At 42.4% G+C, this 121,673-nt stretch overlaps 7 protein-coding genes across 10 annotated transcripts; 1 reads left to right on the top strand and 6 right to left on the bottom strand.

The window, feature by feature from the left end:
• Positions 1–2,600: 2,600 nt before the first annotated feature.
• Positions 2,601–10,705, top strand: rnf141 (ring finger protein 141). The gene is made up of 6 exons (XM_033968010.2): positions 2,601–2,723; positions 4,212–4,361; positions 4,697–4,805; positions 5,988–6,166; positions 6,501–6,608; positions 7,327–10,705. The coding sequence occupies exons 2-6, from the start codon at positions 4,237–4,239 to the stop codon at positions 7,475–7,477; spliced, it is 672 nt and encodes a 223-aa protein (XP_033823901.1). The 5' UTR covers positions 2,601–2,723; positions 4,212–4,236; the 3' UTR covers positions 7,478–10,705.
• Positions 10,706–10,992: 287 nt separating this feature from the next.
• ampd3b (adenosine monophosphate deaminase 3b) lies at positions 10,993–31,067 on the bottom strand. Of its 2 annotated transcripts, XM_055222553.1 has the most exons (16): positions 30,894–31,067; positions 26,653–26,716; positions 19,154–19,373; positions 18,847–19,036; positions 18,506–18,671; positions 17,887–18,106; positions 17,675–17,804; positions 16,863–17,057; positions 16,005–16,136; positions 15,189–15,352; positions 14,556–14,682; positions 13,657–13,820; positions 13,427–13,547; positions 12,867–13,040; positions 12,334–12,444; positions 10,993–12,013 (listed from the first exon to the last, which is right to left on the bottom strand). In XM_055222553.1, the coding sequence occupies exons 2-16, from the start codon at positions 26,708–26,710 to the stop codon at positions 11,837–11,839; spliced, it is 2,349 nt and encodes a 782-aa protein (XP_055078528.1). In that variant the 5' UTR covers positions 26,711–26,716; positions 30,894–31,067; the 3' UTR covers positions 10,993–11,836. The 2 variants fall into 2 exon arrangements, with proteins under 2 accessions (XP_055078528.1, XP_033823902.2); XM_033968011.2 differs by lacking the exons at positions 26,653–26,716; positions 30,894–31,067 and adding an exon at positions 25,227–25,472.
• Positions 31,068–38,651: 7,584 nt separating this feature from the next.
• Positions 38,652–61,474, bottom strand: swap70b (switching B cell complex subunit SWAP70b). The gene is made up of 12 exons (XM_033968517.2): positions 61,320–61,474; positions 59,516–59,656; positions 53,163–53,336; positions 50,383–50,598; positions 49,445–49,591; positions 49,048–49,156; positions 48,568–48,749; positions 45,960–46,067; positions 44,340–44,506; positions 42,944–43,142; positions 40,709–40,805; positions 38,652–39,757 (listed from the first exon to the last, which is right to left on the bottom strand). Exons 1-12 carry the CDS (start codon positions 61,413–61,415, stop codon positions 39,639–39,641), a joined length of 1,755 nt encoding a protein of 584 aa, XP_033824408.1. The 5' UTR covers positions 61,416–61,474; the 3' UTR covers positions 38,652–39,638.
• Positions 61,475–63,622: 2,148 nt separating this feature from the next.
• On the bottom strand, positions 63,623–75,295 carry wee1 (WEE1 G2 checkpoint kinase). Its single transcript, XM_033967931.2, has 10 exons — positions 74,379–75,295; positions 71,236–71,447; positions 70,843–70,909; positions 69,872–70,044; positions 69,174–69,442; positions 68,867–68,959; positions 68,698–68,783; positions 68,178–68,348; positions 66,857–67,002; positions 63,623–65,035 (listed from the first exon to the last, which is right to left on the bottom strand). Exons 1-10 carry the CDS (start codon positions 74,829–74,831, stop codon positions 64,879–64,881), a joined length of 1,827 nt encoding a protein of 608 aa, XP_033823822.1. The 5' UTR covers positions 74,832–75,295; the 3' UTR covers positions 63,623–64,878.
• A 3,411-nt stretch (positions 75,296–78,706) lies between these two features.
• On the bottom strand, positions 78,707–96,121 carry znf143b (zinc finger protein 143b). Of its 2 annotated transcripts, none has more exons than XM_055222312.1 (15): positions 95,962–96,121; positions 91,429–91,544; positions 90,672–90,917; positions 90,325–90,405; positions 89,819–90,012; positions 89,096–89,164; positions 88,918–89,028; positions 88,156–88,231; positions 87,336–87,461; positions 87,023–87,202; positions 86,181–86,405; positions 85,404–85,543; positions 84,939–85,115; positions 84,075–84,200; positions 78,707–80,070 (listed from the first exon to the last, which is right to left on the bottom strand). In XM_055222312.1, the coding sequence occupies exons 2-15, from the start codon at positions 91,535–91,537 to the stop codon at positions 79,987–79,989; spliced, it is 1,944 nt and encodes a 647-aa protein (XP_055078287.1). In that variant the 5' UTR covers positions 91,538–91,544; positions 95,962–96,121; the 3' UTR covers positions 78,707–79,986. The 2 variants fall into 2 exon arrangements, with proteins under 2 accessions (XP_055078287.1, XP_055078288.1); XM_055222313.1 differs by having other exon boundaries at positions 79,736–80,070; positions 90,325–90,402; positions 95,962–96,120.
• A 2,060-nt stretch (positions 96,122–98,181) lies between these two features.
• On the bottom strand, positions 98,182–100,999 carry borcs5 (BLOC-1 related complex subunit 5). 2 transcript variants are annotated; one of them, XM_033968004.2, is made up of 5 exons: positions 100,568–100,999; positions 100,143–100,283; positions 99,534–99,691; positions 98,776–99,030; positions 98,182–98,519 (listed from the first exon to the last, which is right to left on the bottom strand). In XM_033968004.2, exons 1-4 carry the CDS (start codon positions 100,623–100,625, stop codon positions 98,794–98,796), a joined length of 594 nt encoding a protein of 197 aa, XP_033823895.1. In that variant the 5' UTR covers positions 100,626–100,999; the 3' UTR covers positions 98,182–98,519; positions 98,776–98,793. The 2 variants fall into 2 exon arrangements, with proteins under 2 accessions (XP_033823895.1, XP_055078418.1); XM_055222443.1 differs by having other exon boundaries at positions 98,243–98,519; positions 98,767–99,030; positions 100,568–100,971.
• Positions 101,000–102,067: 1,068 nt separating this feature from the next.
• smc1b (structural maintenance of chromosomes 1B) lies at positions 102,068–120,941 on the bottom strand. The gene is made up of 27 exons (XM_033968356.1): positions 120,833–120,941; positions 119,489–119,677; positions 118,728–118,840; positions 117,454–117,657; positions 115,569–115,718; positions 115,408–115,496; positions 114,043–114,295; positions 113,229–113,369; positions 112,939–113,021; positions 112,164–112,371; positions 111,194–111,379; positions 110,879–110,944; positions 110,610–110,735; positions 110,021–110,167; positions 109,174–109,311; positions 108,881–108,997; positions 108,501–108,607; positions 108,296–108,437; positions 107,079–107,224; positions 106,349–106,496; positions 105,494–105,592; positions 104,626–104,782; positions 104,018–104,172; positions 103,703–103,854; positions 103,158–103,227; positions 102,874–102,984; positions 102,068–102,226 (listed from the first exon to the last, which is right to left on the bottom strand). Exons 1-27 carry the CDS (start codon positions 120,939–120,941, stop codon positions 102,068–102,070), a joined length of 3,765 nt encoding a protein of 1,254 aa, XP_033824247.1.
• Positions 120,942–121,673: the final 732 nt, after the last annotated feature.

Below are 121,673 nucleotides of genomic sequence, written 5' to 3'. Positions count from 1 at the left end.
TTGAAAAACTACCACTTCATGACATCATAAGGTGGAACAGAGCATTTTAAGCTTGGGAGATGTAAACAGACTAATAATAAAGGGTTACGCAAGCATGTGTGAAAACCCAAAACTCCAGGTATGTTTTTGAGGAGATAACAGCATTATAACATGGAGCCCACAAGAGTCAGTTTGTGTAATATAGGACCTTTAAGTATTCAAATACAAATACAAGTTGGCAGCTGCTGTCAAACATGTACTTAATTAAGAACATAATAAAAATTATATAAAGTTTGCATGAAAATAGCAAAAGAAAAATCAAATCTGTCAAATGGACAAATCATTGTAGGAGTGAAGACATTTTGCTGCTCATCCAAGCTGCTTCTTCAGATCTGGTCAGATTACTGGTGGACACTGCTTTTTATCTATCCTTCCTCTACAAATATAAGGCAGTAGTGTAGTCGAAACTCAACCTCGACCTGTTAAGAGGAGATGACGGACAGGAGGCTGGCCTGAGACGTGTGACCTGAGAGCAATGTTCTGATTGGTCCTGGAGCATGTGAAATAAACACAAGCAGAGTAGCAGCACAAAGGCTAGATCACAGAGACATGCAGGTGTGTGGAATTTAGTGATGGGACTTTCGGCTCTTTTATGGGATCTGAATCTTTTGGAGAGGGGAGGGGGCAGAGACGGCAGAGGGCACAGAGGGGGTGGAGGGGGAGAGCGGAGGGGGCAAAGAGGGAAGGGCAGAGGGGAGGGGGTAGTTTTATTTTATTTACCTGAGAATCCATCCTGTGTTCATAGCTTCACCTCCTTCAGATCCTACAGGACGAGACGTGAAACAAAGCTTTGTGTAGCATTTATGGGCTCAAAATGGAAGTCAACCAAGTATTTTTGGCAATATCTATGCTTGTAATTGAATAAATTAAAGAGGAGGTATTTGACTTCTATACTGTAATAAAGAGGGGGTATTTTACATCTGTGGCATATTAACTGTAACACACAACATATTTAGATCACCATGTTACCTTTTATTGTTTTGAAAATGCTATATTCACCAAAAAGTTTCACTTTAGTTTTTGACTCTCTGAGCCTCCACTCCCTGTGCTCTCTGAGCTAAGTCACTCCCCTTTCAGAGCACTATCACAACACAATCAGCATGCATCTCACTAATGAAACTACTGCACATCACATCAGGTTTGTGAAGTTGCTGTGTACAGTTTTGTATCATGTTTTTGTATATTTATGCCATGTGGGAGCATGGGTGACGTAGGATTGTGGCTGGAGCCTTGTACAAGCTCGTACTGCTAACCGTAAAGAGGTTTTGAATAGAGCACATGAAAGATCTCTAGATTACTCAAGCGTGCATGGATGACATCTAAACCTCTTCAGGCATGTTTTTGAAGAGGGAATAACGTTAAAACATGGGAGAAAGATATAAATAAAATCTTTCAAGAGATTTTAATGCCATACTGTGGAACACTCAGGTAAAATAAACATTTTCATAAGAAGCGGTAACAGCAAACATTGAGAAAAGATACATAATGCAGCTTTAAAGTAGCTTGTGAATTCCTTGTTTCAGTTAATGACATGAGAAGCCGATTATGTTGACAAAGTCTATGTAAAAATCACTCTTTATCTAAATCTTAAAATGATGACAAACTTAAGAAACTCTAAATACCTTCAGAGCCACAGCACCGCATCTCACTGTTGATCCTGTTTCCGTGGAGACCAAAACTGTTGATCGTCACTGTGGTGACGGCTCTACACGTACACGTGTCCCTCCACCAATCAGAGTCTCACTGAATACTGGAGCAGAACCATGCTCTGTCATCCTTCACTCTTCTGGTGTAGAGCTGTCAGAAGTATTGAACATCAGATAATAATTGATACTAAAACATTTAACCAGGTATCATTATTAAAAAAGGCCCATTGACAGGACAGAAACGAACCCTTCCTGAATATCTTTAGAATGATCTTGAGCTGTATCAGAACAAGTATAAGACCATATAGACTAGTATACCCCCATGGACCACTATGGAACCTACCTGACGGATTACACAGGTATAAGGCCACACTACCATTTAAAGTGGAAAATCACATTCTATTTTAGTCTAAGAAATTGTGTTTTTATTATCATTGTGGTACTGGAATCAGTATCGAGTAAGTCTATTTCTTAGTATCATTCTATAGTTCTGGTGAAGATTACTGGTGGACACCTGTTTGCCTACAGTTTCTGTTTGTAGGTGAGGTCTATTGAGCTACACTAAATGTGAACTGTGCCTGAGTCATATTTAGCATAATTGTTCAGGCCCCTAATGGAAGTTCTCACACCTATTACCATATTGGCTATTAGCGTATTGGCTAGCCCAATAGTTTTTCTAGTTTAAGTTTGCTAAAATGGAGGATGGAGTTATAAATAGATAGATGATGTCTAAGGACCCCATTTTCTGTTGTCAATTTTTTGTCCATTTGACAGGATCGATTTTTTTTTTTTTTTTTTTTGCTCACGTTTACATTTAAGTAAAGGCGTATTTTTATGTGTATTCTAGTTTATTTGTAGGTTGGTTTCTGTTTACATTTCATTTGAATATTTTATAGGTAGATTTGTTACGTCATCGAGCTGCGCCGGCTGTCTGTCAACAACAACAGAAGCAGCAGCGGCGTTTGACGTGAGGCTAACGTGAAGCTAACGGAGGAATTTATCTAAAAACAGCGTTATTTCTGATGATTTCTCTTTTTGGTAAGAATGATTTGTACATTTTACTTTCCGCTTTTTCTCACAGACTTTAAGACACGGAACATTCATCTTATAAACACATTTAAACCGGTAAAAGTCAGTGAAGACTCTAAAGAAACGCCACACGCCAAACCTGTGAATTCTGTTTACCGCACTTACGTTATGCTAGATGTTTTTCTAATTCAAATGTGATGTGAAAAAAAAAAACGTCTTTGTGCTGCCATCCGTTTCTGCGCTCGTGACACGTCCCTGGTTTGATGTGGAGCTTAATTACGTCATAAAATTAGAAATGAGATTGATGGACTTTAGACCGTGGACGATATGAACTGAGACAGTTTTACAAATGTAAAATATCTCGATTTCTAAACCAGTGCCAGATTAGGGTCGCTGGAACCTTCTCTACATGATGTGTTTTAGATTTATATTTGGTTATATATTTGCAGATTATTATTCTGGAGGCACTTGGAGTTTAGACCTGTTCTGAAATACACTGCAGATTATTAAAGGTCCTGTTTATTTAGGCTTTCAACTCCTTTTGAACTGAACGTCTTCAGAAACACATAGGAGCACTTCTGGATTACCACCTCATGATGTCACAAGGTGGAACAGAGTGGGGGGTCTAATTTATAAAAAGCTTGTATAGATGTTTTATCTGGTGACAACTGGTCAAACACCAAAGTACGGGACAGGGTCACAATATGACCGACTTCCTCTTGCTTAGCCGTGGGTAAAGCTGTGGGCGCAATTTTGTGCAAAAGTTTTTAATATTTTATGGCACATTTGTAAACAGTGCACGTCTTGATTCTCTGACAATAAGGTGCTATATAATGCAGACAGTTTACACTGAACTTATTTTGACCTGTAGACCTGCTATTACAAGATATTGATACTGGGGTACTACAGATTATAAAATAAGATCATTATTTAAGATTTGACAAAAGATTTGACTCATTTTTACAGGTTGATGTTTTTTTACGTCTGTAATTTTACTTCTTGATTGGAAATTGTGACATCACATTAATGCCACAACGGTTATCGAGCAACCATGAGGAACCCTCGGTTCAAATTCATCCAGTGTATGCACAAAATATGATCTGACAAAACCAACCATGAAACACATTTGTTTAGTTGAATGTATCATTAAAGGGTCAAACATCTGTCTCCCTCTTGTGATGTCATCGGTGTGTCTTTTACTTCCTTAATTTTGGAAACGAAGAAGTATATTCCCTCATTTGTCCAAAGGCGGTTCAATGTAGAGACAGTTTCAGAGGTCAGAGGTCATTTGGACACTCTTTGAAATCAATATGATGCCTTTTATAGGTTATAAATACAAAACACATTACTTGAAGACTGTGATTCATTTAGTGCAGTATTCTTACTTTTACTTAATGTCAATGCTTATGTTTATTTGGCTCAGTCCGGGTTCAGTCCTGGCCTAGACATGGTCTAGTCCTGGTTCAGTTCCTGGTTCAGACTTGTTTCTGTCCTCAGGTCTCCTTCTCTTCCTGTCTCTGTAATGGGGCAGGGCCAGGCTGTGGCTCGGCTGCCTGAGAAGCTCTTGAGACACGTGGCTCTGGTCAAAGATGGCGGATACTTAACCTACGATGAGTTTCTGGCCAGAGTCGCCGAACTCAATGATGTGTGAGTGAAACAGGGGAGCAGAGGAGAAGAGGAGGTGGAGGAGAGGGGAGAGGGGAGAGGAGGAGAAGGAAAGGAGAAGGAAAGGATAAGAAGGAGAAGAGGAGGAGCAGCAGAATAACAGCAGAGGAGGAAGAGAGGAGAAGGAAAGTTGGAAAGGAGGAGAAAGAGAGGAGGGAGAGTGGAGGAGGAGAAGAGGCAGAGGAGCAGTGGAAGAGCAGCAGGAAAAGATATATAGAGGAGGTCAGATGGAGCAGAGGAAGCTGAGGAGAGGGTCAGATGGCATAGAAGAGGAGCAAATGATGAAGAGGATGGCTGATCTCTCTCTCTTCTCTCAGGACTGCAAGGTTGGCCGCCGGGCAGCAGAAGCACCTCCTGTTTGAGGTGGAGCCGGGGTCAGACGCGTCAGCTTTGTGGAAGGTCGCGGTCAGAGTCGTGTGCACAAAGGTCAGTGTCTCACTTTGGGTTTCCAGATCCAACAACAAAAAAACGTTTGCAAGGATTTAGTAATCCGTCAATTGTCTAGTCAGGGGCCAGATTAAACAAATGGAATTATGTCACTGGACAAAAGTTTTTAAGAGTGAAGAAGTTCGTCCATTTATCAAGAGGCTTCTTCAGTTAGCTCCTTCCTCTACAGATATAAGGCAGTAGTGTAGTCGATAATTGATATTGATTTTGATTGTCTATGGTAATCCCTGGTCCAGGCAGGTTCCATAGTGGTCCATCAGCATATACTAGTCTATGTGGTCTCATACTTGTCCTAATAAAACTCAAGATCATTCTAAAGCTACTGAAGAAGGTTGATCTCTGTCCTGTCAGTGGAACTTTTTTAGTATTGATACCTGCAAAAAATGAGGATCTAGTTTTGATACTAGTTTTAATATCAATTAGTATCTAATTTTTGATACTTTTGACAGCCCTACATTTGGAGTGGACAGACTTTATATCTTTATATCAGCCTTTTAAAATGTGCTTCTGCAGTGTCATTATTTGTGACTTGCGTGTTTATGTTTTGCATATTTAAATGAAATTTAATACAATCATTTGAATGTTTCTATCCTTAAAGTAAAATTCTACCCTGTTATAATGTTGTTTTCTCATCAAAAACCTGCCTGAAGAGGTCTAGATGTCATCCATGCATGTTTGAATATTTCAGAGATCTCTCCCAGGCCCAGTTTGAATTCTCCTTACGGTTAGCTTCTGTGTAAGGTAGTAAGTAAAAACATGATACAAAACTGTACAACTTGTGCAACTTGACAAACCTGATGTGATGTGCAGTAGTTTCATTAGTGGGATGCAGCTGATTGTGTTGTGATAGCGCTCTGAAGAGGGAGTGACTTAGCCCAGAGAGCAAAGGGAGGGGAGCCTCAGAGCGTCAAAAATGAAAGTGAAACTTATAAAACATGTTAATACATTGTTTTTGGTGAATATAGGGTTTTCAATACAATAAAAGGAAACATGGTGATCTAAATATTTTATGTGTTACAGTTAATACACCACAGAAGTAACTCTCTTTAATACCCCATGGAAGTCAAATACTCGCTCTTTAATGTTATGTGGTAAATGCAGTGAGTTAGTCAGACAGACAGAATTCCTTCAGTGGATCATAAACTTGACTGTTGTTTTCAGATAAACAAAGAGAGTGGAGCAGTGGAGGCGTCTCGCATCATGAACCTGTACCAGTTCATTCAGCTGTACAAGGACATCACGAGTCAGGCCGCAGAGCTGACAGCAGAGGGCGCAACAGAGGGACCTTCAGGAGAGGGCCCTAATACAGAGTCCTGCCAAGCCTCCATGTGGATGGGCAGGTACATTACACCTCTGTATATGAGGATCATGTTAATACTGAGTGGCAGAGTGGTTAGCACACAGGAAGGTAAATACTCCTCCAAACCTCCAGACCTGAGCCTCTTCCACCAAAGCCCCTCCCCCTACATATCTGTTGGCTGATGTTTTGATATTTGCACTTTTTAGTATATCAACTATAAACCTTAAATCTTGAGCATGGGCAGAAAATGACCACACTGCCCCCTTGTGGATAAGTTTGTTATTAATTTCAATTTGGGGAAAAAAATAGCAAAACCAGCCCAAAAATATAAAGTATATCAGCTATCACTTGTTGACATGAGTACTGTTTCTCAGAGTGAAGGAGCTGACAGATGAAGAGGAGTGCTGTATCTGTATGGATGGAAAGGCTGACCTGATCCTGCCCTGTGCCCACATCTTCTGCCAGAAGTGCATCGACAAGTGGTAAGATCAGAGACTGTACAAACTGATGGACATAGCTAACATGCTAGCCATGGCATTCCAAACAGGAAGTGAACATGGGTGCGAGTCGACTCCATTTCTGGCTCCAATTCACTTTCTACTGAGAAACTGTGGCCCCGCTCTCTGTTACTGCTGCTGTCAGACTCGTCATTTTGGTCTTAAAATGTTCATATTAAACCCTGTAACCCCTTACATGATCCTGCTTTTTTATTTCACTATTGTGTCCGTAAATCAAGAAATGAACATTAATAACAGACAAAAAAGGTGTTTTCTTTCTGAGAGATCACTGTCACTAGTGTTAGCAACAGGTTTGATTGACAGCGTTGCTAAGTACCCGTCCCTTGTCAAACTAGCAGTGTGGGCTGGGTGGGAAGTGATGTGTTTCTTCAACAGCCCCGCTCCTGATTCGCTCTTTGGTTGCTATGATACTTGCGGTCGGAATTCCAAATATGGAACTGGACTTTATAACTGCTAGCCTTGATCAGCTTCATTTGGAGCTGAAAGCTGTGGGTGACATCACACTCACTTTGTCTCACCTGTAGACTTTTTAAAGAAGTGGACTGACACCGTATTTATATCTGTTGCCATTATTATTTCATAGAATAGAGTGGGAGAGTTATGTCACATTTGGCAGATTTGGCAAGGGCCCATCATCTCTGCTTGCGCCTTTAACACTCTTGTCCTTCCCCTGTTTATCCAGGAGTGGGCAGCAGAGGAACTGTCCGGTCTGTAGGCTGCAGGTGACCGCGGCCAACGAGTCCTGGGTGGTGTCAGACTTTCCCTCTGACCACGAGCTCGCCGGGTATATCCTCGACCTGGCAGACGAGGCTGGGCACCCACACAGGCCATAGTACAACTGTCAGAGTACTACTAATACTGTCCGAGTACTACTCCTACAACCCAGTACTACAAATGCTACCACACAGAACTATAAGCCATAACAGTACCACCATCTAAGTGTGCATCCTCGACCTGACCATAGTACACAGATAGACCATAGTACTGGCAAAGTGTTCTACTACTTACTACTTACTACTTGCTGTCAGTACTATCACTGTTACCACTGAAACTGCAGTACACACCAGTACACAGTAATCTGCTGTAACATGACCACTGACTTATGTATGAGAGATTTGATGAAAAATTATTTTTTTTAAATACTGATATGTTCAGTGTTAGACCTAGTGTTGTTCCGCCTTTAGCTCTGATTACATCACACATTCGCTGTGACATTGTTACGATTTTGCTTCTGCAATGTCACAAGATTTATTTCCATCCAGTGTTGCATAAATTTTTCACCAAGATGTTGCATTGATGATTGCCGAGTCTGACGCTGCACAAAGTCTTCTCCAGCTCATCCCAAAGATTCTCAATGGGGTTGAGGTCTGGACTCTGTGGTGGACAATCCATGTGTGAAAATGATGTCTCATGCTCCTGAACCACTCTGTCACAATTTGAACCTGATGAATCCTGGCATTGTCATCTTGGAATATGCCCGTGCCATCAGGGAAGAAAAAATCCGTTGATGGAATAACCTGGTCATTCAGTATATTCAGGTGTCAGCTGAACTCATTCTTTGAGCACAGACTGTTGCCGAACCTCGACCTGATCAACTGGAGGAGGCTCGTACCTATTTGCTTAGTTAAATCCAGGTAACGACTTTTTTTTGGCCAGTGTATTTTAGACCTGCTTTAGTGCTGGTTAGTCCCGGTCTTCCTTGGCAAATCCAGGGAGGTGGTTGTAATGTTTTGGCTCATAGTTCAAATCTTTGTACTGTTTGTGAACTGGACTGAAGTGACCCTGTCTGAAACTCAAAACATTTCAATTTAACTTTTATATTTTCTAACAAATATAAAATACTGGCATTTGTGTGTTACTTTATCAACACTGTAAAGGCTGTGGTCACATGACTACAATAACATGTGATCGAAGCATTCACGCTTTTATTTTAACTTTTGTAAAAATCTCATTCAAATTATACTTTTGTTTTCTTATAGTTTTGTTTAAAATTGTATGACAACTTTTTCAAACAATCTCAAATGCTGTAGTTATAATTGCTACTTTGGGCTTTAAAGGTGCACTGTGTAACTTTTCTACTTGTCTCTATGGAGACATTATTGCTCTACTTTAAAATTTCCGCAGTATGGCATTACACTTTACGCATTCGTTCAGTTAACGTGTGTTTTTCTTGCTTGTGAAAAACATGTGTTCTGACTGTGAACGATGACGCCTTTCCACAGATCTGACCTGTAACTTGTCCTCCTGGCATCACTTTCCATGGAGATAGATAAGGTTAATGCCCTACTGTGGGACATTCAAGGCAAAGATGAGCAGCTATGACGTAATGTTAGTTGAGTGTGTCTGTGTCTGCATATGGGGCAGATCTACTGTATATTATAGTTTAAAGGACCTGTACCTGATTTTTTTTCCATGTTTTTGAGCAAAATGTGTCCCAAGTACAGATATATTGTGAAGAGTTTTATTGTTGGAGAACCAGGAAGTGCGCGTCAGCATGCTTATGGTTAGCTTTGCTGTGATGACCAAACTTGTCTCTAAGAGTTATGAAAACCTCTTATAAACTCATCATGGTGAATAATTAGAATGCTCTGAAGGCATAAGGAAAGTGAGGAATAACTGGACCACAGCAAACTGTTTAAAATGAACTAGTTCTGTGTTTCACTTTTTTTTAAGACTAAAAATCAGATACAGGGACTTTAATGAATAATAAGAGAAATTAACATAAAGTTAAAATGTCCAAATGAAACTAGAGCCTCAGCCTCGGTCCCATAGAGTCATGGTCCAGTCTGTTTGAAGACGTATTAGTCTCAGCTGCTTTGGTTTTAAACTGCAGATGACAGGTTTTCACGTATTTCTAATTCTGATTTGGTTTGGTGAGACAAAGCCTGGGCTAAACAGTCAGAAGTTCCCTGATTATTCACACCGTAGATTCTCACTGAAGCATCAAAACTATGAATGACATCTGTGAATGTAGTGAATAAAAATACACTCAAAATAACTTGTTTTAGATTTTTTAAAATCTCCCTTACCCTTTGGTTCAGCTGTGAAGTGAAACCATTTCAAGGACTTCATCTTGAAGCTCAGTGAGAGAAGGACAAGGGTTTGAGCTGTGCACAAAGCAAAGAGAGGAGACTCTGAGGATCTGAATATAAAATATAAAACATATTCAAAAGAGTTATTTAACTTTTTTGTTTGTCTTCACTACATCTCTCTCTCTCTCTCTCTCTCTCTCTCTCTCTCTCTCTCTCTCTCTCTCTCTCTCTCTCTCTCATATATATAGAATGTGTGTGTGTATTTCTTCATATATCTGCTGTTTTCTGTGTGTATAAAATGTATAAAGTAGTGAACATAAAGAAAAAACATTGAGGTGAGTCCAGACCTTTGCCTGGTCGTGTGTGTATCAGTTTGAAGAAACATTTACACAGTTTATGCTCAAGGAAGACATGTTTATGACACTTTAAACTTTTATTTAAATAAGTGTTGTCTCTTATTTGTGAGTTGAATCAGAACTATTGTGTAACTTAGACACGTTTTGGCCGTTGGTGTTTTTCAGATTTAAACTGTGATGTCGTACTCCCAGATGGGCGCAGGATTCCCTATTGATTACACTGTACTTTACCATGAAATATCCAAAAGGTATATTTACAAATGTTGAACCTGATCATTTCTATTAGACTAGACCCAAGAACTAAAGAAAAAAACAGAAAAAGAGTTTTAGTTCAATCTAATGTTATCTGTGTCTGTGTCTCACCTGTCATCTGCACTTTAAACTCAGCTGGAACTCCCCCGTTTGACTTTGCTCCTCCATTTAGTTCACTTTCGTTCACATTTTGTTCAAGTTTTGTTCATACTCTGATGCCTTTAAAATCTTATTGTAGCTATATTTTAATTTGCTGAAAGTTTGGTGTTTTGAAGAGTTTTAGTCTAAAGTTTGGGGTTGAATAAGTTTCAGATTTGTAGCTTTTCAGATTAAAATACTGTAGCATTTGAAAATTTCTTATATTTTACTTTGCATGAAACATTTGTGTCTAAAAATATGAAATAAAATGTTTAAAGTCCCTTTGGTTTGTGCTGATCCTTTAATTATTAAGATTCTATCCAGCTTGGTCACATTTGCCAGTTGATCCTTTGCAACTGATGTCATCAACATTCTCAGGGCTGTGATGCTAACTGGTGGCACTGCTCTGTCTGAAGCTATGTTACACAAAGTTCAGTTTAAAGTCTAACACAATCTGACCATAAAGAACTGACTTATCTGAAATACAACAGGTGAGCTGATTAGCGGCGTCCTGTGGCGTCACTGCAAAGTATCAATACAGGAAAACGAACGACTCAAGAACCATTCCTTCAAATAATGTGAAATGTATTTATTTTGAACATAAAAAAGTGTCTCTTCTCTCATAAAGTCATGCAAAAGGTCAAAGTTCAGCAAAAGGTCACAGTTCAACAGAAGGTCAAAGTTCAGCAGAAATCTCAAACTGGCACACGTTTCAAGTTTAGATTTTTAATAAGCTGTTTTGTTTTTTTTTTTTACTTAAACATAGAAATTAAAATAACAAATAAAGGAAACAAAACTAAAATCTAAAATCTTCAACTTAAATAATGAACTTTATAAAACAATCAAACCAAAGTAAACCAAGAGACAGGACTAAACCAGGACTAAACCAGGTCTAAACCAGGACAAAACCAGGTCTAAACCAGGACTAAACCAGGACTAAACCAGGACTAAACCAGGACTAAGCCAGGTCTGAACCAGGACTAAACCAGGACTAAACCAGGACTAAACCAGGACTAAACCAGGACTAAACCAGGACTAAGCCAGGTCTAAACCAGGTCTGAACCAGGACTAAACCAGGTCTAAACCAGGAATTAATGGTACACTGCATACCTTTTTTTCTTGTCTCCCAGGAGGTGTTATTGCTTTGCCTAGATTGTTCCAGAGCATAGCATTAAACTTATGAATTTCCATGGAGACAAGCATGTGACTCCACCAGGCCAAGTTACAGGTCAGATCTGTGGAGAAGCGGCCCTGAGCACTGTAAGAATGGAGGTTTTCATTGTATCTTTAAAAAAAAAATTGACATTACAGAGTTAATGGAACTAAACCGTGACTAAACCAGGAATAAACCATGAATAAACCATGAATAAACCAGGAATAAACCAGGAACAAACCAGGAACAAACCAGGACTTTTCACTGGGAGGGGGGTGGGCTGTACTCGCTCTTTACCGCCCCCACCAGGAAGCTGAGCTCATTGCACAGGGTCTCGTAGCGGTAGACCATCCGAATCTGGGCCACATTTGTTCTCCGGATGTCGTTTCCCTCTGGGCCGTCCTGGAGGTAATTCGGCCCCAGAAAGTGCTTCTTCTCCTGGGCACAAGGAGAGGAGAGGAGGGGGTAAGAAAGGTGAGGGAACAAGGAGACGAAGTGAGGAGAAGAAGTGAGAAGATGAGGAGACAAAGGGAGAGGAGATAAGAGGAGTGGAGTCGAGGACAGGGAACGAGGGGGTCAGTAGCAGGGGGGCGGAGCAGACACAGAACATTTAGACTAAAGGTGATAAATTTTTATATTATTAGTAGTAGTAGCAGTAGTAGTCACAGTAGTTGTTGCAGTACTTGTCATAGTAGTATTGGTATCAGTAGTATCAGTAGTAGCAGCAGTAGTCACAGTAGTAGTACACATAGTATTACCTGGTGAGACAGTCCACTCTGGATCACACTATTCCGGGCGATCTCACACAGGTCACAGGTGCTGAGTTTCCAGAGCTGAGCAGCGATGGCGTACTCCTCCATCAGAGGCTCCTTCAAGAACAACACAATAATAAATGTGTGTGTGGGGGGGGGGGGGGGGGGGGGTACTTCCCATAAAACCACAACATCAGGAGAGCATCAGGGAACAGTCGTGTGTATGTCACATGAGCAGCTCTGGTCTCAGGACACAATCAGGTCCCCATGATGTTATTATCAGACCAACAACAGGCTTTAAAGTTCAGATATGAGAAACACACATTCCTTTGGGCTAGTGTTAGTACTTGTTCTACTACTACTACTACTACTAGTAGTAGTAGTAGTAGTAGTAGTAGTAGTAGTAGTAGTAGTAGTAGTAGTAGTAGTAGTAGTAGTAGTAGTAGTAGTAGTAGTAGTAGTAGTAGTAGTAGTAGTAGTAGTAGTAGTAGTAGTAGTAGTAGTAGTAGTAGTAGTAGTAGTAGTAGTAGTAGTACCACCTTGGTGTAGTGGAACTGCATAGGATCATCTGTAGACAGAGACACACACAGTCCTTTCTGTAGAAACTCTCTCAGAGGATTCTTATTGTATTGAAGGAACAGACTGTTGTTGCTCAGAGGAGACATGGCAATGGGAACCTGTGCCAGGTAGTACAAGTACTGCAGTACTGGGCTCTGGAATACACAAATACACACAGGTAGTGCAGTATTGGACTCTATTATTAGGCAGTCACATGAATCGAAACAGAAAAACACAAATGAGGTTACACCTCTCTCTATGCACATGCGCGCGCACACACACACATACAGTACTTTACAGGTCTGTATACATGAGTACTTCACGGGTCTGTATACATGAGTACTTCACAGGTCGGTATAGAATGAGTACTTCACGGGTCTGTATACATGAGTACTTCACAGGTCGGTATAGAAAGAGTTCTTCACAGGTCTGTATACATGAGTACTTCACAGGTCTGTATACATGAGTACTTCACAGGTCTGTATACACAGGTCTAAGCCCGTGAGGATGTCCAGTCTATAGTTGATGTACATGTCCTGACCTTCTTGAGGTTGAGTCCGTGTGAGATGTTGTCAGCTGTGAGGAACGCTGACACTAGGTGAGTGATGGAGCCGGCCTCTCCGCAATGAGGCCTGAACAAGAATGTGTTTAGGCCTCGCTCCCTGAAATACACAAATATAACAGGAAAAATACACACACAGTAGTCGTATTTGTGGAAGTAGTGGTAGTATTTGCAGTAGTATTAGTAGTAGTATTTGCAGTAGTACTCACTTGCGCAGGTTGTTGAGCACCATGATGTTGGCGTACATGTAGAATAGGTAGTATGTGTACGGGGGGTTGTCGTCAGAGCTCCACTCTTCAGGTTTGGGACTTTTATATGAAAAAAGGTGATCACTGTGTTTGGACTCGTCATCTACACTGTCAAACCCTGTCACCTACAGGAGGAGCAGAGGAGAAGAGGAGGCACGGGGTTAGAGGAGGAGTGGAGGAGGAGAGGGAGAGAGGAGAAATGGGGTTAGAGGAGGAATGGAGGAGGAGAGGGAGATAGAAGGAACAGGGTTAGAAGAGGAGAAGAGAGAAGGTCAGACGATGTGGAGGAAGAACAAGGGCTTAGAGGAGGAGAGGAGGAATGGGGTTAGAGGAAGAGAGGGGGAACGGGGTTAGAGGGGGAGAGGGAGAGAAGGTCAGACAATGTAGAGGAAGAACAAGGGGTTAAAGGAGAAGAGGAGGAGAGGAGGAGAGGGAGAGAGGAGGGTCAGATGATGTGTAGAGGAAGAACAGGGGGAGGAGGAAAGGCAAGAAAAATGCAGAGTAAAAATAGGGAGTTAGAGGAGGAGAGGGACAGAGGAGGGTTAAATGATGTAGAAGAAGAACAAGGGGTTAGAGCAGGGGAGGAGGAGTAGAGGAAGGAAGGGAGAAGAGAGTGAGAGGAGGAACAGTGGATTAGAGGAAGGTAAGAGGAACAGAGGAAAAGGAGGGTGAGAGGAGCAGAGGATAAGGTCAGAGGAGCAGAGGAGAGGGCAAGAGGATGTAGAGGAAGAACAGGGGTTGAGAGGAGGAGCAGAGGAAAGGGTCAGAGGAGCAGAGAAGGTCGGATGGAGCAGAAGAGAGGGTCAGAAGGTGTAGAGGATGTTCAGAGAGTGCGGAGGATGGGCATGAGGATGCCGTACATATTTGAGGAAGATGTGGAGGTTCTTGTGTTTCTGAGGGTTGACTGTTGCTTCAAACAGAGGCATGAAGATGTTCTCCAGCATTTTAGCAAAGTTTGGGACCAGCTTCTTGGACCTGAAGATGTCACTGAAACAGAGGCGGTGTTACGTTAATCATGTGACTCCACGGTGAGAGTTAAAATAGTTTAACTCCTGCTCCTCCTGGTCTGATCCACTTATAGCATGGCAGGGGGCGGGCACTAAGCAACGAGGCTGTCAGTCAAACCGCTAACACTAGTGGGAGCGACCTTGGGAAAGAAAGCTCCTGGTTTGTCTGTTATTAATGTTTATATCTTGATTACAGACACAATAGTGAAATAAAAACCCCAGGATCATGTAGAGCGGGGTAATACGAACATTTTAAAATCAAAATGACGAGTCTGACAGCAGCAGTTACAGAGAGAGGGGACACAGTTTCTCAATAGAAAGTGAATTGGAGCCGATGGAGCTGAAGCACGCCCATGTTCACTTCCTGTTTAGAACACAGCGGCTAACAAGTTGGCCATGTCGATTTATATATACAGTCTGAGTAGTAGCTGTAGTAGTATTAATAGTTGTAGTTGTGGTAGTAGTAGTAAAAGCACTAGTACTCACTAAATGCGTGGTATCTGGATCATCCACCTCATATTGGGTGAGTGGACCTTGTGCTGTATGAACCATGTGGACAGGCTGTTCCACTCTTTTGGCGTGCGCCCGTACACGGAGAGGCGGGGCTCAGCATGCTGGTACTTACTCTCCTCCAGCTCCTGTGCCACCTCCTGGACACACACAAACATTACCAACATTTAGGTTAGAAACACAAAACCTCCAAAAAGTCAAATCCACTTATGTTTTTATCCCTTTTATCACTTCAATGAGTGACAAGCTCCATTCTCTAACCACACTACAACATCTGGGAGGGCATCTGACACATCACAACATCTGCAGATTGACTAGAGACATTTGACCTCCACCCGTCTCAGTCTAACGCTGCAGGTGTATAGGAGGATGGAGGGCATCTTACAAACAGTAGTTAAAAATGTTAAACTCAAAAGTGATAGGAGGGACATTGGTGTGAAGTTTTGATATGAAAAGAAACAGGAAGTGGGCACAGCAGACAGGAAGAGGCAGTCAAAATAGAAAGTACCACAAAGATAAACAGGAAGTACAGTGTCTGGCTCCACTGTACCCACGACTGCACCAGACTGAACCAGACTGAACCAGGACTAAACCAGGACTAAACCAGGACTAAAGCAGGCCTAAAACAGGTCTAAGCCAGGTCGTCTAAACCTTGTCAAAACCAGGACTAAAATCAGGACTAAACCAGGACTAAAACCAGGACTAAAGCAGGTCTAAAGCAGGCCTAAAGCAGGCCTAAAGCAGGACTGAACCAGGACTAAACCGGATCTAAATGAGGTGTAAAGCTGTTACCTTGATGAGTCGGGCGAAGTACTCTCCGTTGATGTAGTTGTCCGTTTTGAGGTAGATCTCTCTGAGTTCTGACGCTCCCACGGGGTTGTACTTTGAGTTAAACTTATCAAAACGATGGAACGTTTGCCGGCCCTGAAATCCGACCAGAACTGGGTCAGAACCAGGACTAAAATACAGCTAAAATTAAATAAGGGCTAAACCAAGACTAAACCAGGAATAAACCAGGACTAATCCAGGGCTAAATCAGGACTAAACCAGGGTTTAAGTAGTACTAAAGCAGTTCTAAACATAGTCCACTTCTAAACTAAAGTAAGTGTGACATTACCCACAGCGTTCGGCTTCAGCCAAACGAAGCCAACTGAGGCTGGATGATATACCGGCTAATCTAGAACCACGGACCATATTTGGAAATCTGAGTGCGAAACCAAAGAGCCAATCAGGAGCAAGGATGTTTAAGGCACTGGTGGTTTAGCAGAGAGCAGGCGTTTAGCAACAAGCTGTGATAGCGGTCAATCAAACTTGTCAATGCTAGCGGGAGTGACCTCGGGGAAAGAAGGCACCTGATTTGTCTGTTATTATGTTCATAATATTCATATCAACTTGATTTATGGAGATAATAGTGTTTTTTTTCATAATTATATATAATATAATATAATTAATACGAACATTTTAAGACCAAATTGACGAGCTTGACAGCAGCAGTTTCAGATAGAGGGGAGGCACTTTTTCAATACAAAGTGAATTGGAATCAGAGTCAATGGAGCTGGAAATTCACCCATTTGGAACGCAGAGGCTAGCTAGGTTCATTTATATACATATATACAGTCTATGGTCTAATCCCATACAGATCGAACTCACGGCATGCACGTCGAGAGAGTCCACGGTGAGGTCATACGGGTCCATGCCCAGTTTTTCAAAGACCTGCTTGAGGGTCAGGGTCTGGCCGCCCTGCTCCAGAACCTCTCGATCCGCCTCCATTTGGTACGATGTCTTTATGAATTTCAACAGATGCTTCTGGTTCATACAGGCTGCAGCATGGATATGAGTGTCCACCTGAGGAGAACCAGGACTGAACCAGGACTGAACCAGCACTGGACCAGCACTGGACCAGCACTGGACCAGCACTGGACCAGGACTGGACCAGGACTGAACCAGGACTGAACCAGGACTGGATTAAGACTGGAATATTCATTTTATTTGTGTTGTGTTTAACATGTTGTTGAAGTTTCTGCTGAGTCACACTAAAATGAATAAATATTTAAAGATCAGGCAGTGGACAGGGGCCCATGTGTGTGTATGTGTGTTTGTATGTGTGTGTGCGGGTATATGTGTGTGTGGTACCTTTACCTTCCTGACATTGTAGAAATCTTTGTGTGTATATGTGTGTTTGTGTGTGTGTGTGTGTACACAGGTGTATATGCGTGTGGGGGTGTGTGCGTACGTGTATATGTGTGTGTGTGTACACAGGTGTATATGCGTGTGCGTACGTGTATATGTGTGTGTGTGTACACACGTGTATATGCGTGTGCATGTGTGTGCGTACCTTTCTGACATTGTAGAAGTCTCTGTGTGTATATGCGTGTGCATGTGTGTGTGCATGCATGCGTGTGTGTATGTATGTATGTATGTATGTATGTATGCGTGTGTCTGTGCACGTGTGTGTGTGGTACCTTCCTGACGTTGTAGAAGTCTCTGTGTGGGACACATTTGAGCTCCTTCATTTCGGCCATTTCATTCAACATCTCATGAAGGTAGAACTTAGACGCCAAGAAGTTCAGACGTCTGTGGCAGTAGGTCTTACTAAGAGAGAAACAAGAACTGAAATGGAACTAAACAGAACTAAACCGGGACTGAACCAGAACCAAGCTCAGTCTGGACTCACGTGGGTCCGTCGGCGATCATGGCGAGTACGTGGCTAAGGTCGAAGGCGAATGTCTCGAGGTCAGGGTAGGGTAGACTGCGAGGTCTCTGCTCCTCCAAGTCCTCAGGCTGATTATAAACCTGGACTATCCCATCCTTCATCTGTAAAATGTAGTTCAGATCCTCGGGGATTCCCTCTGTGGAGTACGGGTCCTGCCCCTCCGATGGACACGGGCTGATGTCTGAGGACCAGAGAAGCGAATCATGTAGTAGGGCAGATGCCCTACTACATGTGTCAGATTTGGTCCCATCCCGTTGTATCCCTGTACATCAGATGCCCTCCGATCCTCTATGCTGGTGCGCCAGATGCCCTCCCATCCCCTTACTGTATATCCCCATGTGTCAGACTAAAGCAGAACTAAATCAGAACTAAAACAGGACAAAACCAGGTCTGAACCGGAACTAAACCAGGACTTGACCAGGACTCAGATGCTCTCCTGTCCTCCTGTATCCTTGTGTGTCTGATGCCCTCACATCCCTTTAGTGTATATCCCCATGTGTCACATGCGGTCCCTGTTCTTCTGTATCCCTGTGTGTCAGATGCCCTCCCATCCTCCTATATCACTGTGTGCGGTCAGCACCTGGCAGCACTTCCTGGTCGTGGGTCCAGGTCCGGTTCTGGGACTCCCTGAGGTACCTGGCCGTGGTTCTGGGAAAGCGGTGATAGGCCAGTCTGGAGTACTTCTCTCGGATGATCAGAGCAGTCAACAGACTGTGAGCCGCCTGCTCGTAGTCCTCCACGGTGATCTGAGATACAGCAAGAACTTTAAGAACCAGGGCTGTACTTTAGTCCTGGTCCAGTCCTGGTCCAGTCCTGGTCCAGTCCTGGTCCAGTCCTGGTCCAGTCCTGGGTCAGTCCTGGGTCAGTCCTGGGTCAGTCCTGGGTCAGTCCTGGATCAGTCCTGGATCAGTTCTGGTTTACCCCGGCGCAGTAGTCGCCGCTGATGGTCACTCTCTGGAACTCAAGCACATTCAGACTAGGAGGGGGCTCTGGGGTCAGGGGCGGGACCGGACTTAGACCCGGACTTAGACCTGGACCAAGACCAGGACTGACCCAGTCTGGGATCTGTAGAGACAGAGACTGGGAGCGCTGCAGCATCAGGGTCTTTTTTCTATAGAGGACACAGAACAGTGAGACGATGAGGTAATGAAAGATAAAGATGCCCTACCTCATACACCTTAGTGTCTCTATGAGGTGGTGGTTCTCTTTTAGCAGTGTTTAGCCTTACTTCTTGGCAGTGTGGTCAGCCTGCTGCTGCAGCTCCTTCTGTAGCGCCCTCTGGAGGTCCTCCTGGGCTTCGATGGGACAGTCCTCGGGGACAGTGAACAGAGCCATGGCTCCTCTCTGGTCCTGATCCTTCAGAGCAGAGACATAAACCTGCTCAGCCAAAACCCGCACACGTTCATCCACCTCGGACATGCTCTGACGCGGGAACTGACGCCGCATTTCTGAAAAACAAGACCAAAGACCCGATTTAGACCAGACTAGAGACCAGACCAGAGACTAGACCAGAGACCAGACAAGAGACAGAAATGTTCTGACACCTATGAAAAACTAGACAAAGTTAAGCGGCTAAGTTAAGATTCACATTATTGTCCCTGTAGGGAAATTCTGCATTTGACCCATCCTTCAGTGTCTCTTGCTTACACCTGCATTTGACCCATTGTGCATGTTTTGAGTTGATGGGGGAACATGCAAACTTCGCACAGAAAGGTCTAGGAGTCGAACAAGGAACCTTCTTTCCTGTGAGATAGAAGTGCTACCTTTTAGACCTTGGTTTACCCCTGTTTCAGTCCTAGTTTAGTCCTGGTTTAGTTCCTTGTTTACTCCCTGGGGTAGACCATGGTTCAGTCTCTGATTTAGTCTTGCTTTAGTCCCTGCTTTAGTCCCTATTTTAATCCTGGCTTAGTCCTCATTCAGTCCCTGGTTTGTTACTATTTTTTTCCTATTTTGTTACTAGTTTTGCCCCTGGTCCAGTCCCTGCTTCAATCCCTGCTTCAGTCCCTGCTTCAGTCCCTGCTTCAGTCCCTGCTTCAGTCCCATAGATGTAGATGTGAGTGTAAACAGATTTGTGTACAGTAAACAGCGACATCACTGCGTCAAATTACCTCTGCTCTCCCCACATGACCCCTGCCCTCACGTGCCTGTCACCGTGGTGACAGAGTGACACATGACCTTTGACCTCCCCACAGTGGAGCCTGTAGAAGTGAAAACGCCCGATGGAGGTTTGTGCTGTGTGTAAATAAAAGCTGCTCTGAGGAACACTACAGGAGCAAGGCCTGTGTGTGCGTGCATGTGTGTGTGTGGGTGTGTGCGTGTGCGTGTGTGTGTGTGGGGGTGTGCTTGTGTGTGTCTGACATCACCACTATCCTCCTCTGCTCAAGTCTATAACAGAAATGATCGGGTTCAACATTTGTGAATTTACCTTTTGGATATTTCATGGTAAAGTTCAATGTAATCAATACAACTGTGTCTGAGAAAAACAACAATATGGGAACAGAACCAGCAACTTTTGAGTTAGAGGGCTAACAAGTCTAACTGAACTGCTGCCGATAGTGTATACCGGCTCCACTCTGGTCTAGTCCTGGTCTAGTCCTGGTCTTGTCGTGGTCTTGTCGTGGTCTTGTCCTGGTCTTGTCCTGGTCTTGTCCTGGTCTTGTCCTGGTCTTGTCCTGGTCTTGTCCTGGTCTTGTCCTGGTCTTGTCCTGGTCTTGTCCTGGTCTTGTCCTGGTCTTGTCCTGGTCTAGTTCTGATTCAGCTCTGGCTCAGTCCTGGCTCAGTCCCGCTTCAGTTCTCGTTCTTGGGTTACATCACATATTTGTTTTGAATGTTTTTTTAAGTGTTTCTTAAATTCTTCCCATGAACTCTCAATGTCTCTCTTTGGAGGAATGCACGTGATGTAAAGTCTGCTCTGGCTTGGTTCTCCCAGAGCTCAGTTTGTTTACATCTTATTTTTGTTGCAGATTTGATCAAATATGTTCCATCTCACAGCCCCTCTCCCACACGTTCAGACTAGTTCTCTGCGTGTTCAGTGTATCAGTCTGCTCAAGGCTATTAAAAATTAGGTATTAAAGAGGAGGTATTAAAGTGGTGGTATACTGTAAATTGGACTTTAGGGAGCTCTCTACGACATTTTAATGTTGTTTTGTCATCACAAACATACCTGGAGTTGTGCTTTGTTTTGTTCACACATGTTTAACACACAAACCCTGCAAATTTAGGTTTAGGAGTTCTTCTCTCAAACAGAAAACACTCTGTTCCACCTTGTGATATCATGTGGTAATACAGGAAGTGCTCCACTGTGATTTTAAAATCCATACACCTTCACCAGAATCATTTGGATGATTTCAGCGCCGGAATTATCAGTCTGCACTGAACTAAAGGTAAAAGGAGCTGTTAACTTGAAAACTACCACTTCATAACATCACATGGTGGAACAGGGCATTCTTTCAGAGCTTTGGAGATGTAGACAGAGTAATAATAAAGTGTTACTCAAACATGTGTGAATGAAACAAAACACAACTCCAGGTATGTTTTTGAGGAGGTAACAACATTATAACATGGCTTAAAGCTCACAAGAGTTAGTTTTGTGTAATATAGGACTTTAAAGTGTATGTCCCTTTAAATCCAGGCGTTTCATTCAGTCTGTGATCTTGCCCTGATCGAGTGCGACGTCACCAGAGTCTCACAAACAGCTGAGAGTCTGGCACAAATCCAGGACCCGGGATCTAAATCAGATTTGGATCAGGTCTGAAGCTGGATTTAGACTGGACTTCACACCTAAGTCCTGCCAAGTCCTGGTCTAGTCTCCGCCAGGTCTGGACTTCCAAACAAACTCCCAAACATCAACAACACGAGCAGATACAGGGACATTTAGAACTATCTCAGATTTACCGTACATGTGTCACTACAGGTTTTAATGAGGTCACCAAACAGCAGAAGAAGCATTTAAAGAGGAGGTATTCTTTCTCCCATGTTATAAAGTTGTTCCCTCATCAAAAACATGCTTGAAGAGGTTATACATGTCATTCACGCATGTCTGAGTAATCTAGCGATCTCTCCCGGGCCCTATTCAAATCCTCTTTACGGTTAGCAGTATGAGCCTGTACAAGACTCCACCCACAAACCTATGTCACCCATGCTCCTACAAGACAATTCTCCATAAATATACAAAAACATGATACAAAACTGTACACAGCAACTGTACTACAGCACAAACCTGATGTGCAGTAGTTTCATTAGTGAGATGCAGCTGATTGTGTTGTGATAGTGAGTGCTGAGAGTTTGACTTTGAGTGTCAAAAATGAAAGTGAAATTTATAAAACATGTTACCCCATAGAAGTAAAATACTCCCTCTTTAATACCCAATAGAGGGCATGTGACACACAGGGCATCTGGTGTGAGTTGACAGAAATGAGAGCCCAGATTGGACCCATGCCCAGACTAAACACGGACTAAACCTAAACTTTGAAAGACTTTGTGAGTTCAGGGTCCGACTGGGTTTAAACCTGGACCAAGAACTAAACCAGGGCTCAAAATAAAGATGACGACTCACATACAGTCAGGGATTATATTAGGATTAACACAGGTCTAAACCAGGACTGCACATGTCAACATGAGACCTGATTCTAAAACCAGTTTAAAATAGATATACACAACAAACAAATGAAACCAGGACTAAACCAGGTCAAACTTGGGTCAAAAACAGGGTCTAAACTAAGATTAAACACGGTCTAAACCTCCCCATTGTTCCTATTGGTCACTATGTCACACAGTGTCATAGCTCGACACGCCTCTTGTTTACTGCTGTTTGTGCACGTGTGACCAGAGAGTGCACGAACCATTAAGTGTGTATAAGGACCATGAGAGTGCACGAGGACCGTGAGAGTGCACGAGGACCATGAGAGTGCACAAGGACCGTGAGAGTGCACGAGGACTGTGAGAGTGCACGAGGATTTGGGGACACTGAAGTATCTGAAAGGACTAAACCAGGACTGAACCAGGACTAAACCAGGACTGAACCAGGACTGAACCAGGACTGAACCAGGACTAAACCAGGACTGAACCAGGACTAAACCAGGACTAAACCAGGACTGAACCAGGACTGAACCAGGACTAAACGAGGACTGAACCAGGACTAAACCAGGACTGAACCAGGACTGAACCAGGACTGAACCAGGACTGAACCAGGAGACCAGTAGCAAAGTGGTTAGCACTCTGTAAAGGTCCTTGTTTGATTCTTGGACTATTTCATGTCTATGTGGAATTTGCATGTTCTCCCTGTGTCTGGGTAGGTTTACTCTGGTTTTCCTCATCAGCCTAAAACATGCACAACAGTCCTCCAGATAGGTACTCTAGACCAGGATCTAGGCCAGGATCTGAACCAGGATCTGGACCAGGATCTGGACCAGGATTTGAGAGAGGTCCAGTGTGTTTCTTCAGTCCTTGAGATGTACTGAGGTGTTTGTGTAGCTCTAAGAGGTAGCTCTTAAACTTTAGAGTAAATATTTAAATAAAAGTCTTTCTCTGTTTGGGCATTTTCCCTCCAGTCTCTGACGGAACCCCTCTGACATCCCCCTCACACACACCCTTACTCATCCTGGACCCCCCCTCCTCACACACACACCCGAGCCCCCCATCCCTCCCACACACACACCCACCCATCTGTGGACCGTCCCCAGGAAGCCCCAGTATCTGAGACATGTTAAGTATGTGAGACATGAGGAACATGAGGCGTATGAGGAGTCTGCTCCAGAAATTACAACAACAACAACAACAACAGACCCTCCAGAGCCAGGAGCTGGGTTAGGGGAAAATCGATACCGATACCGGTGCTGATATTGAACATTTAGCTGGATCTGGTATCAGTTCAAAGCCGATGCCCTGGTTGGGCCTTTAATTAGATGTAATAAGATGATGAGTAGTGATGTGAAGGACAGATACAGTTATATAATACTACTGGAAACTGTTGTTCTCCGCCCAGACCACAGCCTGTATACAGAAGTGGACTGAGATGGTGTGACATCACGCATAGCGTTCAGCTCCAGTCAAATGAAGCTCATCAAGGCTAGCAGTTATAGTGGCCATTTTGGAGCAGTGTTCCATATTTGGAATTCCGAGCGTGAGTATCATAGTAACCAAAGAGCCAAACCGGAGCAATGGTGTTGCACCCTCACCGCTGGTTTAGCACGGAGCGGGCGCTTAACAATGCTGTCAATCAAACAGGTTTCCTACGCAAGCAGGAGCGACCTCTGCCTCTGTTTTGTCTGTTGTTCACTTCCTACTTGGAATGGGGCTAGCATGTTAGCTTTGTCCATTTATATGTACAGTGTCTGATCTCCACACTGGTCGGTGGCAGATACGGTATCGTATCAGAGCTGAAAAAACATTATCCGGGAGTCCCTAATTCTGGTTCAGATATGTCCTCTACTCTCGGTCCAAACTTACACTTGTCATATTTATAATTACAGGTCTGATGTGATGGACATGATCTCTGTATGAATGACCAGAGCTATACGCTAGCACTCACAGCAAGAAGGACCTTTCTGTGTGGAGGTTACATGTTCTGCCTGTGTCTGGATACACGCACACCAGGTCAAATCCTCCAGCTCAGGTAGTCCTGACTAAGACGGGACCAAGATCTGGAGATGGTCCCACTTCACAAAACCAAGACACAACCAGGTCTCAACCAGGACTGAACCAGGTCTAAACCTCCCCATTATTCACTATGTATGTATGACTGGGAAAGCAACAGCTTTCCACATCTCTTGTTGATTGCTGTTTGTGCATTTGTGACCCCAAAGTGCACAAGGCATCAGAGCGTGAACAAGGACCTGGGTGTGCACAAGACAGTAAGTGTGCACAAGGCTGTGAGATTGCACGAGGAGTGTGAGATTGCACATGCACTGTGAGTGTGCACATGGACTTGTGGACACTTGTGGAGTATTTCAAACTTGTGAGAACAGCTGAGACTGACATATAAATTGATGTGATAAAACTGGCTCCAAAAGTCTCAGAATGTTTGCAATTTTATTTACACAAAACTGTTGTTACTTGAGATGAAGAAGAGATACAGAACATCTGGATCAGTTTTGTCTTATTTATTTTAGTTTAAAGTAAATGCGGTTCTCCATCTCTGGTATCGTCGATATCGAGAATTGTCAGATACTTAAAGTCGTAGAATCAGAATCAGTATTGGAAAAGAAAGAGTCGGATCAGTGCATCCCTAGTACCCTTGTCTGCTTTCCTTCTCTCCTCCATCGCTCCATTTCTTCTCCTTCGCTCCACACTCAGAGTCTTACCTTCAGGATTCTGGTCCATGGTCCAGAGCAGCTCTTGTTATTTCAAACGTCTTTCCTTCTCTTTAAATCTTTATCTCCTGATATTTTCACGTCTCTTCCCACTGAAGTCACTCACTCTGCAGCTGACAGTGAACATGGGGGGCAGAGACTACTCTCTATCTCTTTTTTTCTCTCCCTCGCTTTCCTACAGTGACTCTGGAGCTGTGGCCCTCTCTCCTCTTTCTGAAATCTATCTCTCCCTCGTCCTGCTGTCTGTCTCTTATGGTACATTTTTGCCCTGTCTTGCCCTCTCTCTCTCTCTCTCTCTCTCTCTCACTCTCTCTCTCACTCACCTTCAGTTTGTTGCCCCTCTCCCCTTCAGTGCATTGCTCATGAGCAACGCAGCAGCTGTCTAATGGGAGCAGCTCTATTTAAAGGTCCAAACATGGAAACTCTGTGTCACCTCATAAATAACACCTCACCATCCTCCAGCCAGGTATTCCTGACCAGGACCCAGACCATAGACTTTATAGATCTATGGACATAGCTAACCTGCTAGCCACCACATTCCAAATAGGAAGTGAGCATGGGCTCGATCCGGCTCCATCGGCTCTGGCTCCAATTCACTTTACATTGAAAAAACTGTGGCCCCTCTCTCTGTAACTGCTGCTGTCATTTGGTCTTAAAATGTTTGTATTTTTTTTATTTCACTATTGTGTCTGTAACTCAAGATATTATAACATGTATTAATAACAGACAAATCAGGCACCTTCTTTCCAACAGGTTTGATTCACAGCGTGGCTAAACACCCGCCCCCTAATAAACCAGTGGGAAGGAGTGTTACCTTCAACAGCCTCGCTCCAGATTAGCTCTTTGGTTGCTATGATACTTGCAGTCGGAATTCCTAATATGGAACTCGACTACAAATTGGCCCCTATAACTGCTCTAGCCTCGATGAGCTTCATGTGACTGGAGCCGAATGCTGTGGGTGACGTCACACTCACTTAGTCCACTTCTTTATAAAGTGTATAGGTTTAATACATAGCCACTGAAGGATGGGTCAAATGCAGAGAACACATTTTCAAACACCCTCTGTTCAAAATATTCATATTTTATTTTTTATGATTTAAAAGTGATACTTGAGTTTGTAGCCTTGGCTATAAATTGTCACATGACATCACAATGTACAGAGAATTTTATGTTTGAGAGAAGAACTCAGCATAAAAATGCAGGGTTTGTGTGTTGAACATGTTAATGAAACAAAACACAACTCTTGTTTGTGAGGAGGAAACAACATAGAACAAAGATCAGAGAATATATGATGATAGTTCAAGATTTGTAAAAGTCTGTTACATTTTAGTTTTGGTTCTTTTTATCCGCTGTCTGAGCAGAAACAGTACACTCTGTAACAGCCTGTGGAGGGCCCTCTGCTGTGTTTGAGTCGTACCTTTCTCGAAGCAGGACGTGGACATCTGTTTACGGAGGGGAGCATCTCTGCGACTCATCTTCACCTGAAAAACAGAGACATCAGGAGTCAAACCCACAACTTCAGGCTAATCACTCTGCCACAGTAACACAGGCAGTCGAACCCACAACCTCCTCACTGAAGGGAGGAGACAGGATAACCACTCTGTCACAGTAACACAGGGAGTTGAACCCACAACCTCCTGATGAGACGGGAGACAGGATGACTGCTTTGCCACAGTCACACAGTGAGGGAGTCTAACCCACAACCTCTTGACAGAGAGAGTCCATATAAGGGCACAAGAAGAGGACAGGAAATACTTAAACCACAAAAAAGAAAAAAACAGAAGTGAGAGAGACGGGGGCTGACAGGGGCTGACAGGGGCTGACAGGTGTGAGTAGATTCAGGAAGAAGAGAGACAGAAAAGAGGAAGAAAGGACAGAGAGTCTTAGATTAGGTTAAAGATGTGGAGAAAGGAGAAAGGGAGTGGACGAGAGGGAGGGAAAGGAGGGAGAGGAGCAAGGGGGAGTGAAAAGAGGCTGAGAGGAAATGGCAGAAAAGAGAAACAAAGTGAGAATGGGGTGGCAAGAAAGAGGAAAAAAATAAAGATGGAGAGGAGAGAGAAGAGGAGGGGCAAGAGAGGAAAGAGGGAGAGAAAGATAAAGAAGGAGTGGGAGGAGCAGCGGGAGGGAGAGAAGAGGAGGGGGGAAAGAAAAGATAGGAGAGAGCGGAGGGTGAGTGGAATATTTGCACAGGTTTGAACAGGTCTGTGTGAAACGCGGTGTGTAATCCTTCACACACTTTTGTCACAATAATCTCAAACTTTATTTTCACAACTGTCTCTCATTCTGCTCATAGAAGAAGACTGAGGGAGTGACGTCACCCACAGCGTTCAGCTCCAGATGGCCAAAGCAGTTATAGGGGCCAATCTGAAGCCCAGTTTCATATTTGGAATTCCGAGTATCATGGCAACCAAAAGAGTGAATCCGGAGTGGGGCTGTTGAAGGTAATGTGTAACCTGCTGCTGACACGAGAGAGCGCGCCTCAGAGAAAGAAGGCGCCTGATTTGTCAGTTATTGATGTTCATATCTTGATTTACAGACAATATAGTGAAAAAAACAGGATCACATAGAGCAGGTTAATATTAACATTTTAAGACCAAAATGATGAGTCAGTGAATTAGAGCCGATGTGCACCCATGCTCACTTCCTGTTTGGAACGCGGCTAGCTATGTCCATTTATATAAACGGTCTGTGGCTCTGAAACCATTTTGTTCTTGTTAAAATGAGTATCTAGTTACTGGTTCATGTTTGTCACAAACAAACATGAACAAACATGATGATGATGATTGACAGTGACGTGTGTATAAAGGAAGCATTATTGTAGGATTAAATTTAGGGTGTAAACTCTTCACAGACAGAACCAACCCCAGGCTGCTCCTCTTTACATAATCTCTTTCTGGAATATTTCACAGTGTAGCATTAAATGTGTGTCTCTTGCATGAATTCATGGAGGGGTGTTTTAATTTTGCTAAAATGAGACACGTAATTTTAGTATCAGCACGCTCGCCTCTCCACAGATCAGACCTGTAATTTAGCCTGGTGGTGTGATCTACTTGTCTTGATAGATAAGTTTAATGTCATACCGTGGAACATTCCTGGCAGAGTAACAGTGTCTCCATGATGACATTTGGCAGACTCTCCACGAGGAAAGCTCCACAGTGTAGCTTTAAATAAAAACAGAGTGCAAATGTAATGACAATAAGATTGTTAGCAGAGTCAGACGCTGCTCTGTAGGGGGCATTGTCAAAACTGAACTGAACAATCTCACCTTTGTTGAGTGTTGTGTGTTTTGTGAAATTTGTTTGTGAAATTCTTACAAAGAATTTCAACACACAGGAAACATGACAACCTTTTTTCTTTGGTCATTTTGAGACAATAAAGGCCTGTGTCACTGTAAGAAACTCAAAAGCAAAGTGTAAATATAATAATAAAATAATAAAATAAAGATCCAAATAAAGATTTACAGAGTAACGTGTGATGTAATGAAAAACACATTTAAAAACATAGTATTGCACACACATACTATATCTATAAATGGACTTAGCTAACCTGCTAGCCACCACGTTCCAAACAGGAAGTGATCATGGACGCACTTCTGGCTCCATCGACTCCAGTTCACTTTACATTCGAAAATTGTGTCCCTCTCTCTGTAACTGCTGCTGTCAGACTCATCATTTTGGTCTTAAAATGTTCATATTAACCCGCTCTACATGATCATGGGTTTTTTATTTCGCTATTGTGTCCATAACTCAAGATATGAACATTAATACCAGACAAATCAGGCGCCTTCTTTCCTCAAGGTCACTCCCACTAGCGTTACCAACAGGTTTCATTGACAGCGTTGCTAAGCGCCCACTACCTGCTAAATCAGTGGTGCGGGCGGAAAGGGGCGTTACCTTGTCTTTTTGGTTGCTGTGATACTCACAGTCAAAATTCCAAATATGGAACTCGGCCCCAGATTGGCCCCCATAACTGCTAGCCTTGATGAGCTTCATTTGGAGCCTAATGCTGTGGATGATGTCACGCTCACGTCTTTATACAGTCCAAGCTGTAGACTTTAGACAACTAAATTCCTGTTTGATCTGTGTGTAACACTTGTGTGATCGTCTTGTTCATCTGTATTTGATTAAAGAAATCCTTGTGGGACTAAAGACATGTACTGCCTGTCCATTGGCCAACTAAAAAAGGGGCATGTCCAAAGCTCTCAAAACCATTGCCGTGTCCCAATTCAACTGCTGCATACTTCGTTGGCTGCATTTGAAGGGCACTTACATCACTTCCGGCACGTCAAGGCCTGACCCATTTCGTGCACCCCACAAATGCGGCCAACAAATGTGCCGTGTGTTTCCATAGAGATCGGCTGTGACCAAAGCATGCAGCAGACTGCACTCACTTCTATATCCCAATCATCGTGCGTCACTTCTACGGGAGGAAATGGAGTCAGCAGCCACCACGGTTGCTAGGCGACATAACGTAAGCGCACAGGCAGCAGTTGACATACGCTCCGTGGCGTAGGCTGGTCCCATTTCGGCACGGCCTTTGCGGTCCATGGAAGCTACACGGAGGAGCACCCTATATAGCACGTATCTCTGCGTATGTGACCCACACTGCACTTTTCAAGACTACACCTGCAGGGGGAGTTCATGCAAAAAATACTATTTATGCAGAACAAAAGTACTAATAAGTAAAGTATTTATATAAAGACAGATTAAGCTTGTGAATTGTGAGTTTCATCTGACTTTTTACAGAGAGATATAAAATAATACAAAATCTTCAGCTCCCTCACTCCTCCTGTCTGCTGTTTCCCATAGAAGTCTTCATCATCCAAATAAAATCATCAACTAAACTAAACTAAAGGAGTAAATGCCCACAGCTGATGTTCTTGTGTTTTCTGAGTGACATAATAATTTGTCAATCACAGCCTTCATATGTTCACACTCTGGCTCTGGTATGTCTCTCCTTCTGCTGTTATGTCTGTGTGAACTGGCTGGATGGGTGAATTCATAATATTATAATTAGCCAAACAGGTGTGAAGATAAGACTCAAGTTAGCCTGTGTTCCAAACATACGAGCTAAACACTGAGGGAGAAAAATACAATTAAAACAGAAAAGTACACTGGAAATTTGGGAACAGTTTTACTATGAAATTCCTAGTTCCTGTTTAGGATTTGGAATGCACTCTGTGGACTCTTATCTGGACCCTCCTTAGGCATGGGTGTAGAAATAGAATCAGTGGACTAAACCAGGTCTAAACCGGGTCTAACCTGGGTCTAAACCAGGTCTAAACCAGAACTAAACCAGGTCTAAACTAGAACTAAACCAGGTCTAAACCAGGTTTAAACCGGGTCTAAACCGGGTCTAAACCGGGTCTAAACCAGGCCTAACCTGGGTCTAAACCAGGTCTAAACCAGAATTAAACCAGGTCTAAACTAGAACTAAACCAGGTTTAAACCAGGTCTAAACCAGGTCTAAACCAGAAGTAAACCAGGTCTAAACCAGAATTAAACCAGAACTAAACCAGGTCTAAACAGGGTCTAAACAAGGAGTAAACCAAGACCAAGCATGGTCTAAACCAGGATTAAACCAGGACTAAACTAGGACTAAGTTTCCCTGCAGCATCCTGTACAAAGCTTGAGAGTAACAAAGTAAAAATTCACTCACCGTTTGAAGGTAAGACCAGACTCCAGAAACAGGATTAAACTGAATCTAAACCAGGACTAAACCAGGACTAAACCAGGACTAAACCAGGACTCAACCAGGACTCAACCAGGACTCAACCAGGACTAAACCAGGACTCAACCAGGACTAAACCAGGACTTGGCTGATGCAGAGTCTGCAGAGTTTGAGGAAGTGCAGAACAGTTAGAACATTCGCGACCCCGCCCCCTCATTTGCATATCCAGTTTAAGATGAGAGTGACGTCACGCAAGGCCCACTATCAGATCAAAATAACGGCACGTGCCCTGTAATCTGTTTGGAAATATCCGTGAAAATCAAGTTTGCACATTATTTTAAAAGTGTTTTATTTTATTTTATATTTTTATTTCAAGAACAAATTTGAAATTTCCCCTTGTTTTATTCTCCTCAAAGCGTCCTCTCCTCTCTCCTCTTCTCTACTACAGCTGTGATTAAACTAAAGACTCCACCCTCATTTGCATACACATCTGACTCGATCATCTGATTAAACCAAAAGAGTCTCGCGGTTTGACATGCGCAGTAACGGCAAACTGAAGTCTGCGGTCTTATTTTGCCACAGTAGAAGTAGTAGTAGTACTAGTAGTAGTAATAGTAGTACTACTACTACTAGTAGTAGTACTACTACTACTACTAGTAGTAGTAGTAGTAGTAGTAGTAGTAGTAGTAGTAAAAAAATTACAGCCAGGGCTAACAGTATTGAAATTGTATTATTATATACAGTTAACTTCCAAATTATTACAAAAACAATTAGAACAATATAAAAATACAAAAATCGTATTCTCAAAAGTACATTCAGATTCAGAAAAAAATAAACTGTTTTGACATGTTCAATATTTGAACGACAGGAGGGAGCACAGCACAAGGCACATCCAGTTCGACCAGGATCAACGTGAAACATACGAAAACTCATCTGATTTATACAAATATATGAATAAATACGCCTTTAAATACTACAGTATTATTTTAACAGTTTTATGTGTAACCTCCTCCTATATCTCTTCGTCCTCCTCCTCTCGTACTCCTCCAGTATCTCTCCATCCTCCTCCTCTTCTTTTCTCTCTTACAGTCCTTTCCTCCCCCCTTTCTCCTCCTCTTTTCTTTCTCCTTTTCTCTCTAACGCTCCTCTCTTTCTCCTGTATCTTTTACTCCTCCTCTCCTATTCTCTCTCACACTCCTCTCCTCTCCCCCTCCCCCGCTTCCCTCTCGTCTTTCTTACACTCTTCTCCTCTTCTCCCTCAGACTCCCCTCCTTCCCTTCTCCTCTTTCTCCTCCTCTTCGCTCTCACACGCCTCTCCTCCTCCTCCTCCTCCTCCCGTATTTCTCCATCTTGCCCTCCGGAGGACTCTTGTCCTTGAGTCGTTCCTGTTGGAGGATGTAGAGGGCATAGGGGAGGTGGTGCTGGGCGCAGGTAGAGAGCTGACAGCCCGACGGCTCCCTCTGTCTGAGAGAGAAGGAGCAACAGTCAGAACCAGGAACAAGGACTAAACCAGGACTAAACCAGGATTAAAACAAGACTAAACCAAGACAACCCCTGGGTGCCCCCCAGAGTGTGTCCACCGGGGGGGGCTACTGTCTCTTTTACTCTTTGTAATGTGCATAAGCAGTTTGGACGCAGTAACAGTAGCGGTAGCAGTTGTAATAGTAGTCGTATTTGTGGTACTTACTTGCCAGTAACAGTCTTCTGGCTCTCCTGTGGTTTGTCTCTCTTCACTCGAGTCTGGAGCCTGGACACAGTCACATCCAAATCACTTTTAAATATAAACATTTTTCATATTTTTGTAAAGTTTGATAAGTATCTTACTGCGTGTGTATGTGGCTTTGTCCCATGTGGAGTGTGTGTGTCAGAGGACTGAGGTGGGCGAATGAGAGGAGAGAGAGGAGGAGCACCAGTCCGACACACACATGCAGATCCATCTGGAAACAAAAACATGGAAGAGAAGGTGTTCAGTCTCATCACAAATATAACCAGGACAATATGACACTGGACAAATACTCAGAGTGACACAGGGAGCATGTGCAACAGGTAAACAGATATATTTACTAATATAAAACAAAATATATATTGAATAATATATTTTTATATTTTTTGTGCTACTGTGTTGTGTTGTTTTTGTGTTTTTGTTTTGTTGTGTTTTTGTGTTGTTGTGCTGTGTTTTTGTGATGTGCTTTTGTGTTGTTGTGTTGTTGCATTATTGTGTTGTCGTGTTTTTGTTTGTTTCTCTTTGAGGGGAACTCTACAGTTTGTCTGTTTCATATGAGAACAGAACACTCTGCTCCAAAACATGTTTCATATTGAATCTAATGAGCTTGTGTTTGTAGAGTTCTATGGGACGGTCCACAGAGTTCTATGGGAAGGTCCGTAAAGTTCTTTGGGACGGTCCGTAAAGTTCTATGGGACCCTGTGACTTCAAAGGCCAAACTTTACAGACTTGGACTTTTAAACAATTTGAAATAACTTGTACAGAAAATTTTTGAATTTTAATTCAGATCTGATTTATTCAAGTTGTAACTGTTAAAAAATTAGGCAAAATTTGAATTTTTAGGCATATATTTAGTCAGATTTCAAAAACAAGAATCATTTAATCATATCCAAAATCCTCTGTGTGTTTTCAGTCTAATGTGACAACAAAAATGAGACGTTTAAACCTGTTCTTCAGTTTCTGTTTGAATGTCAGAACAATGGTAAGTTTTGTCCATTTATTTTCATCTAAAAACATCACATGATGAAACATTTTTAATGTTTTTTTCTTATATTAATTTAAGTGAGCGACAGCATTTTTTCCTCTTCACCTTCAATATAGTTTGCATAAAAATATAAATCAAAATAATCAAAGTCACATTATAAACCCGTCTTACCTTTGACATGAGCTCTCTGGTCCAGAAGATCCTGAAGGTCCAGAAGATCCTGAAGATCCAGAAGGTCCAGAAGATCCTGAAGATCCAGAAGGTCCAGAAGGTCCAGAAGATCCTGGAGCACTGGAGGAGCCACTTCAGATACAAATGATCTCAGGTCCTTTTATATGAACCAAGACCAGAACCAGGCCCCCAGCGTAGTGACACCCCCAAACCCCTCTCCTCACATCCAAACCTCCCTCCCCATTAACTCCCACCCTCACCCCCACTCACCCCTCCTCCTTATCCCTCACCCCACGTGCTCCGTACAGTCCCATACACACAACAGGACCAGGGACCAGAGACCAAACCCCCAGCAGAGTGACACCCCCAAACCCTCCTCCCTACTTACTTCCCCACTCACCCCCCACTCACCCCTACTCCTCACCCTATACACCTCTCCTCCACCTCACCCCCAGCTCCCTACACTGGCACACAAACCAGACCCAGAGATCAGACCCAGAGACCAGGCCCCCAGGAACCCTGGACCCTCGTCAGGAGCACCAAGCTGGAGGAGGATGAGGCTTGAGCTGCAGATGGAGGAGAAAAGGATGAGTTGGAGGGTCTAAAAATAAACTCATGACCCTGTGGGTCAGAGGGGGAGGAAGAGAGGGAGGACAGGAAGAGAGGGGTAGAGGAGGGGGAGAGGAGGGGAGAGGAGAGGAGAGGAAGGAGAGGGAGGGGAGGAGAGGGAGGGGAGGAGAGGAAGGGGAGGAGGGAAGAGGGAAAAGAGAGGGAGGAGAAGGGGAAAGGAGAAAGGGAGGAGAAGGGGAAAGGAGAAAGGGAGGAGAGAGGGAGAGGAGGAGAGAGAGAGAAGAGAGGGAGGAGAGAGAGAGAAGAGGGAGGGAGGGAGGAGGGAGAGGGGGGTAGGTGTGGGGGGTGTTGTGAATTGAACAGATGTTGGACTTTTCTGAATTCCAGGAATGCAGTTTCATCATCAGAATCAGAACCAGATCAGGCTTAAACCAGGACCGGGTTCTGGTCTATAAATACCTCTGCTCTAAAAATAAGATAGGAGGGAAGGAAGTCTCTCTTTCTTCCCTCCTACTTTCCTTCCTTTCTCTTTCCCCCTCCTCTCCCTCTCTCCTCTCCTCCTTTCCTTTTTCCTCTTCTCTTTCCTCCCTCTCTCCTCTCATCTCTTCTCCTTTTTCCTCCCTCTCTCCTCTTCGCTTTTCTGTCCTCTCTCCTCTTTCCTCCCCATCTCCTCTCCCCTCCCCTCCCCTCCCCCTCTCCTCTCTTCTCTCTCTCTTCTTGCATGCTGACTCGTGTGGAGCACACTGAGTGTTCATGGGACACAAACTCCTCCCTCTCTCCTCTTTCTTCCCCCTCTCCTCTCTCCTCCTCCTCACCTCTCCTCTATTCTCCTCCCCCTCTCCTCTCCTCCCTCCCTGTTTTTGCGTGCTGACTCGTGTGGAGCACACTGAGTGTTCGTGGGACACAAACTCCTCACAGATGTTCCATAAATCTCGTCACTTCCAGAAAATGAAGAAAATGTTTAGTGAAACAAACAAGAGCAATGGTCAGAGGTCAGAGGTCGCTTTGTAAGGAACACACTGCTGATGAGAAGGGGAGGGGCCAGAGTCTGCAGGTGAAGGAGCAGTGGCTCTACTCCAAGTTCCATTTGACAATTCACTCATTCATCACAGAACTCAAAACCAGAGAGGAGTAGAACAAGACTAAACCAGGACTAAAGTCTAAACCAGGACTAAACCAGGATTAAACCAGGATTAAACCAGGACTAAACCGGGACTAAATCAGGAGAAAAATGAGACTGAAGTGCACAGAACTAATGCGGGACTGAAGCAAGACCAATAAGGAATTAAAAAGAGACTGAAGCAGGATTGAAGCAGGACTGAAACGGGACCAAAACAGGACTAAAGTGGGACTGAAGAGAGTCTTAAACAAGACTGAGACAGGTCTAAAGCAAGACTGAAGCGGGACTAAAGCAGGAATAAAACAGAACCAATAAGGGACTAAAGCTGAACTGAAGTGGGACTAAAACAAGACTGAAGCAGGATTGAAACGGAACTCGAACAGAATTGAAACAGGACTAAAGCAGAACTAAAGGTGGACTAAAACAGGACTAGAGCGGAACTAAAACACAACTAAAATGAGACTGAAGCAGGACTGAAATGGGACTAGAACTGGACTAAAATGTGACTAAAGCAGGACTAAAGGTGGATTAAAACAAGACTAAAGCAGGACTAAAACGAGACTGAAGCAGGATCGAAACGGGACTAAAATGTTACTAAAACAGGACTAAATCAGGACTAAATCAGGACTAAATCAGGACTAAATCAGGACTAAATCAGGACTAAATCAGGACTAAATCAGGACTACAGCTTTCCTGTTTAGATTGCATATGTTCCTGTATTCTTTACAGAGAATGACACAGATATTGGCTCTTGTTCGTCATTACATTTATGGGTAAAACCACATTCAAACTGTATTTTACACAACTATCAGTTTGATCTCATCACATCCCAGAATTTTCACTTTTACAGAATCGTAAAAAGTGAGAATCTGAAACCACGAGCATTCCTCTGAATGCATCACCAGAAACCTCCAAAAGAAAAGCTCCATTCTCCAACCACACCACATGGTCCGGAAGGGCATCTGAAACACCACAACATCTGCAGATCAACTAGAGACATTGGACCTGCCTCTGTCTCAGTCTACAGGATGCAGAAGGTTGGGAGGGCATCTGATGTTCTGAGATGTCGTCACCGTGGAAACATGTTAGATTCTTCACATTCTTCTGACATGTGCAGATCTGCTCCAGATGTTTGCTCCATGTCATGTTCAGTTTTTTAAGATTTAAATGGTTCAAAATGATTACTCAAACCACAAAGTCCTGTTCCTGTGTGTCAGATGCCCTTCCTGTGTGACTGGTTTTGCCATAATTTAGTCCTGGTTTAGTCCTGGTTCAGTCCTGGTTTAGACCTGGTTTAGTCCTGGTTCCCTGCCCTCCCTATGTGTCAGATGCCCTCTCTGCTTGACTGATTCAGTCATAGTTCAGTCATGGTTTAGACCTTGGTTTAGTCCTGGTTTGGACCTGGTTTTGGAGACGCTATAACTTTGTTCCAGTGTCGCAATAAACTTATCTATCTCCACGAAGGCCACCAGGACAAGCTACAAGTCAGATCTGTGGAGAGGTGAGCCTACTCACAGTAAGAATGCGTGTTTTTAAAGCTGTAAAACCCTGTAAAGCCCATAAAAACACTTTCCATTGAATAAATGCATGATAGACAGATTCAATGTCATACTGAAGAACATTCAGGCAAAGCTGACATCTCCATGGAGCCTATTAGCTGGTAAACAGCGCACTCTGATGGAAGTATGAAGTTACTGGCACGTTTAGTTTAGAAACACATCCCATTCCTCATAGTATATTTAGGGCTAGGCGTTTCTCATCAGGGTCAGGGTTATCAATGTGTGAGTGTTTTATTATTATTTTTATTTCTTTAAAGAGGGGGTATCTTACTTCTATGTGGTATTAAAAGGGGATGTTGTACTTCTATAGCTTATTGACTGTAACATATTTAGATCACCATGTTTCCTTTTATTGCTAAATCCTATATTCACCAAAAAGCAATGTATTAGCATGTTTTATAAGTTTTACTTTCATTTTTGGCACTCAGAGTCTCCCCTCCCTTTGCTCTCCACACTAAGTAACTCTCCCTTCAGAGCATTATCACAACACAATCGGCATGCTTCACACTAATGAAACTACTGCACATCACATCAGGTGTGTCAAGTTGCTGTGTACAGTTTTGTATCATGTTTTCGTATATTTATGGAAAATTGTCGTGTGGGAGCATGGGTGATGTAGGCTTGTGGGCGGAGCACTGTACAGAATCTTACAGGTAATGTGTAAGGAGGGTTTGAATAGAGATCTCTAGATTACTCAAACATGTATCAATGACATCTAAAACCTCTTCAGGCATGTTTTTTTTTTAAACACAAAAAATAGTCCAATCTCTTCTTCTCCTGCGTCTACTGCTCCAAACCTCATGCTTCACTGACAGAAGACTGGCTGTGGACCTCTGCATTAAAAACACCAGAGCTGATCCCTGACCTTTAGAAGCCACAGGACCTCGCTTCTATTTAAAGAGCATATAACAGGTCAGTGTACTCATTTCATTAAAGCAAGTTTATAATTTCACTTCTAGTTTGACACAGCAGCAGATGTGACATATGTCATAACTGTTACTTCGCAACCATAATCTAAAAACAAGGTCTAAAACATATCTAAATTACAAAACAGTTATGATTAGACTAATAAAAATAAATGACAACACCAGACTGATATGTGTCTGTATGTTTTATACAGAGGGATATCAGTCTGGTCTCCTTGCCCTTTGCTGTATTTCGAGCCAAAACCAAACATGATCGTCCAATCAGATTTGTTTACTTCAGTGACTCATGTGAAACGAAGGACCTCATTGGTCACTCATCATTGACAAACAAAATTACATTTCCTTCTCTTCAAATTAAGTTTAGTTCTTCTCTCACTGATCCTGTAGAAATCCTCCATGTTTTCAGTCCTGTGATATTTTTGTCATTTCTTTCTTCCTTGTGAGCAGCCATATTTGTTTCGATACAGACAGACTATGCATGTCCCCAATTGGCTGATCCACCTGTCAATCACGCCCATCTGAACTCTGGGAGATTCAGCATGACTAGACTCACATCTTCACAAAGTATTGGACTGAGTGTGTTCTGGATCCAGGCAAGTCACAATTTTAATAACACTCTTAATTTAATAACACTCGTATATGGCTGCCTATTATAATTCTCTTTACAGAAATTCTACTTTGACAAATTAGAGTTTGGATGAAAAAGTTTATTTACTAAAAAACACAAAAATATTACATTTTTGTACATTTGTGATTTTTGTTCACATATTAAAATGCTCAAAAACTGGACAGCAAAAGGCACGGCACTTCAAATGTAGTTTGAATTTAAGACAATTAGAATGTCAAAAATATTTACAAAGTTGTTTGTTCTGGCACTAAAACAGCTGATTAAATTTAGTTAAAAATATGTATTTTATTTAGTTAAATAAAATACATTCCCTTAAATAACCTTCACTGAAAGGCTCCAGTTTCACAAAAAGAACAAAACATGAATTTAACTGTAAAATAGTATTCATACACTGGCGCGGTTCTACATTTATGTCAATGGCGGAATGTTCAGCAGTTTCCATGGCAACACAATGCACACATTAGCAAACACGAGCGCTCATGGTCCAGTTTAGGAGTTTGAGTTTCACAAAAAGATGAGAGTGACTAACTGAAAAACTGTTGGCTAATACTAGCTAGCTCGTAACTGTAATGTTATTTGAGAGGGACTTGTTTAACAGCACAAATCAGCTCACCTGTTGTAGTTCAGCTTAAGCAGCTCTTTACATTATGTTAAAATAAAGCTCAGATCAGATCAAAAGAGCTTCAGACAGAGCAGTGCTTCCAGTTAGCAATACATCCCCAGAGAATGTGGGTGACATCAGCTGCGGAGTAATCAGTATGAATTCTATTTTTATCACATTTAAAACAAAACATAAACATGTCCCGAAACATTCCACTTTAAAAACAGTGTTCTCTTAGTTAGACAGTTTAGTGCACTGATCTGTCATCCTGGTGTAGTCCTGGTTCAGTCCTGGTCTAGTCCCGGTTTAGTTCTGGTCTAGTACTGGTCTAGTCCTGGTTCAGTCCGGGTTTAGTCCTGGTTCAGTCCTGGTTTAGTCCTGGTTTAGTCCCTGGTTTAGTCTTGGTTCAGTCCTAGTTTAGTCCTGGTTCAGTCCTGGTTCAGTCCTGGTTCAGTCCTGGTTTAGTCCCTGGTTCTTCTTTTCCTGCCATTGCTTTTCTCTGTGGGTGAGCTCAGCTTCAGAAATCGCAGCAGGACCCCAGTTGGTCACCAGCAGAGGACCCTTAGAGCCTGACAAAAACAAAAGGACTGGGTTAGACCTAGTTTAGACCTAGGTTAGTTCTGGGTTAGACCTATAGTCTATATACCAGTGGTATTATCAGTATGAGTGCTGGTGACCCACTCTAGAGTCACTACAGAAGTCACAGTTTAAACCAGGGGTGTCTAAACTACCCTGGGCCAAATTTGGCCAGTCTTTGTGGCCCTCAGACTCATTTTCCAGCTGAATTGGCCCAAGTGTCCAAAAATAATAATTTTACTGCAGATTTTGATTCACCTGACCATCACAGCTTAAATAACATTAGACTGAACACGGATGTTCCAGGTGCTTTTAAAGCTCTGGTAGTTCAGTCAAACGTCTAATGGAACATTTAGAACCATTTAATTCCTTGTCCCGTGTCTGTGGCCCTTTGTTCTACATAAGTTTCAATTTGCAGCCTGCAGTGAAAATAGTTTGGACCCCCCCTGGTGTAAACAGATGCAGACATATCAGGGCCACAAGGGGGAGCTATTTGGACTCCACATACAAGGAGCTAAACGTGCTTAGTTGATGAAAATCAGCTCCATGAACAAATGAACAAAGAAATGGAACAGTCAGCAGCCTGCTGTGTTTTCTGGAGAGCATTGCAGGGGCAAGGCAGGCGTGGTACAGAGGCGGAGCAGGGGCAGGGGCAAGGCAGGCATGGAATAGGGGCAGGACAGGGGCAGGGGCAGGGCAGGCGTGGAGCAGGGTAGGGGCATGTAAACTTAAAGTCTTACTAAATATATTACATGGAAATTTCACCAGGATACAGGAAAGCAAAACTTCCCACAGGAGGCATGGAATTTATGAGTTTTAAAAAAAAAGATACTAGAAATTACATTACAGCCTTCAAAAGTGTATATACTTTTACACTTTGAAGGAGGTTATAGTACTAGTACTTGTAATAGTAGTAGTAGTAGTAGTAGTAATAGGCGTAGTACCTGGCTGTATGAGTCGTAACAGCCCCTCGTGTTCGGCCACTTTGTGCTTCCAGGTCCTGGTGTTGTTTGTGGCGTTCTCCAGTTTCTTCATCACAGTCTGAAACAAAAACAAACACATTTGGATAACAGAAATCATTGTGCTGAATATAACACACTACATGGGGCGCTCTATCCTCCAACTTTTCTCTCTCCTCTCCCCCTGCTGGTCATACCTGGTCATAGAGCTATTAAAATATGTGCATAGAGCTCCATAAGTACTGCACCTAGGCAGTATATATAAATGGACATAGCTAACCTGCTAGCACTGCGTTCCAAATGGGTGCACTTCCGGCTCCATTGACTCTGTTTCCAGTTCACACTGTAACTGCTCCTGTCAGCTTCATCATTTTGGTCTTAAAATGTTCGTATTAACCCACTAGCTTAGTTTTTCCTTTTATTTAGCTATTTTGTCCATAAATCAAGACATGAACATGAAGGGGCATTACCTTTAACAGCCTCGCTCTGGATTGGCTCTTTGGTTTCTATGATATTTGCGGACGCCTAATTTCACCCCTATAACTGCTCTAGCCTCATTGAGCTTCATTTGACTGGAGCTGAACGCTGTGGATGACATCACACTCACTCAGTCCACTTCTTTACAGGGACCTACGGGGGCTACTAATAATCAAACTGCTTTCTATAGCGCCAGTGCCCCCTGTGGTCATAGATCAGTGGTTCTTAACCTGGGTTCAATCGAACCCTAGGGGTTCGGTGAGTCAGTCTCAGGGGTTCGTCGGAGGTCAAGACACGCACGCGACTCATATGATTAGCGGACTGCGAGCGTCTCCAGACGTTGGCCCAATTCAACAAATGTACCCTTTGATGTGTCTACTAAAGTACCTGCCCAACTTAAATGAGCCGTTTGAACACTGCTCACGCCTCACAGACCCAGCTCACAGTCCTGCGTAAAGACACAACCCTGATTTTCAGACGCTGTGCGCAGGAGCAGGAGGATCAGGAGGACGTAACTTTCGCTCGTCCCTCCCGATGCGTTAAAAAGCTTGTCTGTAGATGTATAATGAAAATCCTGATAGGAAATCGCCACAGAAATCTATTTGATGTAGTAACAAGTTTATTATATCTGTGATAGATCTGCTCTTGTCTCCGCGATGACGTATCACGTATAACGCATCAGACACGTCGCCCAAAATTAGAGCCACAAGCGAGTGAAAATGAGCCAAAACAAAAGTCTTTGGAGAGATTTTTAACAAAGGGGAAAAGGACAACTAAGGAGCCAGAAGAGGAGACTACACCTCCAAGAAAAAGAAAGTTAAATTTAAGAGACAATACCAGGAATCCTACTTAAAATATGGGTTTGTCGCTACAGGTGACTCACGCGCAGAGTCCGCTCTGCGTAATATGCGGAAAAAGCAAATGAGGCAATGACACCTTCAAAACTGCTTTGGCACATGGAGACTAAGCACCTGGGATTAAAAGATAAGCCTTTAGAGTTTTTTGAAAGAAACTGTGGAGCAGACTAGACATAATCACACTGCGGGTGTCATTGTCTCCCATCACTCCTCGATGGGTCCACCTCATCCCAAAGACACAAGTGCAGGGCTCCCTCTGATGCAGCGGTATGATGAGTTGTATTTTTTATGCACTTAACTTATTTTTGCCATATTTATCTGCCACGTGTAGAAGGCTTGTCCGTTGCATTATTATTATAATTATATACTATGTTATCTTCATTTTAGATGTCAAAAAGTGTTTGCGGCTCCCAGTGTTTTATTTTCTGTGGAAACTGGGTCCAAATGGCTTTTTGCGTGTTAAAGGTTGCCGACCCTGTAGCGTGATGGAAATTAGGTGATGGGTGTGTGTTAAAATGTTAAAATAATAAATAGCATAAATACAATAAGTTCATTGTTGAAATACATAAGGTTAAAAATTTAAATAATTTCAGTGTGGTAGAATTAAAAAAGGTCATGTCTTTGTAAAAAGGTATGTATGTAATTTGTTGTGAGTTCATGCATTTTATTGGTTTTATTCTTTGAACACATGTTCAAAGAATAATGATGTTAATGCACGATTCATTTTGTGCACCAGTAAAACATCCATATGTCTTGAATTTAAAAAAAATTCAATAAACAAGGGTTCGGTGAATATGCATATGAAACCGTTGGGGTTCAGTACCTCCAACAAGGTTAAGAACCACTGTCATAGATGGTACTGTTTCAGCATCCCCTGTGGTCATACCTGGTACTGCTCCAGTGCCCCCTGCCTCTCGCTCTCTAGCTCCTCCAGCTGTCTCATGGCGTCTTGGAGTGCGCTCTCTTTGGCCTCTCTCTCCTTTTGCAGCTCCTGGTTCTCTGCCTCCGTCTCAGACAGCGCCATCTGCTGCTTCAGGTGGATCTGCTCCAGCTCTGCCCTCTTCAAAGACTCCTCCTCCAACAGTCTGAAAGAAACAGGGATTAAACCAGGACAAAAACCAGGTCTAAACCAGAATTAAACCAGGACTAAACCAGGACTAAACCAGGATTAAACTAGGACTGGGGGAGGACACTCCATAACAGGATTAAAGCCCCACTGCAGAACATTTCAGCCAAAAATTTCTCTGCCATTCTTTTCCTCAGTGTAGTTATCCCCACTGTCAGCAGAGAGAGCCCTGCTCCTGCTCCTGTGGTTAGACTGGTCTTGGTTTAGTCCTGGTTCAGTCCTGGTTTAGTCCTGGTTCAGTCCTGGTTCAGTCCTTAGTCGTGGTTCAGTCTTGGTTCAGCTCTGTGAGAGTCCTGAGAGTGATCTGGTTTTTAATGAGGTTCCCTATTCAGGTCTGTAAACAAGAGCCGGGGCTAAACCAGGACTAAACCAAGACTAAACTAGGACTATGCCAGACGTAAACCAGAACAAAACCAGGACTAAGCCAGAACTGAACCAGGACAAAACCAGGACTAAACTGGGACTAAGCCAGGACTAAACTGGGACTGAAGCAGGACTAAGGCAGGACTGAACCAAGATTTAACCAGGATTAAACCATGCAGCAGTAGTGGTCGTAGTAGTAGTAGTAACAGTAGTAGTAGCAGTATATTATAAGACAGTGAAGTACTAGTGAAGTTATAGAGAAGTATTAGTGCAGTATTAGTGATGGTGAAGCAGAGGAAGGAAGTGGAGGGAACTTCCTCAGTCTCAAATAGAAGCTGTAACAAAAGACTGAACAGAGACTGGGACTATTATGTAAAAGTGCTACTGTAGTAGTACTGTAAAGTACTATTGTGATGTACAAAGTAGTACTACTGTAAAAATACTACTGTAGTTCTACTGTAAAGGACTACTGTGAAGTACGAATTAGTACTATTGTGAAGTGCTACTGTAAACCTACTACTGTGAAGTGCAAAGTAATTCTACTGTAAAAGTACTACTGTAGTACTACTGTGAAAGCTGTAAAATACTATTGTGATAAATAATTATCAGTCAAAATTTTTATACTTTAACAGGAAGAAATATGTTAATGAACATGATAAACCAGGACTAAACCAGGACTGAACCAGGACTGAACCAGGACAGGACTAAAGCAGGGGTAATCCAGGACTGAACCAGAACTGAACCAGAACTGAACCAGGTCTAAACCAGGTCTAAACCCGGTATAAGGTCGTACCTGGCCTGTAGCTTCCTGACCTCCTCCTCTTCCTGTCTGGTTCTGCGCTCCTCCTCCAGAGCACCCTCTAGCTGCTGGTACATGTCCTCCAGCTCCTTTACTCTCAGAAGATACGTCTCCAGCTCTGAGGACTTCTGGGCCATCTGCTCCTCCATCTGCTCTCGAACCTGGACCAACAAAACAACACGTCAGCACTCTCTCCTCACAGCCACAAGGTCCCTGGTTCGACTCCTGGGCCTGTTTGTTTACATGTTCTCCCTGTGTCTGGGTCACAGACTGTATAAAGAAGTGGACTAAGGGAGTGTGACGTCACCCACAGCGTTCGGTTGCAACCAACTGAAGCTCATCGAGGCTAGGAGTTATAACGGCTAATCTGCAACCAGGGACCATATTTGGAAATCTGAGTGAGAAACCAAAGAGCCAATCAGGAACAAGGCTGTTGAAGGTATATGTCCCCTCTCACCTGCACCGCTGATCTGTGGTTTGGCAGGTGGATGCTTAGCAACGAGGCTGTCAATCAACCTGTTGCTAACGCTAGTGGGGGGAACCTCTGGGAAAAAGTCACCTGATTTGGCTGTTATTAATGTTCATATGATGTTCACAAATTTAGGGACAAAATACTGAAATAAAATAAAAACCCCAGGATCATTTAGAGCGGGTTAATAGGAACATTTCAAGAACAAAATGACAACCCTGACAGCAGCAGTTACAGAGAGAGGGGCCATGGTTTTTCAAAAGAAAGTTAATTGGAGCCGATTCTCAGATCACATCTCAGTTCACACTTCAACTCAGAACATGCACAAGACTCCTCCAGCAGGGACATTGAAGGATGGGTCAAATGCAGAGGACACGTTTCCTTACAGGGACAATTAAGTAGACCTTACCTTAACATCATCTGAACAAGGAGAGCAAACACAACAGATAAATGTGAACCTGCTCCATCTGCTCAGAGTAACAACAGGTGTAAAAATATATTTCTGCATTTGACCCATCCTTCAGTGTCTATGGGTTAAACCTGCATTTGACCAGTCCTTCAGTGTCTCTGCTGGAGGAGTCTTGTGCGTGTTTTGAGTTGAAGTTTGAACTGAGATGTGATCTGAGAATCGTTTGTGGTTTTTGGTAGAACTCATGACAGCGCCGCTTTAAGAGGCTTCTATGAGCCACGAAGCACATTAAGTATCAAGTATTATTACTACTTACTACTCTGTGTAGTAAGCTACCGTGAGAACGCCCACTCTCTTTTGCTAAGCAGGGCCTAGTAAGTACTTGGATGAGAGCCCAGGTGCCACAGTGGGGCACCATTGGCTCTAGTGCAAACTTGTGTCCTTTGGCAAGACACTTCACCCACATTGCCTAGTATGAAAGTGGTAAGTGAGTGATGGTGGTGAGCAGTCAGCCTACCCCAGGGCAGTCGTGGCTAGTAGCAGTAGTAGTAGTAGTACTTATAGGACTAGTAGTAGCAGCAGTAGTAGTGGTAATAGTAGTATCAGTAGTAGTAGTAGTACTTTACCATCTTTGTTCTCTCCAGATTGCTCTTGTATCTGTCCTGTATTAGTTATAGTAATAGTAGTATCAGTAGTAGTAGTATTAGTAGTAGCTTAAGTAGAAGTAGTACTGTACCGTCTTCTCCCTCTCGAGGTCTCTGTTGTATCTCTCTTGTAGTTCGTTCTGAGTTTGGGCTCGTCTTCGTTCTTCTTCTGCAGCATTGGCTGCTGCCTCCTCCAGCGCCTGAAAGAAACTTCACTTCAAGTACCTGATTTTTACCGTCATAAAAAGGCTTTTCACAACTCTCAGGGAGCAGAGGGGAGTTTTGCTCTGGGCTTTGCTAGTTGTAAAGCTAACAAACAGCCTGCTAACTCATCACAAAGACTATAAAGATGAGGAGGTGACGTCCCCAGGTTATGTTACAGGTCAGATCTGTGGAGAGGAGAGCTTGCTCACAATAAGAATGCATGTTTGTTTTTTTTGTGTAATGTAAACTTACACAAGTTTAATGTCATACTGTGGAGCATTCAGGCAAAGTAATAATATCTTTTTGGAAACAAGCGACAGACCTGCCATTAGAAAGGTCTCATAGAGAGTGTGAGCTTAGCAATGCTGTCAATCAAACCTGTTTGCTAACGCTAGCGGGGGTGACGTCTGGGAAAGAAGATGCCTGATTTGTCTGTTATTAATGTTCATATCTTGATTTACAGACACAATAGCGAAATAAAAAACACCAGGATCATGTAGAGAAAATTTTAAGACCAAAATGATGAGTCTGACAGCAGCAGTTACAGAGAGAGAGGCCACAGTTTTTCACTGTAAAGTGAATTGAAGCCAGGGTTGATGGAGTCGGAACCACGCCCATGATCACTTCCTATTTGGAACGCAGCGGCTAGCAGGTTAGCTGTGTTCATTTATATATACAGTCTATGGGATAGGCCCACACTCCGCTTTAGCCTGTGTGTTTGTTGTGTACAGTTCACTCCTTGTGTCAGACTGTGAGTATCAGGCAGAATGCTTCAATGAACAGAACAGAGACAGAGACAAACACACACAGCTTTGTTTGTTTAAATCAGACCCCCCCCCCCCCCCTCTCTCTCTCTCTCTCTCTATCGCTTCCCCTCTCTCTCCTATCTCTTTTACTTTCGCGCTCCTCTATCTATCAATGAGGGTTCTGTACTCTACTTTTGTCATTATTGTGTGGTTCCTTTCTTTCTCTCTCCTCTCTCTCACTCTCCTTCCTTCTCTTTTTCCCTCTTTCTCCTCTTCTTGTTCAGAAGAATTCTGCATGTGTTGTGTATTGTTTCTCTTCTCCTCTCCCCTCCTCTCTTCTCTCCTTTCTCCCTCTCTTCTCTCCTCTTTTCCTCCCTCCATCAACTCCCCCCTCTCTCTCCTCTTTTTCTCCCACTCTCCCCTCTTCTCTCTATGTTGTCTCCCTCAGCTTCAGTTCTTCAGACACATTCTTTGCCCTGGTGGTGGAGGTGGTAGAGGTGGTGGAGGGGTAGTAGGTGTTGGTAGTGCAGGTGATGGAGGTGGAGCAAGGAGTGGAGCAAGGGGTGGAGCAAGGGGTGGAGCAAGGGGTGGAGCAAGGGGTGGAGCAAGGGGTGGAGCAAGGGGTGGAGGTGGCGGATGGGGTGTAGGTGTTGGTGCAAGTGGTGATGGAGGTAGTGGATGTAGTGGATGTGGTGGAGGTGGTAGAGGTGGTGGTGTGGGTTGTGGGTGTTGTTAGAGGTGGTGGATGTGGTGGAGGTGGTAGAGGTAGTGGAGGTGGTGGATGTGGTGGAGGTGGTAGAGGTGGTGGAGGGTTGTAGGTGTTGGAGGTGGTGGAGGTGATCGAGGTGGTGGAGGACGTGCTGGAGTGGGTGGAGGTGGAAATTGTTGTGTTTTGCTTGATTAAATGGCCAGTTTTTCCGGTTCCTCTGGTAACTTTTAATGTGTCTGTCTCTATGTGTGTGAGTACGTGCCTTAAAATATGCATGTGTGTGCGCGCACTTGCGTTTATATGCGTCTGTGTGTCACCGTGTGTGTGTCAGACAGACCAGATCTGACCAAATGCACTGGCGTCACTCTGGTGTGGACTGTTTGATAAACAATCAAATAATAGAGTGTGCACTTCCTGGCCAGTTTTGACCAATCAGAGTGAGGCCTGAGGCTGGAGCCTGTCTGTAGTTTTAAACTGATAGAGTTTACTCTTCACAGACCCCCCCAGATAGAAGTGGACTAAGTGAGTGTGACGTCACCCACAGCACTCAGCTCCAGTCAAAGAAGCTCATTGAGGCTAGAGCAGTTATAGAAGCCAATTTGGACCTGAGTTCTATATTTGGAATTCTGACGGCAAATATCACAGCAACCAAAGAGCCAATACGGAGCAGTTTAGTACGGGGCAGGTGCTTAGCAATCGAATTTGTTGCGAGTGGGAGTGACCATAGGTAAAAAAGGCACCTGGTTGGGCTGTTATTAATGATCATATCTGGATTCGTGCACCCACCAGAAGTGGTTTGCCGTAAATAGACATAGGGTTAGCTATGTCCATTTATGGCTATGGCTGTCTGTCAGAGTTAGCTCTGTGGTAGTGCTATGTTAGCACTGTGTTAGCCCTCTGTTAGCACTGTGTAAGCTCAGTGTTAGTTCTGTTAGTTCAATGTTAGCTCTGTGTTAGTTTAGTGTCGGCTCTGTGTTAGTTCAGTGTTAGCTCTGTTTTAGCTCTGTTTAAGCTCTGTTTTAGCTCTGTGCTAGCTCGTACCTTCCTCATGTTCTCCAGCTCTCTTTGTTTAGCCTCATTTGCCGTCTGCAGCTCACTCATCCTCTGCTCCAGCTCCATCTGCTCCAGCTGCAGCTTCATCCTCTGCTCCCTCCTCCTCATCCTCGCCTCGCGGTGAGGAGCCGGCCTGTGCTGACGGAGCAACGACACTACCATCTGGATTGCTACAGCAGAGAAAAGGAGAGGGTGAGAGGAGGAGAGAAGGAGAGGAGCAGAGGGTGAGAGGAGAGGAGCAGAGGGTGAGACAAGGAGAGGTGGAGAGGTTCAGGTGAGCAGAAGATGGTTAGATGGGGCAGAGGATGGTGAGATTGTGCAGAGGATGCAGTGGATGGTTAGATGATACAGAGGAGCAGAGGTGCAGAAGTGCAGTGCAGAGGATGGTTAGATGGTGCAAAGGATGAGCAGAGGAGGCAGAGGAGGAGCAACGATGCAGAGAATGAACAGATGGTGCAGAGCATGTACCTTGGATCCACTCCTGTTTCTTCTTCTTGTCTGAGGCGCTGATCTCAAAACTTTTCTGAGACGACTTCACCAGGAACAGACACTTCTTCCCATCTTTGTCGGGCAGAGACTGGAGCGACAGGGACAAAATATGGATGAACATCAGAAGAATATGAAGGTCAACTGTATCTCCACTATGACCACTGTGTACTGTTGTTGTGTGTTTGGCCCAGACACTTCACCCATCAGGTGGATGAATATGGTGTGAGATTTAAACTGGCTTAAGTGTCTAGAACAGTCTAGAAACACCTTCTATAGTAATACACTAGTAATAGTAACACTATAGCAGCAGTAGTAGTAGTAGCAGCAGTAGTAATAGTAGCAGTAGTAGTAGTAATGGTGGTAGAAATATTTGAACCTCGACAAAACAGTTGGTGTCCAGTATGATGTCTCCCTTCTTGTCGCTCTGGTCCTCGCCAGTGTAATAGGACACACAGTCTGGTCTGAGCACAAACCAGCGCTCCGTCCAGTTCTTTCTTTTGTGCCCTTTCTTCATCAGGAAGCCCTGAGGAACACAGAGAATAGACAGAGAATAGAGACTTACGTTAGACCGGGTTTAGACCAGATTTAAACAGGTTTAGACTGGGTTTAGACTGGGACCAGAGACCAGAGCGTGGACTTCGGCTCTACAGACTTGTGCCATCTCTGCAAATGATTCTGTGTCAGTTTTGGCCATATCTGCAGCCTGTCCGTCCAGGTTCAGTCCTGGTTTAGAGCTGTTCTGGACTTGGTTTAGTCCCGATTCAGTTTGGATCAGACTTGGTTTAGTCCTGGTTTAGTTCTATTTCAGTCCTGGTTCAGACCATATACTGTATATTTTCAGTTGACTGAAGAGTGTAATGTCACCCATAGCATTCAGCTCCAGCTCCATGAGGCTGTTGAAGGTACCATGCTTTCCCCTTGGCAATAAGCTGTGATAGTTGTCAATCAAACCTGTTGTTAACACTAGCGGGAGCAACCTCTGAGAAAGAAGGCACCTGATTTGTCTGTTATTAATGTTCATATCTTGACTTTGGGACAAAATAGTGAAATAAAACTCCAGGATCATGTATAGCGGGTTAATACACACATTTTAAGACTAAAATGGCGAGTCTGACAGCAGCAGTTACAGCGAGAGGGGTCACAGTTTTTCAATGTAAAGTGAATTGGAGCCAGAGTCGATGGGCTGGAGCGCACCCATGCTCACTTCCTATTTGGAATGTTAGTCTAGTTTAAGTCCTGGTTCAGACCTGTTTTAGTCTCGGTTTAGTCAAGTTTCAGTCCTGGTTCAGTACCAGTTTAAGTTATGATTCAGACCTGTTTGAGCACATCCAGGATAAGTTCCTGGTACACCTCATTGATGCCCATAGACAGTGTGTGTCTGTGGATGTTCTTGAAGAGACCGGCCCCCATGAGTCCCAGTAGGTCCCAGACGCTGAGCTCGGCCCCAGGTCTGGTCCAGGTCTGGTCCAGGCCCTGCTCCACCCAGGACCCGCCCATGGCCTCACACAGCTTACGCAGCAGGTACTCAATCTGACAAACAAAACAATATGACTCACTTCATACCCTGCATATTTAAGCTGAGTTCTTCTCTCAAACTGAAAACACTCTGTTCCACCTTGTGATGTCATGTGGTAATACAGGAAGTGCTCCACTGTGTTTTTAAACTCCATACACCTTTACTAGAATCATTTGGAGGAATTCAGCCCTGGAGTTGCCCATTTCTACTGAACTAAAGGTAAAAGGAGCGGTTAGCTTGAAAAGTACCACTTCATGACATCACAAGGTGGAGCAGAGCATTTTGAGCTTTGGAGATGTAGACAGACAAAGGGTTACTCAAGCATGTGTGAATGAAACCAAAGTATGTTTTTGAGTAGGTAACAGCATCATAACATGGCTTAAACCTCACTTTGCAGCTCATGTCATGAACATTCCCTGGAGGTGTGAAACTAACTGGAGGCACTGCTTTGTCTGAAACTCTGTTAGACTTTAACCTGAGCTTTGTTTTATCACAATCTGACCATAAAGAACTGACTTAGTTGAACTACAACAGGTGAGCTGATTTGTGCTGTTAAACAAGCCCCTCTCAAATAACATTACAGTCACAAGCTAGCTAGCGTTAGCCAACAGTTTTTCAGTTAGTCACTCTCACCTATTGATACTTTGCAGCAACATCACACTTGGGGTGCTCTACATGTATGCCTATGGTGATGTGCACACTTTAGCAAACACTGTTAAAAAAGTTTTAAGATAATCTGAAAACTCACTAACAAAATACAAAAGTGATTTAAACAGCATAGGATAAATCCAATCACAGGCTTCTCTGTCTGTATGTGTGTGTTGTGTGTTCTTTGTGTGTGTTTTCTGCGTACCGTGCATGTTGTGTGTATGGTGTGTGCGTTGTGTTTGTATTCTGTGTGTATTATCTGTATAATCATGGTAATCTGTAGACTGTGGTGACGTCGTCTGAAACACAAACATTAATATTGAATATCTTCAGATTTTCCTTGTCATATTTCCTGGTTCCTTGTTTTATGGTTAATCTACAGTCTCTCCTCCTTCTCATTCCTTGGACATAGGACTTCCCTGTCTGTGGTTCATGATCAAGTGAAGTTAGATTCCGGTCTGAGCCCAGCATTTGCTCAAGAGCACAGAGGAAGTGAGCCGCTTCCTGTTTCAGATGGAACTTTATTTAAAGCAGGAACAGACAGGATCTGAGTCAGAACTGAGTCGACGGGCATGTGAGAGAGAGACACGATGTCATTCAGTTTAAAGAAAGTTTCACATGTTTTTATTGTTTTTTAGCTCAAATATGGTGTTCTTGCCCCGGTCTACTCAGAGTGGAGGAGCGCGGGTTAGTTTTAGTGGATTATTCTACACTTTTTAGGACAAAACTAAAGCAAAGTGCCCATACTTCACTGTGATGTGTTAAATCCATTTGTCACTCATGATCACAGACTGTATACAGAAGTGGACTAAGTGAGTGTGACGTCACACACAGCATTCGGCTCCAGTCAAATGAAGCTCATCGAGGTTAGAGCAGTTATAGGAGCCAATTTGGAGCCGAGTTCCATATTTGGAATTAAGACAGTGAGTATCATAACAACCAAAGATCCAATCTGGAGTGAGGCTCACCACTGGTTTAGCGGGGGTGCCCACGCTGTCATTTAAACCTGTTGCTAACGCTAGCAGGAGTGACCTCAGGAAAAGAAGGCGCCCAATTTGTCTGTTACTAATGTTCATATCTTGATTTACAAACAGAATAGAGAAATAAAAACATCAGGATCATGAGGAGCAGATTAATACGACCATTTTAAAATCAAAATGATGAGTCTGACAGCAGCGGTTACAGACAGAGGGGTGATGATTTTTCAGTGTAAAGTGAATTGGAGCCAGAATCAATGGAGCCAAATCACGCCAATGTTCACTTCCTGTTTAGAACATGCCGGCTCACAGGTTAGCTATGTTCATTATGTAAATAGTAGATGTACATGTCACTTCTATGATGTTGAAGGTGCACTATTTTCTGGTGGAAAGTCCGTCACCTGCTTATTTAATATTTGTGTGTTATTTCTGGCCCCTTATGACAGAATGACCACAGGGTCCTCACTCTGGGTCAGTTTGGTTTGTGTTTAAAATGTGAATATTATGTTTAAAGAGCATGTGTAATCCCTCAGTCATCCTGGTCTGATCCATAGCAAAAGATGAAATTAAATCTGTCAACTGGACAAACGTCTTCACTCTTATAACGATATGTCCAGTTGACAGATTTAATTTCATCTTTTGCTATGTTTAAAGGGCATGTACATGAATTTGAGCTACATGTGTCTTGTCCCAGCACAGGTATGCATACATACAGCTCTGGAGGTCAAAATAATCAACATCTAATTATAAACTGCATCTAATTATGAACATTTTACAGTCTGATAATGAGGGAGTAGCACAGTTTTCATATAAACTCATCATGATGAATAATTAGGATGTTCAGAATGCATAAGGTAAGAGAGGAATAACTGGACCACTGCAAACTGTTTAAAACAAGTACATTTGGGGTTTTTTCATGTTTTTAAGACAGTAATCTGTGATCTTCGCGCTACCTCTTCACTGACGATGACGAGGGGATACCGATCTTCACTGAGGAAGTTGAAGACACACCAGAGTCTGTAGGCGTCGTCCTCAGAGATCTGCAGTTTGATCTTCTCCAGGTTCTTCTTACAGCACAGAGTCCAACACATGTGGTAAAAGTCCAGTTTATCAAAGTCCCCTTTAACCTGAAACACAACACAGACATTAAAGGGCCGGTACCAGTTTTTTGTCCCATATTTTTGTGCAGAATGTTCCAGTACAGATGTTTTATACAAAATAAGACAACTTTGGTCAGTCTGCATGTAATTATAAAGCATTTTATTGTCCGAGAATCAGGAAGTGCACTTTAGCATGCTAGTTGTTGTTAGCTTTACAGTGATGACAAAGCTTCACTCCGGTCTCTGAAAGCTGTGAAAAGTGCTTATAAACTCATCATGGTGAGTAATTAGGATGCTCTGAATGCATAAGGTCAGTGAGGAGTAACTTTGGACCACGGCAAACTGTTTAAAATTAACTAGTTTTTTTCATGTTTTAAGGCGGTAAAAATCAGGTACATCAGATTAATGTAAGAATGACAGTAAGTACAGGGCAGTGGGCGGAGATAGGAGGTAAGTGAAAACAGGAACTTTTTGAGCACTCAAGCCTCAAATGCAGGACACTACAGGATTACTCAAACATGTGAACAAATGTCAACACAGCTCAGAGTGAGTTCATGATGCCTTCCCTTTAAACACAGCTCAGAGTGTCCCTTTAAGTGCTGCTGTTTGAGTCTGAATGTTCCTGGTTGTTTCCATGTTGTTCTTTCTCTGGTCTCCAAGGAAACGTCCCTGAGCCTCTCTCCTCAAACACAAACTCTCACGCCACTTCAAACGCCCTTTCGATCTGTACAAACCAATCTAGAGCTGTCAAAAATATCGAAAATCAGATACTAATTGATACTAAAACTAGTATCAAACCTAGATACTCATTTGTGCAGGTATCGATACTAAAAAAGTTTCATTCATTCTATCCACCAAAAAGTCATTCTTTAAGAGGAGGTATTTTACTTCTATGGGGTATTAACTAACACATAACATATTTAGATCACCATATTACCTTTTGTTTTAAAAATGCTATATTCACCCAAAACAATGTAGGAAATCTCCCCTCCCTTTGCTCTCCGCACTAAGTCACTCCTCCTTCAGAGCACTATCACAATACAATCAGCGTGCATCCCGCTAATGAAACTGCTGCACATCACATCAGGTTTGTCAAGTTGCTGTGTACAGATTTTTGTATATTTATGGAGAATTGTCGTATGGGAGCATGGGTCACGTAGCCTTGTGGACGGAGTCTTGAACAGAATCTTACAGCAAAATAATCTATTTTGCATAATCCACTCTTTAATGTTCTCATTGATAGATTGGCGCAGCTGCTCACTAGTGCTGTCACGGCATTAAAAGTTCAAACTTGATTTCGATACTAAGGAATAGACTATACTTGAAATCATGGTGCTGATTTTCATAATAATTGTAGCATTAACAGTTGCTATGGCGAAGTCTCTTGAGAATAGAACAGTTTATTTTTGCAGAAGTGAAACAGTGACTTCACTAAATCTGTATCACTTTAATGTGGCCCTCACTCATCATCACTCATATTTCACTTATTACAGGTTCTTAATGGACACAGGGTTTTACTCAGATACTTTTACTTCACTTTAAAGAAATGGTACTTTTCTAGCAGAGCACTTTTACTCTTACTTGAGTCATATTTTTATTGAAGTAACGGTACTCTTACTCAACATATTGTAATGATAAACGGTCACAATTTTGTATAGCACTTTTCCACTTTCATCCATTCTTGCCCAAGGACATCATCACAATAATCATTTGTAGGAGCTGGAATCACCATATTACACCATCATCTCTGTTATAATGTAGTTTCCTCATCACAAACAATCCTGGTGTTGTGTTTTGCTTCATTCACACATGTTTAACACACAAACCTGCATATTTAGGCTGAGCTCTTCTCTCAACCAAAAAAACCCTCTGTTCCACCTTGTGATGTCATCATGTGGTAGTAAAGTGCTCCACTGTGTTTTTAAACTCCACACACCTTCACTAGAATCATTTGGATGATTTCAGCCCTGAAATTGCCAATCTCTACTGAACTAAAGGTAAAAGGAGCTGTTAACTTGAAAACTGTCACTTCATGACATCACAAGGTGGTGTGAACAATGTACAAATATATTACAGTGCTTACAAAATGTTCTGTCTCCCACAAGACAGTGTCATTTCTTACTCTCAGACATAACGTTACATTTTGGCCAAGGTCACATTTCGCACTTCTTCACAATAGCTTCTTTGATACAGAACGAGTGACACCCACCCTGAGATGATTAAAAACACTGGTGTAATCGCAAATTGTTAGACTCTGCATTTGATGCTACATGGCCTTTGCATTTGATTCTGCTGTACGCTGCCTTTAACCCGACTGTAAAATAAAAATCTACAGAACGATTCCCGAGTCTCTGTGCCTGTTCTTCTGCAACAGAACAGAAACCGACAGTGGAATAGAGCATTTTGAGCTTTGGAGATGTAGACAGACTAATAATAAAGGGTTACTCAAACATGCGAATGAAACAAAACACACAAAACACACTCCAGGTCTGGTTTTGGGGAGGTAAAAACATAACATGGATTAAAGCTCTCAAGAGTCAGTTTTGTGTTATATAGGACCTTTAAGAATGGTTATTAGTGTTTTTATTAGTGCTACTTGGTGACTGTGGTGAGTTTCTTGATTTGTTCCGGATGTGATTTTGTCTTGTGGTTTCCTTCACATTTACAGTTAAAAGTACATGAGGTCATGGATGCAGTAACAATGGAGTATACTGCAGTAAAATGTGCAGTAGTTGTACAATGATGACGTAATGATGTAATGCATTAACAGGAAACTCCATCTGAACTCCACCCACAGACTGGCTTACGGGAAAGGTACACACATACCTCTGTATCTGGAAGTACTGGTACGGGTAGTAGTGATAGTAGTAGCAGTAGCAGTAGCAGTAGCAGTAATAGTAGTCACAGTAGTAGTAGTTTTAGCAGTAATAGAAGTAGTAGTAGTAGTAGCAGTAATAACAGTAGTATTAGCAGTAACAGCAGTAGTATTAGTAGCAGTAGTAGTAGAAGTAGAGTGCGGTGAACAGATGTATAAATATCTCAGGAGTGTCTGTGGTGTTTCTTTATAAACAACATTCCAGCGACTGATCAGACCAGTCCAACCTCATTCAGTTCTCCTCTGCTCTTCTGACCCTCTCCTCCTCCTCTCCTCCTTTCCTCTCCTCTCCTCTGCTCATTTGCCTCTTCTTGGTTGGTCACTGGAGTGTGTCAATTTCAGTCCAGGTGTAGATCACAGCTGCTTTAAATTTGAAAGGATCAGTAGAGTGTCAAATGAAAGGCTCCACTTCCTCTTTATGTCAGATCTGAATCAGCATGCACAATAATCCTCCAGAAACGCTGAAGGATGGGTCAAATGCAGGTTTTACCCAGAGCACTGAAGGATGGGTCAAATTCACTTTAACCATAGACATATATATTTGAATATATTCAATGTATGTTTCAATTTTGTCCAGTCCCAATAAATGGGCTGAGTCTGAATGTCTCCTCCAGCCCCTCACCTCTGACCCCTCACTGACTCCACAACCCCGGTTTATTTAAGAGTGTTTTATACATAATCAGGATCAACAGTGCAATAAATCAGAGCTTCTATCTGCTTCATTCAGTCGTGTTGTGTCCAGTTTAAGACCTGTCTCTGTCCGCTGTTGTTTTTACGACTCCCCCAATGCATTGTGGTCTATATTGACCACACAGATACCCGCCACTTTTTAAGGTGCATTGTGGAAAATTTTGTTTGCTACTTTTCACTGGACATGTAGGGACAGTGTGGACACTCGGATACAGACCATCTCAAAATAATAAATACAACATATTTTAGTTGCAGTTGAAGATGTGAGTTTCAGTTTGAGTCTCACAATCAAACTGTCTGTTTGACAAGAATGTGACAAATATGACACTTTTACTGACAACACCCCTCCTCTGTCAAGGCCGTCTCGCTCTCTCCTTTATCTCTCCTTCCTCTCTATCTGTTGCTCTATCTTTCCTTCCTCTTTGTCTCTGTTTCAGTTACTCTCTACTTCCTTCTCTCTCTCGTCTTTCCTTCCATGTTCTGGAAGAAGTGGCTTAGATGAGCAACGAAACATCTTCACTCGTTTTGTCCAGTTGGCAGATTTAACTTTGGCTTTTACTTCCTTCCCTGTCTTTCTCTCATCTCTTTCAGCCTCCCTCATGTTTCTCTCCTTTTCCCCCTCACTCTCCCTCTGTCTCCCTTTATCATCCATTCTACCATCTCTCTCTCTGTCTGTCTCCTCTTGCCCACTTCTCTACCTCTATATTTCTGTTTTCCTCTTTATCTTCTTCCTTTCTTTTTGTCACTCTCTACCCCCCTTATTCTCCCTCTCTTCATCCCCCCTCATCTCTCTTTCTCTATCTTCATCTCTCTTTCCCTCTCTTCATCTCTCTCCCTCTCTTTCCTTCTCTTTATCTCTCTCTCCCTCTCTTCCCTCTCTCTCCCTCTCTTCATCTCTCTGCCTCTCTTCATCTCTCTCCGCCTCTCATCTTCTCTCTGCCTCTCTCTCTCCCTCTCTCTTCATCTCTCTCCCTCTCTTCATCTCTCCCTCTCTTTATTCATCTCTCTCCTCTCTCTCCCATTGTTTCTCCCTCTCTCTATCTCTCTCTTTGTTCTTCTTTTTAAGTCTCTGAGTAAAGCGTGTCCTTGGTCACATGACCGCACTCAGATCCTGGAAAAATTCCAGAATAAAGCTTTTATCTCATAAATAACAAACACTTTTCCATTTACTTTAAAAAATATTCCAATGTAAAGCTTTTCTGGACTGTGAACTTAATGGATATAATACCATACTGTGGAACAAGCTAGGCAAAGAAATGTCCATGGACACAAAAACATGGGAAACCCTCTCCCTCAAAAGTCCCATAATGCAGCTTTAAACTTTTGATGTAAAAGTCATTAATGACATTTGAAGGACAAAGACTAAACAGAACTAAACCAGGACTAAACCAGGACTAAACCAGGACTAAACCAGAACTAAACCAGAACTAAACCATGACTAAACCAGGACTAAACCAGGACTAAACCAGAACTAAACCAGGACTGAACCAGGACTAAACCAGGACTAAACCAGAACTAAACCAGAACTAAACCAGGACTAAACCAGGACTAAACCAGGACTAAACCAGGACTAAACCAGGACTAAACCAGAACTAAACCATGACTAAACCAGGACTAAACCAGGACTAAACCAGGACTAAACCAGAACTAAACCATGACTAAACCAGGACTAAACCAGGACTAAACCAGAACTAAACCAGGACTGAACCAGGACTGAACCAGGACTAAACCAGGACTGAACCAGGACTACAGATGGTTCTTCGGTCTAATATCTTCTAGGTGTATAAGCTGATTTATCATTGGATTCAGATGTGAAACTCTGTGATGGTTTGAGGTCACAGTGAAACCACCACTCAGCAAATTCTACAGACTAGAGACCAGACAAGAGACTCCTACAACAACAACAGAGACCGGGACTAGACCAGGATTGAACCAGGACTGGACCAGAGACCAGTGACCAAACAGGAGCCTACTACAACACAGAATGGAACTAGACCAGGACCACGACACCAGAACACGACGGCAGAACACGACATCAGAACACGACATCAGAACATGACACCAGAACACGACATCAGAACATGACGCCAAAACACGACACCAGAACACGACGCCAGAACACGACACCAGAACACGACATCAGAACATGACATCAGAACATGACATCAGAACACGACATCAGAACACGACATCAGAACACGACATCAGAACACGACGCCAGAACACGACACCAGAACACGACACCAGAACACGACATCAGAACACGACACCAGAACACAACACCAGAACACGACATCAGAACATGACATCAGAACACGACATCAGAACATGACGCCAAAACACGACACCAGAACACGACGCCAGAACACGACACCAGAACACGACATCAGAACATGACACCAGAACACGACATCAGAACATGACATCAGAACACGACATCAGAACACGACGCCAAAACACGACACCAGAACACGACACCAGAACACGACACCAGAACACGATGGGTCTGGGTATGAACCTGGGTCTGGTCCAGTCCTGGTTTATCCTTACTTTGTCCAGTATGTACTTTGAGAGGTAAGGCGTGTCTCTCTGGGGTCTGGTCCTGGTTTAGTCCTGGTTTAGTCCTGGTTCTGGCTCTTACCTTGTCCAGGATGTACTTGGAGAGGTAGGGCATGTATCCCTGGTTGGACACTGGACCTTCATCGTCGTCTTTGAAATGTTCTTCTAAAGCCACAGGATCATGAGGAACCTTCAGCACCGTGCACAGGTTATGGGACAACACCTGAGGAGAGAAATAGCCAATCAGAGACGAGTATACAAGAGGACAGCCAATCAGAGAAGAGGGGGAGGAGGAGCGAGGACAGCCAATCAGAGACAAGTATAAGAGAGGATAGCCAATCACAGAGGAGAAAGAGAGAGAAGGTGAACCAGAGACAGCTTTGGCTCCCTGTACTTTTGTGTATAAGCTCCATCCATTGCTTCAGTTACGGTTCATTGATAAAGTTTCATCTCTGAGCAACGAAAATTGGTCTTTTTTTTATATTTGGGAATTTCCCAAAATCACTCAAAAGAAGAAGTGGAAATGATTATTCAAAATATGCTGCAGAATTTACATTTGAACAGAAGGTCAAAGGTTGGTTCATATCTGTGCGAAACCTGAGCCTGTCCACACGAAACAAATAACTCACAACAAACTGGCACAAAGTTAAACAATTTCATCAGCATTGTCTGGTGGTGTCATGCATTGTGTCATCTATAGTAACTGCTGAATGTTCCACCATAGACATACATGTAGAACCCATGTCTCTGCAAAGTGTTAATAATTATTTGCATTTAAACGTGTTTTTTTTTTTTTTTTTAGAGATGTAGACAGACTATTAAAGAGTTACTCAAACATGTGTGAATGAAACAAAACACAACTCCAGGTCTGTTTTTAGGAGGGAACAGCTTTATAACATGTCTATTGTGATATAGGACTTTTAAATATAAATATGTGTTGTAATTTACCAGTAACATCTAAATAAATAAAGACATACACATACACTGCTGGTGCTGGTTTTAAGGTGGAATGATGAGCAGAGAACAAGAGAAGAGAGGATGAAAGAGTGACATAAGTATTACACTGTCATACTGTATGTGATAACAGAAGGTTAACAGTGGGGCAGTAGTAGTAGTAGTCGTAATACCAGTACTAGTAGCATCGGTAGTAGTAGCAGCAATAGTATTAGTAGTAGTAGTAGTGGTCGTAATAGTAGCAGTAGCAGTAGTAGTAATAGTAGTAGTAGAGGGAGTGGTTGTAGTAGTGACAGTTTAGTTAATTGTAAACACAGTTTTAGATGGAATCAAGTCTGCCATTTCTTTCCACATGATTCTGGGATCTGGTTTAGTCAAGGTTAAGTCCTGGTTTAATCCTGGTTTGTCCTGACTTGGTTCTGGTTTACATCTGGTTTAGTGCTGGGTAAATCCTGGGTTAGTCCTAGTCTAGTCCTGTCTTGGTCCTGGCACGGTCCTTGTTAGATCCTGGGTTAGTCCTGATTTACCTTCAGTGAACTGAATAACCCCAGAGTGAGTTCCTGGATGATCCTCAGACCGGAGCCTTTAGTTTTATTCAGCCTCGTGTCACTGTGACTGTCGCGAACTCACAAACACGAGCTCCTCTTGATCAGCAACGTTTACTCCGCACTTTTCAAACTCAAACAGAAGCGACAACCCGTACATCTCTCAAAAAGTGCAGCTCAAATACCGCAAAACTACAGGTGCGTTTCAAACCAACGACCACAGAACTAAACCAGGACTAAACCAAGTCCAAACAGGACTAAACCAGGGCCAAACAGGACTAAACCAGGGCCAAACGGGACTAAACCAGGACTAAGCCAGGACATGACTGAACCAGATTTAAACTTTTTCCGCGGCTGTTCCTGCGCTTGGAGCCCGAGGACACGCACCTTTAGCTGGGACTTGGAGACCTTCCCGCTCCGGTCCACATCCAGCGCGGTGAAGGCGTGCCAGATTGGCTTGAGCAGCTCGTCCCGGGACGCCATAGTCCGGACAAGGGTCTGGAGCAGGTCTGGAGCAGGTCTTTATCAGTGAAGACAGAGAGGCTACGCGTGCACGAGGAGCGCGTTCACAGGAGAAGCGGCTGGCACGTGACCAGAGCAAGCGTAAAGAGCAGCAGCGGCGCTCAGCGAGAGACGAGCCTCGGCACAGCACCAAGAGCGCAGCGGCTAGAGCGCAGCAGCACCAAGAGCGCAGCGGCTAGAGCGCAGCGCCGGGAGCGCAGCAGCACCAAGAGCGCAGCGAAACAAGTCACGAATCACGAACAAAAATCAAGTGTGACCACCTCAAAACACACAGAGAACAGAACAGCACCACGTTACAACACTGAAAGTCAATGCGACAGTAAAAATAATCCATGATAATAATAATAATGATAAATGTGTGTCAGATGCCCTCCCGGTGTCTCCATGGGGTCTTATTCTGTATAAAAGCCTGTAGTTTACCATGTTGTACGAGGGGCGCGGGCACAGCAGAGTCACCTTTGGGGTTTAGTTGGTCACTTTACGGCCGGTCTTTTACTTTAAGCGACATTTTGAAACATCTGAAAGACATGACTATAGTTTCACACAATAATCATGTTTAATGTCTGATACTTTTTCGATAAAGAGCTGGACTTATTTTGCATCGACAGTGGCGCGTGGCACAGTCAACTGAATGAGTCATGTGTGAAACACAGCCACTAGGCGGCGCTGCTGTATCATGAGCAAAGTATAGCATTTCAAACAGACTTTAAAATGGAAAGCACCCGGTTAATGTTTAACTATTCAAAAGTAGACTTAGAATATAGCTGCAGAAATCGCACAGCTCGAAGGCTGAATTTAAAGGGAGAGTATCTGATTCAGTCCAAAAACTGGATTTATTAAAGAGAAAATAAAAACATAAAAAATAAAAATGTGAAGTACATCTGGAATTTTTCTGCAAAGCTCCAAAGAGATTAAATTTAAAATTTATGTTTTACCAAAAGGATTCAGTCAGAGGTGTAATGGTCTAAACTACAGGTTTTTGCACTGAATAAGACCCCATGGAGACACAGGGGAGGGCATCTGACACACGCAAGAGACATACAGGGGCATTTCAGAACATTTTAAACCTTTATCATAAAAAAAATATTTTTCATGGTTAAAACTTTGAGTCCAAACCAGTGAGTTTAAGAGAGAGTTTTATTAAAAGAACATATTTACAGATAAAACAAGTGTTAGATTTTTACAAAGGTTATTTTTTTTCTTCAAATGTCAAAATGAAAGAGGAACAGTGATTGTTCTAATGCTGCGGCAGAGGCAGAGGAACCCGCCCAATGAAAACGCCACAACTTTAAACCAAACATTTAAAGCTAAACATTTAAATGAGACAACACCAGTGCTTTCAACAGTGGAGACGACAACGTGGAACTCATGACTGGGGTTAAAAAAAACACAAATTATTCTACAAATACATGACAATCTGGTTTTAAAGAGGGGGTATGCTTCTGCTAACATATATTTAGATCATTTTACGGTCTTGAATGAATGAATGAATATTATATATAGTTTCACTCACATTTTTGATGCTCTGAGTCTCCCCTTCAATTTGCTCCCAGCGTTAAGTCACTCCCCCTTCAGAACACTCTTACAACACAGTCAGCATGCATCACACTAATGAAACTACTGCACATCAGGTCTTTTCAAATTGCTGTGTACAGTTTTGTATCATGTTTTTATATATTTATGGAGAACTGTCGTGTGGGAGCATAGTGACGTAGGCTTGTGGGTGGAGCTTTGTACAGGCTTGTAATGCTAACCATAAAGATGGTTTGAAGAGGCCCGGGAGGACAAACCTCTTCAGGCATGTTTTAAAATGGGAGAAAGATACAAAAAAAATGTAGGATGGTTTTGTTTCAAGTTCATAAAAATATTAAATCAGGCTTTAAACATTCAATAAATGTGATTTTACTTAAATCTATATAGATAAACCACTTTTTAAACTCAAAATCTGAATTTTTAGGTTTTGTGTCATTTCTGGTTAGTTGTTTTTGTAAATTCCACACAGAAACACAAGTTAGAATTACACTTCAACAAAGAATTAAAAATTTAAGAAAAAGGTAAAACAACTAAACCTTAATATTCACTGAGCTTAAAATATGTTCAGTTTGACATCTTAAGCTGTAAAGTTAACTTAAACAAATACATAAGTCTTTTTTTTTTTTTTTTTTTTTATAAATCAAAAGTGAAACAAAAATTGAGTTCATCGGCAGAACTAGTTTTCTCCACTGAAGAAGTCGCACTGAGGTCACAAAATGGCCAGCATTTGTTTTGCCCTTTCCGCAGTGGTGACCTCTGACCCCTGACCCAAACACAGTCATAGTAGCAGCGCTTTCTATAGTTAGCTTTTTTACATGTGTTTAAATTTTCTTTCCAAACTTTTTCTGAGAATCATTGAAATTCCGACTTGTGCAAAGTGCTCTGATCTAGTTCAGCTTACATTCATCTAGGAGACAGGAGTTAGGAGCTAGGAAAGACAAGGAGGCACAGAAGGAAGCAAGGACTTTGTTTTTTTGTACCAGGATTTAACAGAATTTTTGACCCATTTCACACATAAAATTCCTCCAAAATTAAAACATTTTGTGACATTGGGCGAAGCCTTTAAAGGCATGTACTGCTAACCATGTGGTTAGTTTGAAGAGGGCCTCGGAGAGATCTCTAGATTATTCAAACATGGATGGATGACATAATCTAAAAACTCTTCAGGCATGTTTTTGATGAGGGAACAGCGTTATAACATTGGAGAAAGACACAAAAAGTGGATTTTGCAGAATACCTTGACTATAAAGTTAGGTCAATTTTACAATTTGAGTAACATCAAATTTGAAGCTTCACAATATAAATTAGAACTCGATTGTCTCAAGGGGAATAATGAGCATTTAATATTTTAGAACAAGGAGTCGGTTCAAAATTGTGTCAAAACTCTTGAACTCTTAAGTGTGAAAAGGGTCTAAGACAAAATGATTTTAAACATTGTCCAAAGTTTCATCACTGCTTCTTTTCGAGGCATACGTTTTTTTTTCTGTTTTGCTGCAGAATTTTAAATAACGTCCATTTCGTTTAAATCTGCAATTTTTTTCAGGTTTGGTTCCAAAGTATTTCCCAAGTCCAACTCCTGGTATTGGGAAAAATCTGTCAGACGAAATCTGGTGTTTTTGTAGAGTTGTACATCCTCCAACAATGGCAAGTAAAAGTTCAAACAAAGTGATGGGTCCGGTCTGGGTATGAGCCATTCACTTTGTTTGGACTCTGACCGGCCCGGTCTGGGGCCGGTCCTTTCTGTTGTCTTGCTCAGTAGATTGTGAGGCCTGGTTTAGGCCTGGTTCAGGTATTTTCTCAGTAGATGGCGAGTCCTGGTCCAGTCCTGGTTTCAGGTCCTTCAGTATATAGTAAGGCCTGGTGTAGTCATGGTCCAGATCTCTCTTTAGTCTCAGTATATAGTGAGGCTGACAGAGCGGTTCATCTTCTTCCCGATCAGTCTTGTGTTCCTAGATCCAGTCTGGAGCGTGGACCTGGTCAGGACTCTGTCTGTGGTCAGGACTTTCTCCTCTGCAGCCGCCCGAGCCATCTGGGCCTTTTTCAGCTCCCTACCACACAGAATACAAGGTTAAGGAGGGGAAGCGCGTCAGATGCCCTCTCCACGTGTGTATCAGTTGCCCTCCCTGTGTCTCCATGGGGTCTTATTCTGTGTAAAAGCTACAAATCCTGTAGTTTAGACCTCAACAAACATGGAAACATGACATACATGGGATTCTTGGACTAGTTTAAAGTTCAGATTTCAGTCTCAGATGTCAATGCTCCAGGTTTAAAATTATTTAAACTGAATCCCTGAATTTTAACACAATTGTGATATTTACAAATTTTCCCAATAGCAAGCTCATATTGAACAGTCCAAGTTTACTCAGACGTCTAAACACGACCATCTGTTACAAGAGCTTTTTCACCATTTTGGCCAAACATGAAATGCAAATGTGGAGAGCGGCCATTTTGTGAAGGAGACTGGTCAATACATGAGTTTGAGCAGAGGTAAAATGGAGGACGGAGATGTTAATGAATCAAACAGACCCACTGTTCCTGGATTTGTCTGAATTTTATTTGACAGTTTTATTTTATTTATTAAACCATCTAACCATCTGCCAGACCAATACTGTGGATATCATAGGGCCACGTTTACAAGTAATATAATATAGTACGTAATATAGTAATATACCGTATTTTCCAGACTAGAGCTGCACTTTTCATAGGGGGTGCGACTTATATGTGAAATTATTAAAATATATAATTTTACATATTCGTTATTGTTACATTGACAACTGTGCGAGGGCACTCTAGGCTTGTTTACCAGTATGACAGCCACACGGAAGCAGCGCTTCATCAACTTCTGGAGGAGACGGAGTTGTTCAAAAGCGACACCGAGGATGAAGAATTCAATAGATTTTGTGATTTGGAGTGAGATCGAGAGTAAACTTGTTAGCTTGTTTTTTATGCTTTAGTTATTGGATTAACTGTTAATATCTTATGTTAACATACCAGACACGTATTCAGTTTGTTGATTATACATGTTACAGTTCACTTGTTTGATGATTAGATGGCGCTGGTGTTAGCAATACCTCTAAGAAAATGTATTTGACTCATTTTCCTTTTATACATTTCATATTTAATTTCCCCTTCATTTATAAGACCATAAAGGTGATAATTTTTCATTTGGAACAATATTGTAAATGTTTAGTTTATCCTAAGTCTAGTTAAAGGTCATGAAAACTACTTCCTGTTTTCCGGTTCAGCCTTTTACACTAATATGAAGTCTTACCCGACAGAGCACTATTTAAGAAACAATTGAAAAGTAAAATATAAAGTTTTGGGCTCACCGGTTTGTTTATTAGCAGGCCAAAGTGGTGTGTATATTTTCCATGCGTTCATATCCAGTTTTGTGTGTATATGTAATATGAGCCAGCGCTTATGTTATATTTGATGTGTTTTATAGTTCTACGGTGTGACCTGTGATAAGTAGCAAGACCACAGTCAACATCAGTGAAAAGAACTCTTGTGTTACATTAGTGTTGCATATCTGATTAACTGTTAATACCTTGTGTTAACATACCAGACAGTTTGTTGTCTATGTGTTACATTAGCGTGCTGTACTGCTATTGAGCCTGTTGTTCTCTACATTTTGTAAAATAAATTTCCCCAAAAATGCAACTTATAGTCCAGTGCGACTCATTATTGCGCATTTTTTCGCTGGCTCGACTTACAGAAAATACGGTAATACAGATATATGGTAAAAGTACTACTATAGTGTTTATATAGTAGTACCGAGTGTTAAAGTAGTAGTAGTTTAAAAAAAATACAGTACAGTCATACTTGCAGTTGTGGTAGTACTTTTGGAGTAGTGGTAGTAGTATACGTACTTTTGCAGTAGTGCGTTTTTGAACTTCTCTGCATTGAGCTCCACTCGGAGCTGGTCGGCATCCATCTTGGCGGCGGTGAGGAGGACGGGGTTTCTGAGCAGCTGTGATGTGGAGGGTCTGCGAGACGGCTCCGGGTGAATCATCAACTGAGGAAATAAAGACAGAATGGTTTAAATATCAACACACATACATTTGATATTTTTACATATAAAATGTGTACACACACACACACACGTACATATATATACATACATATATACATACATACATATATATATACATACATATATATATATATATACACATACATATATATACACACATACACATACACATACATATATATATACACATACATACATATATATATACACATACATACATACATATATACATACATATATATATACATACATATATATACATATATATATACATACATATATACACACACACATATATATATACACACATATATATATACACATATACATACATATATACACATATACATATATATACACATATACATATACATATATACACATATACATACATATACATACATATACATATACATACATATACATATACATACATATACATACATATACATATACATACATATATATATATATATATATATATATATACACATATATATATACACACACACACACACACACACACACACGTACTGCGATGTCCACCACAACAGCTTTTTTCTGTTTATCCACCACCACAATCTCTGGTTGATGCACCATTCTGTCACTGTATCTGGACGCCCCACAGGGGATTCAAACCCGGGTCCCCCATGTGAAAGTCAGTGCTGATTTTATGTATTAAGGGGAAAAAAGCCAACAATTTACATGGGCCATGTGAAAAGTAATTGCCCTCTAAACCTAATGACTGGTTGAACCACCCTTAGCAGCAACAACTTCAGTCAAGCAATAACTGGCAATGAGTATTTCACATCGCTGTGGAGGACTTTTGGCCCACTCTTCTTTGCAGAATTGTTTTAAATCAGCCACATTGGAGGGTTTCAGAGCATGCACTGCCTTTTTAAGGTCATGTCACATCATCTCTATTGAGTTCAGGTCTGGAATTTGACTAGTCCACTCCTCATTTTGGTTTTTTAAGCCATTTGATTTGTCATCTGGACAGATGACAACACAAGTTTCAAAAGACTTTAATGACTTTAAGAATTTAATGTCCCTGTATAAAACAGATCCTCTTCTAGCTGGACCCTTCTATAGATGTGGTTACGATCCTGCTCAGGACTACCTCTCTGGAGCCTTGTGTAAACAGTGCAGGGTCTCACCTTGAGCAGAGTGGTGAATTCCGAAGACAGGACCTGTGGGATCGAGGGCAGTTTTCCTTGTCGTATTTCATGCCATTTGTCTCCGTTTGTGGGAAGTGGCTCGGCTCCGGAAGCACTCACCACAGTCAGTGCCAGAGCAAAGATGTCTGCCTTCGTAAGGTTACTGTAGTCCTGAGAACAAGGAATATAAATGTATGTTTAATATAAAAGTGCATGCCATTATGGGAGAGAAGGGACAAATACGGACTTAAACTTTTATAAATTATTGGTTAAGTTACATAAAATAAAAACAGGAAATTACAATGAAGAAAAAAACTAAATAAAACCAAAAATTGTAAGAATTTTTGACAAAATGTTTTACCTGTCAAAGCGAAAAAATTCTGACAGAATGTAAAATAAAAAAAATAAATAAATAAATAAAAAAATTCTACGTAAAAAGGAGACATGCCTTTAACTCCTGACACACATCTTTATAAGCAGAAATATTTATGTTTCTAATGAAATTAGAAACCATCCTCACCTCCTGTAGAACCTCATTGGCCAGGTATCTGCTGTCTCCCTCCTCCACCTGAGGGTTATTCACGCGTGTCACATGACCCAGGTCACCTGATCAGACACTTCAGTCAGTACCTCATCAAGTATCATGAAATGATCAAAAACTAAAACACAAGTTTAGACATATTTCTAACCGATTTTGTAAACAATGTTTGTTGAGAACTCATCCTCTTCTTCATCCAGGTCTTCACAACTCGAGACAGATTTACTAGAAATAAAAATATTACCTGAAAAAAAAAAAAAAACATCATGAACTCTGAAGTCCAAAGCAGAAATCTGTCCGGCAGTCTCATGTTTGCATCTATTTTTTTTCTATTTCAGTTAGAAAAGTCTATAATTTTATAAGTTTGATGCCCAAGTACCCAAACTCTCTCGCCTGATTTAATGTCCATATACACAGCTTGTATTAAAGTGTTGTAATAGTATGCATAGTACTCTTACTTGGCTTGATGTCCATGTGCACGAGGCCGGTGGAGTGAATGTAGCGCAGTCCTCTGGTCACTTGGAGCAGTAGATCCTTCAGAGCAGCTTCGTTTAAATATGTGAGTCTTCTATAGTTCTCAGACACCAGGTCGGCTAGTGTACCGCCGTTACAGTACTCGTTCTGTATTAGCATGTGCTCATCCTCAGCCCATGCAGAGTAATACCTCACCACATGGGGGTGCTGTCCCAGAACCGCGTGGGCATACACCTCACGAAGGGCGTTCTGTCTGAAATGGCAGAAGAGATTAATATTATATTTTAAATTTTCTGCAGTGTTGTTTGGCTGAGCAAGCACCTTTAACACAGGTCCAGAAACATTAGAACAAAGGCACAAGGATGGAATGAAGCAGAATCTAAATAAAACTATAAACTACAATAATGAAACAAAAACATCTGACATTGTAATAACAAAGCTCTAAAGCTCTCATGTTTCCTGCTCTGCTTCCGATTCTTGTGATCGTTCACCGTTAAGCAGTGTAAAAATATATATATTTATCTCTCCTAAAGTGTTGCTAAGGACTAAGTAAATGTGAAAAAAACAAAACAAATCTAGCTCCAAGAAACCAGTTCAGGTTCATCCCTCATTCCTCCAGACACTCGAGCACCATCTCTAAACATGTGTAATCCCTCTATCTCTAAACATAATTGTGACTCACTCGTCCACAGATCCGGCGAGCGGTTTCTTTGATCTCTTTATGGCATAGATGCAGCCGTCCAGTCGTTTCACACATTTAAACACAGCTCCAAACTCTCCACAGCCGATCTTCTCCAGCTCCAGGAACTCAGAGGCATAACGAGACGCCATGTTACCGTGCATCAAAGTGATACGCTGGAAATGTAAATACATGTGAAAATACTGAAAAACATTTACAGGACTTTACATATGATGGCCCAGTATCTCCACAGATCCTCCTTCAGTTTTCATTTACACTACAGAATCCAGCAGTGTTCTGTCATTATGTGAACACAATATTGTGTCTGATCTTAAGGACTGAGTGAGGATTTTATCCTGTTCAAAACACGCTCTAGCAAGAACAGAGTTCAAATTTTTTTTTTTTTTTTTTTTATAAACAACAGCAGAGCACTGTCATACCAAATCTAGGGTTCATAGACAGTATACAGAAGTGGACTAAAAGAGTGTGATGTCACCCACAGCTTGGCTCCAGTCACATGAAGCTCATCGAAGCTAGAGCAGTTATAGGGGCAAATTTGGAGCCCAGTTCCATATTTAGAAATCAGACCACGAGTATCATAGCAACCAAAGAGCCAATTTGGAACGAGGCTGTTGAAGGGAATGTCCCTTCCTGCCTGCAGCGCTGGTTTAGTAGGGAGTTGGCGCTTATTGACGCTATCAGTCAACACTGTTGCCAACTCTAGCAGGAGCGACCTTGAGGAAAGAAGCCGCCTGATTTGTCTGTTATCAATGTTCATATCTTGATTTACGTACACAATAGCAAGTTGATGGAGCCAGAAGCATGCCCATGCTCACATTTTTGTGTAAATAAAAATTCAAACATTATGAGACTTTCTGAGCCAACTACAACCAGCAAAGAGTATTATTTATTACATCAAAGTATCTGTCCAACCAGGAAATAGACTGAAACGAACCAATGGGATTTTATTTAACCTTTGATGGAGGCAGGATTTCCTCGTCTCCTTCGCCATCACTCGGGTCCATATCTTCACCACAAGAACTGAAACAAACATGAGATTTAGGATCAGAACTCAAGACAAATCAGCTCACCTGTTGTAGTTCAGATAAGTCAGGCTTTAATCTGAGCTTTGTTTTAACACAACTTGACCATAAAGAACTAACTTAAGTAACAGATTCAGACTGAGCAGTGCCTATAATTGGCATCACACGCCCAGGGAATGTTTATGACATCAGCTGCAAAGTATCAATTGGAATCAGTATTGAGAATAAAGTCTCTTCCTTACTATTAAAATCAAGTTTGAAATTTTAGCCCTGAAATATGAAGTGAACATGTTCAAATCTTCACTTTTGAGTTTTGATACGTACTCGTTCCAGTGCGCCCTCTTTCGGTTCACCCTCTGCTGAGTGGCTGATTGGATGAGCAGAGAGTCAGGGGTGAAGGGGTTAAAGTTCACCAGTGGCGTCTGCTGTTGCCGGGTGCTGTCTGTCAAAGCCTTTCCTGATTGGTCGGTTTTGAACAGCGCCACTCTGCGATTGGACGAACCGGTGCCCGATGTCCGAGCTCTGGACAGTAAACTCTGTGGAAACACAGGTTAGAAACTTAAAAAAAACCACACACATTTAAGATTTTAAAAAGTAACAACATTAACGCACTGTGTCAGATTCCCACCCTCCCGTGTGTGCATCACGGGGTTTACTCTATATAAACTACAGGGTTAGCATCTATTACAGACTGTTGTTTCTCAAACTGTGGTACATGGACATTATGTAGTCCACTTTTAGACCTGGAATAATCCCGTTATAGACCTGGAGTAGTCCCGTTACAGATCTGGTGGTACTTGGAGACCAAGAGCTTTTCTTTGGTGGTCTTTGGTTTAGACCTCTACAAATATGTCCTGGAACAAATGGGACTCTGGGATTAGACTGTCAGCTCTGTGTGGTATGTGACAAAGGTTTTAACACCTCAACACTAATTTACAAACCAAAACAAAGAAGAGTATCCCATTTATACAGGAGACTATGGTCTAAAACTGACTTGGCATAACTAAATAAAAAAAAAAAACACAACAATTTATAAAGACTACAACAACTGGAATGAGATGAAATTATTAAAATGGTCTGTATTACAGTATTCTCTGATCTATGTTCCAATGTTCACACATGTTTATGCTGTCTGAGAAGGGTGCACAACATTCTGCGGGCTCAACATCACCCTGATCTTTTTCACCTGCTGCCCTCAGGGAGAAGGTACAGGTCCATACGGGCCAGAACATCCAGACTGGCCAACAGTCTGTATCCACAGGCTGTGAGGCTCCTGAACTCTGCCCCTCTCCCCTCTCGGCCCCTCTCTGCCCCCCTCTCGCGGACAAAAACCACATTCAACTCTTAACACTGAACTGGTTGCATTGTTGCATTTTCTCATTATTCTCAAGTCCCTGTCTGTATGTCCCTGTTTCTGTGCACCTTATTGACACCATCATGCCGCTACAAGACTCATGTTGTACTGTCTCATGTTGTACTGAAGCCACACTGGGTCAATGTTACACTGGGGTTTAAGGGTATTTATTTTATTTTTCTTATGGATTGCACTTTATGGGATGCTCCAAACACAATTTCGTTGTTCTTTTTGTGACAATGACTACAATAAACTGAATTGAATTGAATGTTTAACACACAAACCCTGCATATTTAGGCAGAGTTCTTCCCTCAAACAGAAAAAACACTCTGTTCCATATTGTGATGTCATCAAGTGGTAATACAGGAAGTGCTACACTGTGTTTTTAAACTCTATACACCTTCACTAGAATCATTTAGATAATTTCAGAACTGGATTTGCCAATGTCTACTGAACTAAAGGCAAAAGTAGCTGTTAACACAAGGTGGAACAGAGGATTTTGAGCTTTGGAGATGTAACAGACTAATAATAAAGGTTTACTCAAATGTGTGAATGAAACACAACACCAGGTCTGTTTTTGAGGAGGTAACAACATTATAACATGGCTTAAAGCTCACAGAGTATGTTTTGTGTAATATAGGATCATCAAAATAAAGAATTTGAACAAAATCTTTGGAAAACACAGCAAAGATTCAGTTATTTTTTAAAACTGTTTAAATCTCTGTGTGTGAACATTTAAACCTGGATTTAAACTGTCGCTTCACGAACGACATCTGCTCATCTGAAGTTTGGAAATTTGAGAATTTTTTAACAGATTTGAAAGAAGTCAAATCGTTTTTCACTAAACAAAAAACAGGGATAACTTTACCAAACAGCGGTGACATTTGACCCACGCCACGAGACAAAAGCACACAGCACACGCCCAAAACATCAGTGTCACAGTGTTAAGGAGTTCATAACAGAGTTAAAGACATGTGTAGAAAAGGCATCTGACACAGTCAGGGAAGGGCATCTGACACACAAGGACATTTTAGAACATGTTGTAGAGGTCTACAGGGTTAGCAGGATTTACACAGAATAAGACACCATGGAGGGAGGGCATCTGACACATCATATAAACTGCAATAAATGCCTTAATAATCTCTACAATTACAGAAGAACCTAGGTCTCATTCATATCTTGTTTTAAATATGATTTTCTGATGGCACTGGCCCATTGGAAACAAGGACAAAGTAGCATTTATTATTTCAACTTTTATTGTTATTTTTAAATAACTTTTTTCTGCTTTTACAAAATAATAATAACAATGCCTTATATTTGTAATGTGCTTTACAGGATTGTCAAAGCACTACATTATAGTCATTATTCATTCACTTCTCAAAGTTCAGGTTAATTCTCAAGTTTAAAGTTTAACAAGGATAAAACAAATGCACTACGATGGATTATAGTTTTTGTTGGTGTGCCACAAGACTAAACACAGAAACACAGCATTAGCGTGTGTTTTTTATTATATAAACAGGATAAACTGATTTTAAATAAAACTATTAGCTGATAAGCTCCTGTAAAACAGTGTTCAGTTCAAACTCTGAAGCTGGTGCATTGTGGGTAGGTGTAATTCAAACATTCCTTCAGTTAAAGCAGAGTTTAACCCAGTGACCCACATCTGAGAGTTACGTAACCCACCGCACAGGAGCGAGGATCAAACCAGACCAGGACAAAAACTGGGATTTCACTCAGAATTTGGACAGATTTAAAATGTTTGTCACGATTTCACATTTGAAAAACAGTTAATGTCTGAATATAAAGTAGATCTTTGACGCGTGACCCTATCGAAAATGATAAACTAAGGATAAAATTACAGATCAGTTATAAATGTGTTTAATTCTAACTGTTTAAGTGCTTTAAAATTGGTCAGACTCGTGACATTTCGTGTTTAACCACCAAAACAAAGCAGAAATAATCTACCCACCTGTTGAGTAATGCTGCGATCCCAGAGGAGAGCATACCAAAACACGGCGCAGATATTCAACATTACAGCGATATTTTAATAAGTTTAAATATGATTTTTATGTGCATATACAGTGGTCTGGTGTGTAAGGAAGGATAAACTTACCTTTGGTGTGTGCGGTGTGTCGAAAAGTCGCAGTTTTCTGAAGGTTTTGTGCGGAGGAGTGTCGGGGCAGTCGGGGATGGGAGAGCTGGACGGTTCCCCCTCGTCCTGCGCGTAAGTCCGGTCCGGAGAGTCCCCGAAGAGCCGCGACGAGGGCTTCCTGGGAGACGGGGAGCAGGTGGCGAACAGGCGACTGGTGGGGGACTGTAGATGCGAGGGAGAACCGAAGCTCAGTCCGTCCTCGTCCTCCTCCTCCCAGAGCTCCACATCATCCGCGGACTGGTCCAGAGTGCCGCCCGCCTCCCTGCGCTCTGGCACCGGGGAGTCCATCTCCGTGAAGCCGGACTCTTCCCCGGTGCTGTTGTTCACGTCGTCTATGGGCTCGTCCTCGCCGTCGCTGGAGGTGAACTGAAGTTTCTGTCGGATGGGTTTGCACTGGCGACTGTAGCGCGACATGTTTAGGCTTTTAAGTCCACGCGTCAGCAAAGTGCGGAGAAAACGCAATAAAAGCGGTCGGAACCAGGAATAGCGACTTTTCTACTGCGCTACACGATCCTATCCGCCGTTTATCCAAGTTAAAATAAAAGTAAAACAAGTGAAAAATAATTTTAAAAGCGCCCAAACTCTGTTAAATATTTGTAAACTCACACACGCCCATCAAACCCCCGCGGCCCACATTGGATGCTATCCACCGCGTAGAGTAATGTCCCTCAGCGGGCTCAGAGCGCGCTCAAAGCCGGTAATGTCCGCTCCTATCCGGTGTCAGGTACGTAGCTGTCCCTCGGTGAGACGTGAATGAGTAAATCCGTAAGTAACGAGTAGTTTATTCGGGTAAAAGCGCTGTGTTGTACGCGCAGATCGTGGATGAACTCCCTCCTCTGCTCACGCGTGGCTCAGGGCTTCCCGCGGCCGTTGGTCACGTGACTCCAAGCGGCCAATCAGAACACGTGGCAGCAGTTTGAAAAAGGGGCGGGGCGTGCGTGAGGACTCTGGCGCGAACGTGCGTGACGCAAAAAGACGTTACGTGAGAGCGTGAGCTCATCAACGACAGAACAAAAGAAACATTTACATCTGAAAAAGAGCCAAAAGTCAGAGTTTTGACCTACAAACCTGTTTAAGACCAGCTCAGACTAGTCTTTTGCCCGACAAAGTCAGGGATACTTAATTTAACAATGAAACACAACAAAGGACTGAGGAGTAAAGGGTAATTTAACATAAAAGTTAATATCTTGAACAAAACGGATCGCTTTAATTAAAGGGACACTTCTAAATCAAAGACATGTCGGAACTTGTTCATCCTTTTAGAAGCCTGATCAAATACATGCATAATTTAACAAAATAAAGGTGTTGTCATTTATTTGTATTAATCTAGTCATAACGGTTGTGTAATTACATACGTTTTGGCCTTTGTTGATATTATCGTTGCTAGGTAACACTTTGGTATGTCACACCTGCTACAAAATCACTTTTAAAAGAAAACACTGAACACAACAAGTATAATATTTCATTTTGAGCAGTGGTTCTCAAACTTTTTGTCTTCTGAATACCATCAGATCTAAACCAGGTCTGTAAAAGGACTATTTTAGATTTGAATTAGCTCTAAATGTGACTAAACCATTGCTATTTTAGTTCTAAGTGAGAGATTACCCAAATGAGGACTGTAAATTGCATTCAATTGACTCAAAAAAACTAAAGAAAAAAACCCTAAACAAAACACTTGATTACTCACTAATAGCCCACCATTCTGTTTCTTTATATTTTTTTTCATTACATAATTACAAATTGCAGCTTGAATGACTCAGAATTTTACATCAGTTAACTTAAGTGGCTGTAAAAAAAAATGAGAAGAAATGTACAAAAATACAGAGGTAGCTCTGAGTTGTAAAACAGAATCCCTCTGCCTCTGTCATCAATACAGAAAACTCCATCCAAACTACAGAGACAGTTTAATTACATGGAGGACATTTTTAAACCTTCATTTAACTAAACAAAGGAGTTGTCATTTATTTGTGTTAGTCTAATCATAACTGTTATGTACTTCAGACATGTTTGGCTCCTGTTTACATTATGGCTGCCAGGTAACAGCAGTGGTGGAAGAAGTACTCATTATGTAACTCTAAAAATACAGATACCGAGCAAAGAAATACTCAAGTAAAGGTAAAACTATCTCATGAAAAAATCAACTTAAGTAAAAGTATTAAGGTACCTGTTTAAAAATGTACTTAAAGAGTAAAAAGTAGAAGCATTTCACATAGATTTTGAGGTCTTACAAAGCTTCAGATGTAGTGATTAATTATGTCTCACATAAGAATAAAAAAATACTTTTACTTTTCAGTCCAGTTGAAAAGTGCAGTGGAGTAGAACGTACCGATACCTGCTCTCAAATGTAGTGAAGTAAAAGCAAAAAATATTGCCTTTAAAATGTTCTTAAATAAAGTACAGATATCTAAAATGTGTAATTAAGTACGGTACTTAACTACTTTTACTTCTTTATGTTTTCCACTACACAGTAACAGTTATGTAATCAGCTCTACATCTATCTGCTGCTTGTGTGCAACCAGGAAGTAACATTATAAACATTACCAAAGTGCTCAAATTAGATAAAACCTGTTAAAATCTGATCAAAATCTTAAATATGACTATGTTTCAGTGAATTGTGTAACCTATCATCTGCACGTTCTGTTTGAAATAGAATCCATCAAACTGAATATGAGGCTTAAATATTGCATTGGGAGTTTCTTTCACTCTTTGTTTGACCTTATCTATAACGTAATCATGTTGTGTGAGCTCTGAGGTCTACATGCTCCTCCCTTATTTCTTCAAGCAAACAGATAAACACCACAATCAGTATTAGTCAATTTAGTTTAACTTCAACAAACAGACAAAAGTCTATGTATAAGCCTGTATATATTTAAATATGTTTGCATTTTCTAAGCAGCTGAATCGTTCATATTACAAATTTTGCCATGGAGCCCAATAGTCGCCCACTTCAAAGTCTGGTCTGGTTCTGGAAAATTCCAATATTAAGAGCGTGCTAACTAGTTAGACTTTAATCTGAACTTTGTTTTAACACAATCTGACCAGAACTGACTTAGCTGAACTACAACAGGTGAGTGGATTTGTGCTGTGAAACAAATACAATACAAGAAGCAGAAAAAAACAAACAAGTATACAAGTCCATATAAAACATTAAAAACAGGTCCAGGTGTATATACAAGTTTGTTATCAGATTATTAAATTGCGACTCTGTCACTAACGTATCCAGTTTATTAAGTATATATATGCAGTCAATGGGTAATTTAGTTCCGGAGTCAGGAGCAGTCACTAAAATCACCAATGTAATGTAATGTAGAAAGAATTCCCACATTAATCAGATTACAGGGCTGATCTGGAGTGAAACCTGGCCTCACTGATGCACACAGGCCCACTGCAGCAGGGGTGCATGTTACATTTAGCTACGGGATTAATGTGGCAAATTTGTGGAACCTGTCCCTAATATAGTTTGATGTTTGTGAATTTTTCTTTTTTCAACAGTTAATCTTTCATAGAATAGTTTACATTCACGCTCTGGGATTTGATGTCATAACTTCAGATGTTGTGCATGGGCCTATACAACTCTATACAACTTTGTACTACTATATTCTACTCTATTCTACGCTATACAACTCTATTGGAGATTCACTGTAATATCCTAAATAGAAATACACAAATCTTGAACCTTCTCATTATTAGTTTGTGATTTGCTCCAAACTCATCATATTAATCTTATGGTTGAAGTCCTTTGACGACTCCACGTCTTTGGGGTTGAACAATGGCTCCACTTTTTGATTGTGAAAAAATGTGACTTTTGTTTATTTAAACTAACAGAGATGACACTGAACTTTATGCCCGTTTTTGTTTCATGTGGATAGGCCCAGTGATTACACAGATATTACCCATAAACCAGGTCTGTTACACAGAGAACTCCACCTGAGGATTTTGACCTGTCTCCAGCTCAGATTAAACCACAGGGATTCTACAGTGTACTGATGTCATGAACACTTCATGGCCCTGCTCAGGAGTTTGATTTTCAATAATCAGGTGAGAGTGACTAACCGAAAAACTGTTGGCTAATGCTAGCTAGCTTGTGACTTATTTTAGAGGGACTTGTTTAACAGCACAAATCGGCTCACCTGTTGTACTTCAGCTAAATCAGATTGTGTTAAACAAAACTCAGATTAAAATCTAATGAGTAACAGAGCTTCAGACAGAGCAGTGCCTCCAGTTAGCATCACGCTCTCAAGGAGTATTTAATCATCTAAATGAGTGAAACATTAAAATACACAAAGTTAGTTCTTGACATTTTTTATTAGAAATAGCATTAGCTGTACACTGTTAGAAAGCTCCTCATCAGGGACAAAATACTTTAAGAGTCCATTTATCAAAATCCTACAATTTATGTACAAGAAATACACAGCTCATGTTGGAAGACATGATTTGTCAAAGTCTGAGTGCAAAACCAGAGACCAGGATCTGGACCAAAAGAGACCAGGGCCGAGACCAGGGCGGGGACCAGGGCGGGGACCATGGCCGGGACCATGGCCGGGACCATGGCCGGGACCATGGCCGGGACCAGGGCCGGGACCAGGGCGGGGACCAGGGCGGGGACCAGGGCGGGGACCAGGGCGGGGACCAGGGCGGGGACCAGGGCCGGGACCATGGCCGGGACCAGGGCCCAGACTCAGACCAGGACTAAAACCAGAGACCAAGGAGAGTCCGTGTTTTCCTTGGGTGGAATCAGTGGCCTGATTCAACTCATCGTGTAATATTTGAAAAAATATCTCCCTGTGATTCAGATGCCCTCCCAGAGGGTCAGATGCCCTTCCTGTGTGTCAGATACCCTCCCCGATTCTTTATTCTGTGTAAAAGCTGCTAACACTGTAGTTTAGACCTCTACAAACATGTTTTACAATGCATGATGGGATTGTTGGATTAGTTTAAAGTTCAGATTTCAGTCTGTTTGAGATGTGACTCCTGGACAGATTTAAAACAATGTTTTCACTCAATCCCAATTTCTAACTAAAATTAAAAATATACAATTGCAATCGTCATACTTTCTTCCCATTCAACTCTACGACCAGAGTTCAGACCTTCCCCAGTTTGAGTGCCCCTTCCTGTCACAGTAATGTGGTGGGATAGGATGAAGGGAGGGCATAAAACCTGCTAAACCTGTAGAACTAGTTTGTGGAGGTCGACTCAACTCAGTGCTGTTGTTTAAATACATTTTAAAGCTTTTTTCCCCCTTTTTTAGTTTTGTTATTGAGATAGGCCACGATCCACACCCTAGAACTGGTTTGGTCCAAGTCCTGGGTCCAGGCCACAGGTCCAGGCCCTGGGTCCAAGTCTCAGCCCAAGTCTAGTCTTAGGATGCGTTCACACTTGTCCTGGTTTGGGCCCAATTTGAAACCTCATGTAGATTTGGTTTGGCCCTATTCTAGTCCTGGATTAGTCCTGGTGTAGCTTTAGGTAAGTACCAGGTTTACAGACAAGTGTGAACGCACCCTTAGTCTTAGTCCTAATCCTGGTCCTAGTCTAGTCCTGGTCCAGTCTTGGTCCTAGTCCTGGATTATTGTCAGTCCTCCAGGCCCGGAGACTCTCCTTGTTGTATTCTTGAAGCGATCCTGATGGCCTCCTCCAGCGATGGGCTCTCACTCAACTGAAACAGAACACACAGAAGAGGGTGGGTCAAATATAAAGAAAAATATTACAATCAGACATTTTAGAAAAGCATTTGTCAAAATTTTAATCTTTCCTATATTACATAAATCTGACTCTTGTGAGCTTTAAATCATGTTATGTTACCTCCTCAAAAACATAGCAGGAATTGTGTTTTGTTTCATTCACACAGGTTTGAGTAATCCTTTATTATTAGTTTGTCTACATCTCCAAACCTCAAAATGCTCTGTTTCACCTTGTGATGTCATGAAGTGGAAGTTTAAATTGTCAGCTCCTTTTTACCTTTAGTTCAGTGCCAGATGCCCTCCCTATGAGTCCATGAAGTATTATTCTGTCTAAAAGCTGCCTGTAGTTTAGACCTCTATAAACATGCTCCGAAATGTCCCTGTGTGTCAGATGCCCTCCCTGTGTCTCTATGGGGTCTTAATCTGTGTAAAAGTTGCTAACCTCGTAGTTTAGACCTCTACATGCATGCCTTGAAATGCATGATGGGATTTTTGGATTAACTGTTTAATGAATGTTGTGACCTCTGCTGCTCTTGGTGAACTGAGCCTAAACAAACCTTGACACTTCTAATGCGGCACCATCCTTCATTTTGTTTCTAAATGAACCATTATCACTGTTTCTCATGAGCCTTAAATGATAAAAGGCTCAAATTACAATTGTGAAAAAGTCTGACTGAGATGAAAGAAGAGAACAGAGGAGGGGCAGAGTTAACATGTGAAATACAAGCAGTAGGGGGACAATATGTTGTGTTATAACTACCATCAGACTACCTTTTTTAATCAGATTTTTTAGTCAGAAAATCTGCACTCTTCTGCTTGTGTGGATTCCTGCTCACTCCTGCACACTGGTGCTCACTCTCGCTTACTCCTGCTATTTTATAATTATTAAAACTGCATGTAAACGACACAGAGTGATTTGAATGAGATGAACAGGATTTAACAAATTTACAGCCCTTTTCAGTGATTAATCAGATTCTGTTTCGTTCCGTTTGAGGAGGTGGTGAATTATAAAGAGAGGCGCAGGAGGCTCAGACAGAAGACATGCATCTGAATCAGGACACAAGAGTTAGCATAAAAGGACTACAAAACTAGAGAGTTAGCATACAGGACTACAGAAGAACGTTAGCATGGTGACTACAGGAGAGAGAGCATGTGGATTCAGGGACTGTATTAAAATCTTAATTTTCTATTAGACCTGTATAGTCACATTTAACTCATATGAATCATGTCTATGGTGTTTTAAATGCTGATGTCGCCAGCCCATCCTCTGTAAAAGCTTGTGGTTTGGAGCAGATGCAGAAGATTAATGGAGGAAGAACCTGGTCTATTTTTAGTATTAAATTAAAAATGTACAGGCCCTGGCTCCAGTTTCCATCAATGAAATAAAGTAGAGAAATAACTCCATGGTTCAACTGTACAATGTTTCTATAATTTATATAACTTGTATAACTATATTAGTTCAGAAAGTGTGTCCATCACATCTGACCCATCCGTCAGTGTCTCTGGGTTAAACCCAACGGGAGCCCTCCTCTGGTCTCTACAGTAAGATTTTTGAGTTAATAAACTTGATCCATCTTGTTCAGCGCCATCTGAAGCATTTGCATGTGACAGGAAACTGACCAATCACAGAGCAGCACTGTGGTAACACTGGCCACGCAGAGAGATGCACTTGTGCCTGTTTCAGCAGAAATCCACTTTTTAGTTTGTGACAAGAAGAGGGAAGAACTTTTGCTTTTGTGGAGCAAAAGATGTATGTGCTTTTCTCTCAACTGGATTTAAAATGAGATTTTTTGCTTGTTCTTCAGTTGTGACAGTTCGACCAATCAGAATCAAGCATTTGTTTGAACGCTCCGATCATTAGTTCTGTTCGATTTCAGCGAGAGCCGTCAGGTAAATGTGTAGAACTCAGGCACATATCAGCCGGGAGAGAGCCAGGTTACTCCTCTGGTCTGCTACTTTGGTCCTGTGTCATGCAAACAGCAGTGTCCCTCTCTCTGTCCCAGCCATCTTTTCTTTCTCCCCCCTCACCTCTTCTCTCTCCTCTGTTTGCTCTCTTCTTCTCTCCCCTCTTTTCTTTCTCTCCCTGTTTATCTCCCCCTATGTAAATCCACTGTAGATTTGCACTGGGAGGGTCAGACAGATCAGGACTCAGATCAGACCTCCTTAGTTTGACGTAAACATGGCTCCTGTTTAGAGACAAACACAGGCACACTTCTCTTTATCAGAAGAAAGCTCTTTATAAAGGATGCAGGTTTGAGCCTGAACAGCTACAAAAGATCACCACAACACATAATCAGGACACGTCTCAAAGAGGGTCCATCTGCTTTTATCTCCTTGTTTACTGTGATGACGTTTAGATGACGCATCACTGACACTACAGGTATAATGTGACACCATTATGAACTTAAATACATGCGTATTTTAATTCATCATGTGTTTTTCTATGAAGGTCATTTTCACAACAACTACATTTTTTTTACTCATCATCTAATAGCAGAGTGTTGAGCTGTACAACAGAGACACAGTAGCAGTAGTGTTTGCAGTAGTAGTAGCAGCAGCAGCAGTTGACCTTTACCTGAGAGTTTCATGTTGAGTTTGAGCAGAACAGTGTAAAGGCAGAGTAATAAACAAATAGTGGTATTTTGTGTTGAAGATCACAATATTGTATAAAAACAGCTTTAAAATGATCAAAATCTGTATGGAGTTTTGAGTCTAATCTTTGATATGAAAATCAAGTTTGAAATTTTATCATTGTGACAACAAAACTCAGCAGAGCAACATCAAGAATGCTACAGGTCCAATTCATCCAATCTGAATTAAATTGAGATCATTATTTCTAATGTTCAGTGGTCAACTGTTTTTAATGGAGAGGTCCACAGCCAATCCTACAAACAAAATTACACTTACCGGTATTTATTTATTTGAAGGACAGTGTGCAGATACATTAAAAAGATGGCTGCACCAGATTTAGCAAAATGCTAATTTCCATCTGTGGTCCTTGGTGTCAATCTGATCTGAAGTCTTGTTTAAGTTCATTAAATTATGACATAAAGACAATTTTACACTTTTAATAAGAAAAAATAAATACACTGAAACAGTCACATTGCTCAATACCAAAATACCCAATGTGACATAATCATTAAGTGCTAAAATGCCTTTATGAAGAACAGCATTTTAAGCACTACTTGAATCAAAATACATTTCTAGGAGTACAGCCTCAGTAAAGTTCCATAATGTGTCTTTACTGGTGGAGCTGGTTTAATGAGATTGGCTCTGGCTCTTAATGGAGATTACTCTGAGACTGGACAGAGCAGTGAAACCAGCTCCACAACAAGAATAAAACTTTTCCAGAACTAATTTGATCTGATAAGGAATGTTACGGCCACACGGAAAAGACCAAAAAGAAAAGAGGGAATCTCTCCTTTGTGGAGGCCTACCTCTTAAAGTTTTAAAAAGTTCCTACAGTCACAACTGAACCTATGTAACCAGAGCTTTAACCTGCAGATAGTTTGTTTTCCTCACATGAATGGTAGGAGAGGTTTCTCTATAATCTGGAAAGCTGCGTTTGTTTTCCTCACCTTTACGACTCTGTGATGGCATTGTCTGTATGATGATGTGCGCTTGTTTCTTTCAGCTGGACAGTTGTGTGTTGGTTTTCCTCACCAGTACAGCTCTGTGATGGGTGCATTTGTGTTACATCAACGATAGCAGGGGTTTTTCTCCAATCTGGACAGCCGTGTTTGTGTTTTTGTCACCTTTACGGCTCTGTGATGGGGTTGCGTGAATGATGATGTGAGGGTGTATTTGTTTCTCTCACCTGGACAGCTGTGTGTTTGTATGGTGTATGATGATATAAGGGCATGTTTATTTTCCTCACCTTTATGGCTCATTTTAATGTTGTTTGGGTGTGTTTGTGTTACTTTTCCTCACCTGTACAGCTCTGTGTGGGGTGCGTTTGAGTTACCTGTTGATGACTCACCTGTACAGCGATGTGCGTTCCGTTGGACGTGGCGAGCAGTGTCACAGGGCCGTCGCCCTGATCCTGAGCGTATGCCGCTTCTTCTACTGTCTGAAACGTGCTCATGTCAGGGGCCATGATCGCCACCTGAAGGATGCACGGAGAAAAGCATGTCATTGCTCAACTATTACTATCAACTATTCATAAGTGCCCTCTCCACATGTCAGATGCCCTCCCAGTGTGTCCATGGGGTCTTATTCTGTGTAAAAGCTGCTAACCCTGTACTTTATACCTCCATGTTCGGTCTATCTTAGATGTGAAGGCTCCTCGAGATGAACACCGATTAACCAAAGTTTAAAATCTAGCAGAAGATTAAACAGTCATGGTGTGTTCATAAAATATAAGCTTAAACTATAGAATATAAAGTCATATTAATAATAAACATATAATTTGGATTAATGCATTTATATGAAACAGTCCTGTACCTGATTTTTCCCCATGTATTTGAGCTAAATGTGTCCAAATGTGTCTTGCCCCAGTACAGATACATTTTATAAACAGCTCTTGAGGACAGGAAGTCCACTGTGTACTGTCTGCACCTAATTAAGTGTTTATTGTCAGAAAACTAGGAAGTGCACATTAGCATGCCAGTTGCCTCCGCTCTGGTCTGAGAGTTGCGAAAACCGCATTGTGTTGAATAATTAGGATGCTCAGAATGCATAAGGTAAGCGAGGAATAACTTTGGACAACTGCAAACTGTTTAAAATGAACTAGTTCTGTTTTTCCTGTTTTGTAAAAATGTAAAAATCAGGTAAAGAGACAGGTAAACAATGCAATCATTTTTTACATTTTCCAATTAAACCTCACTGCAGTTGGCTTTCTCACCTGCTCGTCTCCTCCGTCAGCCGTTACCATGGTGAGTTGGTGTCCACCCTGATTGGTCAGGTGATGCGTCCTCTGGTGGGTGAGCTCATGCGCTGGGATCGTGATGGTTGTGCCCTCCTGTGTCACCATGGTGATAGTCCCGCCCATCGCCTGTAGCTCCGCCTCCGAGATGCTCACCTGTCAGGTAGAAGGAAACGCAGTTAAATAGGTGAGATTATGACAGAAGTTTCAGACTGTTCCATAAAACAACAAAACTGCTCCAAGGCTTTAAGCTTTGAAAAAAATGACATTAAAGATGATATTATGCTTTTTTTCCTGACGTATATAATCTATGACCAGCTGATTTTCTGTTCATTTGTCCCCCCCTCTCTCCCCTTCTCTCTCACTTGTTGCTGTGTCCCATCCTCCTGTGTGACCAGAGCCCATCCCCTCTCCTCTCCCTTTCCTTTCCCTTTCCTCTCTCACCTGTTGCTGTGTCCCATCCTCTTGTGTGACCAGGGCCAGGTGTTGTCTCTGGATCATCTCGGGATTTTCTGGGACTGGTTCTGTTCCTGAGTCTTCTCCGTCTGCTCGGCCGTAGTTCACACTCGGGTCGTCCATCGCGTCTGAAACAAAAACAAATTCAACAGTTATTCAAAACACTTTTACAGTTCCTGCTCAAGTTTGACAGTGAAACTTAAAGCCCTTCCCCTCTCTTGTCAAATTAATATTATGGCTTAAAGTCCTCTCTGGGTTTAAGACATAAGATTAATATGACAAGTTTGTGGCGCTGATCCCAAACTGATAATGAGAAAGATCAACATTTGTGGAGAAGATGTTTGGAGATATCTCCCAGAGTTCTATAGAGTTAAACAGGCCCTGCCCTCCCTCTGGGATTATGACATTGTAAAGATTGTAGAGCATGAACACGACCTTTTGTACATACTTTACCCCCTCTTCCCTCTCTCTCTCTCCTCACCTGATGGTTCAAAGTGGGCCTTGCTCTCCTCCTCTATGGGCTCTGTGTCTTTGTGAGTGCTCCCTCTTTCCTTGCTCCCTTCTCCCCTGATGGTTCAAAGTAGGCCTTGCTCTCCTCCTCTGTAGGCTCTGACGTTGTGACTGGTCCCTCTCTCCTCCCACCCTCCTTCCATCCATCCTCACCTAATGGTTCAAAGTACGCCTCGCTCTCCTTTATGGGCTCTGTGTCATTGTGAGTGGTCCCTCTCTCCTCACTCTCTCCACACTCCATCCCTCCTTCCTCACCTGATGGTTCAAAGTAGGCCTCACTCTCCTCCTCTATGGGCTCTGTGTCGTTATGAGCAGTCCTCTTGTGCATGGCCAGTGTAGAGATCTGCTTGTATGTCTTTCCACAGTGGTTGCAGTTGTAGGGTTTACAGGGTGTGTGGACCACATGATGTTTGTATAGACTCGAGTATTCTGTGAAACGTTTCTCACATCCAGGGACTGTGCACACATATGGCTTCTCTCCTGTAAATCACAAATACATTTATTATTACACTGTCTGATGCACATACAAGCATAGACTGAGAGATCATATTATGCCTTTTATGAAATTTTGTTGTAAGCCATGACACATTTTTAATCTTTTTTTAAAAATAAGATTTTGTTCATTTTAAATAGCAATATTGATCTGAAACAAGTTAATAGAAACAGGTCCATTGACTTCCAGTTTAAAATCACTAAACTGGTTTTCCTGGCTGCCCCTTAACCCCAAGTGCCTACAAACAGCTACAGCTCACGGTAGCGAGTAGCAGATTTGTAAAATTTTTGCCACAAGAGCAACGCAACCCTTTTAAATTGTACGTGTATCACGGTACAAAGAGCAAAGTACAGAGCACTGGGCGAGGATAGGAGGTAGGTGAAAACAGGAATTTTTAGAGCACAAATGCCTCAACTACATGACAATACAGGATTACTCAAACATGCATGAATCATTCAAAATAGAACTCTTGAGTGAGATCATGAGAGAACACTGTAACACAGGGTTAACAGCTGTGAAAAGTTGCTTTTGCAGAATACGTCTCTCTTATAATGGGGAAATTCAATGCCCATCAGTGTCTTTAGCCAAGGCTAGACAGTCCTACCTGTGTGTATCCTCATGTGGTTCTTGTAGTTGGTGGCGCTGGCGAAGCTCCTCCCACAGCTGGGCTCAGAGCAGTAGTATGGCCGCTCTCCCGTGTGAGTCCTGATGTGAACTTTTCTAATGTTTGAGGTCGTGAATGAGCGACCGCAGCCCTCCACCGGACATTTGAATGGTTTCTCTCCTAAAAAACACAAGGAGGAGTGAGGAGAGCCAAAGGAGCAGAGCCAGAGGAGCAGAGCCAGAGTAGTAGTAGTAGTAGTACATGTATGTGTCCTGTTGTGTTTCTGCAGTAGTAGTACTTGTAGTATTTGTACCTGTGTGTGTCCTGGTGTGTTTCTGTAGGTCTCCAGACGTCTTGAATGATTTGCAGCAGTTGAGTTCCTGACACCTGTATGGCTTCTCTCCAGTGTGAGTCCTGGAGTGGCTCTTCAGGCCATAACCTGAAACACACACTCTGCTGAGTGGAGCTTACATTGTACTTTTGACTTGTGTCAATAAAATCACTATGTTTGGACGCTAATAATGTAAGTTGTATAAAGAAGTGGACTGAGGGAGTGTGACATCACCCTCTCACCGAAGAACCAGTGGATCATGTAAATACATGTGCTGCCAATCAACTGCTCAACCAAAAAGGGGGAATGGCAAAAGCTCTCAAAACTATTACAGGTACAGATCTCTGTGTATGTGACCCAAACTGCACAAACAAGACTTTACTTGCAGTGGGAGTTCATGCAAAAACTATTTATACAGAAAAAAGTACTACAAAACAATGTATTTCTAAGTAAAAAGGTAGATTCAACTCAAGATTCAGCTCACTCACTAAATGCCTTTTCCTGTCTGTACATGCGGTGTACAGTTCTGGATCATTTTTTGGTATATTTATGGAGAATTGTCAGGTGGGAGCATGGGTGACCTAGGCTTGTGGGCGCAGCCTTGTACTGGATCATACTACTAACCATAAGGAGTGTTTGAAGAGGGCCCGGGAGAGATCACTAGATTACTCAAACATGCATGGATGACAAATAAAACCTCTTCAGGCATGTTTTTGATGACATTAGAAAATGGGACAAAGCAGAATACATCCTCTTTAAAATCTGTATTATCATTAGATTAATAAACTTTTTTTTTTTTTACCTGTAGCAAACTTTTTTCCGCAGCCTGGATATTCACAGATGTAGGGTTTGTCTCCAGTGTGTGATCTCTCATGGACCTGAACATTCAAACAAATAAATATACATTTATAAGCACTTTTGAAGCACCCAAGGTCACTGTACAAGAGCCAAATGTGTCCTGTCCCAGTACAGATACAGTGTAGAAGCAGTTCTTGAGGTCAAAATAAGTCCACTGTGTTTTGTCTGCATCTAATTATCAAGTGTTTTATTGTCCGATAATCAGTGATAAGCGTGTGTTAGCATGCTAGTTTCTTTTAGCTGTACCGTGAGAGTTGTGAAAAGTGCTTATAAACTCATCATGGTGAATAATTAGGATGCTTTGAATGCATACAGTAAGTGAGGAATAACTTTGGACCACTGCAAACTGTTTAAAATGAACTAATTCTGTTTTTCATGTTTTTAAGAAAGTAAAAATCAGTTAGAGACATTAATATACAAATGTAAAAGTTAAACATGAGAATCATTTGGATCATTTCAGTCCTGGAATTGCCAATCTCTACTGAACTAAATGTAAAAGAAGCTGTTAACTTGAAAACTACCACTTCATGACACGCTAAGAATAAAGGTTTACTCAAACATGTGTGAATGAAACAAAACACAACTCCAGGTATGTTTTTGAGGAGGAAGCAACATTATAACATGTTAAACCTCACAAGAGTTGATTTTGAGTAATCTAGGCCCTTAAAAGTTAAATATAAAAATGTAAACTTTGAACATGAGGTACTTTGAGATGATGTGCTGTAGTGTAGAGTTTTCCACATCCTTCATAGTCACATCTAAAGGCCTTCTCTCCCACGTTTGTCATGCGTCTGTTGTCATGGCCCTGCAGCACGATCTAAAGGAGAGATCAAACCATTAGGATCATTTTAAAATAAATAAAGTTTAATCTGACAATCACTCACTCTCATATGCACGCCGTTGTCCGTCTCCACACGACCAAATGGAACTAAAGGGTTTTCTATGTTCTCCACCTGAAAAAGAGAAAAATGCTGTGTTTCAGATGACATCACCACATTCTACAGGCCAATTATATTTAACACATATGGAGGCAGATAAGATGAGTCTTGTTAAAATGCAAATCTTTCCTGTAACACAGTGTGTTTTTGGGTCTTGTCTCTAATAGAAATTATCAGGTTCAGCATTTGTGAATTTACCTTTCGGATATTTCATGGTAAAATAAAATGTAATCAACTGATACTTTGCAGCTTATGTCATCAACCTGAGGTTGTGATGCTAACCTTAGGTACTGCTCTGTCTGAAGCTCTGTTATTCAAGTTAGATTTGAATCTGAGCTTTGTTTTAACACAATCTGACCAGAAAGAACTGACTTATCTGAACTACAACAGGTGAGCTGATTTGTGCTGTTAAAAAAGTCCCTCTCAAATAACATTACAGTCACAAGGGAGCATTAGCCAACAGTTTTTCAGTTAGTCACTCTCACCTTTTTGTTGAAAATCAAACCCGGATTGATCACAGGCTCCTATTCTATTTGTTGAACATAATCTGAGTCTAACACTACAGCAACAGAGGAGGTCAGGAGGGCATCTGACATGCAGGGATATAGAAGGACTGGAGGGCATCTGACATAGGGCTACAGGAGGATGGGAGGACATTTGACTTAGTACCTTGGTGGTGTACTGCTCCAGCACGCTGATGGTCTCTGGGTCTATGGTGCCCTCTGCCTGCAGGTCAGCCACAGTGCCGTCTGCCTGGATGGCAAGGATGGTGTTGGACTGGGGCATGTGCACAGTGTGTTGGATATAAGCCGTGCTCCCGTCCTCCAACTGCACCTCCTGTAGACCCGACTGTTCATAAGATTCTGAGGAGAGAACAGAAGAATCTAGGTGTTTGTAGAGGTCAAAACTACAAGGTCAGCTTTTACACCGAATAAGACCCCATGGAGACACAGGGAGGCTATCTGACACCCAAGAGCATTTCAGACCATGTTTGTAGAGGTCTATTACAGGTACAACAAGAATTCTCTATAAAAAACTTGGATATTTTGTTCTTTACAAGGGGCATTCGATCATTAAAAAAAAATACAGATTTTATGCTTTGCTAATTGTGCCAACTTAAAATTGCACACTATCACCAGAGATGTGAGACAGGATACAGTGAATAGTGCGTTTACCTTTGGGAGTGTGAATGTAAGCTGTGGTCCCATCCTCCAACTGAACAGCCTGACCATCTTCTAACTGTAAACTATCTCCTCCTGTAAAAATACAATGCATGTACAATATGTGTGTGTGAGTGTATATATATATATATATATATATATACACATATATATATATACACACATATATATATATATATATACACACACACACCCCCACACCCACACCCACACATATATATACACATACATACATACCATACATACACATATATATGAATGAGAGGTTTAGAGGAGCAGAGGATGCAAAGGAGAGTTTCAGAGGATGCAGAGAATGTCCTGATGAGGAGAGGAGTTGCTACCTGTTTTGGGCACAGACAAGTGCTGTACATAGGCTGCAGACCCGACCTCGAGCTGGATGACCTGTCCATCCATGAGGTGAGGTTCAGTGAAGGCTTTGGAGTCGTGCTCAAAGTGGATGAGCCTCCCGTCCATGATCTGAGCCTCGGGGAATGGTTTGGAGTCATGTTGGATGTACGCCGTGGAGCCATCGGCCAACGTCACAGCTTGAAGACTCACCGTGTCCACACCCTCCATTGGATCTCCATCTGACGATGACAGCACAACACACCTTCACTGACCCAACTTTCAACTCTTTTTGTGCAAAACTTATTTAAAAATATAAATGTAGAAACCATCATTCAGTAATAGCAGTTTGATAAAACTATCATAGTAGTTGTAATAATCATAGAAGCAGCAGTATCAGTAGAATTATTTGTAATAACTGTAGTATCTGTAGTATTTGGAGTTTACTGCCACAGTAATTGGCAATAGTAATTAGGGATGCAACAATCCAGCTATTTCAGTTCAAATATCAATATCGAACCGATATCAAGGAACCGATACCTGATCCAGCTAAATTTTTCAGTATCAGCACCAATATTCGATACCAGTATCGGTGCATCCCTAGTAGTAATAGTGGAAGTTGTAATAAAAGCAGCAGTAGCAGTGTCCTTATGTGTGTTACCTGCCACATTCTTGTTCAGCCAGTGACTGGTTGTAGTGACTAGGATAGCTGTAGCAGTAATAGTTGTAGTATTTACAGTATTAGTGCATTACCCGCCACAGTGACTGTCTCGGTCAGACAAAGAGTGACCGGTTGACCGTCGGCATCCTGAAACTCGGCCATCCCCTGAGCGTCGCCGCGGTTTATCTGAGCCAGGAGCATTATTCAGCTATAGAGGAAACACAACAGAGATATTAACCATTTAAAAGTCCTACATTATACATAATGGACTATTGTGAGCTTTAAGCCATGTTATAATGTTATCTCCTCAGGGATGTACATGGAGTTGTGTTTTGTTTTCATTCACACGTTTTTGTCTACATCTCCAAAACTCAAAATGCTGTGTTCACCTTGTTATGTCATGAAGCGGTAGTTTTCAAGTTAACATCTACCTTTTACCTTTGGTTCAGTAGAGATGGCCAATTCCTGGCCATTCAAATGATTCTAGTGAAGGTGTGTGGAGTTTAAAAACAAAGTGGAGCACTTCCTGTATTAGCACATGACATCACACGGTGGAACAAAGTGTTATGAGTTTAAGAGAAGAACTCAGCCTAAATATGCAGGGTTTGTGTGTTAAATATGTGTGAATGAAACAAAACACAACTCCAGATGTTTGTCCATTAGAACATTTATACAAACACCAACAGGATCCAGAAGCATTATTCAGCAGAAAACAAAACGTAAACAAATAAATAAATCAACATTTAAAACAAAAATTACACAGATATTAAAACGTCTTCATGTCATGCACTAAAACAGGGTTCAGAAACTTCCCTTTGCTACAAAAAGAGATAAAAATGAAATTTCATGTTTGTCTTTAGCACCATGTGGACCAAGTAAACGGATCCTAAGGAGGGTTTTTATCAGCCTGCTACACTGGCTCTGACCTCTGTAGATCAGTTTATTTCTCCTCACATCATTTCCAAATGATCAGAAAAGACAAAAACACCATTGTCCTGGGTCTCACATGTTTATCTGGTCATTTTAAATAAATTGAAATGGCAAGTTGGACAGCAGTAGTTTTATAGCACACACATTCTGAGTGCAGTGGACCAGAGGTTGAAGTGTTTCGCTCAAGGACACAAAAACACCCAGGCAAGAGTGAATGTCACGCCCACAATCTGTTGTTTGTTTAAAAACACAATAGAGGACAATTATGATCATTATCTGAAATTACTGTCAGTATCGGGTCCGGTGCATGAAGATCTGGGCGGCAGTCGAAGGCAGAGGCCTCAACGACCGGATTCCTGGACATGGAGACTGGCTCTGGGGACATGGAATGTCACCTCGCTGGGGGGGAAGGAGCCTGAGCTTGTGCGGGAGGTTGAGCGTTACCGACTAGATATAGTCAGCCTCGCCTCCACGCACAGTTTGGGCTCTGGAACCCAACTTCTTGAGAGGGGCTGGACACTCCATTTCTCTGGCGTTGCCCACGGGGAGCGGCGGAGAGCTGGTGTGGGCTTGCTCATTGCCCCACAGCTCAGCCGCCACGTGTTGGGGTTCACTCCGGTGAACGAGAGGGTCGCGTCCCTGCGCCTTCGGGTCGGGAACAGGTCTCTCACTGTTGTGTCGGCCTACGGGCCAAACAGCAGTGCAGAGTACCCGGGCTTCTTGGAGTACCTGGGAGGGGTACTAGACAGTGCACCAACCGGGGACTCCGTTGTTCTCCTGGGGGACTTCAACGCCCATGTGGGTAACGACAGTGACACCTGGAGGGGCGTGATTGGGAAGAACGGCCTCCCTGATCTGAACCCGAGGGGTGTTTTGTTATTGGACTTCTGTGCTAGTCACAGTTTGTCCATAACACCATGTTCGAGCACAAGGGTGTCCATCGGTGCACGTGGCACCAGGACGCTCTAGGTCGGAGGTCGATGATCGACTTTGTTGTCGTGTCATCTGACCTCCGACCGCGTGTCTTGGACACTCGGGTGAAGAGAGGGGCTGAGCTGTCAACCGATCACCACCTGGTGGTGAGTTGGATCCGCTGGCGGAGGAGGGGGGGAAGCAGTGCTTCAACACTGTTTACAGTGCGGGTGGAGAGCTGCTGAACTCGACTGGGAATGTTGTCGGGTGGTGGAAGGAATACTTTGAGGATCTCCTCAATCCCCCCGTCATGTCTTCCGAGGAGGAAGAAGACTGGGGACCCAGAGGCGGACTCGTCCATCACCCTGGCTGAAGTCACCGAGGTGGTTAGCAAGCTGCTCGGTGGCAAGGCTCCGGGGGTGGACGAGATCTGTCCTGAGTACCTCAAGTCTCTGGATGTTGTGGGACTGTCTTGGCTGACACGTCTTTGCAACATCACGTGGCGGTCGGGGACAGTACCACTGGAGTGGCAGACCGGGGTGGTGGTCCCTCTGTATAAGAAGGGGGACCGGAGGGTGTGTTCCAATTATAGGGGAATCACACTCCTCAGCCTTCCCGGTAAGGTCTACTCCGGGGTACTGGAGAGGAGAATCCGACCGATAGTCGAACCTCGGATTCAGGAGGAGCAGTGTGGTTTTCGTCCTGGTCGTGGAACACTGGACCAGCTCTATATTCTCCATCGGGTCCTCGAGGGTTCATGGGAGTATGCCCAACCAGTCCACATGTGTTTTGTGGATCTGGAGAAGGCATTTGACCGTGTCCCTCTTGGTGTCCTTTGGAGGGTGCTCCGGGAGTATGGGGTCCGGGGCCCTTTGCTAAGGGCTGTCCGGTCCCTGTATGACCGGAGCAGGAGCTGTGTTCGCATTGCCGGCAGTAAGTCAGACCTGTTCCCGGTGCATGTTGGACTCCGCCAGGGCTGCCCTTTGTCACCGGTTCTGTTCATTATATTTATGGACAGAATTTCTAGGCGCAGTCAGGGGCCGGACGGGGGTCTGGTTCGGGAACCACAGGATTTCATCTCTGCTGTTTGCAGATGATGTTGTCCTGATGGCTTCATCGAGCCAGGACCTGCAGCAGGCACTGGGGCGGTTTGCAGCCGAGTGTGAAGCGGCTGGGATGAGAATCAGCTCCTCCAAATCCGAGGCCATGGTTCTCGACCGGAAAAAGGTGGCTTGCTCTCTCCGGGTGGGTGGTGAGTCTCTGCCCCAAGTGGAGGAGTTCAAGTATCTCGGGGTCTTGTTCACGAGTGAGGGAAGGATGGAGCGTGAGATTGACAGGCGGATCGGTGCAGAGTCTGCAGTGATGCGGTCGCTGTATCGGTCTGTTGTGGTGAAGAAGGAGCTGAGCCCAAAGGCGAAGCTCTCGATTTACCGGCCAATCTACGTTCCTACCCTCACCTATGGTCATGAACTCTGGGTAATGACCGAAAGGACAAGATCGCGGATACAAGCGGCCGAAATGGGTTTCCTCCGCAGAGTGGCTGGGCGCACCCTTAGGGATAGGGTGAGGAGCTCAGTCACACGGGAGGAGTTCGGAGTAGAGCCGCTGCTCCTACACGTTGAGAGGAGCCAGCTGAGGTGGCTCGGGCATCTGCTCAGGATGCCTTCCTAGGGAGGTGTTCTGGGCATGTCCCACCGGGAGGAGGCCCCGGGAAGACCCAGGACACGGTGGAGGGACTATGTCTCTCGGCTGGCCTGGGAACGCCTTGGGAACCCACCGGAGGAGCTGGAGGACATGTCTGGGGTGAGGGAAGTTTGGGAGTCCCTGCTTAGACTGCTGCCCACGCGACCTGGCTCCGGATAAGAAAATGGATAGATGTATGGACTGTCAGTATCAGGATGTGGGGGATTCAGTCTTCAAATATCCCCATTCATATTTTGTATATTTTGAACACATGAACCATCTGAACTGGAACACACATTTAGCAGCTGTCTTGGAACTGAGCCTGGATCAAACCATCTGTGAGATTAGTGATATTTCATATTAAGTTTGCCACATTATTTCTTATTTGAGTCTCACGTTGAACACCTCAGCCTGTGTTTCTCTTGTCATTTTGGATGACCTCGTTCTTTGCTCGTGTGAATCTTTGGCTCTGGTGTAAACACATTTGACATGTTTTATTCAGATGTTGGACTCCTCAGTTTGGCGCTTGTCCTGTCACGCCAGATGCGAACGTGAAGTTACTTTTGTGTAGCTTATGACATGTCACTGCGGTACTTTATCTGACATGAGTTTGTGTCTGAAGATCATAAGTTCTGAAAGGTCAAATTTTCCTGAAGCTGCTTGTGTTGAACTAGAGCTAACGTATTAGCCGCATGCTAACTGCCGCTAACTCCACCAAACGCAGCTGTCACGGCTCTGAGAAGCGGAACACGTTGGGTTCTGTTAAATATTGAAATCATATTCTCTGAGCGGGTTTAAGTTCAGTAAAAGTCTACAGTTGTAAACTGTAGTCTGAAGCTAGACGCTAATGCATTAGCCTCGTGTCAACGTGAAGCTAAAGACGCTCAGAGCTATGGCTCAGAGCCGCGCAGTGAAAACAGCTCCGTAGGCTCATAAAGATCACATAAGCCTCTCCACTCGCTGCGTGACACTTTATTTGACGGTAAAACGCCGTGATTTTCCGCTATGTTTGGCTCCCACGCCGCCGCCTGTCCGTCCCGCTCCTCGGAGGCGGCTGTGGGAATAATGCACACTGGGTAAAAACCGATTTATACACTAACCTCCAGAAATTTCCAACAATTCCTCCTGTTCGACCACCATGCACCAGTGCAGGAAACGCTCCGCGGAGCCCGCCCCGGGAACATGAATGGTGACAGCTGCCGAGCCCGCGGAGCCCCGCCTTCAGAACGAACACGGCCTGCGATTGGTCTATGTGGGGAAAGAGCGACAGGCTGTTGGTCCACAGAGCGGTCAATCACATCTCCTGAAGCCCCAGATCGGGCATCGCCGATTCTAGCTCAATGCTAGAGCTCGTGTGATGCTAAGTAGTGTTTATGCGGCATTTAAGGAATATTTATTGACCGTTTTAACATCTCAACCACTCATAAGGACGTCGTGTCTATTCCGGATCCATTAAGTCACAATATTTACGAAGACGTGTAATCTGAAAGGAATAACAGAGCAATTTTTGTCTATTTTTAGCATTAGCTTCCGTTAGCATCCGTTGCACGTTACGTCACACAAATAAAAATGACCTAAAATCCTAGCGGGCTCCTTTTTATGTTGACTCTCTTCACCCTCGTTCCTCAAAATAACATGTTCACTTCCTAAATACCATAAAAACCCTGAATAAAGTCCGCGGGGTGTTTAAAACTTGCCTGTTGAATATTTAGCTGTTTATTTACACCGAGCCGGGGATCCGTTACTCTGGTTCCCGGGCTACCGTCAGGCGCCATTCTGCGGTGGGTTCGTATTGTTTTGGACTTTTGTCCGAAAAGAAGCCGCTTCCTGGTTTAAATCTAGCTTTTATCACATTATAGTCTCTCATCCCCGTCCCCCGCCTCTATTTTCCCCGGTTCTCCCCGCGCAGAGCCGTGCCAGCCGTGGTCTAGGCTCACAAACAGCGGCGCTGCGGAGGATTTCGGTGTTTCTGGGCTCCATGTTGAACCGGGGCCTGTGGGTAAAACTGGGGCATGTGGGGGATGCAGTGAAGCCGAGGCCTCTGGGAGCAAATGTAGGCGAAGAGCGGGGAGAGCTGCGGGGGTCTGTAGACTGGAGGTGCAGTTTAAATTGCACAGTGTAAAATTTCTTGCCTGCCGGCTGGACTCTGTTGTGTTGTTATTGATTTGCGTTTAGTGCAGCTTTAAATATAGGACTACTAGTTTGAACAGGGGGGGACATTTCATCACATTTTTTCATCTTAAAACCTTACGTATTCAATGTTTTGTTTTGGGGTTTTTTTTGGCTTTTACTTTACAGTCGCCACAGGCCACAACACACTGGATATATGAAGGAAGGATGCACAGTTTATTAAAACAACTGATGGAAGTATGAGCCTAAAATACAGATAAATAATGCATATATATTTACATAAAATCCAACTTTCACGAATACTGTTGTTGGAATAGGTGCAGAGTGGATCAAGAAATGAAGTGTCTTGCTCAAAGACACATCAGCAGTCAGGGCAGAAATTACACACTCCAACCCTCTGGTTAGGGGGAAAATTACCTTTACTCCTTGTTCACATGTGCACAAAAACCTGTTTTTAAAACGATTTCTGGACTTTTAAGATAACTTAAATGAAATGTAAACTGTAGGATCTGATGTTAGTATCAGACGGGACCACAATCACAAAGAAATTAGATGATTTTGGTGTCTCTAAAAATCTGATATTTATATAATTTTTAGAGGGCATGTGACCACAGCCAGTGTGTTTCCACAAGTGCTGAACATATTATTCTAAATACAGTGAAATAATACAGAAATATATATATAGAAAGTACAATGTTCAGAAATACTGTTGTTGGAAAAGGAACAGTGGATCAAGGGGTGAAGTGCTTTGCTTAAGGACCCATCATCACCCTGGTCAGAAATCACACTGACAACCCTCTGGTTAGGGGGAAAAGTATTTTTACTCATGACACTAATGTTTGTGTTTTAAACAAAGGTAGAGAGACTCCTGAATAGAACTCCCATGTGAGATTTGAACTTTTGAGAAAATGAACCAGATTAAACAAAAATGTATTTCAGAATGAAATGTTTTTTTTTCTGTTGTTCTATAAAAAGAACTGAAGAACTGAACCAGGACTACATCAAGACTAAAGCTGTACTAAATTTGGACTAAAGCAAGACTGAATTAGGACTGAACCAGGACTGAACCAGAAAATTCCACCAAACCAAAAAACAAAAATTCAGAATCGAATGTATTTCTATTGTTCAATAATAAAAGACATAAAAACACTGTATTTAAAAAACAACAACAATGAGACGAGGACACAGAGGACAGTAGTTTTACAATTTAATTTTAATTCAAATATTTACAACATTAATATTTACAGGCACAACTCTCCATTTTGTTTACATCGTTATGAGTTTGAAGTTGAAATGACTCCTTTGTTCCTTCATCCTGGTCTGATTCAACTTGTGTTTTTGTTGTATGAGAAAAAATCTTCAGGTTGCTGTGGTTGTGTATTCACACTGCAGAAAAAGAATAATAAAGGACAGAGCTCGAGTCGTGCAGAGAGGCAGTCTAATGAATCGTGAGTTAAAACCGGCTCCTTTAATGTTTGTGGAGCTGCAGCAGAGATCATCACCTCTCATTCTCTTTTGGACTTCACTTCTGTGAAATAAAAACAAAATATTCTGCTCTTAATCAATGTAACTTTACACAAATCCATTATTCTTTCCCTCCTCTGTCTTCTGACACCACCAAGCCTAGTTATAAGTGAGATCTGTGTGTTGCTCGCCCTCAGACTGAAGGGTTCCAGTCTCTCTCTCTCACCTCACTCTGTGTTGTGTATCACTTGCTCGCCCCTGGCTCACCCTTGGCCCTCAGACTGAAAGGTTCCAGTCTCTTTCTCTCTCACCTCTCTCACCTCTCTCTCTGTTGTGTATCACTTGCTTGTTCCTTGCTCGCCCTCCGCCCTCAGGCTGAAGGGCTCCAGTCTCTCTCCCTCTGGCAGCATGTTGTTCAGCCTGTCCAGCAGAGGCAATGTCTGGTCGATGCCCATCTGGACGCGACGGAGGATCATGGACATCTCGTTAACCTTCTGGATCTGCTCGGCATATTTAGCGTAACGCTTCTGTCGCTCCTGCATCAGACTGAATAGGGCTTCTACAGACAAATCCATCTGTGAATATACAAGAGGAAAAAGGTATAATATGGGGACTAAAACAGGACTGAACCAGGTCTAAACCACGTCTATTCAGCACATCTGTAAATACTAAACATTAGGTCTGTAGCCGATGAAAGAAATCCTTATCGGACAAAACCCGTGCTGCTGCTCGACTGGGCAACTAAAAAGGGAGTGTGGCAAAAGCTCTCAAAACTTTGTATCTCTGTGTATCTGACCAAAACTGCACTCACAACATTACACCTGCAGAGGGAGCTCATGCAAAAACTACTATTTATGCAGAAAAAAGTACAAGGGAACAAAGTATTTATATAAAGACAGGTTAAACTTGTGAATCGGGAGTTTAATCTGACTTTTTATAGATAAATACCAGACTTCAGCTCCCTCACTCACTTCTCCTTTCTGCTATTGTCCCATAGAAATCCTTAGAATCTAAATAAAAATAAAACAAACTAAATTTGAGTGTAAACACAGTAGTGTAATGTAAAGTAAACAGTGACCTCTTTGATGCGTTTGACGAGAGCATTCTGGTCAAATGCCACGGCCTCGGCACACTGATGTACATGATGCTGATACCGAACACAGAGCTGTAGAATCTGAGCTGGGTCCAAACGGTCCAGAGAGAGAGAGGAGGGGGACGTCTGACCACTAAGGACACCTGTAAGAGAGATAGGGAATACAAGTGAGAGAAAGGAAGGGAGGGAGGGAGAGAGAGAGAGACAAGAGGGTGATGTTTGACAACTGAGAACATCTGTAAGAGAGAGAGGGAATACAGGTGAGAGAGAGAGAGAGAGAGAGGAGGGCGATGTCTGACCACTGAGGACACCTGTAAGAGAGAGAGAGACAAGAGGGTGATGTTTGACAACTGAGGACACCTGTAAGAGAGAGAGGGAATACAGGTGAGAGAAAGAGAGAGCGAGAGAGAGGGTGATGTTTGACTGCTGAGGACACCTGTAAGAGAGAGTGGGAATACAGGCGAGAGTGAGAGAGAGAATGAGAAAACAGAGCTGCAGCATAAGGTTCAACATTTGTTGATATATATTTTTTTAAACAGTGAATCTCCCACAGCGTTATATAGGCCCGTGCCCTCTTTCACCTTTGACCTTTACCTTTGAGGAGTGGCTGAAATGTTGGGATCTCCTGCAGCTTTATCACATCTGGGTCATTGTGGATGTTCCTCAGACTCTGGGTTCCTGCTGCCACCACCACAATGTCGTCCATTTTGGCTCTTTGCTTCGCTGGAGACGGTACTGAAAGGAAAATAATACTGCAGATTTAATCCTCCTCTCCTCTGACCCTCTCCTCCTCTGCTTCATCTGACCCTCGCCTCTACATCCACTGCTCCCTCTGACCCTCTCTTCTGCATCCTCTACTCCTCTGATTCCTTTGACCTTCTCCTTTGCTCCATTGACCCTCTCCTCAGAATCCTCTGCTCCATCCGTTAATATATAAGTATTTTGGAAGCTCTTTACGTTAAAATTGTATATTTAACAACATTGTGATGTTATTCTGTTATTTCTTGCTGAGTTCTTACCCGCAGATCCATGGTCCAGATGTTTATGTTCCGAGTCCGTGCTTTGCTCCGCTCCCATCCTCGAAAGAATCCAATGACTGCTCCTTTTTAAAGCGAATACAACTATATGTGAGGACTGTCTATCATTTAAATAAAACCTTTTACCCAGTTTAAGCTTAAAAAGAAACGAAAATATACGACTTTTCAAATCCTAAAGCTAACCTCGGCTACATGAATGAAACCTCCTCTTATGTGCTCTAATACGGCTTTTAAACTACAAATAACACCAGGTTAAACAAAGAATAATAAATCTAGTATATTTGTAAAGTTAAACTCGACATTTAACCATAAACCATATACCATAAACTGGTATTAAATGTGATTTTTATAAAGTGCTGCATCGTCTTGTCAGAAAGAGGACCGGCTACTTCCGTAAATACGCGTCACGTGATTAGCACACCGGAAATGTTTTATTTTTCTTTCAGTTTTTCATTTTTATCCATTCTTTATTTTTATCTTCTGTTATTCACATTTTCATATTTTTAAGTAATATTAAATTTGGTATTATTTTTATAATTTATAAACCTTCCTAGATATTTGGTGATTGTGTGTAGAATTGCGTAAAAAATGTAAAACAAAGCTAAAAAACCCACAATAGACAATTTCTACCAGACCAGACCATCCCAGTATCATATTGGGATCACGAGAATGAGAAGACAGGATTTTAACATAATTCCTAAGATTCAAATTGTGCACTTCAGTTTCCAATTTTGACCTTTTTTAATTTAATTATCATTTTAGGTTTTTTTTGTTTTTTTGTTGGGTTTTTTTTGCAACTCACTGACATATTTCTGGTCCAATCCAAATATAAACACATGGGAAAAATTTCAAAAGATAATTTTCATCCTGTGTGGACTCTTCTGGGAATTTTGTCCTGTGAGATCTTGAGACACAAAATCTTGTCCCATCCATTCAATATTTAAAAATGAGTGAACTGAGGGAGTGAGTCATTTGAAAGTGTAAAGTAAGATACTTAAAGAATGAATTTAAACAAACTTCATATTTTATTTTACTTCAAGGTTTAAAGAACAGAACAAAATAGAACAGGTCAGGATCAGGACAAGGCCCGGATAATTCTGTTGTTTATGTGAAACAGCAGATAAAAAGTTCAAGGCGTTTTAAAATCTCTAGTTAATTTTTTAATAAAAGTCTAGAGTAAAACAGTTAAACATTAAAACATGACAATACAGATCATTTATAAAACTTTGAAACAGTCCTAAAATAGAATAAAACTATTATTGTATGAACATATCGAATATTATTTTTGATACAACAGTGAACAGGAAAACCACATTAGAGTAAAACTTAAGGAGACGAGGGTCGGCTTTTCACCATAACGACAACATCAGCTTAAATCGCTCAACACAAGAGCTTCTATTTTTAAACTTCTATTTGATTTTGTGTTCCGTGTTAACATTTTGAACAGGTATAGTTAGGCTTAAATGGGAGGAGCACGTTTTCTTATGGAGTTGTGGGAGATCGGTGGTGATCTGAGGCTTCGTGGTGGTGGCCTTTTTGATACTGTTGGCCATTTTGCGAGTGTTGCCCGTTGTCGTCAGAGGCAAGAAAGTACGGGCGCAGGTCAAGGGTCAGAATACGACTGAACATCCACTCGTCCAACTGCAGAGAGAGATGAACAGGAAATACAAACATCAGTACAATTTAAAACAGGAAGTACGTGGAGGTAGGACTGTATTTTTTGGGTCTGATCTAAACTCTACATTGAAGGTTTGGATGCTTACGTTACAGTAGTTCATCTTTATCCATCACCTTAAATGTCTTTGCTATTTTATCACAGGCTAATAATGTGTGTTTGTTCAGACTGTAGATACGTTACAAAGGATTCAATTCATATCTGATATAGGGCCAGATTTTTACTGTCCAAGAATCAGGAAGTACGTGTTAGCATGTTGTTAGCTTTATCGTTGTGGCAAAACTCCGCTTTGGTCTCTGAGAGTTGTGAAAAGTGCTTATAAACTCATCATGGTGAATAATTACGATGTTCTGAATGCATCAGATAAATGAGGAGTAACTTTGGACGACTGCACATTAAAATGAACTAGTTCTGTTTTTCATGTTTTTAAGACAGAAAAATCAGGTATAGCGCCTTTAAATGATCCAAAGTCTTGTGAAGGTGAGTGGATTTTAAAAACCAAGAGGAGCTTCATGGACTGCACTTGCTGGCATACACCAGTGGGGGCAGTGTTGTGTGAATCATGTGTAAACCTTATGTCGAAAGTACTTGGATGTTTTGTGAGGTTAGTTACGTCAGAGTAAACTCCGAGCAGAGCATCGGCTTTGGAGAAAAACTCCTCCTTCAGAGAAATGACGATGATCTGCAGATTCTGTCGGGACTCGTCTCGGATAAAACTCGTCACCTGGAAAGAAACATGAAATATTATGCAAGTCCAAAACCTAAACTAAGAAGGGGGAGATAAGGTTAATGCAGACTGAACTCTCCCGCAATCTGCCTATTTTATTATGGGACACATTTAACCTTATGCATCTCAAACACAAATTAAAGAGTGAGCCTGTGCATTCAGAGTCGTACCTTTCCAATGTTGGAGTTGTCCAGAGCAGCATCCACTTCATCCAGAATCAGGAACGGAGCCGAACGGTAACTGAAACAGGACACTGTCTTTAGAACAGGGCTGTTGCAGTAGTAGTCCACTAGTTAAAGGTAAAAAATTAGTAAACTACATTTTTAACCTAAAAAACTCTACAAAATTAGTATTTAAACCCAGATGATCAAATCCAGCTAATCACCAATTAAGATAAGCAAACTGGATAACAGAGTACATCACAGTGCCGGTAGAGGTGAAAACAGGAGTTGATCTGCAAATTGGGGTCTTGAAAGTAAGAGATTAAAGATTACTCAAACATGAATCACTCCAAATACTTCAGAGGCTCAATGAGAAGAAACAACTATAGCATGGTTAAAGATCTGAAAAGTTGATTCTGTAGAATGTCTGAGTTAAAAGCCGACAGAGAAAAATATAATTTATAATGGAATACAGGACCGATGTGAAGGCTTCAAGAGACAGAATATTTGTGAATAAATAAAGTGTTTTGCGTTTAAGAGTGTAGAGTCTAAACCTGTGAATGGCGAAGACGAGTGCGAGCGCCGCCAGAGCCTTCTCTCCTCCAGACAGATTATCCATGGACATGAATCTTTTACCTGGAGCCACACAGTTATAACTGATCCCTCCTAAATATGGCTCCTCCGGGTTGTCCGCACTCAGGATCGCCTTCAAGAAACGAAGAGATCTGGTTTAGACCTGGTTAAGACCTGGTTTAGTCCTGGTCCAGTCTTGGTTTAGGCCTGGTTAAGTCCCTGTTCAGTCCTGCTTTAGTCCTGGTTCAGTCCTAGTTTAGTCCTGGTCTACTCCTGGTTTAGTCCTGGTCTAGTACCTGTGCACTCTTGTTTCTACATATACGTTTGTAGACCTCGTCGACCTTCACAGACACATGTTCAAAACAATGAGTGAAGAGCTGACATCTCTGACTCTTCACTGCCTCAAACTCCAGACTGCACCTCCGCGTCACTCGGCTGCTTGCATTGAAAGCTGAAACAAGAAACATGTGTTTATTTATGAATAAAAACAATGTATTAACATGTTTTATAAGTTTCACTTTCACTTTTGATGCGCTGTCTTTGACGCTCGCAGTTTTGTGAGGGGAGGGCTGAACACGGAGAGGTCGTGTGGTGGGAGCACGGGGAGCACTGCAGAGAATTTCCTACGTAAGCTAACCCTAACATAAAACCCCCTCTTTAAAGTCCCACTGCATAACATTTATTCACATTAGAATTATAATTAGATCTGGAAGATGAACCAAAGATGGATATGTGTTGTTTTCAATTGACTGTGCTCACTGGTGCATGAGGCTAGAGCGGAGCTAGGCTAAATCTTATAGACACAGTGCTTTGAAGATTCAAAAATGTTTAAAGTTGATCACATTTGAACAGGCCCCACTGTAGGACATTTTTGTCACATTAGAACAGGGTTACAGGGATAGACCTTCCGTGATGTCATGCAGCTTCTCTTTGACCTGTCTCATCTTCTCCAGAGCTTTGAGATTTGGAGCCACTGTACGACCCAGGACCTCCTCTAGGGACAGTAATGAGTCGGTCAGATGCTCCACACAGGCCTCCACCTCCTGCTCCTCCTGCAGACACTGAAGAGGAGAGACATTTGAACTTCCTGATCACTTTCAGAAAGAGGCATCCCAGATTCATTATGTGTGGAACTCAGAGTGCATCACACGTAATGCACAGCTCCTCATTGTTTAATGCTTACAGTTACAGATTTTTTATTAGTACAGATGCATTGATTTTTGCATTTTGATACATTCAATTTTCCAAAATGTAAAACCTGAAATAATAAAGTGTGTACAGATCCCTCATCTGTACAGACCATAGATTGTAAATATAAATGGACATATCTAACCTGCTAGTCGCTGCGTTCCACATAGGAAGTGAGCATGGGCACGCTTCCAGCTCCACTGACTCTGGGTCCAATTCACTTTACATTGAAAAACTGTGGCCACTCTCTCTGTAACTGCTGCAGAGACTCTGGTAATATTGGTCCTCAATTGTTCGTATTAACCTGCTCTATGATCCTGGGGTTTTTATTTTGCTATTTTGGCAGTAAATCAAGATATGAATATTAATTACAGACAAATCAGGTGCCTTCTTTCCTAGAGGTTACAAACAGGTCTGACTGACGGCGTTGCTAAGCACCCGCTCCTTGATAAACCAGCGGTGTGGACGGGAAAGGGCATTACCTTCAACAGTCTTGCTCCAGTGACGTCACACTCACTATTTAGTCTCTGGTACAGACTCACCTGTACAGACTCACCTGTACAGACTCACCTGTACAGACTCACCTGTACAGACTCTCTGAGGCCAGAGTAGTCGATGATGATTTGAGCTTCTCTCTCGTAGATCTCCACAGTGGACAGAGTGCTCTCAGACTCTTCCTCCAGCTGAGACAGGAACAGACATATTATCACAGTATTTGAAGTGCATTTTCCTCCAAAGAGCTCATATTACCAAAGGCAAATGGCAGAGAGCGACAATATCAGCGACTATCAGCGTTCCCACACTTTTTTTGAAACCATTTTCCAGAACTTTTCCAGGAGGCCTTTTGTTACTGTTTTATACAGTTTTTATAACGAAAAGTGTTCTAAGCCTGAGGTTATACCCCAAATCCACAATTATTGCAAATAAGTCCTACACCAAGGTAAACACATTGTATTTTGTTAAGTAGAAGACCAAAATATTTTCACAATTTTCAACTCAACTTAGATGGAGAACACATGTTCATAACTCATTCACTGCATTTGAATAGTACTTTGAGTCAAGTCTTGTAGAAAGAGACACCTATATGTGACACCAAGATCCTGCCAACCAGGTAAGATGAAAGACATGTTGAGGGGTTTGGGGGTTTCCTGGACATTTGGCCTTTTTTAATTTTCATGCGTTTTCCTGTTCTCCATGTCTGGAAAACAGGCCAATTATTTTCCAGGTTTTCCAGAATTTCCAGGATGTGTGAAAACACTGACTATGGGCCTTAGGTGGGTATAATTAGTGGCTCAATGATACATTTTTTGTGCACAAAAGCAGACATCTTAAAAGTATATACACTTGATGGGGGTATGGGTAATTGTAAACTTTCCTGAGTAGTAGTATTGTAGTAGTAGTAGTGGTAGTAGTACAATTATCAGTAATTATAGTGGTACCTGTGACACGTGGCTGAGGTCTCCTGATATCAGTCTGATGGGCAGACCCTGGATCTTGCAGCTCAGGAGCAGGTTGTGTCTGAAAAGTCGTTTCTGTTCCAACTCCGACTCCAAAGTCATCACCTCCATCTGCAGCTTCACCAGCTCCCTGAGAGACCAGAGACCAGGATCTGAACCAAGACTGAACCAGAACTAAACCAGGTCTAAACCAGGTCTAAACCAGGACTGAACCAGGACTAAACCAGGTCTAAACCAGGATTAAACCAGGGTCGAAACCAGAACTAAACCAGGACTGAACCAGAACTAAACCAGGACTGAACCAGGTCTAAACCAGGACTGAACCAGGACTAAACCAGGACTAAACCAGAATTAAACCAGGGTCGAAACCAGAACTAAACCAGGACTGAACCAGAACTAAACCAGGACTGAACCAGGTCTAAACCAGGACTGAACCAGGACTAGACCTGGTCTGGACCAGGATTAAACCAGGATTGAACCAGGTCTAAACCAGGACTGAACCAGGACTGAACCAGGACTAAACCAGGTCTAAACCAGGACTAAAACAGGATTAAACCAGGGTCGCAACCAGAATTAAACCAGGATTGGACCAGGTCTATACCAGGACTGAACCAGGACTAGACCTGGTCTGGATCAGGATTAAACCAGGATTGAACCAGGACTAGACCAGGTCTGAACCAGGACTAAACCCAGTCTAAACTAGCTGTTGTACTTGTTGATCTCCTGAAGTCTCTGCAGCCTCAGGTCCAGTTCAGCTTTGGCGTTGGACTCTTGACTTTTCTTGGACAGAAGTTGGTTTTTCAGGTCCAGGACTTTGTTCTGTCCATCCTCCACTGCGGTCAGAAGATTCTCCTCATCCTGAAAACATCACACTGATATGGGCGGTGTAAACCAGGGGCTAAACCAGGGTTGTCAAAGGTATCGAAACTAGATACTAATTTTAAGCAGTTATTGATACTAAAAAAAGTTTCATTCACTGGACAGAAATGAACCTTTCCTGAAAAGCTTTAGAATGATCTTGAGCTATATTGGAACAAGTATAAGACACATACACTAGTATACACCCATGGACCACTATGGAACCTACTGGACACTGAGGGATCACACAGATATAAGGAAACATGGGAATAGAAAAGAAAGTACTACCATTTGATGTTGAAAATCACATTCTATTGTCTAAAGAAAGTGTTTTTTATTATCATCACAGTATCAGAAATGGTATCAAGTATCGAATCTACTCCTTAGTGTCGAAATTGAGTTTGAAATTTTGGTATTGTGACAACACTAGTCTACTAGTCTCCCATAATGCCTGGCATTATGGGAAAAACATACTGTGCATTCTCCTGTTGATGCAAGTTTGGTGATCCATTAGATATGTGCTAAAACGTCCCCCTAAAATCTTGGTTGAAATTGAAATAATGCACAAAATATGACAGTAAAAATTAGGGATGGGCAATATGACGATAAAAAAAAAATTGTGATCTCATCTTTTGTCTATGGTCAAATACTGTCCCTTTCCAACAGCCACTCTTCCAATTGGTCAGCCTCTGTTCTGCTCTGAGTGAGTGACAGGGGCATTTAACCAATCATAGTGAAGAGTAAACTGCAATGGAAACTGCAGAAGGCTTTAGTTACCTCTTAAATACTGTATAAAAGATACTAAGAAAATATGAATCATGATAAAATTGAAATGGTGATCTGGCTCTAAGAAAACGGTGGTATACATTTTTTGGCATGTCGCCGTCTGCTGGTTAACGTTAACTACGACAGTGAAGAATTGTTTTTTGCAGGTTTCCGACAGTTTTGTTATGAAGATGATCAATTTAAGAATTATTATTCTCAGTTTGTATATTTTCAAAATATACTGAGATATTTGGCATATTTTGATATTATACTGTTCTTTATGTGATAATATGTGTGATACTGTACCTGACTCTGATCCTCCACGACTTCCTCCTCTCTCTCCACCGTCTCAAGTAGGTGCTGCAGTTTCTTCTTCTGCTGTTGGAGTTGAGTTTGTTCATATTCAAGTTGAGCGTTCAGACGAACCACCTGACTCTCAAACTCCAGCCTGAAAGGGGCAACACACACACAGTGAGGTACTGACCCTTGTACAGTCCAGCGTTAGCATTACCTCTTCTTATCGTGCTCCGTGTGATTCTTGAGATGCTCTTGCTCGTACTCTCTGATAGTCTTCACTCCAATCTCCTCACAGAACTCAGCAAACACCTCGTCCTCCATCTGAGTGCAACATATGAACAAACTATTTCACTTCATCATGCCCCAAATGTATTCCCTTCAGTCTAGCACCCTAAATATTCACCGTGATCACTGACCATTGATAACAAGAACTAGCATGCAAACAGCACACAAGCTTGCTTCATGAACCATAGAAGGGCAAACAATTCTCATTTTGACCCTAAGAGCCCATAGAGAGTGTTACTGTAGACGTGGTGCGAAGGCGTGTTGTGAACGTGTGTTTTGGAGCGTGTTCTCTTGATGTGTGTAGAGGACCTGCTCCATCTGGTTCCTGATCCTCTTCAGCTGATGCTCTTTCTCCTCCAGATGTTCCTCCTGCATCTGGATCTCTGACTCCAGGTTTGCGAGGTCGCTCTCCAGGCGAGAGATGTCCTGAACACCACAGTACAGATAAATAACAGGTAATACTAGAATATCCAGGCTGCAATTTGCTGGACATTCTTGAACCCCCCTGTCTATACTAGTACCCCCCTCTCCCTCTGGTTTGTTCCTAACTATACTAGTATTCCCCCCAGTGTGATCACACATGTTAAACCCTGAGTGCATACAGCCTGTATTTTAGGCAGAGCTCTCCTCCTGAGCAGGTCCAGGTCTGTAGATGAATACTTGAGTCTGGTCTGAGCTCCATGACACTCGGCCTGGATCTGCTTCAGGTCAGCCTCCTTCCTGCTCAGCTTCATCAGCTCCTGAAAGAAAACACCACACAAAATGATGTTCTGCTACTGTGAGAGTTCACTGCACAAACACAACTGTAGTGTTTAGGCTTCACCGTGCTGCTTGTTAAACTCACACAGCCTCGAACACATGCTTCAAAATAACAAAAGTGGTGTCCGGTTATATTTCTACTTGGCTTTGAGTGTACCATTTTCTAACTGGGCAAGGCACTTGATGAAGGTCCAGAGAGGCCGTAACATGTGGCGTTTTAAAAAAAATCATCAGCCATGATTCAATAAAGGCTTTTCAATATTTTCTAAATCCCACAAGTGCCTCAGTCCTGTTTTAAGGTTGCCTAATCCTCAACCAGAAGAGCACCTGGTTAAACCCTTAAACCTGCACAGACATTCCAGTAACCTGGCTTTGAAGACACATGGTTTACTCTAAATCAGGGGTGGTTTAGAGTATGTTTTCACAGAGGGAGACATACTGAAAAAAATACACGGCCACAGACCAGTGGTCATTACAACAAATGTGTTTAACAAACACCTGTAACTGTGGTATTGAATTGTAATTGCCTTTTAAATTCTGTGTAGATGTAATGTCTTTTTATTAGATACTTCTTTGACCTCAGAGCTCCTCCTTGTTCAGAATGGCTCCATGTGTTGACTGTTTGTTGAATAAAGTAATCTGAATGTGATTATTGTTCTTTGGTGGTTTGTTTAAACATGTCATACTCACACTGAGTTCTTTTGCAAGTTTTTCCTTTCGTTCCTTCAGCTCCTTGACTTCAGCCTCGTCCCAGCAGCGAGCTTTACTCCTCAGGTGACTGGAGCCTCCAGAAATCACCCCCGACTTTGAAAACATGGTCCCGTCCAGAGCCACTGTCTGAGAGAAATATACAGGCTTTATTTAAATGTCTGAGAGGATGAAGTCACATATCAGGCCATTATAAACTCTCCATAGTTTAACCTGAGCTGGAGACAGGTCAGTACTCACAGGTGGAGTTTCATGTGCAACTGTCAGACTGCAGATGTACTGACCTGGTTTATGGGTAATATCTCTTTAATTACTGGGCCTATTCACATGAAACAAAAACTGGTTCAATGCCTTGAGCTTGAAGTTATTTAAACATCCAGCCACAACTGTTGCCAGTTGAAAGGACATTATATCATAAGTGTAATATGAAAAGTTTTGTGGAGCCAACTGAAAACAGTAATTCTCCATAGCATTATACAGCCTTCTGAGCTCCATTTGAAACTGTGACATTAAAACTCCAGATTGCAGTGAATACTGTGTATATGAAAAACAGTATATAAATGTGATGAACCTTGTGTCTCTCACGTCGGTCAAAAGCCAGCACTCTAGCCTCTTTGATGGTCTCACAAACCAGGGTATTCTCACAAACGAACTGCACCACCCTCCGCAGCTGTGGAGCGATGGCAGTGGAGCTCACCTGAGGAGGAGTTTAATACAAATACTTTTGAAAGAGGGGGTATTAAACTTCTATGAGGTATTAATTGCTAAAACATATAACTGAATGTATAATATGTTTAAGTCCCTCCTCACTCCCCTTTTGGTCATGTGTTCTGAGCTCACCTGAACAACGTCCACGGCCATTTTGGCTCCAGACAGCTCCCTCAGACGCTCGTTCAGAGGGTGTACCTAAACAAACAAAAGGTAATGTCTGTATTTACTGTATATAAGGGAAAAATGCAGTAATAGTCACATAAAAATACAGTTCTTAACATAGAGCTCTGAAGTTAATTAAAGCTTTGGTGTCCGAGTTGATTAGTGTAATACTTTTCCCCAAAAAAGTATATCCTAAAAGCAGCAAATGGGATAAAATCAGACTGCCCTGTTCTGTCTGTATCTAATATTAATGTTATATGAATATCTCTCTTCTAAACTTACGTCGAGGTAGTCGATGGGCAGAAATGTCTCTGGCTCACAGCGCTCCTCTTTGATAAACTGGATGCAGTCTCGGGCCACGCGCTCGGAGCTCACCACGATGGCGTTCAGGAAGCAGCTGAACACTTTAGTCACGGCCAGCTGATATTTCTTATGGATGGGACTGACAAGGTCCGACAGGCGCCCGTACTGAGGGAGAGAATGAAGCTATGTCCAATTCCCTATATTTGATTTTTTTTTTAATTCTCACTGTGTTGTTCTTTATTTTTATTTTGTATTATTTTGTTGATTTGTTAAATTAGCATACATATTTCAATTACAATGCAATCACAGCAAAACCTGAGAGTCTATTAACTGTCTCATTCCGATTTCTGATTGGATAATGACTTGGGCACAACACAACATGCAACTTTTCCATGTCAAATTATTTTGTGACTGTGAATAAATCTCTCTCTCTCACAGGTCACACTTCTTCTCCCTTTCCTCCAAAGCACAGTATCAGGGCACACACACACTCTCTCTCTGTCTTCCTCCCTCTCTCCTTTGTGTTCTCTCTCTCCACTCCACACTACAGTATCAGAGCACTTTGTAGTCTCTCCAGGACCTCTCTCCTCCTATCTCCCCCTCTCTCTTCTCAGATCCCTCCCTCTGTGCCCTCTGTATACTCTGTACCCCTCTCTTCCCTCCATACTACAGTATCTGGGCAGAGTGCAGTCTCTCCAGGACTTGCTTCCTCTCCCTGTCTCCTCTTTCTTTCCTCCATATCTGGGCAGTCTCTGCAGTCTATCCAGGACTCTCCCTCTCTGTGCCCTCTTTCTGGCCCTTCCTTCCCTCTCTCCTCCATATCCTCCATATCCCAGTGCCCTCCCTACGCCCTCTCTCTCGCTCTCTCTCCTCTGTGCCAAACTCTGCCGTCTCTTTAGGACCTCCTTCCACTCCCTCTCCTTCTGTGCCCTCTATGATCCCTCCATACCACAGTATCTGGGCACAGCCTCTGAAGTCTCTCCAGGACCTCCTTCCTCTGACTTTGGCGTTTGTTTTCATGTGTCTCCAGTCGAGCGTTGCCCAGTTCCTGCAGCACCGCCCCCAGCTCCGTCTGCACCTGCTCTGCTCTGGCTCTGCTCGTCTGCAACTGCAAGCTCAGAGACTGCTCCTGCTCCTGGAGGGCATCGATGGAGGATCTGAGGAGAGGACAGAGGGGGAGAGAAGAGAGAGGAGAGGAGAGGGAAGGAGAGAGGGGGGAGACAGGAGGAAAGGAGGGGAGAGAAGAGAGAGGAGCAGAGAGAAGGTGAGAGGAGAGAGGGAAGAGAGAGGAGAAGAGAGTAAGGAGGGAGGAGGAGAGAGAAAAGACGGGAGGAGCAGGAGGGAGGAGGAGGGTAGAGGAGGAGGGTTAAACATAAAACTCAGGTGAATGTGAAGTTTATGTTCATCCTCTGACACATCCTTAAATTAGAGGCACAAATGTAGTCTTTTCATTTTTTAAAAATTTCTTTTCTTAAACACTCTCCTACACTCTTTTAGCATCTGTGGCTTGATTTTCTGCTCCTCTCTACTTTATCACGGCCTATGTACCAGCCAAACATGCACCTTTCCACCTCATGTCGCCTATTTGACCACCATATGTACTTAGGAGTCAAACATTTTGTCTTGAGAGACTAAAGAACACAGCAGCTCTGCACTTAATACTGGCCCAAAGCAACAACAGAGTGAGGGAAGCCAAGAATCCAAATTGTACTAATGAGACACACCTGCAGGTGGCGGTATACTCCTCTAGTTTCTGGGCTCGGCACATCACATCCTCTAGCTGAGTTTGATAGTTCCTGATCCCAGCCTGAAAACAGCAGAAAAGACAGTTTACCTTTGACTGTAACGTGTGTAACTGTCTATAAATGTTATGACTTATAGACAGATTTTCCTGGTGACCTTTGACCTGGATCTCCTTGCGTCTGTGCTGGTCTAAACTCAGTCTCTCGTTGTATATTTACATGTGAATGTATAGTGTGCCTGTCAATGATACGACTTCCTGGTGACCTCTGACCTGGACCTCCTTGTGCCTGCGCTGGTCTAAACTCAGTCTCTCGTGGTCAGCCTCGATGTCCCAGTGCAGTTTATCGGCCTGTTGGTTTAACACTGCACTCTGACGCCGGGACAGATCCTTCAGCTCCTGGTAACGCTCCAACTGAACAGACACAGACAGACTTTTATGCATGAACTTTCTAATGATCACATCAGGCTGAGTTATAGGTCAGTCTCACGTCATTCAAATATAGGCTAGGTGGGTGAAGAGTCTTGCCCAATGGCACAACTACAGCTCACATTGGTTTAAGCTAGGAATGAACCACTAACCCTCAGGTTGGTGGGCGACTGGCCTAACCACTGAGCCACTTCTGCACCTAAATTAGCAAATGGCAAAGGCTCACCCTGGAGTTTAGATCCGTACAAACATGACCTTAAATGTGATTCTTGTATGAGTTTGTCAGTTCAGATTTCCGTCTTTTGTTTTCTTCTCCTAGTCACGTAGTGGTAGTTTGAAATTATCCAGATGATTCTAGTGAAGGTGTATGGAGTTTAAAAACACAGCAGAGCATTTCTTGTATTATGATATGACATCACAGGGTGTGAGAAGTTTGAGAGAAGAACTTAACAAACAACAACTCCAGGTCTATCTGTGATGCAGAAACATTAGAATATAAATCAGAAATTAGCATAAGGAACCTTTAAAATGTGAACTTTGAACAGAATCATATTATTAAAATCGCAAATTTAATCACTGACATAATGCCTCTCAGAAAAATTGCAAACAGATATTTTTTCCCAAATTGTAGGAATCCTCATGTATGTCGTTATCTGACCTGGCCCTGGTTCAGTTCTATGTCCCTGGACATCTGCTGTCTCTTGGCCTCTCGGTCATAGCTCCTCCAGGCCTCCTCCAGCTCCTCCACCTCCTGCCTCCCCTGTCTCAGCTCCTGTTTCTTTAACTCCAACTGCTCCTCTGCTCTCCTCAGTGCCACCTGCGTCTCCTCCACCTTCTTTTTATGGTGAGACGAGTTCACTTTGGCCTTTATGTACTGAGACTGGCACTGGGACAGCACTTGCTCCTGAGCTCTACCAAAGAAACAGGACTGTCAGGATAATCACTTGTCATTCCATATATGAAGTTGGAAAAATGTTTTTGCTCAATATTTACTGTGTGGACTTTTTCTTCAATCTACTGGGAAATCTTTGGTTATTTTTTGTCTATATGATCAGATTTAAGCCATAAAAGTTTGAATAAATCATTTCTCTGACTCATTACAGATCCAAACTAACGACTCAAGTGTTTCATTCTGCTGTTTACTTATTGCAGCTCATGATTTTTTTTAACAATATTGTAGATTTAGAATAGTTTTTGTGGTTTACATTTGCTTTTGAGTTTTTGTGTTAGTGGCATAAATAAGTTTCATTAGTATAATTTACCATCTATATTTACTTCAGCAATAAAGCAACCTTTAAAATTTGGCAGGCCTACAAACAAACCCTTTGGTTTTTGCTCTGGGTTTTCTGCAGCTCGAGCCTTAGCATGCACATTTACAGCAGCTTCAGGAGGTTTTCGGGGATAGGGGGTAGGTGAGAATCGGACTTTTCAGAGCAAAGACAGCTTTCAACCACTGTAAATACAAGTCTGCCAGTAACCTAATGATGAGGGAACACCATCATTGATACTTTGCAGTAAGCAGCACATTTTCAGGAGGATGTGATTAATCTGAGCATTCATGGTCCTGTTTAGGAGTTTGATTTTACACAAAAAGATGAGAGTGACTCACTGAAAAACCGCCAGCTAGCTTGTGACTGTAATGTTATTTGAGAGGGACTTGCTTAACAGCAAAAATCAGGTCACCTGTTGTAGTTCCAAATAAATCAGCTCTTTCTAATCAGATTTAGTTAAAATAAAGATCAGATTTAAGTCTAACAGAACTTCTGACAGAGCAGTGCCTTCAGTTAGCATCAGACCCGCAAGGAAAGTTGATGATATGACCTGCAAAGGCTCAATAACATGGCAAAACAACTCTTAAAAGTGAATAATTTAGATATAATTTTCTTTTTGCACGTTAGTGGAGATAGTACTATAGATCTTACTCTTTTTGAACAAATATGAAACACTGGGTAGATCAAATTCACAAGGTCAAAACCAAAAAGTACAAAATAACAGTTGTAATCTAATATAATCCTTGTCAGACCGTATGCTCTTGTTGAGGAGCTGTGTGTCTCTCTGCAGTCGTCCGTGCTCTCTCCTCTGGGCTTTCATCTTCTGCTCACATTCACCCAACTGTAGGATCGGAATCGGTTAGAATTTTATTGATAGAACTCTTATTGATACTGCTGATCAATCCCTGCTCACCTGGCTCTGCTTTACCGACACCACCTGCTGTTTGAGCCTCACAGCTTCATTCAGAGAGTTTATGCTCCTCTCACTGTGGAACAGACGAGTCAGAGTGAGCTGAAGACGCTGCTCATTTAACTCGTCCAACAGAGACTGGTACCTCTCCGCCTGCAAACAGAAGACATATACAACCCATCATCAGCCGTTAAAAACAAAACATATTCTACATATATGGATCCTCAGCACTGATCCATCCTTCGGCTTCTGTGGGTTAAACCTGCATTTGACCCATCCTTCATTGTCTCTGGGTTAAACCTCAATTTGACCCATCCTTCAGGTACTCTGGGTTAAACGTGTCAGGAGCAGTGGGACTCATCTCCAGATCTTGAGCTAGTCTTGGTAAGAACTACCTTGGCTGGAGCATTTAACCTGTTGTGCATGCTTTGGGTTGATGGGGGAAACTGGAGAAAACCCACCCAAACAAAGAGAGAACATGCAAACACCACACAGACACAGTATAAACTTTCAGAAGAGGCAAATGACTTTATTTACTTCTTAAAGGCAATAGAAAAATAGACAACATGCCATATCGCTCACAACTATAATCAGTATTGCATACAGGATGCACACATGCTACAGTCCCTCAACACATCCATCCATCCATCCATTTCTTTCTTTCATATTCGGGGTCGGGTCACGGGGGCAGCAGTCTAAGCACGGACTCCCAGACTTCCCTCACCCCAGACACGTCCTCCAGCTCCTCTGGTGGGACCCCAAGTCATTCCCAGGCCAGCTGAGAGACATAGTCCCTCCAGCATGTCCTAGGTCTTGCCTGGGGTTTCCTCCTGGTGGGACATGCCCGGATCACCTCCCTAGGGAGGCATCCAGCAGGCATCGTGACCAGATGCTTGAGCCACCTCAGCTGGCTCCTCTCAACGTGGAGGAGCTGCGGCTCTACTCCGAGCACCTCTGGTGTGACCGTGCTCCTCACCCTATCTCTAAGGGAGCGTCCAGAGACTCTGCGGCCGCTTGTATACATGATCTTGTTCTTTTGGTCATTACCAAAAGCTCATGACGATAGGTGAGGGTAGGAAGGTAGATTGACGAGTAAATCGAGAGCTTTGCCTTTCGACTCAGCTCGTTCTTTACCACAACAGTCCGATACGGCAACCGCATCACTGCAGGCGCTGCACTGATCCACCTTTCAATCCCATGGTCCATCCTTCCCTCATTCCTAAACAAGACTCCAAGATACTTGACCTCATCCACTTGAGGCATGGAGTCACCACCCAGAGAACCATAGCCTAGGATTTGGTGGAGCAGATTCTCACCCCAGCTGCTTCACACTCGACTGCAAACCTCCCAAGTACCTGCTGCATGTCCTGGCTCAATGAAGCCATTAGGACAACATCATCTGCAAACAGCAGAGATGAGATTGTGTGTTCCCGAACTGGACCCCCTCCAGCCTCTGGCTGCACCTAAAAATTCTGTCCATAAATACAATGAACAGAACCAGTGACAAAGGGCAGGCCTGGTGGAGTCCAACATGCACTGGCAACAGGTCTGATTTACTGCTGGCAATGAGAGCATAGCTCCTACTCCGATCATAAAGGGACCAGGCAGCCCTCAGCAAGGGCTGCCTGGTCCCTGTCCCAAAGCACCCACAAAGAACACGACAGCCCCCAACAACATAGCTCTCAGGATCATTCAGGTGCTCAAAGCCTTCCCCCACATCAACGTGACAGTTCAAGGAGGGGCCCACAGCACGTGAACATTTAACATCAGTTCATATCAACTTCATTTATATCTTTATTTATCTGGCATGACTATATTCTCCTGCTCTTTTTGTACTCAATGCTGCAATACTGAAATTCCTCCATTGTTGGATGAATAAAGTCCTCACCTCGAGCTTCTCCTGAGAAACCTGCTTCCTCTCCACCACAGCAGACTTCTTCTTGTTGAAGTGGAACTGTGTGTCCTCTTTAGCGCGGAGCATGGCTGCCTTCTTCTGCTCGTACTCTGAGGACAGCTCTCTGGACTGGCTGATACTCTCAAACATCTTAGTCCTCTCCTTAGGGTCCTTCAGAGCAATCGACTCCACCGTGCCCTGCTCCACACAACACACACACATCACTGTCAAAAGTATTGAAAATCAGATGGGTTAGGTTACACCCTCCTTCCCTGCATGTCAGATGCCCTCCCCTGTCTCCATGAGGTCTTATTCTGTATATATATATATATAATTACAAAAAACAAACGTTTTGTTTTGTTGCAGCAACAGCTAAAAAAACAAAGGGAACTACATAGACCATGAGCCTTTGCCCCATTTCAATGCAAACAATATGAAGAAATAACTATTATGGGGAACTTTTCAAATTCATTCTTTGGTCTGTGACAGTAATACGGCACCAAAGGCTTGTCAAGGATTTTTAAAAGGAACAAGGAGCATTTCTTTAATTCTGTTAGCATCTCCACAATATCACAATAAATAACGTACTGTCAAATGAACATCATGACTAGGGATACACAGATTCAGGTTTTTCTAATGATTGATACTTTTGAAAATATTATTTATGTCCTTTAAATACAAAGAAATAGAATAGCATAGAAAATATATCCAAATGTGTTTTGTAACTTTTTTTTACCATTTAAAGCAGGCATGCTCAAACTGTGGCCTGGGGCCAAATGTGGCCCTCAGACCAATTTTTCTTGGCCCTCAAGCTTCCAGGTGAATTGGCCAATATTACTTTAAACAGTACTTTTTACTGTACATTTCTGAAAATCTACTTTAACAAGCCCATATCAAATATTTAATGTGTCCCATTGATGCTGTAAGCATGAATAAAGGTCTAGTGGTTCAGTCTAATAATAACGATTTGAAGTCTCTAGTCCTCAATTGGCCCTTAGCTTTGTCTGTTTTTATATGTGGCCCTTAATGAGAAAAGTTTGGACAACCCTGATTTAAAGTAACTACACAACAACTTTCACAAATACAGGTTCAGTATCTTGGGAGTGATTTCCGATCCATAAAACCTTTGGATATCGGTGCTGATATCCGATACAGTATCATATGGATGCATCTCTAATTGTGACAAAATCATTCCGTAAGATTTGCATATGGTTACATTCATACCATCTAATAAAGTGTGACATTAAAAAAAAACAAAAAACACAAACCTGGAAGACGAGGCAGTTCTGTGCTTTGGCGATGATGCCGATCTCCTCCAGCTGTCTCAGGTACTGGCTTAGATTCACCTGGACCTCATTTACCCGGTACTCTGACGAATCACCTGCAAATGAGATATTACAGCGGCTGTGGTCACATACACACCAAAATCTGACCTTTAAATCAGTCTTATTGTGCTTGTGTATGTTCTATAGTTATAATCTACGACACCTGTGGAACATTATGTTATAATTTGTACATTTTAAATCACAATATTCATCTAAAAAGAAACAATTCCACTGACTTCCGCATTAGAAAACATCACCGCAAACGTGATCACAACAAAGCACAGCATTTTGTCAGCCCCGCCTATAGATAGTTGCAGATCACACTAGCGAGCAGCCGATTCTTTTTCATTTGTACCAAAAGTAAGATTCTGTACAAGGCTCCACCCATAGGCCTACATCACAGAGGGAACTACATAGACCATGATGATACATCATCCATGCACGCTGATTGTGTTGTGATAGTGCTCTGAAGGGAGATTGACTTCACACGGGGAGCAAAGAGAGAGGCGACTTAAGAAACGTGTAAATGTTTTTAGCAAATATAGTGATGTCAAAACAATTAAAGGTAACATGGTGATTTAAATATGTTATGTGTTAGCAATTAACACCTCATAGAATTAAAATACCCCCTCTTTAAGCTCGTCTTGATCAGGACCACGTTGGTTGGAGGATTTTGCCTTTTGTGCATGTTCTGAGTTACTGACCAGTGATACTGCGGCTGAACTGTGTCTCCTCCTCTTCATCATTGCAGTACGTCAGACAGACTGTGGCAGAGCGTGACACGGGTTGACCGACGTGCGCTCCGTGGATAAGGTCCCTGAGGTGCTTCACTCTCAGGGACGATGAGCGCTCCCCTGTGGCAAAGCTGATAGCGTCCATCACATTCGACTTACCTGAAAATGAGATATGATGATGAGACAAATAATCTTAAATCAGATCTATTCCGCAAAATTGACTTTTCATATCTTTAATCATGATATAGCTGTTTCCTCTCACCATTTACTCACCTGAAGTTGTATTTAGAGTGATTTGTGCATGTTTGTGTAATCTTTAATCACTTATTTTCAAGACGCCGTTTTGCCGATCAACTCCCCTCTTTTCAACTCCACCGGTAGATGTCTACCATAACTTGAAAACTGCCACCACATGACATCACTAGGTGGAGCATTTTGAGCTTTGGAGATGTAGATAGATATTAATTTATATTAATAAAAGGTTACTCAAGTGTATGAATGAAATAAAACACAAATCCAGGTATGTTTTTGAGGGGGTAACAACTTTCTAACATGACTTAAACCTCACAGGAGTTAGTTTTGTGCAATATAGGACCTTTAAAAACTTAGCTAATACACTAATATGATATATTCCCCTCTGGACTATTGGCGGAGATCAGACTGGTCAAAAACAGGGAAACCTGGGACATTTCTTATATAAAACAAGGACAAATCTGCTGGGACAGGGGACACAGGGCTCAAAACTGGGACTGTAATGGGTCAATAAGGACGTGTGGTCATCCTAGATGTGTCTAAAAAAAAACACTTTAAAGCCCTTTAAAATCCGTTGATGGCAGAGGAGATGGCCATGTCCTTGAACTGAAACCAGCGCCATTTTAAACCTTGATAAAACAAAACTTTACCGAATAAATTTCATATTAACTAGTTGTTTTGAACAGTTTGCGATTTAATTAACGTTCAGGATGGAAAGAAAACTTCAAACAACACTTATTAGAATAAAAGAATATGTTTACTAATCATAAAAGTGGAGAAATTAGTTGCTTTTATAATAACACATTAACACAGTGGTTCTGCTGTGTTAGCTGCACTGAACTGGAGATAAGCTAGGTTTACTTATGTTCACAAATACACTTGACAGTAATTGCATTATAAAACCATCTATTTAATTCTGTAGTGAAATTTGATGTGATTACGGTACAGAGATGTTTTAAAGCACTTTACATGTCGTTTAGTGACAGAGGAGACGGAGGAGTTGTCTTTGACCTGAGACCAGCGCCATTTTAATCCCTCATCAAACTGATCTTTAACGTTTACCGGATCCGTTTGTCCCGATGATGCAGCTGAAGCGGAGGAAAGGCCCGATGATCTGCTTCCCTCTCCACGATTTAAAGTTTTCCACGTCGATCTGTTTGAGATAGCTCATTTTAAGTCTCTTTTAGAGCCAAAATCTGGGGAAAAGTGATGGAGCCGAAAAGTCACGAGGAGCAGGTCCGAGAAGAGGCGGGAAAAGCATAAAAGGATTAAAATAGGCAATAAATAAATGTCGGATCAGTGCTCAAACATATCTAATTTAATATTAAACCACTTAATTTAACTAAATAAGGGCAATATGTATGTATGTATTTAGTACATTTCAAGCAGCAGATTTTCATTTTCCCTTAGTATTTCCTGAAGTATCTATAAACCCTTAGGACCGTCACCTTTGTGTTTGTATTTAAAAGTGCCAGCAGAGGGCAGTGCTGACACACTCATGATTAGACAGTCGACAATGAGAAGAGTCCAGGGAAAAACTAGGAGCACGGTTCATAGAAGGAGAACAACTCTGAGGGAACAACAAGGACTGGTTAAGACTTGGTTAAGACCTGGTTTAAACCTGGGTTAGACCTTGTTTAGACCTGGTTTGGTTCTGAGTTAATATAGTATTTGTCAGCTACTGAGTCCATGTCATTTCCAGCTCATGTATTTATGTTTCTAGTGTTTTGAATGGACTCTCAAACCTCCTTTGAAGGAGGTCTTCAGGTGGATCTTGGATACTCGGTCTGGATACACCAGACACTTCACCAGTGTGTCCATCCATCTGTACGTCTGAAACATACACATCCCAAAAACACATCACAGTGCCACAAAACCTGCCTGTAGATGTCTTGGTTGAGAT

The sequence above is a fragment of the Periophthalmus magnuspinnatus genome, chromosome 6 (assembly GCF_009829125.3).
Source record: "Periophthalmus magnuspinnatus isolate fPerMag1 chromosome 6, fPerMag1.2.pri, whole genome shotgun sequence".
Lineage (NCBI taxonomy): Eukaryota > Metazoa > Chordata > Actinopteri > Gobiiformes > Gobiidae > Periophthalmus > Periophthalmus magnuspinnatus.
Note: the sequence above shows the minus strand (reverse complement) of the source record. Positions and strands in the feature narration are given on the sequence as shown.

What these genes read in the sequence shown, in the direction of transcription:
- swap70b (XM_033968517.2), bottom strand. Translation starts at nt 61,415, where the DNA reads ATGGCGTCCCGGGACGAGCTGCTCAAGCCAATCTGGCACGCCTTCACC. An exon ending in AGCTGGAGAACATGAGGAAG is followed by an intron (nt 46,068 to 48,567) that starts GTACGAGCTAGC and finishes AGTTTCTTTCAG; the next exon opens with GCGCTGGAGGAGGCAGCAGC. An exon ending in GTTACGACTCATACAGCCAG is followed by an intron (nt 39,758 to 40,708) that starts GTACTACGCCTA and finishes TGTTTTTGTCAG; the next exon opens with GCTCTAAGGGTCCTCTGCTG.
- wee1 (XM_033967931.2), bottom strand. Translation starts at nt 74,831, where the DNA reads ATGTCGCGCTACAGTCGCCAGTGCAAACCCATCCGACAGAAACTTCAG. An exon ending in AAACATTGTTTACAAAATCG is followed by an intron (nt 68,784 to 68,866) that starts GTTAGAAATATG and finishes GTGTCTGATCAG; the next exon opens with GTGACCTGGGTCATGTGACA. An exon ending in AATTCACCACTCTGCTCAAG is followed by an intron (nt 67,003 to 68,177) that starts GTGAGACCCTGC and finishes TTATTTCCTCAG; the next exon opens with TTGATGATTCACCCGGAGCC.
- smc1b (XM_033968356.1), bottom strand. Translation starts at nt 120,941, where the DNA reads ATGAGCTATCTCAAACAGATCGACGTGGAAAACTTTAAATCGTGGAGA. An exon ending in TGTCGGTAAAGCAGAGCCAG is followed by an intron (nt 115,497 to 115,568) that starts GTGAGCAGGGAT and finishes CCGATCCTACAG; the next exon opens with TTGGGTGAATGTGAGCAGAA. An exon ending in TAGAACTGAACCAGGGCCAG is followed by an intron (nt 113,370 to 114,042) that starts GTCAGATAACGA and finishes GTGTCTGTTCAG; the next exon opens with TTGGAGCGTTACCAGGAGCT.
- ampd3b (XM_055222553.1), bottom strand. Translation starts at nt 26,710, where the DNA reads ATGAGTCGCAGAGATGCTCCCCTCCGTAAACAGATGTCCACGTCCTGC. An exon ending in TGCAGTTCCACTACACCAAG is followed by an intron (nt 12,445 to 12,866) that starts GTGGTACTACTA and finishes TTGTTCTTGAAG; the next exon opens with GAGCCTCTGATGGAGGAGTA. An exon ending in AGAGTGGACTGTCTCACCAG is followed by an intron (nt 12,014 to 12,333) that starts GTAATACTATGT and finishes CCTTGTGCCCAG; the next exon opens with GAGAAGAAGCACTTTCTGGG.
- borcs5 (XM_033968004.2), bottom strand. Translation starts at nt 100,625, where the DNA reads ATGGGAGCGGAGCAAAGCACGGACTCGGAACATAAACATCTGGACCAT. An exon ending in ATTTCAGCCACTCCTCAAAG is followed by an intron (nt 99,692 to 100,142) that starts GTAAAGGTCAAA and finishes TCTCTCTTACAG; the next exon opens with GTGTCCTTAGTGGTCAGACG. An exon ending in TCGTCAAACGCATCAAAGAG is followed by an intron (nt 99,031 to 99,533) that starts GTCACTGTTTAC and finishes GTATATTCACAG; the next exon opens with ATGGATTTGTCTGTAGAAGC.
- rnf141 (XM_033968010.2), top strand. Translation starts at nt 4,237, where the DNA reads ATGGGGCAGGGCCAGGCTGTGGCTCGGCTGCCTGAGAAGCTCTTGAGA. An exon ending in TCAGAGTCGTGTGCACAAAG is followed by an intron (nt 4,806 to 5,987) that starts GTCAGTGTCTCA and finishes TGTTGTTTTCAG; the next exon opens with ATAAACAAAGAGAGTGGAGC. An exon ending in CAGAAGTGCATCGACAAGTG is followed by an intron (nt 6,609 to 7,326) that starts GTAAGATCAGAG and finishes CTGTTTATCCAG; the next exon opens with GAGTGGGCAGCAGAGGAACT.
- znf143b (XM_055222312.1), bottom strand. Translation starts at nt 91,537, where the DNA reads ATGCTCCTGGCTCAGATAAACCGCGGCGACGCTCAGGGGATGGCCGAG. An exon ending in CGAGACAGTCACTGTGGCGG is followed by an intron (nt 90,918 to 91,428) that starts GTAATGCACTAA and finishes TGTCATCGTCAG; the next exon opens with ATGGAGATCCAATGGAGGGT. An exon ending in GGCCTACTTTGAACCATCAG is followed by an intron (nt 85,544 to 86,180) that starts GTGAGGAAGGAG and finishes TTTTTGTTTCAG; the next exon opens with ACGCGATGGACGACCCGAGT.